Consider the following 144,179-nt stretch of genomic DNA (forward strand, 5'->3'; position numbering starts at 1 on the left):
GTGGATTCTCTGTAACTTGAAGTCTTTAAATCAAGATTTGAGGAGTTCAGTAACTCCACCAAAAGTTACAGGTCTAGTACAAGAACGGGTGGGTGAGGTTCTGTGGCCTGCAATGTGCAGTAGGTCAGACTAGATCAGGGGTCAGCAACCTTTCAGAAGCGGTGTACGAGTCTTCATTTATTCACTCTAATTTAAGGTTTCACGTGCCAGTGATACATTTTAACATTTTTAGAAGGTCTCTTTCTAGAAGTCTATCATATAGAACTAAAGTATTGTTAAGTATCAGAGGGGTAGCCGTGTTAGTCTGGATCTGTAAAAGCAGCAAAGAGTCTTGTGGCACCTTATAGACTAACAGACGTTTTGCAGCATGAGCTTTCGTGGGTGAATACATGCATCCGATGAAGTGGGTATTCACCCACGAAAGCTCATGCTCCAAAACATCTGTTAGTCTATAAGGTGCCACAAGACTCTTTGCTGCTTAAACTATTGTTGTATGTAAAGTAAATAACATTTTTAAAATGTTTAAGAAGCTTCATTTAAAATTAAATTAAAATGCAGGGTCCCCCCGGACCAGTGGCCAGGACCAGGGGAGTGTGAGTGCCACTGAAAATCAGCTCGCGTGCCGCCTTTGGCACAGGTGCCATAGGTTGCCTACCCCTGGACTAGATGATCATGATGGTCCCTCCTGGCCTGAGACTTTGTGTTTAATACCTGTTTATTACCTCAGCGTGTTCTCTTCTTGGGGACTGCTGCTGAGTGCAACAGTAACTGCAATCCTTCCTGCGATACCAAGATGCTGTTGAAGAAATATACACACGGGACCATGTGAATTCACTGAGAGACGATGGCGCTGATGGATCAAGCTGAGCATACCTGTGTTCATCTTTAGTAAATGGGAAATGGTTGTCATGCCTTGTGATCTAAAATCACAGCTCATATTTAACTGGAGTGTATAGATACAAACAAACGACTTTATGCTCTTTTTCCTTTGTGCAGGGTCTGCTGAAGAGGCAAGAATCCCTTCCTGCAGGTTCATGGGAGGTTACTGCATAACGCGGGGGCAGCACTGTAGCTCAGGACGATATCTGAATGCACCATGTCTTTTCAGAGAGAGATGCTGCAAAAGATAGAGACCATGCTGAGCTGCACATGGGGAGCCTGGGGTTATCCAAAAAGATGTTTGTTCCCCTCTTTTCAGTAAAGACAAGTTATTAAATCATAGCTGCTTGAGGACATGACTCTTCCTTGGAGGTGGGAGGGGACTGGGGATGTGAGGGAGAAGGAAAGGACAGAAATGGGTTTTATTCATTTCTATAGAGACCTCTTTCTAACACCAGGGGCTGCAGTTTGTAAACTGGGACGCAGCTCTCAGCTCTGAGGAGCAAGCTCTCCTCATGTGGATTAATGGTGAAAAAATAGAGTTTCCCACCCCATTCCCAGCCTCAGTTACCCAGCTCACAAAGACATATGTGCAGATGGGGCCTCGTTACACAACACACTTTCCCTAGAATTCACACAGGTGTCTTTGTACTCCTGGTGGCATGTGGGACTAGAAGCCTACGAGTGACCTGCAGCTGGAACTGACTCCTACTCCACCCTCTGAACATGTTCCACACCTGAGTGTCACCCCACTCTCTTTGCTTTTCTCTCTAGAGTAGCCAGCTGTTTCATCCTACGAACCCCTGGAACACACTCAGCCAGCACTCCTAGTACAGCCTCACTGCCTGGTTAGAGAGGAATTGTTACCTCCTGTTCATACGTGTGAAACTCTGAGTGATTGTTCAGGGCAAGTGATGTGTGCAGCTGCTTGCAGGGATTTCTGGCTACAGATTGCATCAGGTGCACCTAGGGTCAACAAGTCACAGAGCTCAATAAATACTGGGACACTCTGTCTCCATCTGGTAAACAACCTCCATTTCGCTCTGCCCCTGGTGCCTCTTTGCTGCAGTGACACTGAGATCCCAGCCGACCTTCAGCCATGAAGATCCTGTACCTGCTCTTTGCTGTTGTCCTTCTCCTCTTCCAAGCTGCTCCAGGTGAGAGAGAAAACTCTGAAGAGAGGCTTTTCTAATGAGTTTTAACGCCAGCTCTTCCACTGCCGCGCTAGGTGGGGTGGGTTCTCAGACGTGTCTTTTACGCTCTTTATGCTCAGTTCTCTATGTGCAATGGGGAAACAATATTATCTAGCCCACGCATCCTTTGTGAGGGTTAATTAGTTATTGTCTGTCCAGTTCTGTGAAAATGCAAAGGGCTCTAGACTTTGGTCCTATTGAATTACAGAAGAACAGAAAACACATTGCCTAAACGCTAGGCGTGTCACCAGGTGCCTGGCTATACTCAATCTCTATTTGGGTATATGAGCTGCTCCCCGATGTGGGGGGCTCAGTTAGTTATCCACAATGGAAAAGTAAATGCAAGTTAGGGTGACCAGACAGCAAGTGTGAAAATCGGGATGGGGGAGGGGGTAATAGGAGCCTATATAAGAAAAAGACCCAATAATCGGGACCGTCCCTATAAAATCGGGACATCTGGTCATCCTAACAAGTGCTATGCATGCCCGGGTAGATACACATCACACAATTCTCTTCTCACTTACATTTTATTTAGTAGCATTGGTCAATATTTATACAGCTGTAGCACTCTGAGAGCCCGATCAGGCTGAGGGCCCCATTGGACAAACAGAAAGTAAGATGAAAATATCTCCTGGCCTGAGGAGCTGATAACTGAAGAAATAAATTGGGGTAACTCCCTTAAAATCAATGGAGCCACGCTTCTGTAAAACTGCTATAAGTGAGGAGAGAAATCAGCACCACACGTTAGATTCATGCATATAACTCAACCTTATTTTTGGGGGAAGAGAGCTTGGTAAGTTTATGGAGGGGATGGTATGATGAGATTGTATACAGTTGCATATAACCCATCCATGACTGCTATCTCCAGTGGTCTGAGATGGGACACTAGTTAAGAACTGTACTGAGTTACTACAGAGAATTCATTTCCATGTGTCTGTCTTCCGGGTCTTGCCAACGTACTCAGAGTTTAACTAATCGCCATATTAGCAGTTGAGAAGGAATTTTCCTCCTGGTCAGATTGGCAGAGACCTTGAGGGTTTTTCACCTTTCTCTGCAGCATGGGGCATGGGTCCCTTGCATGTTTAAACTAGAGTCAATGGTGGATGCTCTGTAACTTGAAGGCTTTAAATCAGGATTTGAGGAGTTCAGTAACTCCACCAAAAGTTACGGGTCTAGTTACGGGTGGGTGAGGTTCTGTGGCCTGCAATGTGCAGGAGGTCAGACTAGATGATCATGATGGTCCCTCCAGGCCTGAGACTTTGTGTTTAATACCTGTTTAATTACCTCAGCGTGTTCTCTTCTTGGGGACTGCTGCTGAGTGCAACTGTAACTGCAATCCTTCCTGCGATACCAAGATGCTGTTGAAGAAATATATGCACTGGACAATGTGAATTCACTGAGAGATGATGGCGCTGATGGATCAAGCTGAGCATACCTGTGTTCATCTTTCAGTAAATGGGAAATGCCTTGTGGTGTGTGTCATGCCTTGTGATCTAAAATCACAGCTCGTATTTAACTGGAGTGTACAGATACGAACAGCAAAGAATCCTGTGGCACCTTATAGACTAACAGACGTTTTGCAGCATGAGCTTTCGTGGGTGAATACCCACTTCTTCGGATGCAAGTCCGTACTCAGATACAAACAAACGACTTTATGCTCTTTTTCCTTTGTGCAGGGTCTGCTCAACCTCCCTGCAACCCCAGGAGAGGTTACTGCGTAAATCCTAGGCGCTGTCGCTCAGGACAACATTTGAATGAACGATGTCCTGCCGGAACGGTATGCTGCAGAATATAGAGACCATGCTGAGCTGCACATGGGGAACCTGGGATTATCCAAAAAGATGTTTGTTCCCCTCTTTTCAATAAAGACAAGCTGTTAAATCATAGCTGCTTGAGGACAGGACTCTTCCTTGGAGGTGCGAGGGGACTGGGGATGTGAGGGAGAAGGAAAGGACAGAAGTGGGTTCTATTCATTTCTATAGAGACCTCTTTCTAACACCACAGGGTTGAGGGTTGGCACATGTGGTGCTAATCACTGCTTCTGGTAGTCCCCAGTTGATCATAACAGGATATTACACCTAAAGTTGGATTCTAAATTCCCTCATTGACCATAAAGTGAGGAAAAAATACTGTTATTTCTGTCCCACAAAACACATTCCCTCAACCCCAATCATGCCAAAACAAACATAAAGATACACACATCTGAGCTGGGGGGAGGGGTCGGATTTAAATACGCGTTCTCCACAATTCACACAAACGCGGTGATGTAGATCTCTGTTGCAGTGCCGTGTTAGAAGCTGACAAGCAATCTGCAGCCAGCACTAACTCCTTTCCTGCCCTTCCCAAAATATCTCACCCCTCAGTGTTTCACCTCAGTGCCAGTGGCTGCAGTTTGCAAACTGGGGCACAGCTCTCAGCTCTGAGGAGCAAGCTCTCCTCATGTGGATTAATGGTGAAAAAATAGAGTTTCCCACCCCATTCCCAGCCTCAGTTACCCAGCTCACAAAGGCATATGTGCGAATGGGGCGTCGTTACACAACGCACTTTCCTTAGAGTTCACACAGGTGTCTTTGTACTCCTGGTGGCATGTGGGACTAGATGCCTACGAGTGACCTGCAGCTGGAACTGACTCCTACTCCACCCTCTGACCATATTCCACACCTGAGTGTCACCCCCACTCTCTTTGCTTTTCTCTCTAGAGTAGCCAGCTGTTTCATCCTACGAACCCCTGGAACACACTCAGCCAGCACTCCTAGTACAGCCTCACTGCCTGGTTAGAGAGGAATTGTCACCTCCTGTTCATACATGTGAAACTCTGGGTGATTGTTCAGGGCAAGTGATGTGTGCAGCTGCTTGCAGGGATTTCTGGCTACAGATTGCATCAGGTGCACCTAGGTTTCCATGGGTCAACACCTCAGAGAGCTCGATAAATACTGGGACACTCTGTCTCCATCTGGTAAACAACCTCCATCTCGCTCTGCCTGGTGCCTCTTCTCCACGGTGACACTGAGATCTCAGCCGACCTTCAGGCATGAGGGGCCTCTACCTGCTCTTTGCTGTTCTTCTCCTCCTCCTCCTCCATGCTGCTCCAGGTGAGAGATAAGATAACCTGTAGGGATCATTATTACTATGTAGGTTTTGTGTTATGGTGGCAGCGAGAGGCCCCCCCCAATTGTCCCAGGCACGGCACACATGTCATAACGACAATCCTTGTCCCAAAGAGCTCAGGGGCTAAACGCAGGGTGAGAGGCAAGAGGTGCACACAGCAAACAGATGCCGGAAGGGGACACAAGGGAACCGCGAGATGATAACCAAGGATAGTTGCGTATCTGAGACTCCGGGGGCTTGAGAACAAGCCTGAGGGTTCAGACGCCGACTAATGATGTGATCTCAGACTAGGTCTTGGGCACATCATTTAAAGCTGGACCCCTACATTCAAATTTAGGCACCCAGATAAGTCACCTAATTTTTAACTGGCGCCACAGCTACAAAACGCTCCATTTATGTAGACGCCTGTTTATAGCGTCCGGGTCTGACCTGTTTTGCCGTCCCCTCTGCACCTCCCTTTCCCCGCCTGGCAGAGGAGGAAGCAAGGGTTGCTCACCTAAATCCCAGCTGTCCTGAGAGCTCTAAAACGCCAAGTGCTGTTACTGTTTTGTCACCGGTCCAGTCAAGTGCCCCCTCTTGGCCACTGACAAGACTGCTGCGAGGGGATCCAGCTGCTGGATCCAATGGGCTTTAAGCTTCCAGAGTCTGAATGGAGCCCAGGCAGTGTCCCTATTTGAGGGCCTCAGGCCACAGTCATGGGGAATATATATTCTATCTGGAACCCCCTGCTGAGAGCTGCGACCAAGTGGCATATTGCCCAGTCCCTGGAACCAGTGCTGAGTCCTCAAACTTCCCATCCCAACCCCTCTCCCCGCCACACACACACACACACAAAGCTTAAACACAGCCTCTCCCAGAACTGCTCCCAAAGAATGAGCCTTCTGGTTTACCTCTTCAGTGTGTAACACATGAAGTGCACTGACACTTTGCGCATGATTCTACAGCACTATTGCTCTTTCTTTAATAGCATGAGAAACACAGAGATCTGTACAAAGTCATAAATCCTAAATGCAGTTCCCTGCCTCGGTTTCCTCACCATTCCGGAGCATTCTTTGAGCTGTGCTCAGGGTCCCCCAGGGCTATGCAGGATCCTTCGGTTACAGTGCATGACTTGGGTTCTGAAACATGTCCCCCAGATCACCTACTCTGACTGTTCCCAGTCCATCTGCTTCCCCTCTCCTGCCCAAACCTTCTTGTGTGGATCCTCAAATCATTCCCCTCTGATTCCTTTTATAACCTCCTGCTTCGTCAGCTCTGTCTCTTTTTCCTGCCTGGGGAACTCCCATCTCCAAACCCCCAGCTCCAGCTAGCCCATTGTGCTTCACCCTGAATAAGTGATGACTGAGTTCTAATGACCCACCATAGTAGCTGGCTGGGCAGAAACGTGCCGGCCAGTGGTGCATTCCACAGTTACAAAGGGGTGTTCAATGATACAGCAATTTTCCTAGTAACAACTTCAGAATGTCAACCAGAACCCATCAGTGCTACATAGGTTCCCTGAATCACCACACTTCTGCTTTGGGAAAAGAAAGAAAATAACAATTGAATGCAGACACTCAAGCCATTCTCGAGGTTGGTGCTTCGACGTATACAATGAGCCAGATCCCACTACAATGCATCAGCCTTGAATGAGGCTTGAGCAACAGGATCTGACTCACCATCATGGTGAAGATCAGCTGAATTTAGCTGGCGTAGCTCAGTATAGCTCCACTGAAGTCAACCAGTAACTCTAGTCCAGTGGTTCTCAAACTGGGGTCGCCACTTGTGCAGGGAAAACCCCTGGCAGGCCGGGCCGGTTGGTTTACCTGCCGCTTCCGCAGGTCCGGCCGATCGCGGCTCCCACTGGATGCGGTTTGCTACTCCGGGCCAATGACGATGTGTCTGATATAATAGGTTTAATTAAAGGAAAGCTCCTCCCAGTGTCTCAGCTCTGGGTTCCCATAGATTTCAGCCTTCTCAGAATGAAATGTATTGAAAAATAAACATTTGCATTGCACCCAGCACGAGTGATTTCATTGCTCTGAGTGAACATCCACCTTCCTGAAAAAGGGTGACTCCATTTCTGGCATTACCAGACAGAGCCCAAAGCAGAGACTCAAAGATAATGTCTCACCACCTGTAGTCCCCAATCTTGCAAACACTTATGCATCTTTACTCACCATCTGATCTGAAGCATCTTGTATGGAAATTTAGGACCAACGCCTCAGTTGGCATTGAACTCAGTGGAGCTATGCTGAATCACACCAGCTGAGGACCTATGTTTCTATAAGATAACGTTTCAAGTGCACTGTTCTGTGCAGTATTCCATTTGCTCTGCTGTAGCAGTATTTAGCTGACAGAGTTGACCAGGTGGTTCTGTGGCTGTCTGTTAAATTTTGCCAAATTTCAATACAAAGGATATTTTGAAATAAAGAAAGCTTCTTTCTCAGTGGTTTTACTCTCACCTATAGGAAATGCAGGAGGAGTGTTTTTCAAATAATCTGCTTTTCAGACACAAGCAAATAAAATACAGTCTAAGAGTGGCTGTGCCAGCAGAAACCTGGCTATAGTTGGGGTGCTCTCTCTCCCAGGGCTCTCATTTGGGTGCGGAATAGTTTGGGGATTCTTAACCTTTCATTTTTTGGTGGTTCAGTGATTCCAAGGCCAGAGGGGATCATCAGGTCTGACCTCCTGTCTAACACAGGCCAGAGAACTTCCCCAAAATACTTCCTAGAGCTGTGGTCCCCAACCTTTTTCGTCTGGCGGGCGCTGGATGATGAGCCACCGAGGACCGTGGCCAGCGGACAAGCATCCGCCGAAATGCTGCCGAAAATCAGTGGCATTTTGGCGGCGACGCCTCTTGACCTTGCTGCTTTTCGACAGCATTTCAGCGGATGCTTGTCCACCGGCCGCTACGCGGGCACCGATAGATGCCCCGGCGGGCACCATGTTGGGGACCACTGTCCTCGAGTATAGCTTTTAATAAAACATCCCATCTTGATTTTAAGATTGGCTCTGATGGAGAATCCACCACAACCCTTAGGAAATTGTTCCAATGGTTAATTACTCACACTGTTAAGAATTTCTACTTTATTTCTTATGCTCTTAAATCATTTCTCTTGTTACCAAGTGAATGGATGAGGAGCCCAGCTCCTCTGTAGGTGCACACAAGCTGATTTTGAAACTGGCTGAGCAACGCCAGCTTCTCCTGCATTTAATAATGACAATATTTATTATTTGTCTTATAAAAGCTCTCAGGAATCCTAATTGTGGACCAGGACCCCACTGGGCTAAGCACTGTCCGGACACAGAACAAAAGATAGACCCAGAGTACTTCCAGTCTAAGTATAAGACAGGAGACAATAGGTGAATACAGGCAGACAATATAAGTGAGACCATATTGGTCAGCATGCTAGGCAGTGGCCTCAGCACACCAGCAGCTGTTGCCAAGTTTTCTGTAGGACTAATAGCAAAGAAGAGTTTTGAGTAGGGCTTTGTGTTCTCTCATCCTAAAGTTAGGTGCCTACATCATTCTTTAAGAACTTCAAAGATGTGCTGAGCACTCAGAAGCTGAGTCAGTGGCAGTGAGAGACATCCCTCTGAAAGCCAGGCCACTCTTGTTTCAGTCCCTTAATCAGGATTTAGGAGCTTTCCTTTAGGCTCCATGTTTGTAAATTTTGACCACAGCTCATATCTTCTGCGCAGCTACGGCGACCCACAAATCACTTCTTTTTCTCTTTGTGCAGGTTCTTGCCTATACTTACCACTTGCTCCCTGTATATTGAAGGGTGGGCTCTGTCGCCCTCGTTTGCTCTGTCCCTCTGGTATACGGCTGCTACGTGGACGTTGCCCCGCTCCACTTATATGCTGCTAAATGTAGAGACCATGCTGAGCTGCAGAAATGCACAAGGGGGAACCTCACGGCATCGAAAGACAGATTTGTACCTCTTCTCTCAATAAAGGCAATTTGTTAAATCACATTGTTTAAATGACATGACTCTTGTTTGGGGGCTGCGTGCTAAAATCACATTGTTTAAATGGCAAGAATCTGGCTCTGTGTGTGTGTGTGTGTGTGTGTGTATACAAAGGTTGTGTTAAATCACATTGTTTAAATGAAGTGAATCGTGCTCTTTGGGCACGTGGGCGGGGAGGGAGTTTGTGTGCTCCCTTGATTCTTCCTTGTTCAGATCCATTTCTCAGGTGAGTGTGGACATTCTGAACAAGGGAGGTGTGTTTCATTGCAAGGCCCATCGCATTAGCATGAGGAAGATAAAAGATTGGGCTTGCTAGGTGAGATCAGCGCCCTACCCCCTGCCAGGGCTGGCCTTGCCAATTTTACCTTGCAAAAAATTTGAAGTGCATTGTCTCCACTGTGCTATTACAGTGGCAGAGCTAACACAGTTGAATTGTTCCATGGTAAAAACATACCTCTCTGGGGAGTGAAGACAAAGCCTAATGGCTTGTCCGTAGTTATAATTCCAGTGATCCCTCTAACTCGCCTGCCATCCATACACACAGGGTATGTCCATATTGCAGGCTCTTTGGGTGTTGAGGTGCGTAGAGGTGGCCAACCCACTTATTGGCCACACTCAAAGCCTTAAATACCCCCTTCAAGCAAGTAGATCCTGAGCCGTCATGCTTGTCTGGCGGGTGGGGAAGGCGTTCAGGTTAGACTGTGACCCCCCCACCCCCACCCCACCCACTGTGCAGCAAAGGTGCAGTTACCTGGGTTTGACCCTAGCTAGTTCTCCATTGCTATTCCCACAATTCCCTGTACCTGTATCCCCGGGCCCTTCTGCCAACTCACTTCCCACTTGCCCCAATGCACTGGAACCTACCTGCAGGCCCATGAACCCTTGCTTGGACTCCTCCAAGCTCTGGAGATCGCAGTGCAGTGCTGAGTAGGACCTACACCCAGAGTTCTGCTAGCTGAGGAGCATGCCAGGGTACTAATGAACATGTGAGGTGAGTACTCCCAGGAGCATGATTTTATGAGGAGCTCAAGGAATAGCCACCTCTACGAGAAATAAGTTGCACACCTCTCCCTCTGCCACCCTTAACAGCAGCAACATAGTCAATAAGGGGTGCCGTGCTGCAATGGACTGGCTCAGTAGCAGCAAAGCCAGGCTGGAGATACCATGAACTCTGTCACTCACAGTTCATTCCTGACCCAGCCTGGGCTGCCTTTGCACACTTGGAAAGCTGCCCATGCCTCCTTGGGGGCCAACACCGCTGGATCATAGTTAGCATCTCCCACAATGCTGGCAGTGTACAGCTTGGGCAGCTCAGGGGTGGGAACCAAAGGGGCAACGGGGTTTGTTTGCGGTGCTCACTTGGCATTTTCAGTTCAATCTAAGCTAACAATTACCCATAGCACAGCCCTGGGTGACTCCGTCCTTACCGTCCTCATGTCAACAGCAAAAGGGGTCATTTGAATAAGTTAACTGGCAATTTACACAAGTAACCCACATGCTTGTAGCAATGGGCATTGCAACCTGCATAGGGAATAATCATGAAAACTTTTTTTAAGCAATGATTATGTGGGAGCTATTGCTGTTTCCCACACAGATTTCCCCACTTTGTTGCTGTTGCACAAGCTCAGTGAAACAAACACCTTTGTGTTCAGACATACACACAAGTACACACACACACGCACAGGTGCTCTCCTTCGATCGTTTCACAGAGATGGCTTTTCAGTCTCGGCAACGTGGCATCAAAGCTGCATGTGTGTCATCTGGATGCCTCAGAGCCATAAGAGAGTGGCAGCCCCAGAGTTCCCCTCTAAATGCCTCAGAATCTCCTCAGCAAGCACAGATCATCCCATTCCGTAGCAATTCCAATCCCAGACAGAGTCAATAGTCAACCGTCTCCTCAGCTTCTAACAAGACAAGGGAGTATGTTATCTGGATCCAAAGGTTCTGCTGTTTATCCACCATGACCCCTCAGTCTTTTTCAGAGTCACTGCTTCCCAGGATAGAGTCCCCAATCCTGTAAGTAGGGTCCAGGTTCTTTGTTACTAAATGTGCATGTTTACATTTGGCCACATTAAAACGCATCTTGTTTGCTTGCGCCCAGCTTACCAAGCGATCCAGATCGCTCTGTATCAGACACCTGTTCTCTTTGTTAGTTCGTGCTCCCCCAGATTTTGTGTCATTTTCAAACTTTATCAGGGATGATTTTTTTATTTTCTTCCAGATCCCTGATAACAATGTTAAATAGTGTAGGGCCAAGAACTGATCACCAGAGATCCTAGTTTTCTGTGATAAAAAGAACAAAATTCTTCAATGGAAAAAGCATAAAAATCTGTGTTTTTCCACAATTAAAATGAAATGTTGAACTTTAGTTTCCCTAACTATAATATACAGTAGAATCACATTCATCCAAGCCTCCATTATCCGGCTCTCCATATTAACCAAATCATTAGCTGCCTCAGACACAAAATCGGAGCCATGCAGCTGTCAGCCCCAGGTAGCTGGTGGTTCGGTTAATATGGAGAGCTGGTGCTGGTTTGCGGTGCTCACTTGGCATTTTCAGTTCAATCTAAGCTAACAATTACCCATAGCACAGCCCTGTGTGACTCTGTCCTTACCGTCCTCATGTCAACAGCAAAAGGGGTCATTTGAATATGCTAACTGGCAATTTATACAGGTAACCTATATCCAAGTGAGCACCAATGGAGGCTTGGATAAACAGGGTTCTAGTGTATGTTTAACTATGTAAATTTAGTGTCAATAATGAGATCCCTATTCTCTAGGGCTTTGGGCCACAATACTTACATCAAGAACAATAGGCTTGCTTTGTAGTGCTGAAGATTTGGCATTTTCAATACAAACTAGGCTAATAATTACCCCATGACACAGCCCGATGTGAATCCGCCCTTACCGCCCTTACCATCCTTATTTCAGTATTCAATTAACATAAATCAGCAGCTAGCATTTGTAGAAAATTGATAAAGGAAGCAAAGGAACACAATGAGAAATCTGTGGCCAGCAGAGTTAAAGATAATAAGTAGAAGTTTTTAAAGTATAGTAGGAACAAAAAGAATCCTGACAGTGGTATTGGTCCATTACTAAATGGAAACAGTAGAATTATCAACTGTTCCATAAACATTTCTGTTCTGTATATGGGAAAAAACAGAGGATGTAATAATATCATATGACAACACTCTTTTCATTCCACTAATATGTCAGAAGGATTTTAAACAGTAGCTAGTAAAATCAGATGTTTTTCAATCAGCAGATCCAGATAACTTGCATGCAAATGTTAGAATTGTAGAATATTTGTGTTGGAAGGGGCTTCAGGATATCATCTAGTCCAACCTGCTGCTCAAAGTAGGACCAATCCCCCAATTTTTACCCCAGTTCCCCAAATGGCCCCCTCAAAGATCAAATTCACAACGCTGGGTTTAGCAGGCCAATGCTCAAACCACTGAGCTATCCCTCCCTCTGGTCTAAAGCTAGTGTTTTAAAAGAATAGTTTGAGAAGCTCTCTGGCTAATTAATGTTGTTTTTCAATAAGTCTTAGAACACTGGGGAAGTTCCAGAAGACTGGAAGAAAGCTGATGTTGTGACAATATTTGGTTGATAAAGGTAATAGCGTGGATGTAATACACTTAGGCTTCTGTAAGAGATTTGACTTGGTACTACACAAAACATTAAGTAAAAAACTAGAGCCATATAATATTAACATGGCACATATTAACTGGATTAAAAACTGACTAAATGATAGCTCTCAAAATTTAATTGCAAACAGGGAATCATCATTGAGTAGGTGTATTTCTATGGGATCCCACACCATTCTGTTCTTGTCCCTATGCTATTTAACACTTTTATCAGTCACTTGGAAGAAAACATAAAATCGTCACTGATAAAGTTTTCAAATGACACAAAAATTGGGAGAGTGATCATGAAGAGGACAGGGCATGGATACAGAGTGATCTGGATTGCTTGGTATGCTTGGCACAAGCAAACAATATGTGTTTTAATACGGCTAAATGTAAATGTATACAGCTAAGAACAAAGAATGTAGCCATATTTGCAGGATGGAAAGGAGCAATTCTGAAGATTATTTGGTGGGTGGAAGAGTGTAGAATCAGATGAACATGAGCTCCCAGTGCGATGCTATGGCCAAAAGGGCTAATGTGATCCTGGGAATCTTGAGCAGGAGTAGAGAGGTCAGTTTATCTCTATATTTGGCACTGATGTGACCACTGCTGGAATACTGTGTCCAGTTCTGGTACCCACAGTTCAAGAAGGATGTTGATAAATTGGAGAGGGTTCAGAGAAGAGTCATAAGAATGATTAGAAGATTAGAAAACCTGAATTATAGTGACAGACTCAAAGAGTTCAACCTATTAACAAAGGTTAAGGGATGCAAAGTTGGAGAAGGATCCTGATGAGAGATAAGGAAGAGATAATTTCCCCTGGGGGTGACCTGTGATGGAATTTGTGATGGTGGTAGAGAAGCAGCTGGGCTGCAGAAATCCAGAAGGGTGGCCTGAGAGCACCCAAACAGAGATTTGTTCCCTTGTTTTTAATAACAAGTAGCGGTTAAATCACAGCTACTCAGCAAGAGCATACAACTTCCTTTTTTGTGTGTGCATGTGTGTCTGCCTTTGTGTCTATGCAGGTATCTGTGTGTCTAGAGTGTAGTGAATGTGGCGGCAAGGCAAGTGTGTGAGGTGGAGGAAAGGTTGAGGTGGCTGCTTTATTCTTCTCCATGGAGACTTGTTTCCAACACTGTGTGAGCCTGGGGTTTGGGGAAGGGAGGGGTGTCTCATACAGGGCCTGATTTCTAACTGTCTTGGCATTTCACTCTCTGTCAGCAAAGTATGTACTGACCTGTGATAGAAACCACTGATCCAAGAACAGTTCAAAATGATGTCGGTTTTGTCTCCGTGCACCCTGAGATTGTAATCATGATGCAAACAACCATTCAAATACCAACCCTTGCTGAGGGCTCTGTCTAGAGGCACAATCTGCCCCAGGACACAGAAAGGTGAGTCAAAATAACAAAGGGCTGGATTCTGACTTTAAAGAGAACCCGTAAAGCTCTCCTAGTGCAGCTTTGGTGACCAGGTAGAGAGGAATTATTACCTCTGTACACTTAGGTGTGATACTCTTGCTGACCATGCCGGTTAGGTGATAGCTTGAGATATTTACTGGAATTTCTGGCTAAATGTTGCATCAGGCACATCAAAGCAAGAATCCTGCACTTCAACCTTTCACAGACCCCGGAGCCCTATAAATACTGGGATTCATCTGGCACAGAACCACTGTCTCACCCTGCCTTGGTGCCTCGTCTCTGCAGTGACGCTGAGATCCCAGCCGCCCCTCAGCCATGAGGAGCCTGTACCTGCTCATTGCTGTGGTCCCCCTACTCTTCCAGCCTGCTCCAGGTGAGAGGGAAAGTTGTGAAGAGAGACAGTTCTAATGCGTTCTGACGCCAACTCTTCCACCGGTGCTCCGGGGAGGTGGGGATGCTAGAAGGGACAGCTGTGTGTCTGAGAGGTGGAGGGTGCTCGAGATTTGAGAACAGACCTCACAGGCGGGAACTCCGGGCTCTGATGTTTACTCACTGTGTGACATCAGGCAAGTAAGTAACGCCTCAAACTTGAGTGCCTAAAATCTGTCCCCTAAATCCACATTTTGGCATTGTAATCTATGGCCTGAATTTCATCTGGAGATATATCTGGAAACTGTGCCACTTACCTAGGTGCCTAGCTATGGATTTAGGGCCCTGTTTTGAAGCACTCACGCTCCTCCCTGTTACAGTTTCCCCTCCTGTAAAAGGGAAGCAACAGCATTTACATACTTGGCTTACGAGAGTTCCGTGAAAACTGGCCAACTCCAGCCTACAAGGTGCTTTGAGAATGTGAAAAGGCAGAAAGCGCCAAGCATCCTTCTTTTACTTATGTCCTTTGGAATCCTGCCCCTCCAGCCCTGTTCATTTCTGTGGACAGTATATTCAACAGATTGCATTCATTCTTTAGTCAGATAGCCAGTGCTGTCATTTCGGGGAGGACACGCTGTATTTTTCCTTCATAACAAAGAGGTCAAAATCCTGCTAACATCCAAAACTCAGCTCAAGCTGAAGTTCAGAACCGTGACCAGCACCTTCATCATTTAAAGAGCAATCCACCCCATTGCTGTATCCTATGGAAAGAGCCTCTTCTCAGCATGAGCTGTGTTTGAAGCGAGGTTGGTGAATCTGCAGCACTGAGAGAGCTGCCACCTTGCCCAGCAAGGGAATGGCTTGGGCAAATATCTCCCTGGGGCGAGGAGACAGTGGGAAGGGAGTCATGGCCAGTATTTTCAAAAGTGACGAGTGGTTCTGGATATCTCCAAGCTGAGATACCTTACAGGGGCTTGATTTTCAGAACATGCTGAGCGCCCACCCACTGAAACCCATGCACCTTCCAGTTGTCGCAAGTTAGGAGCCCAAAATCACTCGTCAGCCTCAAAAATCTTGCCCTGGGACTCCCAGCGCTATGATCCCACCCCTGGCCTGTCCCTGGGGTGACAGGGTGTCATGAATAGTTAGTAAAGGGTTAAAGCATAGTACCTGGTGGGCACCTGACCTGAGGACCAATCAGGGAAGAGATTTTGAAACTCCTAGGAGGGAACTTTTTCTCTCTGTTTGGGGGGGTTTTTGTCTTTGGCCGTTTGGAGTTCAAGAGACCAGACGAGTTAATCAAGTCCCTACAAGTTCCACCTTTCTGAACTAATTTCTTCTAGTCAAGATAGTGAGTATTAGAAAGATACTTTGTGTCCTTATCTATAATCCTATGTTTGCAATTCTGTGTGTTTGTTATTGATTATTCTTAATTCTGCTTGTACTGGTTGTACTGAGAAAGAGAGAGAATTCTCTCCAGAACTTAGCAAGGTTATACCCTATGAGTGCCCAGCTTGGATTCATAGAGATTCTGTATTTTCTTTTTGTTCTCTTAATACATTCTTTTCTTTTCTTTGGACTTGGTTAATTCCTTCCCTTGGGGAAATTAAGGGGAAGGGGAGGGGGAAGTGGGCTGCTTCCCTGTGTGTAGAGATTCAAGGGTTTGAATCCAGGCACCTCTGTCTCCGGAGCAGGCTGGAGAGAGGGAAGAGGGGGGAGGGGGAAGGTTCCTCCTCTGTGAATTGATCTGTGTTCCCAAGGGGGGAACAGGGGTGTCCCGGCCCACGGAATTGACCGGGTGGTGGCAGCCGAAGGGGAGACCTACCCTAGGATTTTGGGGTGGGGGGAAGACATGCTGGTCCTCACTTTGAAACCGCCCAGTTTCAAGTGAGGGTTCAGACCAGGACATGGTGGCAGCGGTGGGATGTTTCACCTTGCTCAGTGCCTAAAGGCTTGTTAGTCTCTAAATAACTCCCCAAGGCCACACAGGGAATCAGTGGCAGAGCCTGGAGTAGAATGCAGGAGTTGTGGGCTCCTAGTTCTGTACTTTGAGCATTAGGACACACCTCCCTTTATCATCAGCAGGAGCAATTGTTATTAGACTGGCTATAATTGCCCAGTTAGGGTGGGACAGATTGTCCATTGCCCTGCACTGGAGGAGGGATAGCTCAGTGGTTTGAGCATTGGCCTGCTAAACCCAGGGTTGTGAGCCCAATCCTTAGGGGGGCCACTTAGGGATCTGGGGCAAAATCAGTACTTGGTCCTGCTATGAAGGCAGGGGACTGGCCTCCATGACCTTTCAAGGTCTCGTCCAGCTCTATGTGATAGGTATAACTCCACATATTAGTCACTTATCTGCAGTCCTTTCCCCTGGGCTGTAGCTTAAACCTCTCCCAAGTGCTTGCAGTCACCCATATTTGGAGCAGCTTCTGCACTCTCCTCATGTGGGTTGGATCCTGGGTTCCTCTTCTTGGTGCCTGGCTCCTCCACTCAAGTGACTTGTCACTGGACCAGATACACAGAGGGACTGTCCCTTGAGAAATCAGTGACAATGCTACAAGCAGAGAAGGAGTGTAAAGCCGAGTGCACAGTGGACAATAAAGTAAATAAAACAAACACCAGCAAAGGAATGACCCACCAGTAATAAGAGCATAACACAGCAGGGACTCTACTCGGAACAGGAAAATAGGGTCTGAGGAAGGAAAGGATTAATGGTAATTAGTACATAATAAACATTGATAGATAAGCCAATTTTCCACCTCCTAGGACTCACAAACTCCTCCCTCCCCACCCTGGCACCCTCTCAAGGTGGATTGTAGGCCAAGGGTGCATGCCTTGGTATGGAGCGTTGCAGTGCTGTGACATGACAAAAGTCACCTTGGTTTTTCTTCACCCCTAAATGCGGAAGAGTCCCCTCCTGACTCCAGCAGAGCTCACTGGTTCCCCAGTAAGGAATCCAAGTGGGCTGGTTCTCAGTAGCCGGTGCCAGGTTGACCTCTCTCTCCAGATGCTGCTCACTGCAGTGCTGGAGCTGCCTGACCAATGCATCCAGACTCTCAGAGCAGTGCAAACTCCCTTTCGGGGAAGGGGCAAGTTAGCAGGGATTTCCTGAGCTCCTCGGTCTCTCTCCCAGCTTCCAAACTTTAACCCTGTGTCTGTGAAAGTCAGGCTGCCCCTCCCCCAGCTAACTTGCTAGAGGTTGTGCAGCCCTGGCTCGTCATTGACCCAACGGACGGCTCGTCCACATCGCCCTATGCAGAAACCTGCCTGATTTGCTTCCGTTGGGATTCCTTGTTTCTTCGGCGCCCGCCTCTGATTCCAAGCCTGCTGGGAATGAGATCCGAGGCCTGTGGTAGCCACCTGAGTTGTAGTCCTTTTGGTAGGGCCCCCAGAGGCCCAGCCAAGAGCTCCAGAAGCTGGTAAAGCCCATGTGGAGGTTTCAGATACCAGTGCAAAATGGGTGTTAACACCGATACACCAGAACGTTACCTACACGCACCAACTTTGCACCGATGTAAATAAATATACGAGTCTCTGGGCAATGGAGAATCTGGCCCCATGTACTTATTTTCACTACAGTGGGCCAGGTTCACATTGACGCTGAGGCCCCTTTACCAGAATGGGCTAAAGGGGCTTTGGTGTAAGTGAGCATAAGGCTCAGTCTGGTTGTGAGAGAAGATTGGAAGCACGAGGTTGTGTTCGGCACTTACACTGGGTTTTTTTCAGCTGCATGTAGCTTTGATCCTTGTCTGGGGACCTTTTAAACTTTGCAAAACATTAAAACAAAATATATTTTAATGTATTATTATTGTTGTTATTATTATGCTCATTACATAGGGACCAGCCAAGAACAGGAATTCATTATGCTAAGGCACCGTACAAGCACAGGGTAGTAGACTATCCCGACCTCAAAGACATTATGATCAAAATAAAACAGAAGCCCCCCCCCCCCCAGCCAATTTCTTAGCTGTCTCAGACTCAGCTGCATCCCTCCACCATTTGGTTTGTTTTACATGGGGAAGAAGCTCATGCAGACCAAGTTGTGTTTCTGTAGCCAAGCAAAGACACTAATTTGTCTAAGACTGGGTGTGCAGTCAGCACCCTAGCTCCCCCTCCCCCAGGGAACTCACTTAGGTGATCAGTAGTTTTGAGTATCAGAGGGGTAGCCGTGTTAGTCTGGATCTGTAAAAAGCAACAGAGAGGCCTGTGGCACCTTTAAGACTAACAGATGTATTGGAGCATAAGCTTGGGTGAATACCCACTTTGTCAGACGCATGTAATGTAGTTTTGAGAGTCTCTGCTGGTTCTGCAATCGCTTTTTTTTATGACCTCAGAGAGGCAAGGGGGGGTAAGGCAATATCTTTTACTGGCCCATCTTCTGTTGGTGAAAGAGAGAAACTTTTGAGCTACACAGAGCTCTTCTTCGGGTCACAACATTTATGACCTTAAACATTTTCCTCTGTTGCAAAGAACATGCAAGTGTAATTGTCTGCCTCTTCCAGGTCAGAGGCATGTAAGTGCATTTTCTGCAGGGCTGAGAGCTTACAGGGACTAAATTGGCAGCATTGTGTTCAACTTAAATTAGTCACCGATCCTGACAGGGGCGGCTCTAGGTATTTTGCCGCCCCAAGCACGGCAGGCAGGCTGCCTTCGGCGGCTTGCCTGTGGGAGGTCCCCGGTCCCGCGGATTCTGCGGCAGCCTGTGGGAGGTCCGCCGAAGCCGCGGGACCAGCGGACCCTCCGCAGGCATGCCGCCGAAGGCAACCTGCCTGCCGCCCTCGCGGCTACCAGCAGAGCGCCCCCCGTGGCTTGCCGCCCCAGGCACGTGCTTGGCCTGCTGGTGCCTGGAGCTGCCCCTATATCCTGATACTTCTCCATTCAAGTCAATGGGATTGCCATGGACTTCCATGAGCCTAGGAATGACTCCCTACATCCACATGTAAGTCCTTTGGAAGTGCTGAGCATGATAAACCCCCACGGAAGCCAGTGGGACTGTGGGTCCCCAGTGCTTCTAAAAATCAGGCCACTTTTCTTGAAGTCTCTCAGTATGGATTTAGGTCCCTAACTTTAGACACTCCAGTTTGAAAACTTTGCCCACTCCTCTTCTGATGATAAATAACTTCTTTCCTTTGTGCAGGGAATGGTCAAAGGATCCAAATGCCTCCCTGTGCTTCCATAGGAGGTAACTGCGTGCAGGCTTTGGAGATATGTCCCTCACATGAATACCTACGTGGAGTCTGCCCCAACTTCCTAATGCGGTGCTGCAAAAAATAGAGAATGTCCGATCTACTGAAATCCTGGAGGGGAACCCTCGACCCACGGAAAGAAATATTTGTCCCTCTCACCCTCCTTTAATAAAGAGGTGTTGTTAAATTGTCCATTTTTGGTAAGGAGATCAGTCTTGGTTTTGTGTGTGCTTGTGTCCATCTACGTGTGTGTGTGTATGTGTGTGTGTGTGTGTATGTGTGTGTGTGTGTGTGTGTGTGTGTACACATATGAGCTGGCCTGTGTGGTGAAAGGTGTAGCGTTTCCTTCATTCTTACCTATGCACTCTCATTCTAATAGTGTGTGACAAGGAGGGACAGGAGGGAGCCGCTGTGTTTCATTCAAAGCCTCGTACGGTTATTACAGGAGTCAAGTTCTCAATTTCATGAGCTCGTGCTCTGGGCCTCTCCCAAGAGCTTGAGGGGGAGATTAATCCTACATTCACCACATTGTTTGCCCCTTGGCCTGGGCTGATGTAGGGCAGAATCACCTCCAGGCCCAAACTGCACAGCGCACTATTCTAACACGTGTCCCAGCAGTTGTACTCTGACTCGCTGGTGGCCAAAAACTGCTGAATCCCACCCATTGTAAATGCCTTATATCTGGGGCTAATTGTGCTAGCCAGCCGGCAGGAAGGGTGTAATTCAGTGCAACCGCAGAAAAAATCCTATAGCCTTTCTAGCCATTCCGAGCTGCTTCTACTCTCTGTGTGATCTACAGTGTGAGGAAATGTTAGCCCATCCGCCTGTCCAACAGGAAATGGGAACCGCTAGAGCTGGTTGTTTCAGGTGTACATCAAAAATCCACTTCTTATTAGGGATGATGATAATATAAATTAACCAATGCATTTAGAAGCAGAAAACCATACAAAACTATGAAATAAGATGCTAACCACAGCATGGACATTCCTGGCTGGGGCAATGTTTGTCAAACCCATCAGCCAAACCGAGCAAGCCCTGGAAAATCACCGAAATCTAGAAAAGTTATAGGTCCAGACTTTGCCCTCATGTATATCACTTTAAATCCAGGATAGCACCACCTGGGTAGAAGGCATTATTATGGATTTACACTGTTGCTAACTGGCACGATCTTATTGTGAGTCTGGCAAAAATTGGGGTATTTTTTAAAACCTCCAGTTCTGGGAAAAATCTGATTAGGTGAGAATCCCAGTTTTCATTTAAAGGGGGAAAAAATTAGTTTCTAGCCTGCACTATCATGGAGCAAATGTTGAAAAAATGACCCAGGTGCACTCTAACGGCCTGAAAACCATAAAGCAAATGAAAAGAAACCACACAGAGTTAGCTAATGTTTGCAATTGCTGTGCGAACCCTAAAAGGGCTCGAATTCTAATGACCGTGATTTTTTATTTATGTCAGGGCTCACACCACGCTGGGTACCTCCCAGACATGCAAGAATCCCAGGCCCAGTTCCGAGACACTCACAATATAGACAGACGGTGTCGAGTGGGAATGGAACTAGGTGAATTATATACAGGTCAATTTGTTTCGGTGTAGGCAGGGTGGCAGAAGTGGGTCTTGAAGAGGGACTGAAGTATGGGGAGTATCTGAATGTGGCCTTGGGGCTCAGCCCAGGTTGGCTGTACCGTGCATAGAGGGTGTGCATGGGGAAAGGCATGGGGGGGTCTGTGCAACATTATTGCTTTAGTTATTGAATATAAGATTTCTTCTTACTCCGAAGCCATGATTAAGCTCAATGCATCACAGCCTACAAGAGACTGAAGTCCTTTAAGTTTCATCGAAGGAAAACTCCAGCCAATTGCTCAGCCCTCAGTTCCCATGGAGAGAAGCCCTTTTCAGTACAAATATAGAGGGCAAGACACTTAACTGGTGCAAACTGCATAGCTCCATGAAGTTGATGGAGTTACACCAATTTACACCAACGGTAGGCCTGGCCCCAAATAGTTTAAGACCTTTGTTAGTCTACTCCTGACAAAAGCCAGCTTCCGGAAAAGAATTCAGTAACCCCTTCCCTGGCACAGTCAGTGAGTCAGGCAGAAGGTAACCCCAATGACACCCCTGGAGCAAAACAGAGGAAAACCTGTGTAAATGGGAACAGGCTCAGGGAGTTGTATTTCCCATGCCGCGGGATGCTTCTTAACCATGAGGACTATGCCTACCGCTTGCTCCGAGTCCCCTGCAGCCAGAGTATGGCTGGGGCACTGCCCTAGGATGTACTAAGAGCCGGTTTGTGCGCCCATTATCCACACGGGTGAGCAGTTATTCAAACTAGATGCCCCAATGACCTCCCCAGTTGATTAATGTGTGACCTGATCCACTCCTGACTGCACGTGGTGTTCACTCTTTAACAGCTTTTAATGTTGTTCTGAGCCATGGGCATGATCACAGCAATGTACACCTGCCCCTTATACAATGCACATTGTTCACTGCCCGCCTTAACCTTTCCTTAGATTTCTTTTCCCCACTGGAAACTGGCAGAAGTCCAATGTGTCCCAGCAGAATGGCTCATGTTCCCAGGCAGGCATTCTCTCCTTCTCCTCTGACCATGGGAGGGAGGTTGGGTCAGCCACAGAATTCTGATACATGACAAACTAGTGCCTAGTAAACCAAAAAAGCATCAGCATAGAGCCTAATCATAGGGTTAGAAGGGACCTCAGGAGGTCATCAAGTCCAACACCCTGCTCAAAGCAGGACCAATCCCCAGATTTTTTCCACAGTTCCCCAAATAGCCACCTCAAGGATTGAACTTATAACCCTTGGCTTATGGAGCTATTCCTCGCCCCCTAAAGGTAGTAAGTGGAGATATACCAATCTCCTAGAACTGGAAGGGACCTCAAAAGGTCATCAATTCCAGCTCCCTGCCTTCACTAGGCAGGACCAATTTTTGCCCCAGATCCCTAAGTGGCCCCCTCAAGGATTGAACTCACAAACCTAGGCTTAGCAGGCCAATGCTCAAACCACTGAGCTATCCCTCCCCATGAATGCGTAATGATCTTGACAAATTGGAGCATTCACTAAAGACAAGTTCACAGAACTACATATCTGAGGGAAGAATCGTGCACAAATCCAAAATGGGGAATAACTGCTTTGGCAGAAAAGGACCGGAGGGTTATAGTGGACCACAAATTGAATATGAGACAACAGTGTAGCGCTGTTGTGAAAAAGGCAATTGTCATGATGCGGTTGTGGTAACAGGAGAGTTGTATGTAAGACACGGGGAGTAATATTTGTGCTCTAGGCGGCACTGGTGAGGCCGCAGCTGCAGTAATGGGTCTAGTTCTGGCTGCTGCACTTTAAGAAAGATGTGGACAAACTGGAGAGTCCGGAGGAGAGCCACAAAAATGATAAGCGGTTTAGAAAATCTGACCAATGAGGAAAGGTTGTACGAACTGAGCATGTTTAGTCTAGAGAAGAGAATTCTGTCAGGAGCTGAAACCATAGACGCCGACTTTCTAATGTGCTGGGCTGTGCTCTCCCCAAGGCCCCGTCTCCACGCCACCCCTTTCCCCAAGGCCCCGCCCCTGCACCGCCTCTTCCTGCTTTATTCCACCCCTCCCCCCTCTTGCACACCCCACCTTCACTCTTCTCCCTCCCCCCAGCACCTGCTGCATGCTGTGGAACAGCTGATCACAGTGGGCGGGAGGCGCTGGGGGAAGGGAGAGGCAGTGATGGAGGGGCCTGCTGGTGGATGCTCAGCATCCACCATTTTTTTTTCAGTGGATGCTCCAGCCCCAGCCCTGGAGCACCCCCGGGGTCGGCGCCTACGGCTGAAACCTTTTCTAAGGCCTTCTCTAGAATAGAGTCCTGTCCACATACCAATATAGCTATATTGGTTAGAAGTGTGATTTGTTACTGGTATAGTTATTCTGGTGGAATGTCTAATATAGAAAAGTTATATCAGTATCAGTGTGCTTCGGTCAGTGTAGCTTCTTGCCTTTCCTGCAGCTAACTAGGGTTAGTTATCTTGCTGTAAAAATACACCTTTCTTAGCAGTTGTTCAGGTACAATTGCTTTGTCTTGGCTTTAAGAAGGTATCAATTAGATCAAGTTAGATAACTCAGTTGAACAGCATGCCTTTAAATCCTAGTCTACACAAGGCCTAAGCGTTGAACCAATGGCAGGAGAGCACAAAGAAGAATTCCAAGATAGAGCAGGTCAGGAAGTTACTATTTAGCGTGGTGGCTTCATGGACATTCAGATGCTGTAATAATTCATCCAGTTGTTTCTATCTGATAATGTTCCTTTTTTTCATAAGAGGAGTCAACTCCCGGTTTCCACGTTCGACAGAGTACAATGTGTACATTTGGGTTCCGCGCAGGTTGGCACGGCGGCCATATTGAATGGTAGGTGAAGTAGTGGGTCAGGAGGTGGGAGTGTGGCCCGGTCACAAGAGGTAACAGGAAGGCCGTTCCTCTCTGAAAGGGAGAGGCAGACAATCAAGGTACTACCCCAAAGGTGGGGGAAGGAGAGACAGGTACACCAGCATAATGGAGAACCCGGAAGAGTATAAAGGGAACTAAAGGTTTAAACGTGGACACAGGGAACGCTGCTATTCAGAGGGCAATGATTTAAAGCCTCCAGTATTTGCTAAAATGTTTTATTCCTATGACACTGTGTCCTTCAATTGTTTTATTTGTTGCCTCTTTTTGGCTTCTCTCTAAAGTAGCCAACACTTCCATCACGAGGACCCCTGGAGCACACCCAGCACTCCTAGTGCAGCCGCTCTGCCTGGATAGAGAGGAATTGTTACCTCCTGGGTTTTACACGTGATTCTCTGGGTGTTTGCTCAGGGCAACTAATGTCTGCAGCTGCTTATGGGGATTTCTGGCTACAGATTGCAACAGCTGCACCAAGGATCCCATAAGTCAACACTTCACAGCCCACAGAGCCCTATAAATACTGGGGCTCTCTGTCTCCATCTGGTAAACAACCTCCATCTAGCTCTGCCTAGTGCCTCTTCTCTGCAGTCACGCTGAGATCCCAGCCAACCTTCAGCCATGAGGGGCCTCTATCTGCTCTTTACTTTTGTTGTCCTCCTCCTCCAGGCTGCCCCAGGTAAGAGATAATAATCCCTCCAGGTTATTTTACTATTTAGGATTTGTGTTGTGATGGCACCGAGAGGCTTCAACCAAGAATCAGGACTGCATTGTGCCAGGCATGGCGCACACCCCATAAAAGAGATGTCCCTGCCCCAAAAAGGGCACAATCTAAATGTCTGGTGACAGACAAGCCACAGCCAGGGTGCAGCTCAGTGATCTCTGCTGGTGTAGATAAGTGCAGCTCCACTGAAATCAACAGATGCATCCAGCAACGTGACAGATACCTCCAGCTTCACAGGATAAGCACATTAGGGAGAGGTCTCTGATAAGACAGCAAGTGATCGTTATCATTGCATTGACATCAGTGGAAGGTGTACAGGTACCGTTCTGTCGGTGCCATTGTTTCTGCTCTGTCTGGTTGCAGGTGCAACAAATCAACAATGAAAAGCTTAGATTTTGGAGACTATATTAAAACCTTGAAGTTCATGGAGCTCCGCCAATTTACATCAACTGATGTTCTGCCCAAGCTATTCAATTCCTTTAGATTTAATTAAAGGAAAGCTCCCCCCAGCCCCTCAGCCCTGAGTTCCCACTGTTCACAGCCTTCTCAGCGTTACATGCTTTGGAAAGGATTCAGCTGCACATGGGATCGGCAACTTCATTGCTCTGAGATAACATCCACCTTGCTGTAAAAGAGTGACTCCGTTTCTGACATTACCCAGGAGAGAGCCCAAAGCCAGAATCGCAAAGCTAGTTTCTATCCAATCCCGCAAACCATTGTGTGTTCTTAATTTACTCACAATCCAATTTAATCATCAAATACCAAAATTTAGGACCAGATCCGCAGCTGTTGTAAACTTGCTCTGAACTCACTAGCTTACACTGACTTACACTAGCTGAGGGTCTGACCCTATGCTTATAATATAACATGTAAAGCACACTAATCTACCCTGTATTAAATTTGCTCTGCTGTAGCAGTATTTAGATCTCAGAGCTAATGGCGTGTTTCTACAGATGCCTGTTAAATTTGAAAAATGTTAATACAAATGATTTTTTTTTAAATTCCTCCTTTCTAAATGATTTCATGCTCAGATATAGGAAATGCAGGATGAGTGCTTTTAAATCAGTCTGGTTTTTGTACACACGTAAATACAATATGTTGTTGCAGACTGGGCATGCATCCAGGCACCTAGCTATGCTGACTAGGTCCTGGGGCTGCTCTCTCTCCCAGGACTCTCATTTGGATGATAAATAATTTTGGGGATTCCCAATCTTGCCATAGTTTTTATGATCTCGAACATTTTCCCTGGTTGCCAAGTGAATTTGTGTGGAACCTGCTCCTCTTTAGGTGCACACAAGCTGATTTTCTTCCCAGCTGAGCTCCTTGAGCTTCCATGAACTTCAGCACGGGCTTCATGTTCTCATCCTAACCATAGGCACCTACCTCCCCATTTAGGAACTTAAATGTGAACTTAAAAAATGCACTGAGCACCCAGAAGTGGAGTCAGTGGCAGTGGTAATTGATGTGACCTTTCTGAAACCCAGGTCACTTTTATTTAGATCCCTTAATCAAGATTTGGGGGCTTAACTTTGCCCCCCCCACACACACACACCCATGTTTGAAAACATTGACCACTGCTCAAACTTTCTGTGCAGTTACGGTGATCAACAAAACTTTTATGTTTTCTCTTTCAGCAGGGGATGGCCTACACATACCTTCTGCTCCCTGTAACTCTAAGGTTTCTGTGTCCCGTCTCTGGACCTATGCCCCTCTGGTTTATCCTAGGATGCATTATGCCTTGGGTCATCACCTTTTTGCTATAACAGATAACAAACGTGTCAAGCTGAGAAAGGGGGTGGGCACCTCACAGCATTGACAGAGAGATCTGCACCCCTTCTTATAATAAAGGCAACATGTGAAATCTCATTTTTAAATTACATGAATTCTGCTGTGGCGTGGGTGCATATGGGCATGTGTGTGTAAAGGGTGAGGGTTTACTTCACTTTTCCCTGTTTACACCCATTTCCTCGGAGTGATTGTGGAGGTTCAGGATAAGGGAGGTGAGTTTCATGCCCCAACCCATTGACGCCAGGCTTGGGGCACGTTTTGGTGATTTTCAGCCCCCCACAGGGATTCCAGGGTAGGCCTGAGGTGTCGCGGGATCAGGCCAATGATTTGAAGCCATAAATTCTCATGTGATTTGGCACCACAGTGGGAGCCGCGGTAGGATCCACGTGCTCAGGGCCACTCTCTGCGCTCTCCTTCCTTCTGCTGCTGCATTCAGCCAGCAATGGTGCAAGCCAGCAGGACCACACCCGGATGGCTTCACCTCAGAGCGACTCCCTTTATGGTGCCCCATATGGAACTCCTCAGGGGCCGGATCCTGCGCCAAGGTGAGAGCTGCCTCCTCTCCCCCTTAGCCCCTGTGAGGCTCGGGGCACTGGGGCGGTGGGGGTCAGGAATTCCTACAGAGCACAGGGCTGAACCCCATGGCCCGTACAGAGCCCGGATGGGGACTCTTGCCTGCCTCGGGCTGTGGGCTGGGCCCATGTGGGGCCGCTCACTTCCCTGTGGGACTTGAATTGGTAGCGGCAGCAGCTGTTAGATATGCCCTTGGCTGGCTTCACCCCAGCCAAACGCTCCCCTGGGAGTGAGCCCAGTCCACTGCCCTACCCGTGGGGAGGATTTTACCTGGTGACCCTGCTTTGTTGTGCAAGTCTAGTTGCTTCTTACCCTGGGCCCATCACCCTGCTCTGGGACTGGGCCTGAAGCTCCCTGGCTTGGTTCTTGCTCCTGGTACAGAGCCCCTTTCTAAGGAGCATTCCCCATGCTTATGATCTCTCCCTAATCCCCACTGCCTGCAGCCTAAACCTATGCAGTGTAGAAACAGGCACTTTTGGAAGAGAAAATAGAAGTGTCAGATCATGGGCATTAGCTAGAATGTCTGGTGTTCGTGCTGCGGGAGACTTTGTCCCTCTGAGAGATGGTCAGCAAGAGTGATAGAATTAAACGCTTACTGTGGCATGTACATTTCCCCTCCATATAACTCTGCAATGAAGACAAGTCCCTGTGCATTATCCGGCTGTAAAAAACAGAATAGAGACAAAACACTTTCGTTTTACTGCTATATCAGCTCAGCCAGGACAACCCTGGGTGGGGGTAAAGTTCTGATCTTGCCTAGCTATCTTGCCTCAACTGATATTTTACAGCAAGGTAACTGTGTCCATGTCCCCTCTAAGTTGCCAGTCCCATGTGCAGCTGCATCCTTTATTTTCCAAAGCATGTGATGCTGAGAAGGCTGTGATCAGTGGGAACTCAGGGCTGAGCTGCTGGGTGGAGCTTTCCTATAATTAAATCTAAAGGAGTTGAATATCCTGGGCACCACATTTCAGAAAGGATGTGGACAAATTGGAAAAAGTCCAGAGAAGAGCAACAAAATTGATCAAAGGTCTAAAAAAAAAATTACCTGTGCGGGAAGATTGAAAACATTGGGTTTGTTTAGTCTGGAAAAGAGAAGACTGAGAGGGGACATGATAACAGTTTTCAAGTCCATAAAAGGTTGTTACAAGGAGGAGGGAGAAAAATTGTTCTTAACCTCTGAGGATGGGACAAGAAGCAATGGGCCTAAATTGCAGCATGAGGGGTTTAGGTTGGACATTAGGAAAAACTTCCTAACTGTCAGAGTGGTTAAGCACTGGCATAAATTGCCTAGGGAGGCTGTGGAATTTCCATCATTGGAGAGTGTTAAGAGCAGGTTATACAAACACCTGTCAGGGATGGTCTAGATAACACTTAGCTCTGCCTTGAGTGCAGGGGATCGGACTAGATGACCTCTCGAGATCCATTCCAGTCCTACAATTCAATGAAATATACTCAAGGTCATTTTCTACAGCTGTGTGATGGGTTCAAGCCCTGCTTCAGACTGATGCACTTTAGCTAGGAGTTTGCACACTTACGTGATTACATTAGGACAAACTTCCTTCATACAGTTAGACCTTTGACTGTGGAGACTGCTTTGTGTCTGTCCAACCCCAAAGATGGGAAATTTCCACTCCTAAGCATATTATGTTCATAACTTCCTATGGAGTTCTGGTGAATTTGGCTGTAAGTGCCCATAAATCCCACAGTCCCTACAACTCTTATAGGGTAGTGATTGTAAAAGCTGCTCCTTCCCCCCCATTCCCAGCCCTACAAAAGATAGAGAGGGTTTGTCTCCTCTTTATCTCTGCTCCTCCCCCTGGAGTGCAGGAGTCTTTCTCCATGGCAGCCTTTCACGTTCTAATGTACAAGCTAGCAGAGGACAATCATCTGTGATCAGAAAGCAAACGACTACCCCCACACCTTGCTAAACTCCACCCCTCCCAAGGGAAGCCAGTGCAATGGTGGTCTGAATAGATTATCTAGTGAAAGGTGCTTGAAAAGCCCTGTAGGGTGACCAGATGTCCTGATTTTATAGGGACAGTCCCGATTTGGGGTTTTTTTTTTCTTATATAGGCTCCTATTACCCCCCGACCTCCTGTCCCGATTTTTCACACTTGCTCTCTGGTCACCCTAAAGCCCTGTGAACCGTTCACTGAGCAAACACTGGTTTGAACTGCAGGAAGGGGCATGCACATGAGGCTGCACAGAAATGATCTGGTTGTTAGCGTAATTAGGCTGGTGTAATGTCTCGCAGAGCCACTCCCACACTTTCTCCTCCAATGAACCCTCGCTTATAGCACTAATGCGACTCTGCTTGTCAAATAAGGAGCCACCTCTATGCTAGAATTCCTGCCACACTGGGGTTATGGATAAACACGGTAGCTCTGGACATATTTCTCTCCCTCTGTGCTCAGGAGACTAAGCCATGTCCCCACTAACGCACAAGTGAGTGGGTCTGGTGCGTAGGCCTGGACCCGAGCTGACACTTGGCTTACCAGTGTCACAGTTATCTCGCTGTAAAACACTAGTGGAAGCAAGGCACTTCTAGATAGCTGGGTGACACCAGCAGTCTACCCCCAGCCAGGCTGTCCTCACTGAGCTGACGTTGCAGTAACACTAAAGTGCCTTGTCTCCATTACGTTTTTTGCAGTCGGCTAGTTAATGCACAAGGACTTGTCTACATTGCAGAGGTAAATTAAGTTATAACCCAGCTGTCGTCTCTGACTTGAGTCCCATACTCAGATAAAAACCCTGAATTCAAGCATGATGATGCTTTTAACTCGGGCAGGGTACAGTCTGCAGTCCCAGTTAGCCCTACTGATCAGCTGTCAACACAATTGCTCTGTGCTGCCGATACAATCACTCTGCAGCCATCCAGTCAGTCTGAGGAGCTCACGTCTTATTTTCCAGCATGGCTGCTTTCATTCCAGCTGGGCTAACTCGAGAGGAGTTACCTCAGGTTACATACCCTCACGTTACCTGCAGTGAAGGCATCACCTGAGTCACTCCCTCCCTGAGAACAATAGTCATTTTCCTCTTCAAAGCATTCTGCAAAGTAGCAGCCAGCTGGGGTCAGTCTGCCCAGATCCATGTAAGTCAACTGACACCACTGGAGGATCAAGGCCATTAATCTTCACTAATTGCTGGGAGGTAGGGCAGAACGGCCTACGTTTTACTGATGAGAGAAAAGAAACATTTAGAGGGTGATTTTCCAGCTAGTAGGATGGGTGCTGAGGCGGGAAGAGCGTTTATTTCAGTCACCTGAATTTACAGAGGACTGCTAAGGTGGGGTGTGCAAGGAGTTTTGAAAATTTCACCCCCAGAGCTGGCCAGGTGTGCAGGTTACTGTCCCTCCATCCTGATAAGCACACAGACATGAGAATGATCAGCAAGATCCAGCATGGCCACAAATTATCCAATCTATCTAAGGCCATGTCTGCACTACAAACATTGGTCAATGCACGTTATATCAGCATACAGCCGCAGAAGTATATCGCATACTCGGCTGCTTGCCCCAGCACTGTACGAACTCTCCAGGAATACCTGAGATGATACAAAGTGTGCTGCATCACTGGTTAGTATCTCAGTATTACGTGAAACCACAGTTCAGGGTATTTTCACAATGGTTTGTGGCATAATAATGAGTCGCCCAGGGACCTCTGGGCACTAGAGGTCAAGTTCTCAGCATGCAACTTTCTCCATTCCATGAGCCAACCATATCCCATAATTTTATACTTTAAAAAAAAAAACAACCACAAACCCACATGACACCATCTCTGACAGAAGCATGGAGCCCACACAACTCTGTACTATTTTCATGAATGTAGCAAATGCAGGACGCACCATCCTCTGGTATTGGCAGACCCACAGGAACAACTACAACAATGGGGGACATAATGCTTTCTTCAAGGACAGATGATTGTTAAGGGACATAGTGAAAACAATTCAAGGTTGTTGGTGATGGTCACTGAGCAGCTGTAGATAGTCGAGCATCGCTGGAATGGGTTGCCTAGGGAGGTGGTGGAATCTCCTTCCTTAGAGGTTTTTAAGGTCAGGCTTGACAAAGCCCTGGCTGGGATGATTTAGTTGGGATTGATCCTGCTTTGAGCAAGGTGTTGGACTAGATGACCTCCTGAGGTCTTTTCCAACCCTAGTCTTCTATGATCACTTCTGGGTCCAAGAAGCAAGCATTGATTGGTAGGATTCCATTGTAATGCAGGCTTGGGATGATGTGCAGTGGCTGCAGAACTTTTGGATGCAAAAGGTCATAATCCTGGATCTGTGTGCCGAGCTCACCCCAGCCCTCCAGTGCAGGGACACCAGAATGAGAGCTGCATTGACCACTGAGAGGCGAGTGGTGATCACACTCTGGAAGGTTGCAATGCTGGATTGTTTCCGGTGAGAGGGAAATCCTTTTTGGAGTTGGAAAAATCCAGTGGGGGCCATTGTCATGAAAGTGTGTAAGGCAATTAATTGTTTGCTGTTATGCAGGATTGTGACTCTTGGCCATGTGCAGGATGAATGGATCGATTTGCAGCAAGGGGGTTCCCGAACTACAGTGGGGTGATGGACAACACAGACATCTCTACTTTGGCACCACCCTGTCTTGCCACAGAGAATATCAACAGAAAGGGCTACCTTTCTCTGGTGATGCAAGCATTGGTGGATCACAGTGGGCACTTCACCAATTATCAATATGAGCTGGTCAGGGATGGTGCATGACACTCACATCTTTAAGAACACAGAACTATTCAGAAAGTTGCAGTCAGGGACATTTTTTACCAACTGGCGGATTACAACTGGCGATCTGGGAATGCCAGTAGTGAGTCTGGGAAGCCAGTAGTGAGTATGGAGGCATACGCTGGCCACCTGGAGAGCGCCAATGAAATTTTCAGCTATCAGCTCAGCAGGTGCAGATTGACAGTTGGTGTACATTTATAAAGGTTACACTGTGTCTTTTACTGGACCTATGAATTATGTGGGGCTTGCTGTATATTTGTAATTATTACACTGCATCTTTTACTAAGGGTATGTCTACACTACAAGAGTAGTTCGATTCAACTTAAGTCGAATTTGTGGAATCGACCTTACGAAGTCGAATTTGTGTATCCACACTAAGGACACTAATTCGACTTTGTGAGTCCACACTAACGGGGCAAGCGTCGACTTTGGAAGCGGTGCACTGTGGGCAGCTATCCCACAGTTCCCGCAGTCCCCGCTGCCCATTGGAACGCTGGCTAGAGCCCCCAATGCCTGCTGGGGGAAAAAATGTGTCGAGGGTGCTTTTGGGTAACTGTCATCATTGAACCGTCACTCCCGCCCTCCCTCCCTGAAAGTGCCTGCGGGCAATCTGTTCGTGCACTTTTCTGGTCAGTGACAGCGCGGATGCCACAGCACTGCGAGCATGGAGCCCGCTGCAGTTATGGCTGTTGTCAACTCCTCGCACCTTATCGTCCACCTCTTCCACAGTCAGCTGCTGAGAAATCGGGCTACTTTTCAATGGTGCTGCAAGCACTGGTGGACCATAGGGGACGTTTTACCAACATCAACGTCGGGTGGCCGTGCAAGGTTCATGATGCGTGTGTTTTCAGGAACTCTGCTCTGTTTAGACGCCTGCAGGAAGGTAGTTTCTTCCCGGACCACAAAATAACTGTTGGGGATGTGCAGATGCCTATAGTGATCCTCGGGGACCCAGCCTACCCGCTAATCCTCTGCCTCATGAAGCCCTATACAGGCGCCTTGGACACTGACAAGGAACTCTTCAACTACCAGCTAAGCAAGTGCAGAATGGTGGTGGAGTGTGCTTTCGGACGTCTCAAGGGGAGATGGCGAAGCTTACTGACTGGCTCGGATCTCAGCGAAACCAATATCCCCATTGTTATTGCAGCTTGCTGTGTGCTCCACAATCTCTGTGAGAGCAAGGGGGAGACCTTTATGGCGGGATGGGAGGTTGAGGCAAATCACCTGGCTGCTGATTACGCTCAGCCTGACACCCGTGCGATTAGAAGAGCCCAGCGGGAAGCGCTGTGCATCCGGGAGGCTTTGAAAGCTAGGTTCCTCAGCAAGCAGCGTGACCTGTGACTGTTCAGTTTCTTTACAGAGAAGCTGAACCTGCCCCTATTTCTTTACCCAGTTACTGTTGACTATCCTCTGCAGTTACATACCCCGTTCACCCCATTTCCCCCACTTCCAACACACGTGTAAAAATAAAATACATGTTCCATTGTTACTTAACAAAGGTTTCTTTATTAATGACTTTGCGTTAAAGGGTTGAAACTGGGACGCAGACTGTGCTGGGTAGGGTGTGCGGTGATGTAGAGACCGCCTCTAAACTGGAGGAATGCCAGGCTCCTGCTCCTAGAGTGGTCCGCGGTGCCGGACTGGTTGTTTCAACGGAGCCTGCCATCCCTCCTTTTTGGGACTCTGTGTGCGGGGGCTATGTGACCTTGTTGCGGAGGAGGACGGTTACAGATTCCCCTGCTGCGTTGCTCTGTGGTCCAGGACAAGGACCGCTGCATAAGATCTGTAACCGCCCTCCCCCGCTACAAAGTCACGTACCCCCCCACCCACACAGAACCTGGAAACCACCTCCCATACCGACCAGGGTGCCTACTGACTGCACTGTGTGTGTGACCTGCTGCTGATCCTGCCCCCGTGTCTGTACCCTGGTAAAGGTGACTGTCCTATGCAATTACCAACCCCCTTCCCCACCCCATCCCCCTTCAAACACAGTCTTCTGTAAAAAAAAACATGACGGAAACAGTAATTAACAGCAAAGTATTTTTAATAATTAACTAGACAGTTAGGGGATGAAACTGGGATTGGGGCTTGGGTGAGTCAGGAAGGGAAGGACTTCTCAAAATTTAGGGTATGAGAGCTTTTGGGTACTTGAGCACTCTGCTGGGGTGCAGTGACAGTTTTCACAGCCCCTGGCACCCCTCCTTCTTGTTATTTTGTGTGAGGGGGCTATGGGACTTTGTGGCGGGGGAGGGCGGTTGCAGATACACTGCAGGGGGGCTCTGTCCTCCTGCCTGAGGTCCTGCAGAACATGCACAAGGCACCGGAGCGTGTCCGTTTGCTCCCTCATTAGTCCAAGCAGAGTTTGAGTCGCCTGCTTGTCTTCCTCACACCACCTCTCCTCCCGTTCGCTGTGTGAGTGCTGGTACAGAGAGAGGGTCTCCCTCCACAGGCTCTGCTGGTCCGCCTCAGCTCGGGAGCAGCCCATAAGTTCAGCGAACATCTCGTCCCGTGTCTTTTTCTTTCGCCGCCTAATCTTTGCCAGCCTCTGTGAGGAGGATGCTGTGGCAGGTCTGGAGACAGTCGAAGCTGTGTGATGGGAAAAAGGGAGTGAATTCCTTGCAAAGATACATTTCTGCGAACAATGAACACAGTCTAGTCTGTCTCTGTGAACAAGAGCATGCACAGCACCTATCTCGTGCGCACTCCTGCTGCAGGCAATCTGGAAAGCATAAACTCTGCCCCTGTTCCACCCCATCGCAGTCTCCCCCGACCCTTGGAATTCTGGGTTGAGATTCCAGTGCCTGATGGGGCAAAAATCATTGTCGCGGGTGGTTCTGGGTAAAGTAGTCAGTCATTCCTTCCTCCGGGAAAGCAACGCAGACAATCATTTCAAGCCCGTTTTCCCTGGATTACCCTGGCAGACGCCATAGCGTGGCAACCATGGAGCCTCTTTTGTCACTGTCACCGTATGTGTACTAGATGCCGCGGACAGAGGCGATTCAGCAGCGCTACACAGCAGCATTCATTTGCTTTTGCATGACAGCAGAGATGGTTATCAGCCATACTGTACCATCTACCATGCCATTGTAAATTGGCAATGTGATGACGGTTACCAGTCTTACTGCACTATACCTTCTGCTGCTATCATAGGTGCCCCTGGCCGAGATCAGCCGGGGGTGCAAAAGACAAAACTGGGAATGACTCTCCAAGTCAATCCCTCCTTTATGGTATCTAAAAATAGAATCAGTCCTGCCTAGAATATGGGGCAAGTGTACTAGGGTTGCAGTGTATCAGAGAACTAGAGAGCACAGCCGCTCCGTGTCAGATCATGCAGGAATGATGAGCCGCATGCCATTCACAGGGGGTGCTCCTGCAACAACCCCACCTGTTGCTTCCCTCCTCTCCCAGCCTTCCCGGGCTACCATTGTAGTGTCCCCCCATTTGTGTGCTGGAGTAATAAAGAATGCAGGAATAAGAAATAGTGACTTGTTAGTGAAATGAAATGAGGTGAAGGCAGCCTCCAGCTGCTATGATAGTCCAGACAGGACATTAAGCCGTGTGGGGGAGAGGAGCCCAGCATCCCGCTGCTATGATAGTCCAGGCAGTATAGAATCTTCTCTTTTCACATGAAGGGTGGGGGCTGATGGAGCTCAGCTCCCTGTTGCTATGATGAAGACAGTTAGCAGGCCATCTACTTATGGGCTGATGATGAGGACGGGTAGCAGTCCTACTGCACTACACCATCTGTCACAAGGCTGATGATGAGGACGGATACCAGTCATTTTGTACCATCAGCCACCCATGAGGGCGGGGGGGGGGGGAAGGATGCTACAGTACCGTGCCGCAGCATCGCATCTACCAGCAGCATTCAGTACACATAGGGTGACATTTAAAAGAGTCAAGAGACAATTTTTTTTCCTTTTCCTTCTGGGGGTGGGGGGTGGGGGTACATTGACAAGCTATGCCCTGAACCACCCGCAGACAATGTGTTTGACCGTACAGGTATTGGGAGCTCAGCCAAGAATGCGTATGCTTTTTGGAGACTGCAGGAACTGTGGGATAGCTTGCGTCCTCAGTCCCCCCTCCCTCCATGAGCGTCCATTTGATTCTTTGGCTTTCCGTCACGCTTGTCACGCAGCAGCGTGCTGAGTCTCTGCTACGCTGTCTGTCTGGAGATTTTTTAAAAATACTTTGGACCAGGCGTAACATTACAGTAATTCCCCTAATTAGATGCAGGAGTCGCTGAGCGAGATCACCCTGAGGAGGGTCACTGAAGGAGATAAAGAGCGCATGCTGCGTGAAAGCCAGCACAAACCAGGGGCCTATGCTGCCATGCTCGTGGAGGCAATGCTCCCAGAATACCTCATGAAAGCCTGGCGCGGAAAAGTGTGCTACCACGGAGAACCCAATAAGGCAGCTCTCCCCAGGAACCTCCTGCGGAGGCTTTTCGATTACCTCCAGGAGAGCTTCGTGGAGTTCTCCCAGGAGGATTTCTGTTCTATCCCCATATATATAGACCTCCTTTTCACATAGTTCAGATTCCTGTTACATTAATAATAAAATTTTACATGTTTAAAGCACTTACCGACTGATCCTTCCCCTGATTCAGGGTCCGGGTTAATGGCCGGGGAGGGTTGGTAGGGGATCTCCGTGAGGGTGATGAAGAGATCCTGGCTGTCGGGGAAACCAGCGTTGTAAGCGCTGTCGACTGCCTCCTCCTCCTCATCTCCTTTCTCATCTTCCCCGTCTGCAAACATCGCCGAGGAACTGGCCGTCGACACTATCCCATCGTCGGAATCCACGGTCACTGGTGGGGCAGTTGTGGCAGACCCACCGAGAATGGCATGCAGTGCCTCGTAGAAGCGGCATGTCTGGGGCTGGGCTCCGGAGCGTCTGTTTGCCACTTTGATTTTTTGGTAGCCTTGTCTCAGGTCCTTGATTTTCACGCGGCACTGCGTTGTATCCCGGCTGTATCCTCTGAGTGCCATGGCTTTGGAAACCTTCTCGTAGGTCTTTGCATTCCGTTTTTTGGAGCGCAGCTCCGAAAGCACAGACTCCTCGCTCCACACACCGATCAGATCCAAGACTTCCCGGTCAGTCCATGCTGGGGCCCTCTTTCTAGTCAGAGATTGCATGGACTCCTCTGCTGGAGAGCTCTGCAGCGTTGCCAGTGCTGCTGAGCTCGCCCCGATGTCCAACCAGGAAATGAGATTCAAACTGGCCAGACAGGAAAAGGAATTCAAATTTTCCCGGGGCTTTTCCTGTGTGGCTGGTCAGAACATCCAAGCTCGGACTGCTGTCCAGAGCGTCAACAGAGTGGTGCACTGTGGGATAGCTCCCGGAGCTACTAAGGTCGATTTCCATCCACACCTAGCCTAATTCGACATAGCTATGTCGAATTTGGCGCTACTCCCCTCGTCGGGGAGGAGTACAGAATTCGAACTAAAGAGCCCTCTAGGTCGAACTAATTAGCTTCCTGGTGTGGACGGGTGCACGGTTAAGTCGAATTAACGCTGCTAAATTTGACATAAAGTCCTAGTGTAGACCAGGCCTAAGCCTTTGAATGGTGCGGTGCTTGCTATACAAAACATGGGTGTTTTCTTGAACCTATGACTTCTGTGGTGCTGTAAATTTACAAGTACTAGGTGCTCTGAGTACCACTATGCAGCCTGAAGTATGTGTTGTGAACTAACAAAAGTTCATTTCCAAAAAAGTGACATTTATTAAGTGACAAAAACAGTGCAAAAAAATTGTAAATAAAAAAGACAATACAGTACAAACTTATAACATAAATGAATGTAACGTCACTTTAAAATCAGAAAGCCAGCATACATTTCTGTCCATGTTGGTGCACAAATACAGTCCATTCTGGTTACACATGCAGCAACCGTGGCTCTCACGGTCAGTATATGTTGTCCTTACTGACCACCAGTGTGGACTGGTAGGGGTAGGGAGTTGAGGCAAATTAGTTTTGAAATTTAAGTTAATTTATAGTAAAAAAAAATCTTTACATTCACTTTCCTGTTTTACAATGAAGTCCAACATAGAAGTGTCTAAACTCTAGAATCCTTCGCTTCTCTGGCTGGCCTGAAATCCATTGCAGATATAATCAGGGGATTTGCAGAATGCTGATAAATGCTTTACCATAGGATTAATCTTTACAGTAGGCACTTCTTCTACAAAGTAACTCTTGCAAAGGTCTGATCAGGTTATAATCTAATGCCTATAGGACGTGGGCCAGCGCTCATTGGGAGTCTCTGTCAACTTCATTGACTTCACTGGGTTTTGAATCAGATTCATGAAAGAGGAACCATTTTATCTTCTGTTGAAATGCAGCTACCTGTGGGGTGGAAGGGAATATGTTGAAAAACTGTTGAGGACAGGTATTTAAGAAAGCATACAATATTCAAAGGCGGTGGGGTAGGCAGATTGTAGCTTCTTACATTGGCATCTGATCAGGAGACGGGGACTAGGATTTTTGAGCATCAGAGTGGTCAGTAGCATCGTTTTCCATCTCTTCTAAAATGTCCAGAAACACCCTACTGGAACATTGATTCCAAACTGACTCAAACAGAAGTGCTTCCTACTAAAACATCTACAGTACTCCCAACAGCACATTGTTTTCTTTAGAGGTTACTTATCCAAGCACCAACCAACCCTGACGCCGCTTCTCTTGTGAAATATTACAACAGCACCCTACTCTATGGATGCAGACAACATGTAATTGATTTTCCACTGCTAAATATATGCACCCCCCTCTGAGGCTGTTCATTAATAAAAATAAACAGCGCTATGATCGTTGTGTATCTGCTGGTAACTCACCCTGTCTCCCCTTGCTCTCTTTATATAACTCTGCCCGCTTCTACCCTGTATTACTGCAAATTGCTGGTACTTCCTTAGAAGAGAGAGTGAGGGAGGAGGTAGGAAAGGAGGCAAGATGGGATGTTAGATGGGGTGGGATCTGAGTTACTACAGAGAATTCTTTTCTGGGTGCTGGCTGGTGAGTCTTGCCCACATGCTCAGGGTTTAACTGATCGCCATATTTGGGGTCTGGAAGGAATTTTCCTCCAGGGCAGAATAATAAATAAATAATAATAATAATAAATGGCAGAGGCCTTGGAGGTTTTTCCCCTTCCTCTGCAGCATGGGGCACGGGTCACTTGCTGGAGGATTCTCTGCAGCTTGAGGTCTTCAAACCACAATTTGAGGACTTCAATAGCTCAGACATAGGTTATGGGTTTGTTACATAATCTCACCCCATAGTGGGTGGGTGAGATTCTGTGGCCTGCATTGTGCAGGAGGTCAGACTAGATGATCATAATGGTCCCTTCTGACCTTAAAGTCTATGAGTCTATGAGTCTAAAAAAAAGCACATGCTCAGAGGAGGAAAAAGGCTAATTCGGTGTTATGGATTAGGAGCCAATACTGGATAAATAAACTTCCCTGAACAGAATGTGCTTGTAAGTATGGCTTTATTATTCCAACTGAAAGTGAATGGTAGAAAATAAGACCAGAGTTATCCTACTAGCAGCAGAAAAATGTTCATAGATGTCAAGGTCGGAAAGGACCATATGTCCATCTAGTTTGACCTCCTGTATAACACGGGCCATAAAATATCACCAAGTGTTTCTTGCATCAAATCCAGAACATGCAAGTGAGCCAGAGTACGTCTTTTGGAAGGTCATCAACATGCACTAGAGCCAGATGGCTAACAGAATTTTTTTTTTCTGTAGTGATGTGGAGTTAAGGGACATGGAGAAGAAGAAAAACTCTAGCTGGGCTGAGACTAAAGTTCAAGAAGAGAGACCAGGATAATCAGAGCTAGGCTCCAAGACTGGCAATCAGAAGACCTGCCATTTTCTATTCCTGGCTTTGTGACCATGAGCAAGTCTCTTCACCTCTGTGTGCCTCTGTTTCCCCAGCTATAAAATAGAGATAATCAAGAGTTCATTTATTATCCCCATTTTACAGGATGGGAGACTGACACACAATCAGGGCCTGTCTACACTACAGGACTGTAGTGCATTTCTAAGTGCTGCCCCCAACATGTGCTGCCCCCCACATGTTCAGAGCCTAGGGATAACACAGCTCCTAAGCATGTGTTTGTTCTGTGCTTAGCCCCTATGCAACACGAGGGCTGGATGGCTTTTTCCCCGCTGTGCTGTAGGCAGCAGGTACTTGGTACTAGGGATCTGAAGAGGCTCTCAAGAGCTATTTTTTTTTAACTAATGTTTATCAATGATCTGGAATAAAACATAAAATCGCCGCTGACAACATTGGTGGGTGACAAAAGACTAGTAAAGTGGTAAATGTGGATAGCTCAGTGGTTTGTGCATTGGTTTGTTAAACCCAGGGTTGTGAGCTCAAACCTTGAGGGGGCCATTTAGGGAACTGGGGTAAATATCTGTCTGAGGGTTGGACTAGATGACCTTCTGAGGTCCCCGCCAGCCTTGATATTCTACGATGAGGCCAGGGCAGTCACGCAGAGTGATCTAGAGCACTTGGTAAGCTGGACCCATTCAAACAAAACAAGTTTTAAAAGAGGCTAAAGGCAAGGTCATATCCCTAACAGCAAAGCCCATACGCCACACCTAAGGAATGGGGAACTGTACCCAGGAAAGCAATGACTCTGACAAAGATTTAGGGATCATGCTGGACACAAGGTGCTCCACATGAGCTCCCAGTGTTCTGCTGCAGTGGACAGGGCTAAGGCCATCATTAGATGAGTGAGTAGGGTAGGGAAGTGATGCAGCAGTGGTGAGACTGAGATTGCAATACTGTGGCCACTTCTGGCATCCACATTTTACAATGTTGAAAAATTGGAGATGCAGCAGCAAAGGGCCATAAAATGTTTTGCAGGCTGGAGAAAAATGCCTTCCTGTGAGCTGTTGAAGGAGCTCAATCTGTTGAGTTTATAAAAAAGAAGGCCAACAGGTGACTTCACTGAAGTGTCTAAGTGCCTTCATGGAGAGAAAATATTGGGCATTAAAAGGCTATTTAATCTCGCAGAGAAAGGCATAACAAGACCCAGTGGCTGGAAGGTGAAAACAGACAAATTCTTATTAGAAATAAGGCACAAATATTTAACAGTGAGGATGATTAGCCATTGGAACAAACTACCAAAGGAAGCAATGGATTCTCCATCTCTTGATGTCTTCTAATGAAGACTAGATGCCTTTCTGGTACATGCTTTGATCAAAACCTAGCTCTTGTGAAATACAGGAAAGCTGGGATAGGCAGGGGTCAAATTAGATGCTCTAATGGTCCCTTCTGGCCTCACAGTCTACTAAGCTATGAAAAACTGAGTGTGGCGTGGGGAGCAGCCTCTGATGCTTTACTGTGTAGCTGACTTCATCTTCAGGCTCAACAGTTATTAAGTGGGGTGATCCAGGGGAAGCAACTCAAACATCCAAAGAGGCTAGCCAGGGGCAAGATATCAGCCCTGCAGGGGAGGGTTGGGTGTGGCAGTGACATCACAAAGGCCTATTGCAGGACTTATTAGGCAAATATGGTGGGAAGGAAACAACCTCCCAGAGAGATCCAGACATAGAATATCAGGGACCTCAGGAGGTCATCTAGTCCAACCCCCTGCTCACAGCAGGACCAATCCCCAGACAGATTTTTACCCCAGTTCCCTAAATGGCCCCCTCAAGGATTAAACTCACAACCCTGGAGTTAGCAAGCCAATGCTCAAACCACTGAGCTATTCCTCCCTTCCTGGCAGGGCAGTGGTCTAAGGCAGAGGCAACCTCAGAGACCCTCGTGGCTTTGCTGCAGCAAGTCTCCTCCTGTAGGTCTTTCCTCAAAGGCTGAGAAAGAATTAGGAATCATGTACCTGAGCATGAGGAGGAACCTCTTCGGAGCGTTCTCCTTTCCTACTACTGATTTTGCTAGAAAACGAACGTCCCTGTTTCGAAGGTAAGAGCCTCAGAGGGGTTTGGAACCTGTTCAGTTTGATCCACCAGCTAAATTCTAGGCACCGAAAACTCAAGGTTAAGATGACTGAACTTGATTTCCTACAAAGGACTTTGTCCTGTAGAATCACTGGGGACATTGGAGTGTGTCCTTTTTGATTTCCCTTTTCGTCTTTCCCTCCCTCCTTCCTCTTGTTTCTTTTTTCCCTGCTTCCTTCCCACCACCAAGGAGGGGTGGGTGGGTGTGTGACCTGGACCATCCTTTGGGACATCTGGTGAGACCCCTCGACCTCCCACTTCTCAGAGTCTCAATGCTGATTGACCAAGGAGGGGGCTATTGACAGGGAGGACTCAGGTCCTTTTGTTCTCTTTTAAGAACTAGCATATAAGTCATAACCAATCATGTATTTGATTAATCTTGCTTTTCTCCAGAATTGTCTCCGAGCAGTTCATGATTCTCTCTAACATTCTAGTTTTTTCTAAATTACTTGCTGAATAATGACTATGAACAATTGTTGACCTGTAGCTCATCTGAGAGCCCTTTATTCTGATCAGTCAATGTATGAAATTCAAGATGTGACAGTTAGTTTGAAAGTCAGGACTCCTGGGTCCTATCCCCAACTCTGCCACTGACTGGCTGTGTGACCTAAGACAAGTCACGTCATCTTTCTCAGCCTTAGTTTCTCCCTCTGTCAGGTAAGGATAACAGTCCTCTCCTGCCTCCTTCATGGTGGTAGGAGCTGTCTGAGAGTGTCACTAGTAGCAGTGCATAATATGAGGTGTTGAATCATATCAGATTATGACATAATATAATATCTGAAATATATTTTATTTGTATTTTATTATTTTGAAGTTGTTAAGAGCAGTGTGATGGGGTGGGTGGACCCCGTCCAGTGCAGGTGAGTTCACCCATCCTTCGAGCTGCCCTCTGTCTCTAGGCAGTGAGACCCTGAGGGCTAAAGTCAATAGAGTTGCCCTGATCTGTAGGCCAGTAAAGTCTAGTGGCCAGAGTCTATATAATCGCCCTGATCCACAGGGCCGTAGAGCCTCGTGGCCCAAGTCAATGGGGTAACCCTTCGCTGCAGGGAATCGAGTCTAACGGCCAGTCTGTAAAATTACCCTGATTCACAGGGCAGCAATGCCTAGCAGCCAGTGTCAATAGAGCTACTCCAGGCTTGCAGGGTAGTGAGGCCTTGTGGCCAGAGTCAATAGAGTTGCCTTCAGGGCGGAGCTGTGTGGCCTACTAGCCAGTAGGGGTGTGTGAGCCACCACCTGGCAGGTAGGGGGTGGCCAGAGTACGGAAACCTGGGCCTTCCCTACTCCACTGGGTGCCAGCCCGGGTCCCTGTCAGTGGCAAATGTCTCTGCCACGCAGGACGATGGTTAGTCCCCCCTGGGCTACTTCCTACTGTGATACTTGTGGTGGCGGCCTGTGCATCTTCGGGGCCAAAGGAAGATGCCAGGGAGGGTCAAAGACATGGTGAGAGACAGGCCCTGCCCAAAGAGATGATTGTCTTAATAGACAAGCCAGACAGAGGAAGGGGAAGCAGAGGCACTTGCATACGGTCACTCAGGAGGTCAGTAGCTGGGTCAGGAACGGAACCCATCTCTCTCGAATCCCAGCCAGGTGCCCTATTCACTTAGCCCTACTGCCTCTCCTGAGGGCACAGCTCCCAAGCTGGGAAAAGAAACATATTACCTCTGTAGGCGCCCCCATCTGAGGAGCCTCTGAATCCTTTCAGCAGTATTCTGATTAGACGGACTTCTGTGTACCGTACGCTGGCTTTGAAGGACTGCAGGGATGGGGTGGATCTGCATGTAATGCCAAAGGTGTGGTTAGGGTTATGTTGCAACTTGCAGTTGAAAGCTGGAGCCCATTATCTGAGCTATTGCAGTGCCACCTACTGATCTGATGTAGGTATAACAACTTTATCTACACAGACCTGTTCCATTTTCTATCGTGTGCTGTTAGGATAACTTTTCAGGAAAATTGTGTTGGCTTTATTTGGGATGTTGATTGTCTGTATAAGAACCATTCTTTATATTTTTGTTCCTGCAGGCAACTGAGGTACACTCAGAGGTGGATACAGTGCCTGTTCACATGGCAGCACTGCCAACATAAATATTTATAGATGTAAGAGGGGATTCCCACCTAATTCACCATCTCAGCTGCGACCTCCAGGATCTCCATTATGCTTAATGATGTACGGCACCCAAGCAACAGGTGAGAGTTGCCTGCTCCTGAGTAACCTGGGAAGGAAACGGCGGTTACGCCGCCTTAACGAGAGTCTAGCTGAGAATTAGTCAACATTTGCAATGGCTGAGAGAAGGCAAAGGTTGCTAGAATATCAGTGACCGTGACTGATTGTTTACAGCAGCTGTGTGCCCGCTGCTTCCCAGACCTGCAAGAACCCCAGTTCCAAAGGACTCGCAAGCTCAGAACAGACAGAGATTGGGAGGGAAAGGAACAAATATAGGTCAGTTTGTTTCACTGTAGGCAGGGTGGCTGAAGTGGGTCTTGAAGAGGGATTGAGAGATGGTTGAAGATCCCCCACTCAACCCTCTGGGGACTCACCAGGGTATCAGATGGGGATTAGGGTGGCAGTGCCAGGGCAGAGGGTGCATGTATGTAATGGTGGATCACCAAAAAAGACAATAGGCACTGTTCACCTTAGTAAACAGTCTGGGAACCACTGGGCTCATTCTTGTCCCTGAAGCCATGACCAAGGTTGGTGCAGCACAGTGGACAACAGATCAAAGTCCTTGAGTTTTCATCAAAGTAAAACTCCACCCAATTTCTCCTCCCTAGGTGAAGAGAAGGCCTTCTCAACCCAAAAATAAAGGGCCAGTCACAGACCTGGGGCCAAGGGGTTTAGCTCCAGGAAGTCAATTGAGTTACACCCATTTACACCAGCTGAAAATCTGGCCCCAATGATTTTTAAACCAGATTAGGCCAACTGCTGGTAAAAGCCAGCCTGCTAAGAACAAATGAGTGACTCGTCCCCTGGCTTTGTCAGTGTGGCAGCCCAAAGACAGAATACAGGGTAACCCCAATGGAGCTGAAGAGGGGAAAACAGTGTAAAAGCCAGCAGGCACCGGGAGTTGTATCTCCCATGCTGCAGGGAGCTTCTTAACCAAGGTTACTTTGCCTCCAACTTGCACCCCAGCTCTCTGCAGCCCCAGAGCATGGCCAGAACAATGCCCTACGGCAGCGCTACGAGCCGCTGTGTAAACCCCCTACCCACACCGGTGCGTAACTTGAGCAATTACTCAAACAAGATGCCCCTTTGAACTCAGTTGATTAATATATGAAATGATCCATTCCTGACGGCTCATGGTGTTCATGCTTCAACACCCTGTAATGTTGTTCTGGCCCAGCGGCCTTGACACTGCTATGTACACCTGCCCTTTATGCAATGCACATTGTTCACTGCCTACCTTAACCCTTTTGTAGGTTTTTCCACCGGGAATTGGCAGAAATCCTTCTGTCCCAGCAGAATGGCTCACATACAGGCATTCTCTCCTTCGCTTCCAGCTGTAGGGGCCTCATCTCCCCAGTTTCACACGTGACAAGCTAGCACCTAGGAAAACAAAAAAGCATCAGCATAGGGTCTAACAATGAAGTGTATTGTGCTCTCTAACACTGCTGCTATTTCACTGACTTCAGTGGCAGCACCCTAGTGAGATGTAGAGCAGAATTTGACCTATTTTAAGGCTTACTGTGGATTCGACACAGGGCTGCCTGGGGAGAGAGAGAAAACCTGGGTGTTAGAAAAGTTGCAGGATCTCTCAAAGGGCACTACTTTTGGGGAGTTTCCAGTCTTTTGCGGATCATGCAAAATATCAAGAAGAAAAGCATCATCGTGAAGCTTCTGCACAGAATTTCCCTCTCTGCTTTGTTCTGTGATCCATTTAAATAAGTATGGCAGCTTACATGACCTCAATAACATTGGTAACCCCCAGCAACCACCTAAGAATTTCTTCCACAGTCACAGATTGTTCTAACACAACAGAGCAGACTCCAGCCACCCATGCAGTGGGTGTCAGGTACCTGTTGTCCTCAATATTTGGAAAAAAACCCAAAGTAATAAATATTTATGTTCGATTCCTAAACACACACGGCTCACACATGGGTCTCGGGGTGCCTCGCGGATGGCCCAGAGTGTCATTTTCGGTGGCCTCCCTCATCCTGAAGCTGTTCAATTTCCATTCATCCCTATGGTATGTCTGAGGATCCCGGACTCAAAGGTGAGCTACCCACATGAGCTACACACAGAGCATACACACCCAGTGAGGATGGGATGTAGCTGATATGAATTGGAACGATCAGATTCAGGGATCCCGTTATTTGGGAATATTCATATTCTGAAAAAAAGTTCACTGGATATAATGATGGAAAATGTGAATTACTCTGAGCAGGGGAGTTAGGGGAGCAGCATCACAGAAACAGGCGGAGAGAAGAAAACTGGGGAGATTTCTTTTCTTGTTTTGCTTCCTTCAAGCTCTCATGACCTTGCCCTACATGAAATATTTTCCCCACTGGACATAAAAAGGCCAACGCAGCTCCTCTTGAATGTGGAAATAAGATCTGCTCATGGCATCAGTAGCAGTGTGGGGCTGCAAGCACCTCTCAGGCTGTGCTGGGAGAAGGACCCACTGCAGAAGGGACAATATTAACTTTCCTTTGCATCTTGTGAAACCAACGAGAAATGTTTCCAGGAGACAAGTCAAGAGAGCGGCAAGAATAGTAAGAAAACATTCTAGGAAATGCGGTGATGCCCATGCAAGAGCTGTGCTAAGGACCAGAGACCTTTTCAAGGCCTTGTCTGGAATAAGGGTCAGTCTACATACATTTTTGTCACGGTATAACTATGTTGGTAAGGGGGGTGATTTGTTACTGATGTTACCCCTAATGTAAACACAGACATACTGCTCTCAATGGGCTAATAATGATATATCCTATTCCCCTTCTGTACAAGAGTAAGCTATACTAGTATAAGCCCATTTATACCAGTAAACACACATGTACAGTAGTTAAATTGATGCAACTTTTGTGTGTAGACAAGGCCTAGAACTTAAAGAGGTGATGTTAGATCAAGTGACCTAGCTCGATCCAATTTATACCTTCTAAAACTCTCGTCAAGACAAAGCAATTGTACATTAGCACCTTCTAAACTAGACAAGACTCTGTCATTTCGCTAGATAAGGTCACCCATGGCTAGGAGCTATAGGGCATATCTGGAGTATTGCATCCAGTCCCCGTCCCCCCCGAAAGGATGTGGACATATTAGAAAGAGTCCAGCGGAGGGCAATGAAAATGATCAGGGGGCTGGAGCACATGACTTACGAGGAGAGGCTGAGGGAACTGGGCTTATTTAGTCTGCAGAAGAGAAGAGTGAAGGGAGATTTGATAGCAGCCTTCAACTACCTGAAGGAGGGGGTGTCACAGGGTTCGTTGCTGGCTCTCCCACTTTTATGCCTGCACCCTGTGTTTAGGCTGGTATAACAAATTGCCTTCCACGTCTTCTTTAGCTGGATCACCCAAGTGTCTTTATTTACAACATTCATGCAGATCCCCGGTCTCCCCACAGCTAGCGCTCCTCCCAGACCCTCCCCAGGGTCTCCTGTCCCTGAGGCTTCCCCCTTTGGTAAGGGGACAGCAATACTACCCTCCTGTTTCCTCCCGGTCTCACCTCCTCAGAGGTTTGTTCAGGGTTTATATAGCCCTCCCGTGCCTCAGCTCAGCTGTTAGCCCTCAGCTCAGCATGTTCCTCTAAGCCAGCCCTGATTAGGGCTTGCATCTGGGCTCCCTGCTGAATACCTGTGTCTCTACCCTGGCCTCCTGGCCAGAGAGCAGACTGCAGCCAGCATTTTGGCAGGGCTTTAAAGGGGGTTTTACCCCTGCCCTGCTACAGGGGGTTCCAAAGAGGATGGAGCTTGGCTTGTTCTCAGTGGTGGCAGATGACAGAACAAGGAGTAATGGTCTCAAGTTGCAGTGGGGGGTGTCTAGGTTGGAAACACTATTTCGCTAGGAGGGTGGTGAAGCACTGGAATGGGTTACCTAGGGAGGTGGTGGAATCTCCATCCTTAGAGGTTTTTAAGGCCGGGCAGCCACACTGCCTGGATAGAGAGGAATTGTTAACTCCTGCTCTGACGTGTGAAACTCTGGGTGATTGTTTAGAACAAGTGATGCATGCAGCTGTTTACAGGGATTTCTGGCTACAGATTGCTTCAGGTGCACCTAAAGTCCCATGGGTCAACACGTCACAATCCACAGAGCCCTATAAATACCGGGACACTCTGTCTCCTCCTCCATCTTGCTCTGCCTGGTGCATCTTCTCTGCAGTGACACTGAGATCCCAGCCGACCTTCAGCCATGAGGGGCCTCTACCTGCTCTTTGTTGTTGCCCTCCTCCTATTCCATGCTGGTCCAGGTGAGAGATAAAATAACCTCTAGGGATTATTATTACTATGTAGGTTTCATGTTGCAGTAGCACCAAGAAACTGCAACTAATACATTCAATTCCTTTAGTTTGAATTAAAGGAAAACTCCACCCAGTGTCTCAGCCCTGAATTCCCACTGATCACAGCTTTCTCAGCATTGCATGTGTTGGAAAATGAAGGTTGCGGTTGCATGTGGCTTTGGTGAGTTCATTGCTCTGAATGAACACCTGTCTTGCTGAAAAAGAGAGACTCCATTTCTGGCATTACCAGGACAGAGCCTAAGCCAGTCTCAAAGCTAATCTCCAGGTACTTTTAGTCCCCAGTTCTGTGAACAATTGTGTCCTTAACTTACTCACAAGCTGATTTAAGCTTCATGTCCTGACATTTAGGACCTGATCCTCAGCTTGTGTTGAACAGTCTTTGAACTCAGTGGAGCTAAACCAGGTTACTCCACCTGAGGAACTTACCTAATATATTTGTAAGATAAGACCTAAAGTACACGGTTTTATGCTGTATTGAATTTCTTCTGTTGCTACAGTGTTTGGCTGTCAGAGTTGAGTAGGTGTTTCTGTGGATGTCTGTTAAAAATTGCAAAATTTTAATACAAAAGAAAATGTTAAAATAAGAAAGAAACCCCCTTTCTAAGTGATTCTGCGCTCTCATATAGAAAATACAGGATGGGTGCTTTTAAATCAGTCTGGTTTTTTGTACACAAGCAAATACAATACATTGCCTCAGGCCCAGTCTACACTAAAAAAGTTAGGTTGATCCAGCTTCATAAGTCAGGGGGTTGAGAAATCCATACCCCTGAGTGATGTAATAAAGCCAACCTAACCCCTAGTGTAGACAGCACTAGGTCGATGGAAAAATTCTTCCGTCGACCTAGCTACAGCCTCCTGGAGAGGTGGATTAGCTACGCCACTGGGAGAACCCCTCCCGTCGGCATAGGCAGTCTCTATAGTGAAGCACCCAGTGGCTCAGCTGCAGTGCTGCAGCTATGCCACTGCAGCATTTCAAGTGTAGACAAGCCCTGAGTGTGCAGACAGGAGCCTAAGTCTATTAACCAGGGGCTGGGGCTGCTGTCTCTCCCTGCACTCGTTATTGGTTGCTAAACAGTTTGGGATTCTCAGTCTTGCAGCAGTTTTTATCATTTTAAGCATTTTCCCTTGGTGCCAAGTGAATGCATGTGCAACCCTGTTCTTTTTTATGTGCAGATTTCCTTGCCAGTACAGCGCCCCCTGCTTCCAGCCACTGCAGCCTGGGCTTCAGGTTCCCATCCTAAACATAGGAACCTTCCTCCTCCCTGTTTAGGAACTTTAAAGTGAACTTCAGAGATGTGCTGAGCACCCAAAAGTGGAGTCAGTGGTAGTGGTAGATAGCTGACCCCGCGGAAAGCCAGGCCACTTTTCTTTTGGTCCCTACATCAGGACTTAGGAGTGTAAGTTCAGGCACCACATGTTTGACCATTTAAGCAACCAAGAGAGAGGCCAGGGAGAGTACCTAGTCCACTGCTCAAACTCTATTTGAAGCTCTGGCTACCAACCAATCATTTCTTTTTCTCTTGTGCAGGAGATGGCGGACCGCTTCATTCGTGTGCAGGCGGACGGGGTTACTGCTTACTTGATTTGAGAGTATGCCCTCTTGGTACAGCATTGAATGCACTATGCCCTGGTTATAGACCCTGCTGTAGAAGATAGCGAATATGCTGAGCTGAAGTAATGTACAAAGGGACGCCTCGCAGCATTGCTAGAGAGATTTGTACCCCTTCTTTGAATAAAATATGTCCCATCGCATTTTTAAATGATTGGAATCTGTTTGGGAGTGGGGCATTGGAGGGAAAGAGTAAACGTTCTCGTCATTCTTCTCTGCTCAGAAACATTTCCTAGGAGTGAGCGTGGAGGTTTAGGACAAGAGACATAGGTGTGTATTATTCTAAAACCCATCTAGCTATGAGGAAGATATACTATAGGAAATGATCCATTCCTGACGGCTCATGGTGTTCACGCTTCAACACCCTTTAACGTTGTTCTGGCCCAGTGGCCTTGGCACTGCTATGTACACCTGCCCTTTATACAATGCACATTGTTCACTGCCTGCCTTAACCCTTTCTTAGGTTTTTCCACTGGAAATTGGCAGAAGTCCTTCTGTCCCAGCAGAATGGCTCACATACAGGCATTCTCTCCTACACCTCTGGCTGTAGGGGCCTCCCCTTGCCAATTTCATACATGACAAGCTAGCACCTAGTAAAACGAAAAAGCATCAGCATAGGGTCTAACGAATGAAGCCTGTTGTGCTCTCCAACACTGCTGTTATTTCGCTGACTTCAGTGCAGTGCCCCAGTGAGATGTAGAGCAGAATTTGGCCCATTTTAAGGCTAAAGCATACTGTGGATTCGAAACAGGGCTGCCTGGGGGAGAGAGAAAAAACCTGGGTGTTAGAAAAGTGTTTTAGGTTCTCTCAAAGGGCACTCCTTTTGGTGAGTTTCCAGTCTTTTGCGGATCATGCAAAATATCAAGAACAAAAGCAGCATCATGAAGCTTCTGCACAGAATTTCCCTCTCTGCTTTGTTCTGTGATCCATTTAAATAAGTATGGCTGCTTAGGTGAACTCAATAATATCGGTAGCCCCCAGTAACCACCTAAGAATTTCTTCCATATTCACAAAGTGTTCTAACACAACAGAGCAGACTCCAGCCACCCGTGCAGTGGGTGTCAGGCACCCTGTTGTCCTCGATATTTGAAAAAAAACAAAGCAATAAATATTTGTTTGATTCCTAAACACACACGGCTCACACATGAGTCTCGGGGTGCCTCGCAGATGGCCCAGAGTGTCATTTTCGGTGGCCTCGTCCTGAAGCTGTTCAATTTCCATTCATCCCCTCTGAGTGATGTAGTTAAGCTAACCTAGCCCCTAGTGTAGACAGCACTAGGTCGATGGAAGAATTATTCCGTCGACCTAGCTACAGCCTCCTGGAGAGGTGGATTAGCTACACCACTGGGAGAACCTCTCCGGTCAGCATAGGCAGTCTCTATACTGAAGCACCCAGTGGCTCAGCTGCAGTGCTGCAGCTATGCCACTGCAGCGTTTCAAGTGTAGACAAGCCCTGAGTGTGCAGACAGGAGCCTAAGTCTATTAACCAGGGACTGGGGCTGCTGTCTCTCCCTGCACTCGTTATTGGTTGCTAAACAGTTTGGGATTCTCAGTCTTGCAATAGATTTTATAATTTTAAGCATTTTCTCTTGGTGCCAAGTGAATGCATGTGCAACCCTGTTCCTTTTTATGTGCAGATTTCCTTGCCAGTACAGCGCCCCCTGCTTCCAGCCACTGCAGCCTGGGCTTCAGGTTCCCATCCTAAATGTAGGCACCTTCCTCCTCCCTGTTTAGGAACTTTAAAGTGAACTTCAGAGATGTGCTGAGCACCCAAAAGTGGAGTCAGTGGCAGTGGTAGATAGCTGACCCCAGGCCACTTTTCTTTTGGTCCCTACATCAGGACTTAGGAGTGTAAGTTCAGGCACCACATGAAGCGTAAACTTTCTCTTCCTTCTTCTCTGCTCAGAAACTTTTCCTAGGAGTGAGTGTGGAGGTTTAGGACAAGAGACATAGGTGTGTATTATTCTAAAACCCATCTTCCTCATAGCTAGAGAAAATAAATGATCTAAGAGGAGACTGAATCCTGCCCTTAAGCCAATAGATGTTTGAAAGGACCAGCTTCTGATACCTTTGCTTTGGTTTAGTAATACCTTACTCCACGAGCAGCCCCTCTGACTTCATGGAACAATGCACCTAATTGCTGAGGTATAAATTCCCAAGGAGCTAAGCCCTTTTGTCATTTTTCTGGGTGAGTTCATTCAAGGGCATAGTGATTATCTAGTTTTACCCACGTAAGTGTTTTGCGGGGGGCACTTGATGCACTGGAGGAGGTCCACCACATTTTGTGATAGGCATGTGTAGGACCTATGGATCCTGAAACGTGGGTTGTAGAGGGTATTGATCATCGTAGCAGTGGAGATATGGCTACAGGCTTTGCATCTGTTGTTATGGCAGGGTCTGGTGCCCCTTTGAGTTCGTGTGTCCTGATCTGTGGGGAGCTTGCTTCTGATGATGAGCTTGGTGAGGTTGGGGGTTGTTTGAAGGCCAGAAGAGGGGGTTGGGGAAACATTTCTGTCAGGATGTGGTCCCCATCAAGCATGGGTTGTAATTGTTTGATCATACCCCATAGGGCTTACAGTGTGTGGTCACAACTAGGGGTGTGTCGTCAGTGGGTTTCTTTTTCTATATTGAAGCAGGTTCTCTCAGGGTATTAGGGTGGCCCATTCCATAATGAAATCTAGTTCTTTGGTGGAGTGTCTTTGTTTAGTGAAGGCGGTTTTAAGTGTGTTAAGTAATATATCTTGGACTTTCCTCTCACAGCATATTCTGTGATATCTGAGTGCCTGGCTGCAGATAACAGATTTCTTGGTGTGTTTGCAGTGGTTACTGGATCTATGAAGGTAGGTGTGGTAATCCAGGGATTTCTTGTACATAGTTGTCCGTAGGATTCCAATGTTGAAGCTCATTGTGATGTCTGGGAAGTTGATGCTGGTGTGGGAGTGTTCCAGAGAGTTTAATGGACGTGTGGTGGTTGTTGTGGAAATCTACGAGGGAGTTTAGGTCATCTGCCCAGAGGATGAAAATATCATCAATGTATCTCAGGTATATCATCAGTTTTGTGTTGCATTTTTCCAGAAATTCTTCCTCGAGGTGACCCAGGAAGAGGTTGGCATATTGAGGTGCCATCCTACTACCCCTGGCTGTTTCCATGGTTTGGACACAGTGTTTGTTGCTAAATGTAAAGTTGTTATGGGTGAGGATGAAATGGATGAGTTTTGCGATGTGTCATGGTGGATATCTGAGAGTTGTCCGTTTTCTGGAAGATATTTGAGGCAGGGAGTGTTGCCTTCACGGTGAGGGATGTTGGTGTATAGGGAGGTGACATCCATGATGGCAAGTATGGTGTTTTGAGGTAGGTTGTTGATGTTGTGGAACTCATCATCAGAAGGAAGCTCCCCATAGACCAGGACACACCAACTAAAAGTGGCACTTGACCCTGCCAGAACAACAGATGAAAACCCTGCAGCCATATCTCCACTGCTGTGATAATCAATACCCTCCACAACACACCTTTCAAATGCATGGGTCCTACGCATGCCTATCACATGTGGTGTACCTCATCCAGTGCATCAAATGCCCCAACACCAACTATGTGGGTGCAACTGGACAACCACTACGTTCTTGAATGAACTCACACAGAAAAATGGTAAAAGACAAAAACACCATGTCACCTCTGGGCAAACAGTTTTCACAAAATGATCACTCCATATCTGATCTCTCAGTCCTCATCCTCAAAGGAAACCTGCACAACACCTGCTTCAAAAGACAAGCCTGAGAGCTTACATTCATAATTCTGCTAGACACCAAAAATCATGGACTGAGCAGAGCCACTGGTTTATGTCTTATTACAACAATCTGTAAACCACCAACTCTCCTATGTCCTATAACTGCAGAGGTGTTAATTGCCCACTTCATTTTTAACGGTTTCTTTCAACATATGTTCCTTATGCCTCATAATCTGCTCAACCTTATATTTAGCTGTTCATGCTGATTACCTTTCCCAGACCTGAAGAAGAGCTCTGTGGAGCTCAAAAGCTTGAAACTGTCATCAACAGAAGTTGGCCCAATAAAAGATATTACCTCCCCATCTTCTCTCTCTTAATTACACTTGGCATTTATTAGTCTATTGCTGGTAGCAGCAACCTTGTGAAAAAAACAAACCCACAATTTCTGGCCCTGCAGCATGATGTATGAATGTCAGAAATTGCAACCTGGCTTTTAACCAACCTCAATACTAGCTGATCCATCATGCACAAAACTATAATGTTAAAAAATTGAGGTCCTTATTGTCTGCCCGCTTACACTGGTTTGAATCCGGAGTAATTCCAGGGAAGTCAAGGGAGTTACACAGTGGATGATTTGCAGTGTAGACATACCCTTACTTGGGCTGTGAGATGTCATTAGAATCTAAGGGCTTCTCTTCACTGCAGAGTTTACTTGAGTTGTAACTTCAGTCCCAGCCACACTCAAAAAATGTTAATTCATTTCTGATGGGGCTTTTTAACTCAAGTCGACTGATCTGTCATGGGGTGTAGGTTACAAGTAGAGTTAGCACCACTCACCAGCTACTAACCCAAACACTCTTTACTGCTAGTACAATCAATCTGTGCAGTTATCCATTCATTCTGTGTAGCACACATGTTGTTTTGTGGTGTGGCCACTCTGACTAGAACTAGACTAACTCAGGAGGCTTTAACTTGAGATAAGTCTGCAGTGAAGACATTGTCCGAGTCACTCCCTCTCTCACACCTGGTCTACACTACAAAGTTAGGGAGACTTACTTGTGCGTGTATCTACACTCAAATTTGTCTCTGGCCAACGTAAAACCACCTCCCTGAATGGCTTAAAGCCATGGTTGACCTATTGAGGTTGGTGCAGTGCTAGTGTAGACACCGCATGACCTGCATCGACCCTGACATCCTCCAGCAGCTCTCCCACAATGCCGCATTCCCTGCAACCAGCTCCACTCTGGTCACAATTGTGAACTCCACTGCCCAGGGGTCACAGAGACCAGAAGCCACCTTCCTCCTCCTCCCTTAAAATCCCCTGGTGATGGGGTGTATAAACTAGAACTGAAATGGTTAAGGAGAAACTCTGGGCCCAGATGACCTCACCCAGGCACACCTGCCAAGCACATTCCAGATAGTGATGGCACTTAAAAGGGAGCCAGACAGCTCAGAAGGAGCCTGACAAGGCAGGGAGAGGGACCTATCCTGACAGCTCCTGAGCAAGGTCATTGCAGAATCCTTCTCCTGGAGAGGGAGAGCCTGCCTGCTGCTCCCAGAGGGGCTGACTGTTCAACTAGCATATTTTCTCTTACTGCTTTGAGACCGACTGCAAGTCTTTGGCAAGAGAGTGGGCAATAGGAAACAGCTGAGGGAGCCAGCTTTAAGGCTCGCCTGGGTGCTGGTCATTTGGTAACCCTTACAGGGCCCTGGGGTGGAGTCTGGTGGAATGGGATGGCCTGGGCTCCCCTACCAACCCCCTCCCCACATGAAGAAGGGCACGAAACCATCACCTTCTAGAGTCCTCCTCTGGGAAAGGGAGGGAAAGGATAAATACCTTTTGAAATCCCTGGCAGGGATTGGACAAGCCTGGGGGGTCAATAACTGAACCTCATATCTTCCTAGGAACCCTGTCACACCGGGGGTGGATAAGACTGATGGGTGACCTGAGCAGAGGGACGAGTCAAAACCCATAAAAGACAGGCCACTACCAGGTGTAAAGGTGGCCCGGGGGAAAGAGGGAGGCATGGCGAACTATCCCCCTAACTACTAGATGCCACCACCAGCAAACACCATCCATCACACCCCCCACGCATTTTTGAAAGGCCCTTTTCTGATTGTCCAGCTTGGCGAGCACACCTAGCAGCTCTCCCTGGCTGTGTCCAACTGCCCAGACAACTGTGCTAGATTCACACACTAGACGCACTCCTGCCTGGAGCAGACACGAATTATTGGATCTTCTGGGGCCGTGGGGAGAAGTTGTGCACAGCTATGGACCAGCTGTAGAAACGTGTACAGCTACGAGCAGATTGCACCGGGGCTGCTGGCCAAAGGGGGTGACAGGGATCAGTAGCAGGGCTGTATGAAAGCGAAGGTACCGTGCCAGGTGTATCCTGTGGCCTGGGAGTGCAACAATTGACCTAGGGCTGAGCCACAGACCTGCTGCTTTTACCACAAGCTGCATGCCATACTTGGTGGAGACCCCACCAACACCCTGCACACCATTGTGGATGTCTCAGAGGAACCTGAGACAGAGACCCCTGCTGTGAACAGTGAGAAGGAAGGGGAGCAGGAGGAGGAGGGGGAGACATGTTTTGAGGCTCTGGCCATGCCACAAACCAGTACCTGTCTGAGACTCCACCACCGTCAAGCCACTCCTGCCAGCTGAGCACAGGCAAGCCCAATGCAGGGGAAGGGACCTCAGGTGAGTGTGTGCATGTCTCCTTACCATGTTTAAATGTAAAGATGGCACCCAGCCCAACCCCAGGTTAACAAGACACAGGTATGGACTTTTCATTCTTTTGTTCATACGAGAAGAGGTAGCAGTACAACAAACAGAGGTAGAGTTGGCATCTGCTCTTCAATCCCCTGTAGGGTTAGACAGGGAGTGCCACATGGAACAGTTTGTTTAGGTACACAGGGATGTCCCTTGTATCCTCCTGACAGATCTCGATTAAACTTTCATGGAGATACTGTAGGGTGACCAGACAGCAAATGTGAAAAATCGGGCCAGGGGGTGGGGGGTAATAGGAGCCTATATAAGAAAAAGACCCAAAAATCGGGACGGTCCCTATAAGATCGGGACATCTGGTCACCCTAAAATACTCTGCAATTCTCTGCCCAAAGTTTCTAAGGATGGCAGCCTTATTTCTTTCTCCATGTTTGGACACTATCCCATGCCACCCCGTGCTTAGATCAGCTGGTACCGATGCAGCACATAGGCTAGCGGCATACAGACCTGGGCAGCTTCAGGACACCAGTAGCAGCTGTGTTTTCTGTGCCTTTGTTACCTTCAGGAGTAAGCTATCAGCTAAAACCACCACCACCTGTGGAAAATAGTGCTAATACTCAGTGCTATTGCCCTATACTATTACACGCAGAAAAGGAACCGAATTTTTATTGTTTCATGCAACCGAAATTCCTTCACCCACCTTGTCCCCGGAGGGCCAGACTCACCATGGCTGGGGCTGGAGAGTGGTGCTGTGCTGAGGTGCTCCACGGCTGAAGTGTCTGTAAGCATGTCTTATGGAACGTTGTTATAACAAGACAAGGGAGTTTTGAAACTCCTCTTTCCCTTTCTGCTGGATCTGCAATGATACATCTGTCTGTTTTTATCAACAGCTGATGCCCTTGTGGCCTTGAGGGGTGCTCCCTCCACACCCGCGGAATGCCTGACCCTGTTGAGGAGGAGAAAGAAGAGGACTAGGGAGGACATGTTCAGCGAGATCCTGCAAGTCAGTGCTGCATCAGGCCCATCAACAAAAGCCCTGGATTTTAAATAGGGCAGATGGCATGGAGAAGGAAAGAGCAGGCAGGAGAAAGGCCCAGGAATCCCAGCAGGAAAAGGAAAGGGAGCTGCACCAGGACATAATGGGTCTTCTCAGGCAGCAAACATTAACATTGCAGACCCTGGTTGACCTTCAAGTCCAAAAATCCCAGACCCTTCACTTTGGGCAGTCCTTAGAGAACTGTGTGGTACCAGCTCTCTAAAGCCTCCAACATTCCATGGGGCATCACAGGCCGCATCCTTACTCTACCACTCCACGCCATGGGACAGGAAAGAAAACCACAGCTTCACATACCCTGACCTGTGAGAACAGCAGTTGGTGTGTGGGTGCAGCCACAGCACACTGCTTTTTTGCACTGAAATGGACAGAAATGTTTGCTGCCTTGCCGATTTCAACATCCCATTCCGTTCGTTTATGTTAAACGTGTGTATTGTATTGTCTGCTGTTCTTTGCACATTTGTTTTTCTTGCACTGATTTTTCCATTCAATACATTTCTAGTTTTGGAGACTAAATTTATCTTTATTAGTTCACAACACATATTGCAGAATGTATAGGGGTACTCACAGCACACAGGACTTGCATGTGGCTGACTGTTTCAAAGCCTTCCTCAACTGCACAGCTCCACGTTGAGCTCTTGTAATGGCTCTTGTGTCTGACTGTTCAAAGTCAGCAGACAGCCGCTCCACCAGCATCCTGGCAGCAGCTTTTCCCTTTGCCTATGCAGGACACAACAGGCAGCTATAACCAGTGGAATATTTTTCTCATTGAGATTCTAACTAGTCAGTAAACATTGCCAGTGTCCCTTAAGTCTACCGAAGGCAAATTCTGCACCTGCTCAGCCAGTAAGTTGAATTTTCCTTTGGGGCTCTGGAGGTGGCCAGTGTACGGCTTTAAATTGCAGCACGGGCAGTTTAGGTTGGACATTAGGAAAAACTTCCTAACTGTCAGGGTGGTTAAGCACTGGAATAAATTGCCTAGGGAGGTGGTGGAATCTCCATCATTGGGGATTTCTAAGAGCAGGTTGGACAAACACCTGTCAGGGATGGTCTAGATAATGCTTAGTCCTGCCTGAAGTGCAGGGGACTGGACTAGATGATCTCTCGAGGTCCCTTCCAGTCCTATGATTCTATGATTCATGAGCAAGGGGTAGGCTGGGTCCCCCAAAACCACTGTTGGCATTTCAGTATCACCAGTGGTAATCTGCTGGTCAGGAAAGAAAGTCCCTGCTTGCAGCTTTCTGAAGAGTCCTGTGTTCTTAAAGATGCGAGCGTCACACACCTTCGCTCACCAGCCCACCATGCGATCACTGAAGCATCCCCGTTGACCCACCAATGCTTGCATAACCATAGGAAAGTAGCCCTTTCTGTTGATGTACTCTGACACGGGGTGGGCTGGTGCCAAAATAGGGATGTATGTGTACCATCTATCACCCCACCGCAGTGCAGAAACCTGTTAGTAAATGAACAAAACTACCATAACCGTTGGATTCTTTGTAGGAGAGTCAAAGTCCCATTATGCCTTGTGTTTATAATTCTTTGTTTTTAAGTCAAACCTAAGAGGAATGTTAGCTGACTTTGGTGCTCTTTGTTAAACTAATGTTCAGGGAAATGTCTGTAATCAATCAGTCGGACTGTACTTAATTATGCACTTTGCTTTGACTGTGACGTAGCTGACCTAGCTCAAATAAAGACCACTTGCAACTGATATGGGGAAGGTGTTTTCTGTGATTAATAAGATACTAATCGATCAAAAGATGCGTTTAGCTTATCAGTTATGGAAACCAGATATCATGAACATGGGTCAAGAGGTCATTTTTTTCTTGGTCTCTTTACTGTGAACTATAGATGTGTGTTGTAAGGGACAAAATGGTGTAATTGATAAGGATACTCATAGAGGCACTGTAATTGTTAAAATTAGGAATTGACAAAAGGGACAAGGAGCATTTGGATAGCAGATGTGTTCTGTAATCAATGCAACAGCCAACCATTAAGTGATATGTCGGTTAGTGTCTAAGTCATTGAGAGCTAAATATGGTTACAGATGTCATTAGCTGTCAGCAAAACCAACCCTGGGAAAAAGTATGAGAAAAGATTGTCTCTGTTCTAAACTACTATATAAAGGGTGAGTTTTGGGAAGCTATTTAGAAGTGAACTGAAGTACACTGCCATCACTTCTCCAGTTACGGAAATTGGTATGTGTGTATTCTGGATAGTGCTGTGCTAAGTACTGCTTGTCTTACTTAAATAAAACTTCAACTGAATTAGTTGTTTGACATCATGTTTTATTAAATATGAACATGCAATGAACCCAACTGCTGCAAATCCATCCCCTATGTCCTGTGCATTGCCAGGAGCCACAGTCCTGCACAGCAGAAGATGATTAATGGCCCTGAAGTTGCATGACAACTGTCCCTACTGTGAATTTGCCAACTCCAGAAGGATTTCCTGCTGACTGGTTACAATCCAGCATTGCAAGTTGCCACAGTGAGATCACCACTTGATTCCTCATTAGTATAGTGGTTAGTATCCTCACCTGTCATGCAGGAGACCCGGGTACAATTTTTTTTTGATTTAGTTGGGGATTGGTCCTGCTTTGAGCGGGGGGTTGGACTAGATGACCCCCTGAGGTCCCTTCCAACCCTGAGATTCTATGATTCTATGATTCTCCACTGTCAATGCAGCTCTCATTCTGGAATCCCTGTGCTGCAGGGCTGGGGCAAACTCAGCACGCAGAACCAGAAATGTGGCCTTTTGCATCCAGAAATTCTACAGCCACTGCACTTCATCCCAAACCTGTGTTACGAAGCAATCCCACCAGTCAGTACTCATTTCTCGGGCCTAGAATTGGTGCTCCAACATCCGCAGCTGCTCCATGAACACTAACCTTGATTTGTTGTTTGCTATGTCCCTCAGTAAACTGTCCTCAAACCCTTTATCATGTCCCCCGCTGTTGCAGTACTTCCCGCAGGTCTGCAAATACAGGAAGACGGTGTCTTCTGTATTTGCAATGGTAATGAGAATAGTGCAGAGGTCTGTAGGCTCCAGGCTTCCATCAGAGATGGCAGACACTGAAAATGCCATGTGGGTTTGTGGGATTTTTTTTGTAAAAGGGCACAAAAATTAGAGCAAGTGGCATGCTGGCAGCTTGACCTCTAGCTCCCAGAGATCCCTGGGCAAGTTGTTGCTATTATCTTTGTTGCAATAATTTCCCAGAAGGAATTGCACTGGATGGCAGCACGTGGCACACTGGGATACCTACCTGTGCTTCACCGCATCGGGCATTGACACAAGCACTCCTGGTGAGTACACGCAACACCAACGCAAGCAGCCAAGGATGCATGTAAACGAGTGATGTGCAAACTTTGGCAGTTGTACCCGGTGGTAACTTGTGTCAGCCAAAGTTTGCAGTGTAGACATGGCCTCAGATTAGGTCATTTTCTTCTTCAAAGCACTTCTCAAAAACTAGTGGCGAGATCCTCAGCTGGTCTCAACCCATCTAGGTTAATTTAGGTTGATTCACATGAGCTAAGGCTCTAGTCCACAAATCCTTACTACGCTATTGAGAAGTAGGGAAGAATTGTCTCCATTTTACAGATGAGGGGGAAAAAATATTTAGAGAGTGATTTTCAGACAGTAAGATGGGTGCTGAGGGAGGAAAGAGCATTTACTTCCCGCTCTTGAGTGTACAGAGGACACCTATGATGGGATGTGGGAAAGATTTGGAAAATTCACTCCCAACACTTCCCAGTGGTGTAGGTTATTGACTCTCCTGACATCAAGGCATTCAGCAAGATCCAGTCTGGCCACAAATTAATCAATCTAAGAGTTTATAAGGGCCCCCCCATCACTGCAGTATTTGAGTTCCTGTGGTGCTCCCACACAGGGGTATCCACAACAGAGGCAGCTGGACACCAAATTCTTATCCTCATGTGCTGAAATATAGTAGACGTGGCTCAGTGAGGGGGCATTTGCACCCTGTGCTGCATGTAAAGAGGGACAGGTATGAGAACGATGTAGAAGGCATGAGCAGTGCAGCTACCGTCGCCACTGACCTGTCTCGCATGGACTGTCTTTCTGCAGGTGCCAGAAAGAAGTTACATGCCTCTCCTCCGGCACAGTTATCAGCAGCAACATCCCCAGTAGGGGGCGCCATGCTCCAAAAGGCCTGCTCAGTAGCAGCAAAGCTAGACAGGAGGTGCCATTATCTCCCTCACATGCAGTTCAACACTGGCCCAGACTGGGCTTGATCTTTATACTGAGAAAGGAGCTTGTGTCCCTTTGGTGGGAGTGCAATCTGCAGTTTCCCAACTGCTGCCAGAGGACAACTTGGCCGGCTCAGGACCCAGCACCTAAGGAGCAGTGAGGTTGCTGTGGTGCTGAGGAGCTGACCTGCGGAGTACAAACTACACTAGTAGTTACCCCTCAGCAGAGAGGGGCAGGTCCTTGGGTGAGGCTGCCCTGGCCTTCTTAATTTTAATAGATCTGGTCAGCATCCTGTCCCGGATGGCTACTGCTGGGGGCTCCGGCCAAGGGGACAGGCCTCTTGTCCAGGTTGGGGAAGGCTCCTGAAAACGTCAAGGACCTGCCCCTCTGTGCTGGAATTTGTGATGTTGGGAAGAGCCGCTGCTGAAGTCGGAGAAGCTGCTGGGCTGCAAAAATGCAGAGGGCGGCCTGAGAGAGATTTGTTCCCCTCGTCACGCTGTTGCACCACAGTCACTTAATTAGGGCGTGAATCCTCCTATCTGTGTGCGCTTGTGCCTCTGCCTTTGGGTGTGTGTATGAATGTGTCCAGGTGGCTAGGTGTGTTGTGTGTTCAGGGAGGGGGAGGAAAGGTTGGCTGTTTCCAATACTGTGTGAGTCTGGGAGTGGAGGAAGGGAGGAGAGGGGCGTTTCACAGCCCTACTTTTAACTCTCTTGGCATTTCACTAGGGGCACTACTGTAATGTTTCAGTGTAGACGCTACCCACACCTACGGGAGGAGGCGGGGGAGGGGTACTCCCTCCTCCGGGAGGGATTCTCCCATTGGTGTCAGTAATCCGCCTCTCTGAGAGACAATAGCTAGGCTGATGGAAGAATTCATCCATCACTCTAGTGCTGTCTACACCAGGGGTTAGTTTGGTTTAAGTACAGCTCTCAGGGGTGTTCACACACACACCTCCCCCTGAGAGACATCACTATATTCATGGAAGTTCCTCATGTAGACCAGCCCACCGTCAATGAAGCACTTACTGAACTGTGACAGAAACCACTGATCCCAGCCTAGCTGAAAATGGCAGAGGTAATTAATCACCGCTTGGGTTTTGTCGCTGGGCTCCCCCAGGCTGTCAATGTGCTGTCCACAAGGATTCAAAGACCAGCTGTTGCTGAGAGCTCTGCCCAGAGGCACAATTTAGCCCTAATCTGGGCAGTGTGGAAAACACCAGTGAGGACAGAACAGTGACATGAAGGGACCTGGAGTGTGAGTAGAAATAACAAAGGGCTAGATTCTGACTTTTCTGAGCTGCCTGGGTGACTGTATAGAGAAGAATGATCACCTCTCTGGATTTAGGTGGCCATACCAGTTACCTGATTGTTCAAGGCATTTACTGGAATTTCTGGTTACAGGTTACATCAGAGTCATCAGAGCAAGAATCCTTCACTTCAGCCTTTCACAGCCCCAGAGCGCTATAAATACTGGGACTCTGTCTCCATCTGGCCCAGAGTCAACCCTCCAACTCATTGTGCCTGGTGTGTCTTCCCTGGAGTGAGTGAGTGATACTGAGACCCCAGCCGATCCTCAGCTATGAGGAGCCTGTATCTGCTTTTTGCGGTTGGTGTCCTCCTCTTCCAGCCTGATCCAGGTGAGAGAGAAAATAACTGCAGGCATTATAGAAGGGATGTGTGTGTGTATGAGGCTGCTATGTTGCTCTGAGAACAGTCCTAACAGGCAGGAATACCTGGGTCTGATATTGACTTGTGCAATATCCGGCAAGCAGATCTGGCCCCTTAAGCCACCCAAATACATGGCAGAGACACATCTGCAAACTGTGCTGCTTACTTAGCAGACTAATTATGGATTTAGGGGGTCTATTTTTAAGCATCCACATTTGAACAGTTTAGCTTTATTCTTTGTGTTTCCCCATCTATAAAAAGAAAGCAAAAGCACTTACATACAGAGCTGGGCAAATAATGGATTTTTTTTCGGTTTGCTGCCAGTTCCAAAAAATCTAAAGAAAAAAAATGTTAAATTCAGGTTGAACCAAATCTGAATTTTTCTGAAGAACTGAAAGAGTCTATCTGGGGCTTGCTCTAGAGCGGAGATTTTAATCTGGGTCTGCTGCACACTAGCTGACTGCGTGAATCACGGGGCTAATCACAGCAGCAGCTCAACTTCAACCACTTTGTGACTGGCTGAAACAATTTAGGAATAATTTGGGATTGACCAAAATGGCTTTTTTAGTTGAATAAATTCTTCATCTGAAAAATCTCACCCTGTTCCACTTACTATAATAAAACAACTTCAGAACATTTCTCCTTTGTGCAGGGTACGGTCAAATGAGAGAAATCCCTGCCTGTGTTTCTGTAGACGGCTACTGCGTGGAGGCTTTCAAGATGTGTCCCTCAGGTGAATACCTGCTTGGAATCTGCGCTGATTTCATTATGAGATGCTGCAAAAAATAAAGAACCTGCTGCTGAAATCCTGGAGGGGGGAGCTCAGCTCATGGCAAGCAACGTTCACAATCTTTTTTTAAAAAGACAGGCTGTTAAATTGTCCGGTTTTAATAAGGACATTGCTCCTGCGTTTTCCGTGTGCATCCATTTGCGTGTGTGTGTCCGTGTATGAGCAGGAAGGGTGGGTGTGGGGGGAACTGAGTCTTTCTTTCATTCTTATCTATGAAGACTCATTTCTAATAGGGTGTGACAGGGAGGGACAGGACAGACCTGCTTGGGTTCACTGAAAGGCTCGTCCAGTTATTACTGGAGTTAGGTTATGAATTTAATACACATTCCAAAATATGGGAGCGATGCAGTTCCCATGAACAAAATATTTTTTAAATACATCTAAAGGATTTAACCTTAACCTCCATCCATGCCCTTAAAAGTAACATTGGAGAAATTCACAAAAATAGTGACTTGAAACTAATCAGATAATGATCTTAAAATCTGATTAAGAAGAGTTGACCACACTCTGTGGACATCTGTATGAGTTGATTTAAGTGGACAGCTACCCAAAAGCACCTGGATGCACTATGGTACCTCCAAAGACCTGTTTGAAACTACTGATTTTGTCAACTCTGATCAAATGGTGGAGAACGTCGATGTTGGCGATTTAGATAAAACACAACTCATCAGGTTTGTAATGTTCACCCTCCTGTTCTGTAGAATGAACTGAACAAGCAATGGACAAACACAGAGAATGTGATTGAGCAAGATGAGAGTTACTTTAACTTCTTAGCAAACACCCAAAAACATGCCAGTAGTGAGACTAAGCAGGCAATGGATAATAGGGTTGCCAATTTTGGTTAGACGTATTCCTGGAGGTTTCATCACATGACATAATCTTTCATTAAAGATTACTCTTTAATTCCTGTAAAAGCAGCAAAGAGTCCTGTGGCACCTTATAGACTAACAGACGTATTAGAGCATGAGCTTTCGTGGGTGAATACCCACTTCGTCGGATGCATGTAGTGGAAATTTCCAGAGGCAGGTATATATATGCAAGCAAGAATCAGGCTGGAGATAACAAAGTTAGTTCAATCAGGGAGGATGAGGCCCTGTTCTAGCAGTTGAGTGAAAACCAAGAGAGGAGAAACTGGTTCTGTAGTTGGCTAGCCATTCACAGTCTTTGTTTAATCCTGAGCTGATGGTGTCAAATTTGCAGATGAACTGGAGCTCAGCAGTTTCTCTTTGAAGTCTGGTCCTGAAGTTTTGTTGCTGCAGGATGGCCACCTTTAAATCTGCTATTGTATGTCCAGGGAGATTGAAGTGTTCTCCTACAGGTTTTTGTATATTGCAAAGTCCCATTGTTAACAGTGAATTGCAGCAAACTCACAGCCATGAATACAAATGCAGCACCACAGATCATATCCCCTTTCTCCAGTCCAGACGGCTATTCCCATCAGGGCCACCCAGATGAGGGGGGTCAAGTGGGGCAATTTGCGCCCGGCTCTAGGCCCCACAGGGGCCCCTGCGAGCCCTGGCCCGGCAGTGCTCCGGGCCTTCGGCAGGTATTTCAGCGGCGGGGGGCCCTTCAATGTTGCTGAAGACCCAGAGCAACTGAAGGGCCCCCGCCACCGAAATGCCGCCGAAGACCCGGACCGCCGCTGGGTGAGTACAAGTGCTGCAGCTCCCTCACTTTTCCCCAGGCCCCCTGAATCCTCTGGGTGGCCCTGATTCCCATATAGGTTCAGAGATGTTGATGGCAATGAAAACATTTCCTTTCACATACATCCCACAGGCTATGCTTAAGGTGCTGTGCTCAGATGGCTGGTGAGGAAAATCGGTCCTCGATGGAGTTCACTCCTGGGCACCCATCGTTAGGCCTCACCAGCTTTATTCAGGAATGAGGGTGTTACTGCAGTGCATGATTTATCACTATGATTTGTGGGTACTGCATCACTAACTTTCTAAGGAATTCTCCCGCCTGTCTGTTGTAGGACCCTCCATTTTGTAAGACCACTTACATTCAAACTGGCAGCATGTTACAGAAGAGAGGCTCACACTGTGCTCTCACTGAGGCTTTATTTCTGGTTCTGATTTTGTTTTATTAATTTTCCCTTAATCTAAAAATGTGTCACTGGGCCTGGAAACACATGAGGTATATGGTAAAATATAACAGCTGTGTCAAAACCTGACTGCCAAATGCCAGAACCCATCTCCTGTTCGTATCTCTGTTCTCATCGGTAAGAATGGCCGAAGGCTGCGAGCTAACTTTCTCACAGGGATTGTGTAATTTCGGAGAGCACCAGTTTTGTTTTTCCACTCTCTACCCTTTGACATGATGAGCCTCAGCTGTCTCCCTCTGACAGGGCAGCCGCTTTGCTCAATAGACAAGTCCCAGATCCTCAAAAGGTGTTTACGTCCTGTTGTATGGATACTGATCTTGAAGGCGTGAAGAGTTAAAGGTGATTATAAACTCTTCCACTCTGACATTAGACAGGGCTATGTCGGGGTGGGATTGCTCAGTTACTTGACAAACACCCCCAAAGCTTAAGTTGAAAGTGTATTGATTAAACACACAATCAAGCAATCCAACATTTTCCCCGTGGATATATCTGCTAATAGACGCCCAGAGCAGCACACACCGTAACTCAAGAGGGCAGGGGATGCATAGAGGCCAGTGATGACTGGAACATGGACTGTGACTTAATGGCTGAGGCATAGCTCATGTCTGTCTCTGCTGTTCTGGCTCAGCAACTGTAATCAACCCCTGTCTTTAGTGTGATAGATGGGATGAAGAAAATATCGGGACACATGTTAGGGGGGAGGGAGTCCCATCAGCGGAGCAAAATAAAAAAAGAATTCAAAATATCGGGACAAATTGCACCCCGACCAAGCATCAGGGCCACCCAGAGGATCTCCACAGCAGTAGAGTAAACAGACGGGATCATGTTAAAGTGGCATGGTCAAGAAGGGTGCAGAAGGCGGCACCCTGTAAGTATTGGCCTCCATGCCCGATAGAGCCCCTCCTTACCCCAGCCCTTCAGAGCTACATACTGAGTAACCACCACACCCCCGCCTCACTAGGCTGGGGTTTGGCACCCCTCCTCCACACCCATTGCACTCTTTGGAGGTTGGGTACCCCTCCCCCCACCCACTACACCCTGTGGGGTTTAGGCACCCCTCCCCCCACCCATTGCACCCTGTGGGAGTTGAGCACCCTTCTCCCTGCCCACTGCCCTTTGTTTGGGGTTTTCACCAATTTTCACCCTTTTTTTAAACATTTTTGAATAAAAATGGATACATTCTCTGGAATTTTTTTTTAACAGTCTGACAATGCCGGGCTTCACTCAATCCAGCCCGCCAGCTCCTCAGCACAGGTGGCACTGGGAGCCACACACCACAGCCGTCTCCCTGCCCCCTTTCCTTCGGGCCGCAACAGCAGGGCGTTATCTGAAGGGGGTGCCATAGACCCAGAGCCCATCTCCCTAGCCCCGTGTCCTGCTTCCTTCCACCACCGCCCCAAGAGGGGCAGGCAGCAGCAGCCTTGTGGCAAAGCGAGGGCTGGCAAGTTGAACCCGGCCTGCGCTGCCCCAGTTTTGAAGCATGGGGAGGGTCTCACGCTCGCTTTGCTGTGTTGGGATCCCCTGGCTCAAGTCCCCCTTACTGGTGCTGATCCGCCCCGTGCCTGTGGCTATCAACCCTACCCCGCTTCTTTCAGGCTGCCCTTTCCCCCATCCTGGGAGAAGAGCCCTGCTGAGAAAGAGATAATTGTTTAATGGACCGACTCCAGAGGCTACATGCTGCCTGGCCCATCCCAAGGTCCCCTGGGGAAGAACACAGAGACCCTTCCTCACTGCCATGCTGCAGGACATGCATAAGGGCCAGGCTGCCACATGTCCTACAATCAGGGAAGCATAGAGCCTGCTTCACCCCAGGGTGCAGTGCCAAGAAAAGGCAGGGCCGTGTCAGCTAACACGAAGTCAGCCCAGGGCCAATGCAACCATTTAGGCGACCACTTAGGGCACTAGGATTTGAGGGGTGGCATTTTCTTTGGCAGCGACCACAGCGGTCGGATCCTCGGCCGCCCCGGTCGCTGCTGGTATTTAGGAGGAGGGAGCTGGGGCAGGGGAGCTCGGGAGGGCCGCCTGCAGCAAGTAAGGGGAGGGGGGGAAGCACGCGGGGGAACTCCCTGCCCCAGCTCACTCCTGCCCCGCCTCCTCCCTGAGCATGCCGTGGCCTCTTCACTTCTCCTGCCTCCCAGGCTTGTGGGGCCTAAGCTGATTGGCGCCACAAGCCTGGGAGGCGGCAGAAGTGAAGCAGCGATGGTGTGCTCGAGGAGGAGGCGGAGCAGGGGTGAGCTGGAGTGGAGGGTGTGCCTCAGGCCAGAGGGTGGGGAGCTGCCACAGGGGGGCGCTTCAAGGCAGAGGGGGGGAGCTGCCATGGGGGGAGCAGGGGCGCCTCAAGGCGGGGGCTTGGGAACGGGGGAGGGCACAAAGTGGAAGTTTCGCCTAGGGCACGAAACATCCTTGCACCTGCCCTGAGTCAGACACAACCTTTATGCCTCACCAAGACAAGGCCTTTCCTTGGACATCTTCCAGAGTCCGTCAAAGTCACTGGAAAGACTCCCGTTTATTGCAGTGGGCCTGTGTCAGGCCCCTAATGAGGGGCATGTATGGTTTCCAAAGGCCCCAGCTCAGTGATTCATGTTGCATTTGCAAAGCTGGCCCCGAAGTCAGTCTGACATTTCTCTGTAAGTGACAGAGCAGGACCGATATCGCAGCACTTCTCAGACTCCCCGTTCCCTCTGCAGGGCTCAGCCTGATATGAGGGCAAGGGAGTTACAGAAACTAATATTCTGGAGGCCCGGTTAACATTTATGGTGGCACAATTTACTAATATTTTCTGCAATAAATGATTAGTAATAGGTAACAATGACACTTTCTCAGAAGTAATTATTTTCTCTCTACTAGAGTAGGTGAATATGGAGCTCCACTGACCTAACTAGCACCCTTCAACCTCGCTCTGAAACTGTGGTTGTGGTCGCAACAGATACATCCAGCGCATTCAGTAGCTGTTATTGTATATGGAAACAAAATCTCCTCTTGTGATTGGCTGAAAAGAGTCATGTGATGAGCCGGAATTTTCTGTTGTCTCCTTCCTCAGAGGAAAACAAGACTAAATGTGAAGTAAGGTTAGCCAATGATGTCATCTATGTCAAAAGATAAATCCTGTTTGCCTACTCTCACCTACAACCAATCAGGATTTATACTTTTACATATACAATATGTAACCAACCATTCAGCACACAGTTTTCACAGGTCCAGCAGGGCGCTCCCAATGGGAATGCATTTTTTAAATTATTGTTATTATTATTATTTATTAAGGAAACATAATTAAAGAACTGTTTATTTTTACTTAAAAAAGAAGAAGAGGGGAGGTTTCGGTGGCTGTTGTACATCTCAAAATGGGATGTCTCTGGGACAGCATTGCCTCCTAATCCTGGCAGCATAACATGGTATGATGATAGCAGGTGCCAATCTCCACTTCACCATCATCGCAGTCATTGTATCGGCATGTCCCACCTCTCTCTAGGCAGTGGCTGAGATCTCGAGTCATGCGCTGGCCATTTGCTATGCAAAGAAAAAGAGTTGTGTTTGCAGTTGCAAATGCAGGCCTATATCAACTGTAACATCAGGCAGGTCAAAGGACAAGAGGAAATGCCCCATTGATGGCAGGGAAAGTCTTAATCAGACGTATGCTAGAGAAACACACAGAGAGAGAAGTCTAACAGCCCAATCCAATGCCCACTGAACTTTTCCCATTGACTTCAAGAGGCTTTGGAGATGACCACAAGTCAGAAAAACAACATCACGCTGACTGTTCAGATCCCAAATAAGCATCAGAATAAAGGAGGAGACTGAAACAAGAGGTAAGATTCGCCCAGTAGATAGGGCTCTAGAGTACAAGTCAGGAGACCTTGGATCCTGAACTTAACAGGATTGCTCATATGCCTAAATATTTTCCTGAAATTTTGGGGAAGTTGAGACCCGAATAGAGACTTTGCACCTGGACAGACCCATCTGTAGTTCTGGGTAAACCAGGGATTAATTTCCAAGTGAGTGCCCTCCATGGCTTCTTCCCCAAAGCTTTTGGGAGGCAATTGAGGCGCTTGGTTCAAACCATGCAACACTGAGTGATTATCACTCAAACCCAGTGTGAGCGCTGAGAGTGAATCCTGCCTCCATTGAAGTCAATGGGAAATTTGTAATGTACTTGAATGGGGCCAGGATTTCAACCCCTACGTTTTGACTGTGATTCACTTTAATCCTCTGTTGGAACCAGAAATTCAAAGTGAAAATCAGGGGGACTGATCTCCTGCAAAGCTAACCCTCTTTCCCTCTCCACCCTAACCCCCTCCCCCCATTTGAATCATTTGGGAACTGACACCACCAAGTTTGGCACGGCTCCAATATTTACATCTTACCTGAGGTAAACAGGGAGATCCCTGAGAGAACAACAAGCAGGAGGTAGAGAATCCTCATGGTTTGTGGTCAGCTGGAATCACAGGGAAACTGGAGAGAGGAGACAGAAAGTCAAAACTGACTCTCAGGTACATATCCACAGGTGCAGTATAAACAGCCCGACAGAAAGAGAGATACAGAGACAGATAGGTGATGAATGGATAAAAAATGAAACTGAGGTTCCTTGAAAGATGATCACAGATCTCCAAATTGACACAATTTTCCTATTAAAGAGCAAGATGCTAATGGTCCCATGAACCATAATGGATCCTGGTGCATGACTTGGTCTCCTACATGCTATAGTAATACAAATAATAATAAAAAGAATTTTCTCATTTAAATCTCTCTTGTTTCTGCCTTGATGACCACAACAGGCAACAGTTGTCATGGTCTAATATCTGCATGTTTCCCACTTTCATATAAAGGCCAACCTCTCCCCCATCTCCCACCCACAGCACCATGCAGGCATTCACGTGCCCAAATTCGTTGCATCACCTGTCCTGTCCCCAGCTTGGTTTAAACTCCTGGGATCAGGTGTCCTTAGCACATCTGTGGGTGCTCTCAAATCACACTAATAGGGGAAGCAGATACAAATGAATGAAATGAATTGAGCTTGAGTTACCTGGTATTTACAGCTCAACACTCCTCAGACTTGCTTCAAACCAAAGGCTCAGCTGGCAACAACAGATCCACTCCCAGCTGCTGTGGCTAAGGGTCAGCTGCTACCCCCAAAAACTGCAGAGAAGAGAAACGAGAGAGCTACTGATACTGGGTTCCTTAAAAGATAAAGACAAAGAGCCCTTGAGTTCAGACAGGGTTTTCCTAGCAAAGCTCATGGCATTAGGGGGTCAGCCCAGATCTCTTTAAACCCTCTGCTCGCGGCTCCGGCGGCCGGGCTGGGGCCGGATTTAAAGGGCTCTGGGCTGGCGCTGCTGGGCTCTGGGCTGCTGGCTGCGGTCAACCCAGAGCCCTTTAAATCCCGCCCGTGGCCCCGGCAGCTGGAGCTGCAGTGGGGATTTAAAGAGTCTGGAGCTCCGCGGTGGCAGGAGCCCCGGACTCTTTAATTTTCCCCTGAGCCCCGGGGGCTCCCAGCCACCTCTGCAGCTGGGAGCCCTGGGTTGATTTAAAGGCCCTGGGGCTCCCAGCCACAGCCAGTGCCCCAGGGCCTTTAAATCTTGAGAGGCACCGCCTCTTCCGGTTGAGGCCACGCCCCCCTCAGGACTCCAGCAGTACCCGTAAGTCCTGTAAATTACTTTCACCCCTGGGGAGAGGACATAGATCTATTGAATTACCTGGAGCCTACCATACAGCACTGCTCTAACACCGTGGCTGTGCCCACAGCAGTGCCCACAGTGCCTCTGCCAAACACTTGTTTGGAACCTTATTGTTACAGAGAAGAATAAAATCCTGTCTTGTGATTGGCTGAAAAGAGTCTAGAATTTTTTTCTCATTGTTTGTCTGCACTACACCCCACTACATTCTGGAGCAGTATTAGCCAATCAGACTGTATATGTAAATATCTCCATCCTGACTGGCTGCAATGGAATTCAGTGCTATTCATCACTCATTAGCTTCATAGAGGCACATACTCATTTCTGCTCCCTGAGTGGGTTATGAGAAATAATTTTTTTCCCCTGGAGCTGTAGATTCATAGATTCCAAGGCCAGGGAGGACTAGTGTGATCATCGAGTCTGACTCCCTGTATAACACAAGCCAGAGAACTTCCCTGAAATAACTCCTGTTTGAACTAGCAAATATCTTCTTAAAAAATCCAGTCTTGATTTAAAAATTGCCAGTGATGGAGAATTGATTCATCATAACCCTTGGGAAATTGTTCCACTGATTAATTACTCTCCCTTAATTACCATCACCTCTAATTGCAAGTCGCTTTTAGATTAGTTTTAAAGAAAAAATAGTGTTGCTTAAGGAATTCATGCCAGGATTTAGTGATCTCCAGACATTCCCATTTAAATACCCAACACATTGTACAGCAACAATCCTTATGTTTATATAACCCTTCTGCCCCTCTGAGTTGGCAGCAACAAGGGCCGGGTTCAGTATCCAGGGGTTCCATTTCAATAACACAATGCAAAACCGGCTCGAGCCCCCACCCAGTGACCTGGGACAATTACATACCACCCCTTGGGCGCCTCTAGGAGGCAATACTTCCCCTCTCGCAAGCACGGAGTCTGAGTGTAGCAAAATCCTTTTAATAAAGGAGGGAAACAATGTGGCATCATATTGGGGAAACACCACAAACAGGATTCATAACATAAACCATGAGCAAAAGACTCACCCCCAAGTAAGTTTTGACAGTGTCCTTTTCCCCTTAGGGTCTTAAGTCCAATCACCCCAAAGTCCAACAACCCAAAAGTCTCTGTCCCTGGTCAGTGCCGCCTCAGAGTTCAAAAGTTTATCTGCAGAGTTTTACCCCCCCAGCCTGGGTGGAAATGGAGGGGGGGCACACAGGGTGTTAAGGGGCACCTTACGTGGTCCAAGGCCGACTGCCCCGCCTCTCCGTGGAGTTCTGCTGCAGCCTTCACCACGAACAGCTCCACTCCACCAGCTGTGCCGTGTGGGAACTTGGCAGATGGGTATGTGAGAAGCTGAAGTGTTTAGGCTTCAAGGACGGGCTAATTAGGCTGTGAGCTGTGTAGTGAGATGCTGGCCTTGGGCTGGTTCTCATCTGCCAGTAGGCAGTAAACAGGATAATAAATCAGAAGGTTGTACAGGATGACAATTATCCAATGAAGTTATAGCTGTGCCTGTGTGTATCTTATTAACCAATTAGCAATTGCTTGATTACCTGCCATAATTGTATATAAGAGCATGCTGGAGAGAAATAAATGACTTTGCTACCAATCACATTGATTGTTGGGCTCTGTCCGTGCCCGCCTGAGAGGCACCGAGACGCAACAGTGCCGTTCCTCCAGCCGACCCGTGAGCCGCTCCAGCCGTCCCTGCAAACTGCTCCGCTCGCTTGCTGTTCCGTGGGCCAGTCCAACCATCCAGCCAACTGCTCTGCTCTGGCAGCTGCTTAGCAATATGTCTTCAGGCTCCCCCACTAGTTACCACAGCACTCAGCTCAGTAAGCTTAGCTCTTTGAGTGATTTCAGCTTGTAGTAGGGGAGCCTCAGTGCTGGTGCACCATTGTCCCAAAGTGAATTCAGCTCAGTAGCTTCTAGCTAGATTTCTAACAGAATCAAAATTAGCTCTGCTATTCAACAGTGGAGAGAAGAGGAGGTGCAACTGGTGTTCCAGGCCCTCAAAAGAGGCCCATACCATTAGGTACACATACCAGTCCCAAGCCTCTCTCAATTAACTGGGTTTTGGAACCCATGTCCCTTGTCTAGCAAGTGCTAACCTCTGTCATAAAACCAGTTCATAGTCCCTCATTCACATAATCAGGGTAACAACACTTTATTCCTCCTGCCCCAATAACAGAGAAATTGGGGATCCCACAGCTGTCAAAGTGACCATTTTAGGCTGTTGTGAGCTATGCTAGGCAGGGTGGGTGTGCCTATGCAAACAAAATCAGCCCCTGAAATTCTTTTCCACACTCGCCATAATTCACCACCAGATGTCAGGGTAGAGCTCATCCTGACTCAGTTTATACTTATTTCAATGATCATCCAGATTTCTTGCTTTTGGGTGGCCACACCCCTGGGAAGGTTGGGGTGGGGAAGGGGTGGGGAATAGTTTATGCTGCCCTGCATCTGTCCTTCCTCTGCTGCAGAAGCTGTATCTGTGCATGCAGAAATAATCATCATCATCCTCTCCTTTCTCCAATGCCCAGGTCAGGTTAGGCCAAGGTTATGAACAAATTCTTGTCCATTTTGTCAGTGTTTTGGCATAAGTAAAAGTGGCACCGTATAGGGGGTGGGAGCAAACACACACCCCCCCTCAAAGTTTTGGTAGTTGCTCTGAGTTCCATTGGTCACAGAGTTAGGGGCAGGGCCTATAGCAGTGGTCCCATAGTAAATCAGTACAGCTGCTACTAGAGTGGTCAGTCACATCGCTCTGGCTGTGTGGTCACAACGCCACTGATATTTGGCCCAGCCGCCCCTCCATGCAGCCAGGCCAAAAGGTTCAGCAACTTGGCACGACTCCTGGTGGCACCCGCTCCTGCGCTCTGCGGGTAAGAGAGAGGGGAGACTCCCCAGCCGAGGGAAACTTGGGGTCCCTGCGGAGAAGGGGGGGCACCAGCAGGGAGTGGAACAAGGTACCTGCTGCGATTGGGGGCAGGGACTGGAATTTGCTGTCCCAAACCAATACCTGCATTTGCACCCTGTTAAGTACCCAGACTGCCAGACACCTGAAGTCTAGGCAGCCCCCCCTTCTATTTGCTACCCATTGGGGTACCTGGTTTGCACCATGAGAAGGTTAGAGTGGAACACCGGGGTTCTAGTTTGATCGGAACCCGGCTCCCATGGAAGGTACATGGGGTTGGCCCTGGAAGCGTCTGACCCACCCGCAAAATCTGCTAGCAGGAAATCCACTCCTCCTCTGCAACCTGCATGCACAAAGGCAGGGAAATATTTCCATGCCCGCTGGACAGGGCCCGTGTAACCACTAGGCAAACTAGGGTGCCAAGATTTGGGGTGCGCCAAAAAGCAGTGCCCCAACATGTTTTTTACACTATTGCTGGAAAACGAATGAATAAAGAAAAGAGAAAGGTCGTTGAACTTGCATTTTAACTTGTCATTCTTCTCTCGTACATTACAGCTATAGCCTATGCTAGCTCTGCATGGCAGGCACAAGCGTGCTGCTTCGCTACAGTACAAAGTGGCAATGATGTCATTTTTCTCGTCCCGCGCAGCCATTACCCATTCTGACAGGCTGTTTATAATGCTAAGTTTACTAGTTTTCGGAGGTTGTCAACTGAGACTAAGGGTACGTCCAGACTACCTGAGGATCGACGGGTAAAAATCGATTTATCGGGGATTGATATATCAGGTCTCATCTAGACGCGATATATCGATCCCCGAACATGCTCTTTGTCAACTCTGGAACTCCACCAGAGCGAGCGGCGGTAGCGGAGTCGAGGGGGGAGCCGCGGCCGTCGATCCCGCACCGTGAGGACGGGAGATAAGTCGACATAAGATATGTCGACTTCAGCTACGGTATTCCCGTAGCTCAAGTTGCGTATCTTATGTAAGCAGAGTCAGGATGAGCTCTACCCTGACATCTGGTGGTACATTATGAGGAGTGGGCAAAGGAATTTTAGGAATGTGCATTTGCATTGGTAAACCCACTCCACTTAGCATAACACACGGCAGCATGGGATGGTTATTTTCACACTGTGGAATCCCCAATTTCTTTGTTATTGGGGCAGGAAGGAAAAAAAAGTGCTGTTACCTTAATTATGTGAATGAGGAACTATGAGACTGCTTTATGACAGAAATGACTCAACCTACATTAAATAGTACTTGCTAGACAAGGGATATGGGTTCCAAAACCCAGTGAATTGAGAGAGGCTGGGGACAGGTATCTGTACTTGGTGGTGCAGGCTCCTTGTGTGAGCCAGAGGCCCCAGTTTTGCCTATGCCTCTCTCCACTGTGGAATGTCAGAGTTAATTTTGATTCCCTTAAGAATCTAGATACAGGTTACTGAGCTGAACTCACTTTGGACCAGTAGTGCACTGGCACTGGGCTCCCCTACTGTGAGCTGAAATCACTAAGAGTTTGAAATCACTAAGAGTTGAAATCACTGGAATCGCTTAGCTAAGAGCACTGAGTACTGTGCTAACCAGTGGGGGAGCCTGAAGCTATACTGTGGAGCAGAGCAGCTGGCAGAGTGGAGCGAGCAGTTTCCGAGGACGGCTGGAGCGGCTCACAGGACAGCTAGTGGACTAGAGCAGCTGGCAGAGCGGAGCAGCTGTGGGACGGGTGGAGCAGCCCACGGAGCGAGCGGAGCTGAGCAGTTGCGGGGACGACTAGTGGAAGCAGAACCCCGTGAAGAGGCAGGGCAGTTGGCCCCAAACCACGTAAGGTGCCCCTTGCTACCGAGGCTGGGGAGGGGGACCTCTGCAGGTAGACTCTCGAACTCTGGGGCTGCCTGACCCGGGACAGAGACTTTTGGATTGTGGGACTTTTGGGACTGTGGGTGATTTGGGGGGTTGCTGGACTCAAGAGACCAGAGAGAAGGACATGGCCCAATTTCCTTGGGTGGGTCTTTGCTCACGGTTTGATCTATGAACTCTAGCTGAGGTATTTTCCCAATTTAATGCTTGTTGTTTACCTCATGTAATTAAATCTTTTCTGCTACACCAAGACTCTGTGCTTGCAAGAGGGGAAGTATTGCCTCCTTGAGGCGCCCAGGGGTGTGTGTAAGGTTTTCCCAGGTCACTGGGTGGGGGCTCGAGCTGGTTTTGCATTACATTGTAGGGAAGGGACCCATATGTATTGAACCCGGCCCTTGCTGCTATTGTTTCGGCCTGGCAGAAGGGTTACATTTTCATCGACATCCCCCCTAGTGTAGACCAGGCCTAACTATTTTTGTTGAGTTGTTTCAGATCTAAGACTCTGGCAATTGCTGCTGCATCATTTCGCTAATACTTTGTGTCAGTATGTTAAGTATTTGAGTGTGTATGTTTATCATGGGCATATATTCGTGTGTAGGTTGTTGAAATTTGTCATACTGATATTGCCAGTTGTTGTATGATGGAGTAGTTATTTTAATATCCATGCTAGGTTGTGCAAAGTGAAAAAAATAACAATGTCAGCACTGTCAGGTTATTTATTTATTTTCGTTAAATATGTAGACTAAATAATTAAATTAATAAATTTTCAAGCCGAACGTGTATGAATTCTAATGAACAATGCCATATTATGCAGTATTCATTTTTGAAAGTTTATAATAAGCGATGCTCTGGGGGGAACGGAGTGGAGGGCGCAAGGTGGATGTTTAGCCTAGGGCACAAAATATCCTTGCACTGGCCCTGCTGCTGGAGCTGTAAATAAGGAATTGTTGTGCCCTGAGCATTCAGCTAGGTACCCAGGGGCTTTCATGAATGCTCATCAGAGTCTCAGGGCTATCAGAGAACGGTCCCAGCAGCACTGTGAGTTCTGGGCCTTTTCTCCTTAATGTAAGCGGGGGAATGGTCCCACTATTGTGGGGAACTTTCCTGGCTTCTGCACCACCCTGGTGAAATGGGCTGGCGGAAGGATCTGAGCCCTCGCTCCCACTTCCTTTACCCAGAGGCCTCCCTGCCCTCGAGGACTCCCCTTTCACTCTCCTGTCTGGAAGAGTCCTTGTAACCCCAACAAGGCTGGGCCCAGGATTCCTGGGGGGCTCAACCCCCAACCCTACTGTGGTCACCTGGGACAGGGGCTAGGGTGTCCCCATTCTGGGGTACCCTCTCTGCACTGGGTGCTTTCCTGACCCACTGATCATTACATACAATTTAAAGCAAATACAAGTTGTTTAATTAACAATTAATTTAAAAAAATAATAAGGAAAAATGGGAAAGTTTAAAGGAAAACACATCACCCTGCTCTGTGGCAGGGAACATCACAAACAGTGTCTCTGGAACGTCAGGGCAGTTCACAGTCTGTTTCTTGTAGGTCCCAGGCCTCCTTCTCAGGCCCTGGCTGTGCTGCAGGGATGCTGCAGGTCGGACACTTGCAATGGTGGTGGCCACACACCTCCGGGCTTTGAGTGGTGGGACCCTTCTTCCCAGCATCAGCCCCCGTCGGGTTAAGATCCCCCTCCCAGCCTGGCCTGCAAGGACCCATGGCTGGGGGTGTCTTTCTGCACTGGGCCCTTTGCCAAGGTCCTGCCTTGGCTGGCCCCAGTTTCTCACCACATCTGGCTCCGTGGCTGCAGCTCTGCTCCCAGCACAGGATCTGCTCTCGCTGGGCTGTGTCTCATAGACTCATAGACTTTAACATCAGAAGGGACCATTATGATCATCTAGTCTGACCTCCTGCACAACGCAGGCCACAGAATCTCACCCACCCACTCCTGTAACAAACTCTTAACCTATGTCTGAATTACTGAAGTCCTCAAATCGTGGTTTGAAGACCTCAAGCTGCAGAGAATCCTCCAGCAAGTGACCTGTGCCCCATGCTGCAGAGGAAGGTGAAAAACCTCCAGAGCCTCTGCCAATCTGCCCTGGAGGAAAATTCCTTCCCAACCCCAAATATGGCGATCAATTAAACCCTGAGCATGTGGGCAAGACTCACCAGCCTGCACCCAGGAAAGAATTATCTGTAGTGACTCAGATCCCACCCCATCTAACATCCCATCAAAGACCATTGGGCATATTTACCTGCTAATAATCAAAGATCAATTAATTGCCAAAACTAGGCTATCCCATCATACCATCCCCTCCATAAACTTATCAAGCTTAGTCTTGAAGCCAGATATGTCTTTTGTCCCCACTACTCCCCTTGGAAGCCTGTTCCAGAACTTCACTGCACTAATGGTTAGAAACCTTCGTCTAATTTCAAGTCTAAACTTCCTAGTGTCCAGTTTAGATCCGTTTGTTCTTGTGTCCACATTGGTACTGAGCTTAAATAATTCCTCTCCCTCCCTGATATTTATGCCTCTGATATATTTATAAAGAGCAATCTCCTCTCAGCCTTCTTTTGGCTAGACTAAACATGCCAAGCTCTTTGAGTCTTCTTTCATAAGACAGGTTTTCCATTCCTCGGATCATCCTAGTAGCCCGTCTCTGTACCTGTTCCAGTTTGAATTCATCCTTCTTAAACATGGGAGACCAGAACTGCACACAGTATTCCAGATGAGGTCTCACCAGTGCCTTGTATAATGGTACTAACACCTCCTTATCTTTACTGGAAATACTTCGCCTGATGCATCCCAAGATCACATTAGCTTTCTTAACGGCCATATCACATTGCCTAGTAGTATTGCCTAGATGTCATAAGTTGTATAGGTGAGTGGATACATCCTGGTAGCAATGGTATTCCACAACGTTTCATAACCTGTGAGCAGTCTCTGATCCCATAGAAACAGGCATTGCTTGACAAAGGCCATTTCCGAGGTTAAGCTGGCCACAAGTGCACTTGAATGACTGCACATGCAGCAAGGCTATCAGCTTGCGTCTGTCAAACACGAAACTCTAAAGGACACTCAGAGACTGCGAGTGACACACACAAATAATGATAGTGAGTTTTTCCGTGAAACCCATATGAATTGAAACTGCTGGTGGCTCTAACATTTGTCTAACCCTCACTGCCCCAGTTTGGCTCTTTGTCCCCCTCTAGTGGTTCTACCACTTACAACACATATGGCTCCATGACTGCCTCCAAGCTCTCAGAATTCCCTGTTCCGCTCAGGCAGCAGCATGGTTTTAAATCCATAAGTTACCATATTGCATTGCTGCAGCTAACCCATCCATGAGTATCATCATATTTACATCCTACCTGGAGCAGCCAGGACAACCCAGAGGAGAGCAACGGCCAGGGCTGATATTCTAAGTGTCCGTGCACTCGCACCCAAGGTTGAGCCAGCCAGTTTTCTGAGCAAGTTGTTCTGAGTGCTGACTTTGGCTCCTGTCTTCTTCAAGTGGTTGCGGTACATCAATGACCTATCCAATGCTGCGCTGAATTAAACTGGGTTTGGGTCGTGCTGCAGGCATTGGCCATTTAAGAAGATATTTAACTCATGGCTTGCGCTTGCATTATGCAAATGAAATATGCTAGAAACTGTCTCGGAAAAGCTTGGCTGCAGGTGCCATTGAGTCCAGTAGTTTGCCATAAACTTCACATCATCATTTAGGACTTTGTCAATTTCTGAGAACTGAGCTCAACAGCTGCAGCAGATGTTGTTGGCATAGATACATTTGCGCAAGAGTGTAGCTGGCAAGTCATTGATGTACATATTGAGCAGTATTGATGAAAGAAATGAACCTTGAGGAAGACTGTTAACCTGGCACTTCAGGGAATTGCAACAGTCGCCCATGTGTACTCTGAACTGCCTATTTTGGAGGAAGAGCTCTACTATTTTGACCACCGAACGTGGGGCATTTCTCTCAGCCAGAGAGTTGAAAGATTACTTTCCTAGTCCTTGTTGGATGGCCGTCTAGTGAACTGACACAACAAAGATCAGGGGAGTAATCTTTCGATTGTCTGGCTGAGAGAAATGTGCCATGTTTTGCATTGTGGATCAACATGAAGTCATTCTTAATCGCCCAGTCCATCAACACCTCACTGTCACTATCCAAATCAGCGTACCTCCACTCAGAATGACTGTTGAAAACTCCAATGAAGATTGCTGGATGACCAAGTGTTGAGAGGACCTGCTGGTCCCAATGCACACTTGGCAGCTTGTATACACTGGCAGTCCTAAATCCATCAACCTGCACCACATTGTAAAAACTGGAGGAAAAGAGTGGAATATCTCAGAGTAACTGGAAGGAACAGATGTGGACAGACCAATATTAAGGTTCTTTAGAGGATGAAGAAGAGGTGCCCAGTAGAGACAAGATATAAGTGCAAGGGAGTTACAGCAACTAATATTTACTAATATTCTGGAGGCCCAATTAACATTTTTGATGGCACAATTTACTCGTATTCTCTTCAATAAATAGCTGGTAACAGGTAACAATGACATGTTCCCTGAAGTAATTCTTTTCTCCCTACTAGAGTAAGTGAATATGGCACTCCATTGAGCTGAGTAGCACTATAGCAAGGCGGTGTGGTTCCCCACTGCCCCAGAGACGGAGGAGCCTCGCCGCACACCAAAGTGGGTGGAGCCAGTGAATCCTGCGCCTGCCCCCCAGAGGTCAAGGCGCAGGACAGGAAGTATAAAAGCCCAACCTCAGAGCTCACTAGAGGGACAGCCGCCAGAGAGGCCAGACGCCTGCTCCTGGTTGGGAGACCCCGGCAATTGGAGACAGACCTGGAGACTGGCCTGACCTGCTGACGCCTGACACTGACAAGAGCCCAGAGGAGCTGTCAAGCCTGCCCCTCACAAGTTACCCAGAGGATCTGTCAAGGCTACCTCTCGCCAGGTACCTTGAGGAGCCCCCGGAGGACACCACCCAGACCCAGGTACCGCTAGAGGGGGAGTCCGGAAGTAGCCCGGAGGCAGCAGACTCTAGTCTGGATGCAGCCCTGCCAGAGCCCATGTAGCGTGTTGCAGCCAGGATCCCCACTGACACAGCAGCGGGTTTTCTGCTGCTGTTAGGGCCTCGGGCTGGGACGCAGTGGAGTGGGTGGCCCTGCGTCCCCCCACCACCCAACGTGCGGGTGGCTGTCTCCGCCCTCCCAGGCCCTTCGGAGCCAGGAGTCTGGACTTGCTGTTTACCTGCCTTTGCTCAGCCACTGCCTGAGGGCCTGAGCCATTGACACTCTGTTGTGGTGCCCTGACCCAGGGCCAGGGCCTGCTCATTATATAACAGTTGCCCAGCTCCTGTCTGACGACCTGAGCCCTTGACTCACTACTGCCCATCGACCAGTCATGAATAACTGTTTGTGTTTTGCCTCTATTGCTGCCACGGCGAGAGACTCCCGCGGCCAGGCTAATTCCCCATCACAACTGAAAGGAAGTAGCGAGGCGGTGTAGTTCCCCGCCGCCCGGAGAGGGGCGAACCCCGGCCAAACCCCTCTACAAGCACCTTTCAATCATGCTCTGAAACTGTGGTTGTGCTGGCAACAGATAAATCCAGCGCAGAGGTTCTCAAACTGTGGTCCATGTACCATCAGTGGTCCGCAATCTCCATTCAGGTGGTCCGCGGATAGTTCCCTCTAAGGTGTGCGCCTTGGTGGCCACACACAAAAGAATGAAGGGCCACCCACTAATTAGGTGCCTGGACCCTAAGATGCACATGTAAGGTGAGGTGGTGGCCTTGGGGAGAATAGAGGGTAGGTGGGAGGTGGCAGTGGGGTGAGAAGACGGGGTGGGGGGAATTTGGGACATGCAAGGCTGCAGCGGCCAGAGAAAGAGGTGACTTTCACCAGCTCCAGGGCTGCAGCTGCCGGGGAGAGACGGCCCTCCTTCCCAGCCTCAGCTCAGGGGCTGCCATGGCGTGGGAGAGAGGGCACATCCATTGCTTTTGAAAGGTAAGACTACTGATATTAAAATCTGAGTTATGTGCTTTTATTTGTAGAACAAAAAAAGTTTATTATTAAGGTGTTTTTATATATAGCACTTTTATCCAAAGGGCTTTACAATAGTTAGCTAAGGGTACAAACATCATTTGGAAAGATCATTAAGTGGTCCGTGAAGACCCTCAGCAATTTTCAAGTGGTCTGCGGAAAAAAAGTTTGAGAACCTCTGATCCAGCGCATTCAGTAATTGTTGTTGTATACAGAAACAAAACTCCCTCTTGTGATTGGCTGAAAAGAGTCATGTGATAAGCCGGAATTTTCTATAGTCTGCTTCCTCAGAGGAAAACAAGACTAAATTCCGGAGCAAGGTCAGCCAATGATGTCATCTGTGTCAAAAGATAATTCCTCTTTGCCGACTCTCATTGGCAGCCAATCAGGATTTATTGTTTTACATATACAATATGTAAGCAACATTCAGCACATGACTGTCACAGGTCCAGCTAGGTGCTCATGGTGTGAATGCATTTCTTAAATTATTATTATTATTAAGGAAATGTAACTTAACAAGAGTTGATTTTTAATTAAAAAAGAAGAAGAGGGGAGGTTTCGGTGGCTGTTGTACATCTCTTTAGCATCACCTCCTAATCCCGGCAGCATAACATGGTATGATGATAGCAGGTGCCGATCTGCACTTCACCATCATAGCAGTCATTGTATCGGCATGTCCCGCCTCTCTCTAGGCAGTAGCTGAGATCTCGAGTCATACGCTGGCCATTTGCTATGCAAAGAAAAAGAGTTGTGTTTGCAGTTGCAAATGCAGGCCGATATCAACTGTGACATCAGGTCAAAGGACAAGAGGAAATGGCCCATTGATGGCAGGGAAAGTCTTAATCAGACGTATGCTAGAGAAACGCACAGGAGAGAAGTCTAACAGCCCAATCCAATGCCCATTGAACTCTTCCCATTGACTTCAAGAGGCTTTGGAGATGAGCACAAGTCAGAAAAACAACATCACACTGACTGTTCAGATCCCAAATAAGCATCAGAATAGAGGAGACTGAAACCTCCACAGGCAAGATTCACCCAGTAGATAGGGCTCCAGAGTAGGAGTCAGGAGACCTTGGGCCCTGAACTGAACAGGATTGCTCATATGCTTAAATATTTTACCTAAACGTTGGGGAAGCTCAGACCCTAATCCAGACTTTGCACCTGGACAGACCTGGTTCTGGTTCTGGGTCAGCCAGGGATTGATTTTCAAGTGAGTTCCCTCCCTGCCTCCCTCTCCAAAACTTTTGGAAGGAAATTGTGGCTCTGGGTTGAAATCATGCGACACTGAGTGATTATCACTCAAACCGACAGTGAGCCCTGAGGGTGAATCCTGGCTCCACTGACGTCAAAGGGACTTTGTAATTGACGTCAATGGGGCCAGGATTTCACTCCCTGAGTTTTCAATATGATTCACTTTCATTCTCAATTGAAACCAGAAATTCAAAGTGAAAATCAGGGGAACCACCCTCCTGCAAAGCTAATCCGCTTTCCCCCTCCACCCTAACCCGTCAGTAGAACCATTTGGGAACCAACACAACCAAGTTTGGCACAGCTCCAACATTTACATTCTACCTGAAGTGGACAGGGAGAGGCCTGAGAGACCAGCAAGCAGAGAATCCTCATCATTTGAGGTCAGCTGGAATCACAGGGAAACTGGAGAGAGGAGACAGAAAGACAAAACTGACTCTTGGGTACATATCCACAGGTACAGTATAAACAGTCAGAGACAGATAGATGATGAATGCGTAGAAAATGAAGCTGAGGTTCTTTGAAAGATGAACACAGATCTTAAATTGACACAGTTTGCCCCGTAAGGAGGAGGATGTTAGGAAATCTCTGAAGGGTCCCATGAGCCATAATGGTGCTATGGTAATACAACTAATAATCTACTTCTCATTTAAATCTCTCGTGTTTCCTCCTTGATTCCCACAACAGTCAATAATTGTCATGATCTAATATCTGCATGTTTCCCACTTTCATATAAAGACCAAATACTCCCCCATCTCCCACCCACAGCACCACCCAGGAATCCATGTGCCCATATTCATTGTATCACCTGTTTTGTCTCCATCTTGGTTGTAAGCTCCTGGGATCAGGTGTCCTTGGCACATCTGTGGGTGCTCTCAAATCACACTAATAGGGGAAGCAGATACAAATGAATGAAATGAATTGAGCTTGAGTTACCTGGTACTTACAGCTCAACACCCCTCAGACTTGCTTCAAACCAAAGGCTCAGTTGGCAACAACAGATCCACCCCCAGCTGCTGTGGCTAAGGGTCAGCTGCTACCCCCAAAAACTGCAGAGAAGAGAAACGAGAGAGCTGCTGATACTGGGTTCCTTAAGAGATAAAGACAAAGAGCCCTTGAGTTCAGACAGGGTTTTCCTAGCAAAGCTCATGGCATTAGGGGGAGAGGACATAGAGCCATTGAATTACCTGGAGCCTACAGTACAGCACTGCTCTCACACCGTGGCTGTGCCCACAGCAATGCCCACAGTGCCTCCACCAGCTGCTTGTTTGGAACCTTATTGTTACAGAGAAGAATAAAATCCTGTCTTGTGATTGGCTGAAAAGAGTCATGGGACAAGTCAAAAAAAAATTTCTCATTGTTTGTCTACACTAGGTCCTGCTATATTCTGGAGCAGTATTAGCCAATCAGATTACATATGTAAATGTCTCCATCCTGCCTGGCTGCAATGGAATTCAGTTCTACTTCATTGCCATTTAGCTTCTCAGAGGCACATACACATTTCTGCTCCTTGGATGGTTTATCAGAAATAACTATTTTCCCCCTGGACTTATAGATTTCATAGATTCCAAGGAACCACTGTGATCATCGAGTGTGCCTCCCTGTGTAACACAAGTCAGAGAACTTCCCTGAAATAACTCCTGTTTGAATTAGAGCGCATCTTTTTATAAAGTCCACTCTTGATTTAAAAATTGCCTGTGACGAAGAATCCACCACAAATTGTTCTAGTGATTAATTACCCTCACTTAATTGTCATCACTTCTAACTGCAAGTCTCTTTTAGAGTATTAGTTTTCAATAAAAAATAGTGGTGCTTAGCAAATTCATACCAGGATTTAGTGATCTCCAGATATTCCCATTTAAAAATGCAACACTTTAAGACGGGTGGCCACACCCCCGGGAAGGCTGAAATGGGGAAGGAGTGTGGAATAGTTAATGGTGCCATAGGTCTGTCCTCTTTTTCTTCTGCTGCAGAAGCTGTATCTGTGCATGCTCTGGCTGTGTAGTCACAATGCCACTAAAATTCAGCCTGGCTGCCCCTCCATTCAGATGCAGGGACAACCAGGACAAATGGTGCTGCAATTTGGCCCATTGGGAGTCTGTTACTGTACGGCAGAGTGGGGTGGAGTCTGCTGAGAACATGACTCCTGGTGACACCAGCTCCTGCGCAGTGTGGGTGAGAGAGGGGAGACTCCCCTGCCGAGGGAGATGGGGGTCCCTGTGGAGCAGGGGGGACACCAGCAGGGAGTGGAACAAGGTACCTGCTGGGGTGGGAGGCAGGGACTGGATTTTGCTGTCTCACCAAGAAATACCTGAATTTGCACCCTGTTAAGTAAGCACCCAGACTGCCAGCCACCTCAGGTCTAGCCAGCCCCCCTCCTATTTGCTACCCATTGGGATACCAAGGTTGCACCATGAGAAGGTTAGAGCGGACCACTGGGGTTGTGGTCTGGTTGGATCCCTGCTCCCACAGAAGGTATCACGGGGTTGGCCCTGTCAATGTCTGACTCGCCAGCAAAATCTGCTAGAAGGAAATCCACTTCCACTCTGCAGCCTTCATGCACAAAGGCAGGGAAATATTTCCATGCCCACTGGAGCTGTAAATAAGGAATTGTTGTGCCCTGAGCATTCAGCCAGGCGCCTTGGGGCTTTCATGGATTCTCATCAGAGCCTCAAGCTATCAGAGAAGGGTCTCAGTGGCACTGGATCATGGGATCTGGCCTGGGGCACCTGAATCTGACCATTTTGGCCGTGTGCCTCATCTGAACTGAAGGAGCTGAAATAGGCTGGACTGGATCAGTACCGTTCCCATCATGTGTCGCTCACCTGGGGCCTGATCCAAAGTCAGTGGGAAGATTCCCATTCACTTGAATGGGTTTTGGATCAGGCCTCTCAGCTCAGCGCCAGCTGTGGGCCGAGCTGCAAAGCGAAAGGAACGAGATATCTACAGCTTCCAAAGAATGAGCTGCTGGGAGTTTCCAGTTTCTTTGCTACTGAGCCGTGCATGCAGCTGACTCGTCCTATGTAGCAAAGGAGCTGGCTCAGCTGGCACACTGCAGTGGCAGAAGGGCAAATAGTAAAACTACACCAAACCCCCCTGCAGCCCCACCACCAAGATTTTCAGAGCTGCCTAATTACTGTGGGTGCCTCGGTTCTGGGGAACCTGGCTGCTGGGGCATTGAAGAGTGACTCTGTGCTCCTGCAACCTTTTTGGCTGTCCCTTCTGTCTGCAACCTTTGTTGCTGTTTTCCTTGTTTCTGTGCTTAGTTTACTCCTGATACCATGTCACGTTCTTCTGTGTCACATCTGGACTGGTCACAGAGCTTGTTTATACACCCCAGATGTGTCCATCATGAGAGCCTTCAGTACTCTGCCAGCTACGGCTGAGATTCCTTTAAATCTTACACAACAGCACCACCTAGTGGCTGAAGAGTATAATACAGATTCGCTTTCCTTTACAGGTGCCACAAGTACTCCTGTTTTTTTTGCGGATACAGACTAACACGGCTGCTACTCTGAAACCAACCAGGTTTAAAACTCTTTAATGCTGGATAGTGACTGGTTTGACTTTAACTAGATAAATTCATGGAGGATAGGTCCATCAATGGCTGTTAGCCAGGATGGGCAGGGATGGTTTCCCTAGCCTCTGTTTGCCAAAAGCTGGGAATGAGCAACAGGGGATGGGTCACTTGATGATTATCTGTTCTGTTCATTCCCTCTGGGGCACCTGGCGTTGGCCACTGTCAGAAGACAGGATACTGGGCTAGATGGACCCTTGGTCTGACCCAGTAGGGCCGTTCTTATGTTCTCTTTGGCCCTGTATATTCCATCTAAATTAATATGACAGGGGACTCAGTGCTGCTGGGCTGTCTGAGAAGGGAGAAGGGCTCACCAGCCACCATCACTCCAAGATGGGTGGGTTCACGGTGTGACACTGCACATAATTATGGTGTGATTTGTACAACATGAGTCATGTACGGTGTCACTGGAAAAGTTATGATTTGCTGAATATGATTATCCTGTTTGTGTGCATGTATCATTTTTGTATCTGAAGATAAGAATACTGACTATGTATCTGTATTTCAAATGTGCTTACTCTGGAAACACCCAGTGGTGAGCTGGGGCTGGGTCCCACCGGTTCGCGGGAACCGGTTGTTACATTTAGAAGCCCTTTTAGAACTGGTTGTCCCGGTTCTAAAAAGGCTTTTAAATTTAACAAAATCTGTAGCAGCTCCCTGCCCTGCCCCTGGCCCCAGCTCATCTAGCTCCATCTCCTCCCCTGACACGCCCCCGTCTTCTCCCCCTCCCCTGCATCCCACAAATCAGGGAAGCAGGGTTTCCTGCAGGTGAACTGGGGTGGGGATGGGGCATGAGGAGGGCTCCAGGCACCGCGCGGCCCGACTCTGGCCGCGTGGAGCAGCTTCGGGCTGGGTCCCGGCCCAGGCCCCGACTCTGGCTCCAGGCCGGGCCCCAGGCCCGACTCTGGCCACGTGGCTCTGGCTCGGGCTGGGCCTTGACTGCGGCCACGCGGCTCCAGCCTGGGCCCCATCCCAGGCCCTGACTCCGGCCACGTGGCGCGGCTCCGGGCCCAGCCGGGCCCCGACTCTGGCTGCGCAGCGCGGCTCCAGCCCGGCCCCGGCAGGGATAAGAGGCCGGGGTTGGGGGGGTTGAGTAAGGCAGGGACAGGGATAGGGAGTGGGGGGGGTGGTTGGATGGGCCAGAGGCTCTTGGGGGGCGGTCAAGGGATGGGGAAGGGAGACGTTGGGTAGACGCCGCGTGAGAGTTCTGGGGGTCTGTTGGGGTGTTGGTGGATGGGGTCGGGGCAGTCAGGGGACAGGGAGCAGGGCGAGCTGGGCAGGGGGTGGAGTCCTGGGGGGCAGTTAGGGTTGGGGGTCTCGGGAAGGAGTGGTCAGGGGACAAGGAGCGGGGGGGGAGGGGTTATGGGTTGCGGTTTCTGATCGGGGGCAGGACATGGGTGGGAGGTGTACTCACCGGGCGGTTCCCTACCAGGTCTTCGGCAGCAGGTCCTTCACCCGACGGAGCCGTGCCGCCGAAGACCTGGTAGGGAACCAGTTCCTAAGATTTTGGCAGCTCATCACTGGAAACACCCATAGCCAGCATTTCTGGTACAACAATGAAGAAGCTAGACAGGGCTGATGGCCCATCAACAAAGACAATGGACTATGAAAGGGCTTAGCCTTCTTGTAAATATTTCAGCTGGCCTGTAAGTAATGGCTGCTGTGACTCAGCAGGGCATGTGACCATCCCACATGACACTGAACTCCATTTTGGGTATCAGTGGTTTTCCACAAACTGGGCTGGATATTGCGTTTGGAACAAAGGGTTCCCACCATATGTTAAGCTATATCAGGTGGGGTGTGACATCATCTGGGGACCTCGGTCTCCACACAAGAGAACTCCTGAAAGCACCTGAGGAACAAAGACTGAACTGAGGGAAATGCTGTTCTCAAAGTAAAAGGATTTCTAGCTTGTGTATGGAAACTTGGTGGACTGCTTGTATCATCAAGCAGGGTGAGAAATTGCTAATTCATATCTAACCCACCTAGTTTTTTAGGCTTGATTGCCGTTTTTGTTTATTTGCTAGGTAATCTGTTTTAATCTGTTTGCTGTCACTTATAATCCCTTAAAATCTATCTTTCTGTAGTTAATAAACTTGTTTTTTGCTTTATCTAAACCCGTGTGCCTTCAAAGTGAAGTGTCTGGGGGAAATCTCAGCTTGGTTAACAAAGGCTGTTGCGTAGTCCTCTCCACACTGAGGGAGGGGAAAACCGGGTAATAAATTCATACTGGTCCGGGTTTGATCAGGGCAGGATGGTACAACGCGGGGGAGCTGGGGATATCTTGGTTGTAGCCTCTCTATTGTTGGTTCATGTAGTGGCTAGTCAGCCTGCAAGTAACTGCAGTTGGGTGTGTCCCTGCCTGTGCGAATGCTGGGGGGAGTGTAAGACCGGGAACAGGTCTGCAGTTTGTCACAGCACCACAGTGTGAGAGGAAGCCCAGGCTGGTAGGTCAGAGGGCTCAGTGGTACCCCACTTCCAGGAAGCACCCCAGGGGGAACCCATCACACACAGCATGGGAGCAGAGGCGCCAGATTGCTTTAAACTGGCCTTGGAGAAGACAGAAGCACCTGATTGCAGGAAAACTCACTCTGAGACCATGTCTACACCTACCAGCTAGGCTGAGCTGGGATCAGTAGATTATTAAAGAAATGCTTCCTGAAAACTGATTTGAATTTCCACATTGTAACAGGGTCTCTATAGCAAAAGAAAGAAGAGACAAACATGCAGTGCACATCCGTGTAAGGATTCATATGGTTTTATTATAGAGGTGTGATTTAGCACCAGTTTGTTTTTCATGCAAGTAGAAGGGTGCAGATTCATCTTAATTTTAATTAAGATAATTTAACTTAGTTTCCGAAATGCAAGAAGAATGGTGCAGTTCATCACCAGGCTGAGGTCTCAGGTCATCTCTCCAGCTGTCAGAGTCATTGACACGTTCTAATCCCTCTCTCTGCAGCATTTCATTGTGTGGTGATAGCAAGTGGCAATCTCAATTTCGTTGTAATAGCAGCTGTCAAACCGGCACACCCCGTCTCTGTTTCTGCAGCTGACAGCATCACGATTCACACCTTTGCCTGCACACAGAGCAGATTAATTTGTCAGCATCTATGCTGGGTTTACTCCTAGTTTGGAAACATTAGTATGGTTGTAAATCTTGAGCAGCATAACAATCATATCTCTGGAGTGGATCTGTTGGCAACCGTCTTTGCTAGTGACTAGTTTACAAAGAGTTTGAAAGAGCAACAAAGAATCCTGTGGCACCTTATAGACTAACAGACGTTCTGCAGCATGAGCTTTCGTGGGTGAATACCCACTTCTTCAGATGCAAGTGGTGGAAATTTCCAGGGGCAGGTTTATATATGCAAGCAAGTTTCTTCATGAGGTTGATGGATTTCCACTCCATACGGCTAAATGCAGTGCCTTGCATGGTGTCAAGTATCAGAGGGGTAGCCGTGTTAGTCTGGATCTGTAAAAGCAACAAAGAATCCTGTGGCACCTTATAGACTAACAGACGTTCTGCAGCATGAGCTTTCGTGGGTGAATACCCACTTCTTCAGATGCAAGTGGTGGCAAGTTTCTTCATGAGGTTGATGGATTTCCACTCCATACGGCTAAATGCAGTGCCTTGCATGGTGTCAAGTATCAGATCTGGATCTGTCTGTGGCACCTTATAGACTAACAGACGTTCTGCAGCATGAGCGTGAATACCCACTTCTTCAGATTCTGAAAGAGTTTGAAGGTGTGATAGAGTAAAGACAGGTTTACCCATGGACGGGCCCTGAACTGACACGGTGGCCCGTTGTCCATTTCTTTCATCTCTTTCTGTTATTAAGATCTTAGATGTCTAAAGTTCTTGTAAAGCATCAAGATACACAAAGAAGAAGCCAGGTAAACAGAGAAATAGAAGAATACATCTGAGACATTTATAAAGTAAAGCAAAATGTTTGCAATTTTTAAAAACTGTCTGAGAGCCCAGATCAGAGATGATGAAAAGTAGAGACCCAAATATTACAAAAACACAAGATGTGAAAATCAGGACTGTCATAGGTTTATTCCCCACTTTGAACCTTAGTGTTCACAAGATGGGGTCCTGAATGGACTCCTCTAAACTAAAATTCTAGTTTAGATCTGGTTCTCGCTGCCACCAGTCAGTTTTTAAGTGTCTGACACACTCCCTGTTCCCCCAAAACTTTCCCTGGGGAACACAGATTCAAACTTGAATCTCAACACAAAGGGAAACAAACCATTTCCCTCCTCCCCTCTCCTAGTACTTAGGAGAGATACCTGGATTCAAACTCCTTGAATCAAACAAAGAGGGATTCACTTTTTCCCCCTCCCCTTCCCCTGAAAATCCAAACAAGGGAAGAAATCAATCAAGTTCTAAAAAAAGAAAAGATTTTATTAAAGAAAGAAAAAAAAGTACACTATCTCTGTATTACCAGGATGCAAAAATACAGGGTCTAACTTATAAACCTGGAGAGGCTCTCCCCCCACCCTCCTTTCTCAGAATAATCAAAGTAACAGCAAACAGAAATAAAGATATTTCTTTAGCAAACACACAATTGCAAATGTAGAAATCAAATTATAAGACTAATTCGCCTTTCTAATACTCACTATACTGGATAGTAGGAAATACTCCAGGAGAACTTGGAGACATGTCTGGCCTCTCTTAGATCCAAAGAGAGCACAAACACTTAAACAAAGAACACAGACAAAGCCTTCCCTCCACAGAGATTTGAAATTATCCTGTCCCTTGATTGGTCCTCTGGTCAGGTGTTCATCAGGTTACTGAGCTTGTTAACCCTTTCCAGGTAAAAGAGACCTTAACCCTTACTATCTGTTTATGACAAGGACCTTTCTCACTTACTAGCAGCATCCCAGGTAACTAATATATGTAAATTTATACCCCACCCATCACATAAGTATCTTAGAGGCAGATTTTTAAAGGTGTTCAGGCACCTAAACATGCACATAGGAGTCTAGGAGAATTTCCAAAAACACCTGGCTACCTAATTCCCATTGAAAGGAAAGAAAGTAGGCATGTAGGCACCTTGGAAAATCTAGCTAGGCTCCTATCTGCATCTTTAGGCAACAGAACACCTTTAAAAGTCTGGCGTTTAGTGCCTTATAAAATCCATTAATCTATGTGAGTGGTCTCGGACCACATTTTTGCTTCTCACTCTCTGTCCAGAAGCAGGTTAGAACTTCATTTCTCTCTTCTTGGCCTTCTCTTCTTGCTCTTCCTTTTAGAGTTTCTGATTCCACATCCCTCCAGTCACAGCTGATGATGACACTGCAAACACCTAAACTAGCCTACATCATTAGTGGTAGGAGAAACAGAAGGATGGGCTGGAGTATGTGTGAAAATATTTATAACATTAATTTTTTTCTTCCCTCTACATAATTATGACAATCTCCAATCCCTATGCCCTTACCAACCACTAAAAATCCAAAGCAGAGCAAACACAAACTAAATATTCTTTAGAAATTGCCAAAATGTTTCTGAATAATCATTTTCCGTTATTTATCTTGTCAAGTAGGGAGAAAAGAATTACTTCAGGGAAAATGTCATTGTTACCGGTTACCAGCCATCTACTGCAGAGAATATTACTAAATTGCAGCTACCAAAAATGTCCTCCAGCTCAAAGACAAACTAATGAAGCATGTGAAAAAAATCCTGATAGCAATCAACTATTCCACAAGGTTTCATAACCTATAAACTGTCTGATCCAACAGAAATGGGCCTTGCTAATCAAAAGCCATTTTCAAGGTTATGCAAGCCACAAGGGGCACCTGAATGACTGCACATTCAGCAAGGCCATCAGATTAGAGTTCAGTGTTTGACAGCCTCAAAAACACTCTGGGATTATGAGTGTTGTGTGCAAATATAAATAGAATATTTGTTGATGCCCATATGGATTGAAACTGCTATGTGGCTCTAACATTTGTCTAATCAGCACTAACCCACTTTGGCTCTTTTCCCCCCTCTAGTGGCTCGACTACTGCTCCAAGCTCATAGAATGGCCTATTTAGCTCAGGAGGTAGAGTAGAGACTCACGCTTTCCTGCAAATAGCCCATCCATGAGCATCGTTACAGTTACATCTTACCTGGAGCCGCCAGGGCAATCCAAAGGAGAGCAGCAAACAGATGGTAAAAGAACCTCATAGCTGAAGGTCAGCTGGGATCTTAGAGTAACTGGAAGGCACAGATGTGGAGACAGAGTGATATTAAGGTAAAGAAGAGTTGCCCAGTACATCCCATGTGTGACCCTAAGAGCATCCCTATGCCAGAAGGCAAGGGACCCCCTGGTATCTAGCAGTGAGTTTCAGCTGGCCTGACCGACTCAGTGTACCCCAGCTCACTCTTGTTATAATCTGTATCTCTGAGATGTCGTGTAATATGTCGTTGGCAAGCTAATAACTCATTGATCATTAATATTCTTGCAGGATGTATGTACAGTCAACCATAAAGGATTATTCAGAGGTGCTGAAATTATGTGACTAAAGTGTGTTTAAACCAGGCATGTCGGGGGAGTTGATAAACAGGTTGTCTCCAGACACAGGAAGGAGGCCAACACCTGAAACCGGGCATGGCCAAATTCAGTGGGCTATTCATACATACAATGGTTGCAGGAAGAGATCATTTGCATTGCAAAAATCAGCAGCAGGGTGGAAAAGAGAGCCTGGAGTCTACACCAGACAACATGGTGTCCACAGGCAGCGGGGAAAAGGAGCTTTATCTGGGGATATGTTCACATTTTCCATGGCTGGCAAAGGAATATTGGTGAGCAAACTCCCTTGAACAAAGATGGTAGCTTGTTAACTTAGGTCTTAGGCAGTCGAACGCATATTTTTACTTTAGCTGGTTTGTAACCATTTCCATTTGTATCTCTCGTACTTGAATGACCTTGTTTTACTTTTTATCTAAACCAACCCAGTGCTTTGATTGAACTGAAATGATTGGTAACTCCAGTCAAGATAACCAGCTGCTGTTTCTGTCTCTTTAGGAGCAGCCCACGTGACAACTGCTGTAAGTGTGAGAAAACAGTGCACCGCAGGGAGCCAGTGTGGGGGGAATTCAGGACCGGGAGTTGTTGGGGTCACTCTGCAAACGGTAACTGGGAAGTGGAAGCCAGGCTGTGACTTGCATAGTTGTCTGAGGGCTGTTGGTGTCTGTGCTGTGAGCCACAGAAGAAGAGCATTTAAGGTACCCAAGTTGCAGAGTGGGCAGTGACACAACCTCTTACTGGTCTGGGTTGAACCCCAAAATGTCACACCAGGATCTGAGGGCCTAAGAAATCACGAACTTCATTTACCTGGCCAGCACCTTGTTAACGACGCTCGGAACCTGTTGCTGCTCATACCAGATACATCCGACGCATTCATAGCTGCTGTCATAGACAAGAAGAAAATCCTCTCTTATAATTGGCTCAAATCAGTCACGTGCTAAGCCTGGAATTTTCCCATTGTTTATTTCCTCAGAGGTCAACAATACTGAATTCTGGAGCACGGTTAGGGTGACCAGATGTCCCGATTTTATAGGGACAGTCCCGATTTTTGGGTCTTTTTCTTATATAGGCTCCTATTACCCCCAACCCCCGTCCCGATTTTTCACACTTGCTGTCTGGTCACCCTAAGCAAGGTTAGTCAATGCTGTTGTCTATGTCCAAGGATAAATCCTTTTTGCTGACTGTCATCTGCAGCCAATCAGGATTTATCCTTTTACATATGCAATTTGTAACCAATCATTCAGCACACGGCTGTCAAGACTCTGGCAGGGCATTCCCTTTCTGGCCACCCACCTGACCCCTCTGACAGAGAGCCAAGTCTCCGGCTCTCTGGATCACTGGGTGTTTGACGTTCACTGGGTCTCAGCGGGCCGCAGCACTGTGTCCTCCCTGGGCCCCCTCTGGTATGTTTCCTGGGCCCTGACTCTCAGCCTGCTACTCCTCCCTGGAAATGCCCACCTGCCTTAGCCCCCCAGAACCAGCGTTGACCCCTGAAATACCCCAGTTACTTAAACATGTCGCTTTCCCAGAACTCCTCCCCAAAAGCTGTGAAGCTTCTGGTTTACTGTCTAACTACAGCCGGAGACACGCAGTAGTTGTGAAGCATTTACCACACACAGGGAGACATTTTGCACACAGTCCAACACCTTACTCCTCTTTTACTCAATCATGTAAAGCACAGGAGAGGATACACCATACAAAACAATAAACCATCCCGAACCACAATGTCCCTCACTAGTTCCCCCTTTCCTTGTGTTGCCAGGAGGGACCATCCGTCTCCAGAAAGGCCAGTGTCATGCTGGCTTTTACATGCTGGGTTTTTTCTCCCTTCTGGACTGGAGAAAATGGCCCATTAGCAGAGCATTTTCTGCCCTTTCTAAACCTTCAGCCCCTTGTCAGATAAGTTCCTGGGCCAGACTCCGGCCAGGTGACTTTGTTGCAAGGGCAACCTCCTTCATGCTAAACCAGTTCTTCTGGGCAGAGACGAGTCTTTTGTCTGCAGTGTCTAGATTTCCAGTGGTTGGGTACCTAAAGCCACCTTCCCTTTCTCAACAGCCTTGTATCTCTACGTATTGGGACTTCAGCCCAACAGGGAGGCAGAGAACAACGGATAAGGCTACCAAGAAGCATGTTCAAAATTGAGTTTGCAATTTGATAAAGATACCTACATATTGCCTCACACAGAATTAATAAATTATACAGCCAGATTCCCAGAGCATCACCGCAATATAAATAGTTCCTTCCCGATTGGTTCATCTGAGGCAAATACTATTTATTTTTCTGGACTTCTAACTTCTTGTCCTTTAGAAAATGTTAGTTCTAAAGAAAAACTGATACACTTAAGAAATTCCTGGGCAAGCTGGAGAGGTTTCCAGATACTTCTGATGAAACTTTTCAGAGTATGGAATAATCCACCAGCTGCCTTTTGTTTCAATGAACATTACGTTTTTGATTCTTGGTCTTGGTTTACATTAATCTTTCTGGACAATAAATGTTGGCGTTTATCTCAAGTGAAGTCAGAGGGTCAAGTCTTCAGCTGGTGTATCTTGCCATAGCTCCATTTAAGCCAATTCTCAGATGGTGTAAATTGGTGGAACCCCATTGACTTCAGCTGAGCTATGACGATATACAGCAGCTGAGGATCTGGCTCAGTATCCGTGTATTCTGGACAAGAGCTCACCTCTTCGTAGTTAAGGTTACAACGAGCTTCATTAAAACTACTGTATTTTCTCAGCAACCTTATTGCTTTAATTTGAAAATTGTTTGGCTGACATATTTACCCTGACGGAAAAAGAGGGCAGTTATCAAACTATTTTTGAGTTGCAGAGCATTACAAAACCACCCTGATCTGAAATGCTGACTTGATTTGTTTTTGGTTTGTCTCTCTCTCCTCTCTCTGCTGCTCCAGCAAGCCAGCCATATTCTTCTTAACTGAAGGACATAAGGTTGTCGCTGAGCAAAAGTTATTCATTGTTTTTATGCGGTGTATATTATTGAGGCCAAGTCTTGTTTCCATTGATTTGAATGGGAGTTATGGACAGAGTGGCTGATAGGTGTTTTAGTGACTGATCAGTGTGGGGGTGTTGTGTACAAAAAAAAAAAAAAAAAAAAAATAAAAACCAACAAATCATCATGCTCAGCTCAGTGCTGGTCCTGCTCACACGGACTCTGGGACTCTCTGGATCATAGCGAGCCAGTCAGCAGTCTGCAGCCAGTCAGTAGTAGTGTAAAAGTAGTAGTGCTTTGGAGCTCTCTCTTTTGCTCTCTCTCTCTCTTTGTTTTGGGGTTTTCTGAATTCCAAAAAAATAAGTCATGTCTTGCAGAACCTTTTCTGCCAATTTCTTCCAGGCTAACTTCCGTCTGGTATACCCATCACAGGCCTGTCTTTTTGGAATGGGGGACGGATAAGTAAATAAGATAGATAGATAGATAGATTAGATAGCAATTTGCATACTTGGTTATCCCCCCACTTCAACTTCCAACCAGATCACGACCAGAGATGGCAGCAACTCAAAAAGTCCAGATTTGGGTTTCTGATTGAAGAGATTTTATACAGCACATTATACATATGAGGCCATTTGCAAAATACGTATCTGGATCCAGATTCAGGTGCCACAGACTCCTAAATTTCATGGGGAGCCAGAATTTGGGACTACAGTATCTATATGATAATTACAACAGTAGCAGAGGAAAATATAGGACACAATCACGGCCATGAGTTTTGTTTGAAATTAAAGGAAGAAGAAGTAGCAATAGGTTGTATCTAACAGAGAACAGCAATTATTCTTCCTGATGCCACCAGCCCTTCTGTTACACGTTCTTCTCCCTAGAGACTCCAAATCTTCAATGGCTCTTTCTTAGCTCTCAGGTCTGCCGGCTCTTTATTTCTTCCTTCTGCAGCAGAACCGTCTACGAAAGGTACACATCCCAATTTGCCTCTCGTTCAGAAAGCAGAAAGCTTTCCTGCACCTGCCATGCTTCCCCTTGCAGGCCAATGAGTCTATCAGATGTAAAAGGATCCCATCTCCTGTAGAGAGAAGAGGTTTGTTTTTATTCACGGGCGTGAGGTGATGGGAGTTGGGATGATTGGTGATGGGAGTTGGGATGATTGGCCAACATCTGTCCAGTAGGGAACATCTCCCCCATGAATGTTGGCAAGATTAAGAAGTCAGTGATTCTGCATGAAGACGTCAGTGTAGTTACTGAGTGGGGAAATGGCCACTTGGAGGAAAAATGTGGATGTGAATTTCTCAGGCTCCCCAGCTGCTGACTTGGAGAGCTGCCAGACCTCTGAATCCCTGTGGAGCCCCAATCAAAGTCAACGGACTTTGGATGAGTGCAGGGTCTGCCTAGATCCAGTTGCAGGATAGGGGCCTAGGATAAGACAGAACAGGTGATTGTAGCAGGCAGCAGAGAGGAAATGGAGGGGGCAGAAGGGGAACACAAGGTTGCATAGATCAGTTACATGCAAAGTTAGCAACATCTCAGCTTTTCCAAGTGGACTAAATAGGGTGCATCTACAATACCACCAAGAGGCTTGAAATCAGCGCAGAATTGCCGAAAGGAGGAATGAACCGTGAGATCCACAGGTCTAAGGCCTGGGCTACACACAGATTTGTACTGGCTTGGCTAAAGGCATGATTTCGAGTCACTTTCTTAACCTGAGGCAACTTTGTATCAGTTTAATCCTGGTTTACATCAGTTTAGTTTGTACCTTTGCTTTTACAGGGGCAAGCTCAGCCAATATAGCCAGCGTGAAACCAGGATAAGTGTGTCCACACAGACGTTTATCCAAACTGGCCTTTGCATCTATTCAAGTTAAACCAGTGCAACTTCTGTGTGTGAACAAACCCTCAGTGACTTCATTCGAAGCCTATCTCCAGAGTAATTCAAATTAAATTACATAGAGCAGGTTGTTTATTTAAGAGCAATGCAGAGAGTGAGCTACTGCACTGAGTATCCTCAGTTAGTTAATTCATACAGGACACACTACATATTTAAGGTAATATCAATCATTTCCATTACAGCAGCACTTACAGCCTTAGCCAACGTTGGTGACTAGAGAAGGGACTTCTGTGGGCTGCTCGACTCCAGGCAGCCTGGGTAGTTGAGCCACCACGAGAGGCAGCTCCCCGGGGAACTTGGGAGCTGGCTGCCCAGAGAGCCAGGGAATCCAGAGAGGCAGCTGCTTGGGGAATCACAGAGCCTGGAAGCCCACGCTCCCTGCCAGGTGGGCTGCCAAGGAGCTGAGGAGTCCGGGGAACTCCATGCCAATCCACCAAGCAGGAAGCCGGAAAGCTGGGAAGACCAGGGAGCCTGGCAGCTCTCCAAGTCAGCAACTGGGCAGCCTGGGAGTCCAGCAGCCAGCCAGGCACACAGCCTGAGAGGAGTGGACCCCAGGGAGCCTGTTCACAAGCTGATTGTCTGACAGAAAACCAAGCAGGAAATTGTCAGAAGTTTTGACAAAATCGACGTGATCTTGCAGAACGTTTTGGTTCTGTCGCAGCAGCATTTTCTAGTGGGACGCTCCGTCAGAAAACGACCGCCCATTTCTACTTGCAATCCCTGCCAGCATTTCCCTGGTCATTAACACGGCCTGGGGAGATGGGAGAAGTGGCAAGAGCACTGGGCTGGGAGCCAGCCTGCATCCCAGCCATGCCCTGTGGTGTAGCCTTTGCACAAGCCCTGTCATTTCCCTCTGCGGTCTCAGTTCCCCCCTCTATAAAAAGGGGAGTCCTTTGTCAAGCACTTTGAGATTTGTGGAGGAAAAGTGCTACATGGGAGGGACCCAGAATCAGAGCATAGACTCTCGTTGACTTCAATGCACCTAATAGCTAAGCACTACTCCCATGTTGGCTTAATCATCCACCAATGTTTATATCGCACCTGGAGCTGCCAGTAGCAGCAGCAAGAAAACAGGAAAGAGGCCATGCAGGATGCTCATGGCTGGTTGGTATCTCCTGTATGGGGAGAAAAGAGAAGATGGTTAATAAAGTTGCTTAAAGTATTTAATAAAGGATTTTTGAAAGTGGCTTTCACTAGAATTTGTGCTTCTAAATCCCGTAAGCACCTTTGAAAATATCACTATTAATGATTAACATAGAGGGCTAGGTCCTGCTCCCGTCAAATTAAATGACAAAGCTCTTCTTGACTTTAATGGGAGCAGGATCAGGACCAGAGTCCATGTTCATTAGAGTTGCCTGGTAGAGATCATGATATCAAGGGAAGAGTATAACTGAGTTAATCTCTGATTACCTTGGTGGACACTGCACAAAACCCCTTAATGTCTCTCTGACCCCTGCTCATACTATAAGCCTTCCACTTATTCAGCACCTATTGTTATGTATAAGAAGGAAACCTGCCTCACGATTGGCTGAAAACAATCATGTGACATGTCAAGACCTTTCTTTGCTCCACCTCAATGGGCGCTGGCTAATGATCATATCTGCCCAACACCGCCTCCTAACTGGCTGCTCTGCCGGCCTTCCCAGAACTCCTGCTCCAGCTAATTGGAGTCATTTCAAATAAAAAGTTACGTGTCAGAAATGTCTGGCCACAGTGGAGGTAACAGAGAAGGAAATAAGAGACTATGGAACAATGCACAGGGCCAACATCACGGAGCTAGGTCAGTTTGCAGCTGAGGCTACGGGGCCAGATTTTTAAAGGTATTTAGACACCTAAGGATGCAGCAAGATATTTACTGGGGTTCTGAAAAGTGCTGACACACCTAACTCCCTCTGAAGTCAATGGGCGTTAGGCACATAGGCACTTTTGACTTCACAATATGTTGACTTCATAATTCAATTAATGTCCAGATTCATTGTCCCTCCAGGCCCATCATTGTTTTGCTGGTGTCACTAATGATTTTTCAGATCAAACCCAGCTGGTAAATAACCGCTTATTATTCGTGGACTTTCCAGTGTTGGTGAAATTTTCTTTCTGTGGTGGGAAGCTCACGAGATAACATGTGGAAGGGTTATCATGCATACAGAGTATTCTGGTGCCTCAAATGTTCCTGGCACAGAGCTCTTTGTGTGGTCCTTCTTGGGAGAACTTTGTGTGGGTTCTTTACTGGCACAAAGAGATGCAGACAGAGGAGCAGGTGATGACGTTAGGACCATCCTGCAGTGTTGAAGGAGGGGACCCTGCAGAAGCAGCCTTGTCCCCAGTCTGGCAACACTTCAGGCAGATGGAGTGGCCAGGCTATCCAGCCACAGCCTAGGATGCCTCCTGGTGTCCAGGGGTCGGGGTCGGGGTCGGGGGAAGAATTCCCAGGAAACAGCCCAGTGGAATTACCTCTATGCCACATTGCATCACCAGGGTACACATCTGCCACTGCCACCTGCCAGGGTGCCTGGTACTGATTGCACACAACCTTGGTAAATGGCATTGCTGGGGGCAGGGGCGGATCTAGGTATTTTGCTGCCCCAAGCACGGCAGGCAGGCTGCCTTCGGCGGCTTGCCTGCGGGTGGTCCCCCCCCCCACCCATTCAGCGCCTGGGCCGCGGGAGGTCTGCTGCTGAAGCGCGGGACCCGCGGCTCGCGGGCCAGCCGCAACGGCCTGCCTGCCCTGCCACCCGGCGCGCGGCAGCGGCAGGCGCGCCCGCGCCCCCCCCCAGCGCGCGCGGGCCTGGGCCCGGGCCTGGCCGGAGGGGTTGGGACCAGCAAGGGTATCATAGGAGAAGTGGGAGAGTAGGTCTGGGGGCAGGAGGACCAGCCTACTGAGTCTGACCATTGTGCGTTGGAAGCAAAGGCAGTCCCCCTGCACTAGGCAGATGCCCTCACAGTAGGTATTTCTGGAAGGCAGGATGCTGGGTAAAGGCCCCAAGCTGCCCAGGAGGCAGTTGTGCTCAACCAGGGGCCTGGGGCCCCCTGGAGGGCCACAAGCAGGTTATAGGGGGTCCATCAAGCAGGGCCGGCATTAGACTTGCTGGGGCCCAGGGCAGAAAGCCAAAATCCCACCACATGGGACTGCAGCCCAGGGCCCTGAGCCCCATCACCCGGGGCTGAAGCCGAAGCCTGAGCAACATACCTTCACAGAGCCCCCTGTGGCGTGGGCCCCAGACAGCTGCCCTGCTTCCTACCCCTTAATGCTGGTCCTGGCTTTTATATGCAGAAAAACAGTTATTGTGGCACAGGTGGTCCGTGGAGTTTTTATAACATGTTGGGGGTAGCGGGCTCAGAAAGAAAAAGGTTGAGAACCCCTGGTGTAGTGGGTGGGTCACTGGACTAGGACTCAGCTGACCTCAATGTGGAAAAGTAGGAAATGTATTTACTATCGTCATTTGCGTTGTTATGAGTGGGGTGAAACCTCATTATGGATCCCATTAAAATCTCAGTGGCATTGACGGGTGTGAACACACACTTCAGTTAATATAATTGTGAGGATAAGTTAACCACAAGCTCCCGCCACTTAAGAGAAAAGGGATTGTGAACCCATGCAGGAGTTTTGGGACTAAGTGCGTGGGTGGGGTTTTGGTGAGTATTGTTTCGGGTAGGTATGTGTCAGAGAGGGGCAGAGGCAAAAAGCAAGAAAGCCAAGAAGTAGCATGATGTGACCCTGGAGAAAGCTAAGGAAAGAGATTTTGGGTCTGTTGGCTACAGAGACTTGGAGCTATAAGCTAAGGTACTGCAACTTTTGTTCTTGGTTCCTGCAATTGGAGGAGCAGGACTTTGTACATTACTTGTAAATAAACAAGATGGCATCAAAGAAAATACCAGACTCTGTCAATGTCTACTTCCAGGTCAAAAAGCGACAACAATATTGTGGTAGCACCTAGGGCCTCAACCATGGACCAGGTCCCCACTGTGCTAGGTGCTGTACAAACACAGAAGAAAAAGATGGTCCTTGACCCAAGAAGTTTACAATCTTAGGTCCCGATCCTGCAAACACGTAAACACCTGCTTAATTTTAGTACTGGGAGTCATTTGAAGTCCGTGGAGCTATTCACAGTAGTAAAGTGCCTAAGTGTTTAAAGAATCGGGGTGAAGGTAACTATCTCCTTTTGATCCATCTGCTGGAGTCAGAGGGCTGCAATTCATACTAATGTAGTCCTGTCCGAAGCTCGGTAAGGTCTACACAGATCTGAACTTTGTCTAGTTTGGGGACCGCTGCCCTGTCTGCACACTGTTCAGCTAAGGTGTCCGCTCTGGAAATGACACCCATCTGCTCCATGCGGCTGAGCTCTGCTTTCACCCTGAGTGCTCTCCCCTCTCCTAGGTGTCAACAGAGCTACAGAGCAACTGGCTTTGCCTTTGGTATAAGTTTAATGTGGGATTCTCCCTCATTCCCTCACTGTCAGACAACAGGATATTGGTGAGACGGACCATAGGCCGGACCCAATATGGCCATTTTTATGTTCCCTCTAATTTCCCCCGCCTTGGAATAATTTTGGGAATCTCTTTCTAATCTCATGTTTTAGGTCCATGGAGACTGGTTCTATCCTTATAATCAGGCCAAGGGCTGCAATTGCCAGGTGGCTAACTAGAGCAGTGCCCAGGTCATCTGCAACATAGACCTCTTGGGATGTAGCTTTCTCTCCACATTTCTGAATGACCAGAATTTTTCCATTCACATTTAATGGGGACTCTCTGGGGCCTTGCAGTATCACTGATGGCCCTTGATAATTCTCTGTGCTCAGAGTGAGTTTTCTTTCACGTGTGTGCTTCCATCTTATCCAAGGCCTCTGTAAGGCAATCTAGGGCCTGTACTCTCATGCTGTGGGACACACACATCTTGGAGCAGTGATGGCTGATCAGACCCTTTCCCATCCCAGAGAGGCAGAACCACCAGCATGGGGTCCTCTTCTCCTCTAAGGAAGCAGGGCTGGCAACACAGGACCCCCTAGTATTTATCCCAGGACCTGGGATGTGGGTGCAACCCAGTGTACTCTATTTCTCCTGCCACTCACACTCAGAGTCCTCTACTGGACTGGTCTTAGTTGTCTCCTCCTCTTCCCTCCCAACCCCCCTGAGAAGTGAATCTTGACGTTAACGCTCCATTGAAAAGCATTGTGTAGTTCACACCTCCCAGAGCTGTTGTTTCAGGCTCTCTGCAGACTCAGGCAGACATCACCACATCAGTTACACTCAGGCCATGTTTTTAAGTTTTTCTTCAATGCCATGACATCTATTGAGTTACTTTTTTAAGATGGAAGCTGAGATTCTGACATAATTACATGACTCTAGGTGCTGTTGTAAGTAAAAGGAGAATCAAGATGTTCATTGAAATAAACCTAAGGATTGCAGCTGTACATACATTCTTTATGTGTTGGGTTTTTTAAATGGCAACCTCTGGAGATCACTAAATCCTGGCTACCCATTTCTTAAGCACAACTGTTTTTTCTTGAAAACTAATACTCTAAAAAGGACTTGCAGTTAGAAGTCACGGTAATTAAGTAAGGGTTAGTAATCACTGGCACAATTTGCAAGAGTTGTGATAGAATCTCCATCACTGGCAATTTTTAAATCAAGACTGGGCTTTTCTTTTAAAGATGTGCTCTAGTTCAAAGTGGAGTTATTTCAGGGCAGTTCTCTGGTCTGTGTTAGACAGGAGGTCAGACTGGATGATCAAAATGGTCCCTTATGGCCTAAGAATCTATGAATCTATAACTCCAGGGAAAAAATAGTTACTTATGATAAGCCAGCCAGAAAGCAGAAATGTGTTTGTGCCTCCAAGAAGCTAGTAAGTGATGAATAGCTCCAAACTCTGTTGCAGCCAGTCAGGATGGAGATATTTATATATGCAATCTGCTAGGCTAATAATACTCCAGCAGGTAGCTGGGCCTATTGTAAACAAACAATGGAGGGGAATTCTAGAGTTTTTACATGACTCTTTTCAGCCAATCACAAGACAGGATTTTATTCTTCTTTGTAATAATAAGGTTCTAAACCAGTGGTTGGCAGAGGCACTGTGGGCACTGCTGTGGGCACAGCCATGGTGTGAGAGCAGTGGTTCCTTCTGGCCTTGGAATCTATGAAATCTATAAGTCCAGGGGGAAAATAGTTATTTCTGATAAACCATCCAAGGAGCAGAAATGTGTATGTGCCTCTGAGAAGCTAAATGGCGATGAAGTAGAACTGAACTCCATTGCAACCAGTCAGCATGGAGACATTTACATATGTAATCTGATTGGCTAATACTGCTGCAGAATATAGCAGGACCTAGTGTAGACAAACAATGAGAAAATTCTAGACTTGTCCCATGATCCTTTTCAGCCAATCACAAGACAGGATTTTATTCTTCTCTGTAACAATAAGGTTCCAAACAAGTGGTTGGCAGAGGCACTGTGGGCATTGCTGTGGGCACAGCCACGGTGTGAGAGCAGTGCTGTACTGTAGGCTCCAGGTAATTCAATGGCTCTATGTCCTCTGCCCCTAATGCCATGAGCTTTTGTAGGAAAACCCTGTCTGAACTCAAGGGCTCTTTGTCTTTATCTCTTAAGGAACCCAGTATCAGTAGCTCTCTCGTTTTTCTTCTCTGCAGTTTTTGGGGGTAGCAGCTGACCCTTAGCCTGCCACAGCAGCTGGGAGTGGATCTGTTGTTGCCAACTGAGCCTTTGGTTTGAAGCAAGTCTGAGGGGTGTTGAGCTGTAAGTACCAGGTAACTCAAGCTCAATTCATTTCATTCATTTGTATCTGCTTCCCCTATTAGTGTGATTTGAGAGCACCCACAGATGTGCTAAGGACACCTGATCCCAGGAGCTTACAACCAACCTGGGGACAGAACAGGTGATGCAACGAATTTGGTCACATGGATGCCTGGGTGGTGCTGCAGGTGGGAGATGGGGGAGAGGTTGGCCTTTATATGAAAGTGGGAAACATGCAGATATTAGACCACGACAATTGTTGACTGTTGTGGGAATCAAGGAGGAAACACGAGAGATTTAAATGAGAAGAAGATTATTAGTTGTATTACCATAGCACCATTATGGCTCATGGGACCATTCAGAGATTTCCTAACATCCTCCTCCTCACGGGGCAAACTGTGTTCATGATTTGTATTACCATAGCTCCCCGGAGACCAAGTCCTGGACCAGGATCCATTATGGTTCATGGAACCATTAGCATCCTGCACTTTAATGGGGAAATTGTATCAATTTGGAGATCTGTGATCATCTTTCAAGGAACCTCAGCTTCATTTTTTATCCATTCATCACCTATCTGTCTCTGTATCTCTTTTTCTGTCGGGCTGTTTATACTGCACCTGTGGATATGTACCTGAGAGTCAGTTTTGTCTTTCTGTCTCCTCTCTCCAGTTTCCCTGTGATTCCAGCTGACCACAAACCATGAGGATTCTCTACCTCCTGCTTGTTGTTCTCTCAGGGATCTCCCTGTTTACCTCAGGTAAGATGTAAATATTGGAGCCGTGCCAAACTTGGTGGTGTCGGTTCCCAAATGAGGGTTAGCTTTGCAGGAGATCAGTCCCCCTGATTTTCACTTTGAATTTCAGGTTCCAATGGAGGATTAAAGTGAAACTCAGGGGGTGAAATCCTGGCCCCATTGAAGTCAATTACAAAATTCCCTTTGACGTCACAGGAGCCAGGATTCACTCTCAGTGCTCACTCTGGGTTTGAGTGATAATCACTCAGTGTTGCATGATTTCAACCCAGAGCCACAATTTCCTCCCAGAAACTTTGGAGAGGGAGGCAGGGAGGGAATTCACTTGAAAATCAATTCCTGGATGATCCAGAAACAGAGACGGGTCTGTCCAAGTGCAAAGTCTGGATTAGGGTCCGAGCTTCCCCAAAATATAGGCAAAATATTTAGGCACATGTGCAGAAGGTCAATGGCAGTGCTGGGAATAGAGCCCAGGTCAACTGACTCCTAATCTAGTGCCCTACTGGGAGAATCTTCCCTCCGGTTTAAATTTCTCCTGGTCTGTTCTGATGCTCTTTATGAAAGATCTGACTTGTGGTCCGCTCCAAAGCCCCTTGAAGTCAATGGGAAGAGTTCAATGGACATTGGACTGGGCTGGTGAGTCTTTCTAGCACATCGGATTAAGTCTTTCCCCGCCATCAGTGGGCCTTTGACTGGCCGTCACAATTGATATTGCCCTGCATTTGCAACTGCAAACACAGCTCTCTTCTTTGCGCAGCAAATGGCCAGCGAGTGACTCGATATCTCAACCACTGCCTACAGAGAGGCGGGACATGCCGATATGATGACTGTGATGATGGTGAAGTGCAGATCGGCACCTGCTACCATCATACCATGGTATGCTGTCGGGATTAGGAGGTGATGCTGTGCTGAAGGAATCCCATTTCAACAGCCACCGAAACCTCTGCTCTTCTTCTTCTTTAATTAAACATATACTATTAGATTACATTTCCTTAATAATAATAAATACTAATAATAATAGTAATTAATAAATATTGCATTCCTACAAGGGCATGAATGTTTCTCTCTTATTCTTCATAGAGATCATAGGTTTCATTCTGGGCTTCTGAAGTGGCTTTAGTGTGGGTGGAAATATGTTTGACTCCTACTCTGGAGACTCTTTTCGCTGACAGAGCGGGGTACAGTGGTCTTAGTGCAAATGAGAATCAGGCCCTGTAGAAGGGTTCATCCAGAGCTCGTCCCTCTCCGGGGCAGTGGGGAACCCCACCACCTCGCTACGTCCATCTGGTTACTTTGGGGAATTAGTCTGGCCGCGAGGTCTTCTGCCACGGCAGCTGTAGAGGCAAAACAATGGTTACTCATGCCCGGTTGGCAGGCAGTAGCGGGTCCTATGCTCTGGTCTTTGGACAGGGACAGAGCAAACTGTCAAGCAATAAGCCCAGGCCCTGGGACAGGGCGGGGCAGTACAGAGTTTGCAGCTCAGGCCCTCAGACAGGGGCTGAGCAAACAGTGAAGCATTAGCCCAGCTCCTGGCTCCGAAGGGCCTGGGAAAGGGGGAAATGGCCACCCACACGTTGGGTGGCAGGGGGGACACAGGCCCACCCGCTCTACTGCGTCCCAGCCCAGAGCCCTAGCAGCGGCAGACGACCCGCTGCTGCATCAGTGGGGATCCTGGCTGCAACACGCTACATGGGCTCTGGCAGTGCTGCAGCCAGACTAGGGTCAGCTGCCCCTGAGCTACTTCCTACCTACCTCTCTAGCAGTACCTGCGTCTGGACGGTGTCTTCCAAAGAATCAAGCACCATGGGCTCCTAGGGGTACCCAGCAAGCTGTAGGCTTGGCAGCTCCTCGGGGTAACTTGCGACAGGCAGGCTTAACAGCTTCTCCGGGGCCTGTTCAGCATCCAGCCTCAGCTGGTCTGGCCTGTTCTCAGGTCGGTCACAGACTGCAGGAGTCTCCCAGCCGGGAGCTCAGCCACAGGCGTCTGGTTTCTCCAGCAGCTGGGCCTCTAGTGAGCTCTGGGGTTGGGCTTTTGTACTTCCTGTCCTGCGCCCTGACCTCTGGGGGTGGGCGCAAGCTCCACTGGCTCCACCCACTTTGGTGTCCGGAGGGGCTCGTCCCTCTCTGGGGTGGTGGGGAACCACACCGCCTCGCTACAGGCCCCCAGGCTTAAGCAACCTCTTCTATCTTAGGTATTTACCTGGTCCCCATGACTATAATATCTGCGCACCTCACACGATAGAACGTGTTTATTCTCACAACACCCTTTTCTGGCAGGAACAGGTCCATATCCCCTTTTTACAGCTGGAGAGTCAAGGCACAGAAACGCAGATTATGTCTACACTGCAATCAGAGGTGTGAATGTAGCTTATGTAGACATATCAGCACTGGTTCAGACAAGATGCGCTTGAATAACAGTAGCAGTGAAGCTATGGAAGCATGGGCTTGCCTCTGAATTGCATACCCAGGTTCCCTGGGGGCTTGTACTTGGGTGGCTAGCCCATACGACTGCAGTTCCACTGCTGTTGGTACCCAAGCTAGCTAGATTAAAGCTAGCTCAGGTGTGTCTACACATGCTCCAGTCACACTGGAGACATTCCCTGAGTGACACAGAAAGTCTGTGGTAGAGTGGGGACCTGAACACCAGCCTTTGCTGTCCCAGGTTAGCACCCCAGCCACTGGACAAGTCTTCGTCCCTCAGCCCAGCAAACTAATACAAATACAGCCATGTATCTAATACCTCATTTGTGACACTCTCATCTGGCCCAGTGACTACAAACATGGTCCACACGGCAGCTGTTTTCACAACAGGATCATGTTTCTGTGTCCACACCTACCATGCTGCCCGACTGGGTTTGTACCAGTGCATCCTGGGCAGCTATCCTAAACCTGCCTTGGTAGGGAATCCCTGCTTCAGAGAGAGCTAGGAGGAAGGTGGACCAGCCTGGTTACCCAGATTTGCCCTTGGTGAATCCACATTGACTGTTCCTGATCACCTTCCTCTCCTCCAAGTGCTTCAAAATGGATTCCTTGAGGACCTGCTCCATGATATTGCCAGAGACTGAAGTGAGGCCGACCGGTCTGTAGTTCCCCAGGTTCTCTTTCTTCCCTTTTTAAAATATGGGCACTATATTTGCCTTTTTTCCAATCATCCGGGACCTCCCCTGATCACCATGAATTTTCAAAGATAATGGCCAGTGGTTCTGCAATCACATCAGCCAACTCCCTCAGCTCCCTCAGATGCATTAGATCTGGACCCAGGAACTTGTGCACGTCCAACTTTTCTAAATAGTCCTTAACCTGTTAATTTCACCACTGAGGGCTGCTCACCTCCTCCCTATGCTGTGTTGCCCAGTGCAGCAGTCTGGGAGCTGCCCGTGTCTGTGAAGATCGAGGCAATAAAAGCATTGAGTATGTCAGCTTTTTCCACATCATCTGTCACTAGGTTGCCTTCCCCATTCAGTAAGGGTCCCACACTTTCACTGACCTTCTTGTTGTTGTTCACATAACCATAGAAACCCTTCTTGTTACCCTTCACACCCCTTGCTAGCTGCAATTCCAATTGTGCCTTCGCCTTCCTAACTACACCCCCGCATGCTCTAGCAATATTTTTAGACATTCCCTAGTCATCTGTCCAAATTTCCAGTTCTTGAAAGCTTCCTTTTTGAGTTTAAGCTCACCCAAGATTTCACTGTTAAGCCAAGCTGGTCGCCTGCCATATTTGCTATTCTTTCTGCACTTCAGGTTGGGTTTGTTCCTGCACCCTCAATAAGGATTCTTTAAAATACAGCCAGGTTTCCTGGACTCCTTGCCCCCTCATATTAGCTCCCCAGGGAATCCTGGCCATCAATTCCATAAGGGAGTCAAAGTCTGCTTTTCTGAAGTCCAGGGTCCATATTTTGCTGCTCTCCTTTCTTCCTTTTGTCAGGATCCTGAACTCAACCATCTCATGATCACTGCTGCCCAGGTTGCCACCCATTTCTACTTCTTCTACCAATTCTTCCCTGATTGTGAGCAGCAGGTCAAGAGGAGCATGGCTCCTAGTCAGTTCCTCCAGCACTTGTACCAGGAAGTTGTCCCCAGAACTCTTCAAAAACTTCCTGGATTGTCTGTGCATGGATTGCCTGTAATGCCAGAGGAACCTGGAGGCCACTGCTCTGGACAGCAGCAGGGGAAGGACTGTTACCCGTGGATCTTTGTCAGGTCAGGGAGCAAAGGGAAAGAATTACATAGAGAGCTGCGAAAAGGGTGCCTGAAGGAGCTGCTGAAAGCCCAGAAAGGCCAAAGAAAGGAGAGCTGAGCAATGCTGACTCCAAGAGAACATAAGAACGGCCATACTGGGCCAGACCAAAGGTCCATCTAGCCCAGTATCCTGTCTTCTGACAGTGGCCAATGCCAGATACCCCAGAGGGAATGAACAGAACAGGTAATCATCAAGATTCATCCCCTGTCGCCCATTTCCAGCTTCTGAAGATTCTACGAGCCAGGGAGGCCACAACTCAGAAACACAGGCCTCAAGCAAGAGAGTTGTTCAGCCCTGAACCTGAGGGGAGAGACGACAGGCCAGAGTGGCTTGGCATCTGAGTGGAAGAAAGACTTCCTTTCAAGTTTATCTGGATTTAATTGGGTAAAACCCCAGCAGACACATTTTATCTTAGGTCTTTGGACTGTGTGGAATTCTTAAGGGGTCCTGAGGCAAGGAGAAACTGAGGCAGGGGGTGCGAGCAGTGTGATACTGGAGCACAAGGGGGCATTATGGGGTGGCCACACCTAGGATGGGCACAGTTACATAGTCCTCACCTCTGCTTATCACAGGGCAGGCCAGGATTAAACATACAGTGTATCCCCAGTGGTCCTTGCCAGCCTCAGGCAGCAGAGTTCAAGTTGTGGAGCAGGGCTGGTAGGTGTTCACGCTGCATTTCCTGGTTGGAGTATATTGGTGCACTCTGGAAAGGTACTTGGCTCTGCTTAACTCTGCATCAATGAAGTCTGTAGGCAGGGAATAGCCTGCTAGTCACAGTCAAATTTATCATGTTTGAGGTGATGCATCATCCCTGAACGAGAGTCGGATTAAGCCTCATGTGGTGATGAGTCATTCCTGTGCCCTTGCTCCAGCCCTGCTCCAACTCCAGCCTTGTTCCCCCATCCTGCTTCAGCCCTAGTGTGGATCTGCCTCCAGCCTGGTTCCCAGTCCTGCTCCATCTCCAGCCTTGATCTGCCTCCAGCCTGGTTCCCAGTCCTGCCCCTGCTCCAACCCTGCTCTAAGCTCCAGCCTTGTTCCCAGTCTTTCACCATCCCTGACCTTGCTCCAGCCTAGCTCCCAGCCCTACTCTTGCTTTTTTCCGCACCTGTGCTTGACTCCTGACTGCAGATCCAGTTGCAACCACATTGACTATTAGGCCTGACGACCACTGCTCCAACCACTAGGCATGACCACCACACACTGGTTTCTGACACCAAACCTGCAAACCAAATCTTTGACACACCACTAAATTTCTTTTCAAGCAGCTGTCAACCAGGCTCAGGCTGGCACTTGTCTACCAGCTCTTCCTCTCCTCCAACCTGTAGCAATAATGGTAAAGAAATGAACCCAATAACTCCACTGAAATGAATGTCTGAGATGGGAACACGAGGAAGGGGTCAATCGCCACTGCAGATACAGCCCCCTGACTGGTCTGGATAGTAGATGCTTTTAAATATAATAGGCCACTAACCCGGACACATGAGCTGTTCTATTCAAGACATACTTGCTCGACTCTGTGCATAAAGACAGATGCTTTGCCCCCCACCCTCACCCCCACCCCCACCCCTACCTCTGAAGCGGGCTTTTTTGGCCAATGGGTGTGGGCATGTTGTCATGTCTCATAATGAATAGTGGGACCATAAAGACAAAATGCTACATTTTCAAGGCATTCATTTTTGGGTGCCCAACATGAGACCCTTTACAAGGACTTGCTTTTCAGAAAGTTCTGAGCACTCGTCTTCTGAAAATCGGGCCCCTCAAGCTGGGCACTGAAAAAATCAGGACACCCCAAATCACTAGTCACTTAAATTCAGCTCTTCTGAGTCCCACGCCAGTGTCTTAACCAGGAGACCATCCCTTCCCTCTGCTAATGGATAGACCTTCCTCTGCTGTTCGGCAAATGAGCAGGTGATGAATTAGGCTTTTGGAGTTCCTTGGAGCCTAATGCTCAAAGTGACCCTTGAGGTGAAGTCACACCCAGATTCCAACTCATGAGCCCTGGAGCTCGCATTTTCACTTATGCAGCTCTGAGCCCGAGAGCTCCCAAGAAGGCTTTTGAACAGCTGCCAACTTGCAATTCATTGTTGTATGCAGTGTTGTTGTAGCCCTCTTGGTCGCAGGATATTAGAGATACAAGGTGGGTGAAACTATATATTTTATTGGACCAACTTCTGTAGGTGAGAGAGGCAAGCTTTTGAGCTACACAGAGCTCTTCCTCAGGTCTGGGAAAGGTCCTCAGAGTGTCACAGCTAAATAGAATCATAGAATTATAGCATCGTAGGACTGGAAGGGACCTCGAGAGTCTCCTGCACTCATGGCAGGCTAAGTATTATCTAAACCATCCCTGAGAGGTGTTTGTCTAACCTGCTCTTAAAAATCTCCAGTGACGGAGATGCCACAACCTCCCTAAGCAATTTATTCCAGTACTTAACCACTTTGACAGCTGGGAATTTTTCCTAATGTCCAGCTTAAACGGCCCTTGCTGCAATTTAAGCCCATTGCTTCTTGTTCTATCTTCAGAGGTTAAGGAGAACAACTTTTCTCCTTCCCCCTTGTAACAATCTTTTATGTACTTGAAAACTGTTATCATGTCCCCCCTGAGTCTTCTCTTTTCCAATCTTCCCTCAGAAGTCATGTTTTCTAGACCTTTAATCAGTTTTGTTGCTCTTCTCTGGACTTTCTTCAATTTGTCCACATCTTTCCTGAAGTGTGGCACCCAGAAGTAGACACAAATACTCCAGTTGACACCTAATCAGAATGGAGTAGAGTGGAAGAATTACTTCTCGTGCCTTGCTTACAACACTCTGTATGTCAATATTTAAATCACTGAACAGATCCGGACCCAGAACTGATCCCTTCGGGACTCCACTCAATATGCCCATCCAGCTTCATGGTTTTGCATAAGTAGTTAGCACATATTCTCAGGGACCATTCAAGATGAAATAGCCCATTAACACTGTGACAGTACCTCCAATAAGGCTTTATGGAAATATGCTTAGAATGTGTTTTATGCTACATATGCCAAGTAACATACATCCACAAAGGTTATGATCTACTGAATGTATTAATACTATTTGTAGGCATGTATCATATTTGTATTTGAAGTTATGAATGTTGGCTGTGTACTGGCTTGATTTCTAAATAACCTTAGTAGAGCATATGGTCAGTTCCTGGAGAAAGGAATGTTGAAATTAAGTACCTGATCAAGAAACACTTAAAGGGCAATGGATCTTGGAATGCTCCAATCCACATAAGAAGTCTTCTGGATCCCGCCACCCACTCAGCAGGGTGTAACTTCTTTTTCTTCCCATAAGAATTTATTTGGTGGTGCCTCCGCCCCCCCTTGCTCCTTCCTGGCAGGGTCAGCAGGGCAGCCTGGGAGGAAAATTCTAGCACAGGGTAACTTACTTTCCAGCCAGTTGGCGTCTTCCAAGAAATAACACAAACACATACAATAGATTAACACAGTAATTGTATTAAACATGAGATAAATATAAATATAACGTAACAACAGGGTACACCATATGTGATGTGCAATCTTGCTGTAGCCGTGTTGGTCTCAGGATATTAGAGATGCAAGGTGGGTGAGGTCATAGCTTTTATTGGACAAACTTCAGTGGGAGAGAGAGACAAGTGTTTGGGCCACGCAGAGCTCTTCTTCAGGTCTGGGAAACAAACTCAAAGTTTGTTAGAAGAGCTCTGTGTAGCTCGAAAGCTCGTCTCTCTCACCAACAGAAGTTGGTCCAGTAAAAGATATTACCTCTCCCACTTTGTCTCTCTTAGCTTGCAATTCATCAGATCAGATCCCTTTGGGCTGGAACAGTCACATCTGCAGGGGAGGAAATTCCTTCTGTGCAGCTGGCTGCTGACACATTGGGAAGTCTGGCAATTGAAACCATCAGCCAATGTGTCATGGACATGGCAAAGCCAATGATCACTGATGGCAGAGCAAGTAAAAAGTCTGTATTCACGATGACTTGTGTGTGTGTTTCCCTTTCCACTTATTGCCTCCTGCTCCGTTTGTTTCCTGCTCGCTGCACTCCATGTTTCAGTTCCCATCTTGAGCGTGTGTGTCCGTCGCGTTGCGTGTGTAGTTACGCAGAACCGGCTGCTATATACCTGCCACTTGGACTGTTCTTATGTTTTGTTCAGATTGTTGCTGACCTGACTGGTTCCTGGTTATCACATGTTTTGATTGACCTCCTCCCTGCGTGTCTTGCTTCGGTTTCCTCGTGTTTGGGAAGTGCTGTTCTGGGTGCATCAGAGCATTGTTTTGAGCAGCACCACTGGGTCAGAACGACATTAAAGAGAGTGGTAAGCAGGAAAGCGTCCCCACGGAACCAGCATATGCTTAATTCATGCCCACTCCCTCTCCGTACCCAGGACTCTAGCAAGCAGGTCTATAAAAACACTGAGCCACTTCACCTTTCTAAAAACCCTGCTTTGAGCCCCACTCCACTTCAGCCAGGAAAACCAGTCCCCAACCAACCCTAGTGAAAAGGCTCCCATTCACTGAGGCTGGAATCTTGGCTCAGTGCTCTCTATTATTGTGACCCGGAGGGAACTCAGAATCGATAAGAAGTGAAACTCCATGTGCCATGAACGCTTGCAGGCTGTCATTGGTTGTCCTCTTCTTCATAAGTATGCTGTGCCATTGAACTTTATTATTCTTATGTGATGCCATGTGAGTAATTTACACACAAATCCTCCTTGAGAACAGTCCAGGTGTTTTTTAGAGGGATTTGGAGTGGAAAATGTGGGTCATATTGTTGTGATTAACCATTTGTTCTATCATTGGTAAAGCCGGGCTTCCAGCTGCTACTCCTTTTCTTCTTAAGAGCAGAGGACATTTTTAAGAGCTACTGAGTCAAATTAAATTAAAAAGCAATGAGCTCAGTTCAATTAGAGATCAATTAGTGTAGATCCCATGCTCCTGCTGCCTTTTAGACACCTCAGTCTATCTAAATGGGCTTTTCGCCTTCGTCATTTAAAGAACTTCACTTCCAATCTCGTTATTTCTCTCCCTTCCAGATTTCCTGAGACCCCAGTTGACCGTCAAGCATGAAGATCTTTTATCTTCTTTTTGCTTGTCTCTTCTTGGTCTCCCTGCCCAATCCAGGTAAAATTCTTCTGTCTGAGACAGTAAATTGCTTGTAAGAGAGAGAACACAATGATCGAGTGAGAAAGTGAACCCAGTTGCTCATGCACTGCTCAGAACCAGTGAAATATCAGCAATAGTTGGTGAAATCCCCTTGAATCAAAAACAAAACTCCCATTGACTTCAACAGGGCCAGGATTTCCCTCATCCCATGTAAGATCTTTAACTATGATTCAGTTTCAATGCCTTGAGTCTCAGACCGAGATCTCACTGCTTCTTTAAACCTTTTTAAACTGAAGTTGTCCATCAGTTACACCGTCATTTACTTCATGTCCTGTTAGAACAAATGCAGGTCCCAATCCTGCAACTGGATCCACGTGGAAGAAGTCAGTGGAACTCCACATGGATGCAGGGATCTAGCCACATGGATCTAATTGTTGGACTGGGAACTGAGTTTCAAACAGATTGGAAAGGTGGGTCCGAAGGCCAGACTTCTGCAAGTTCCTAATGGCCTTCAGTTCACACTCATTTCCTGTAAGAAATACACCAAAGACACATTCTTAAATAACGGACATTTTCCAATTCGAACCATTTATGTCTCACCTTGGTAGACAATGTTTCCAATTCAAGTCTCTCATCTAGATTTTTAACCTCCGTCTTTTTTGGTGTCTCATCGCAATCCGTGTTGTGGCAGCTCAGAGCATGAAACGATGATTATTTTTACAATGAAAAACCCAAGTCCGTATTTAGTCCCAGCCGCCACTGCTGGCATCTAACCCCTTAGCTGAATCTTTTGTGCTGGACTTGATTCTCCACTGCCTGGTGCAGTCATTGATGCCTGGGCAATGGGACTGCAAAATAGTAGCCCGCTCACTTAGCAGCTCACTCACTTGGTTCAGGAACAACTGACTGCACTAGGCATATGATATGGCCCAGTGGATTTCTTCATTTCCTTCTGCCAGCAAAGCTCAGGGTTTGGCAGGGAAGTGAAGAAAAAAAGATTCTTTGTGCCAGATCCTCAGCTATGCCGGCTCACGTCTGCTAAGAACCCGGCTCTTTCTTTTCAAATGAATGTCAGGGCCAGGCTCACCAGTGTGCTCTTACTGCCGTGCATTGTTCTGGCAATGCAAAGAAACGATGAACTCCGTGTAACTGGCTGGCAGAGCCATGTTTATGCCTTCTTTGCATCTCCAGAGCAGCACAAAGCAATCATAGCGCACTGGGGGATCTGGCCTCTAGTATTTATGGATAACATTTTCAGGAGCATTTAAATGACTTAGGAGCCTAACTCCCATTTTCTAAAGTAGTTCAGGCACTGAGGATTTCCACTGAAAGTCAATGGATATTGGGCTTCTAAGTTACTTAGGCCCAGATTGTTAAAGGTATTTAGGGGCTTAAAGTAGGGTCTTACTGGGACGTTCAAAAGCACCTAGGTGCCTAACTCCCATTGACTTCCAGCGGTTAGTTAGGCACCTCTCTGCATCTTTAGGCACCTAAATAACTTTAAAAATCTGGCCCTGAGGCACTTTTGAACATTTTATCCTAAGTTGTCACGTCTGTTTTTTTTATTGGCCTGGGGGCCTTACCGCGAGGTTTCAGTCAATTTCCTTTGACAAATCTCTGAAGTTTTCTCCTTTAAGAAACTGCTCACTGTTATTCTCTTGTCCCGGTGGTGTCTTTGACACAGTTATAACTAGAGCTACACCAGGGGTAGGCAACCTATGGCACGGGTGCTCAAGGTGGCATGCGAGCTGATTTTCAGTGGCACTCACGCTGCCCAGGTCCTGGCCACCGGTCCAGGGGGCTCTGCATTTTAATTGAATTTTAAATGAAGCTTCTTAAACATTTTTAAAACCTTATTTACTTTACATACAACAATGGTTTAGTTATATATTATAGACTTATAGAAAGAGATCTTCTAAAAACCTTAAAATGTATCACTGGCACGCGAAACCTTAAATGAGAGTGAAGAAATGAAGACTCGGCACGCCACTTCTGAAAGGTTGCCGACCCTTGATCTACCCTCCTCATTCAGTGAGCCCACCGGTTTCCATCCTGCATTTGTATAAGCTGAATCCTTTCTTTGCATTCAGGGAATGGCCAGTTTGCCATTCTGGGTTGTTTAATCAGAGGCGGTTCCTGTCGTACTGACAATTGCTACCTGGATGAAATGGAGATCGGGAGCTGCCTGAAGAGCAATAGGATATGCTGCAAGAGAACATGATAAGGGACGCTGCATACCGAGAGGCAAAGCAAACCCAGCCAAAGACTCTGGGCATCAGGAGAAATCGGGGCCGGACACATTTAATTAAATAAAACTGTTACATCATGTAGTCTTAATAAGAAAGAAGAGCTGAATGTCTGTGACACAGTGTAAATGATTTATTCTCCTCTACATGGACCCATTTGCCCAAGTGTTTTAACTTCAGGTGTTGCCGCATTCACACGATCTTTCAAGTGTAACCCTTCTGCCAGGTGGCACCGGCAGCAACCAGGGCTGGGTTCACTATCCAGGGGTTCCTTTCCATTGATAGAACAGAGGAGTGGCTCGAGCCCCCGCCCAGTAACCTGGGAAATTTATAGACCATCCCTGGGCGCCTCTGAGGGGCAATACTTCCCCACTCGCTAGCACAGAGTAGAAAAGAGTGTAGAAAACAAGCTTTTAATAAAAGGAGGGAAGTAACTCAGCATTAATTTGGGAAAACACTGCAAACAGGGTTCATAAACACAAACCATGAGCAAAAGACACACACACACCCCCCAAGTGAGTTGGGCAGTGTCCTTTTCCCCTCAGGGTCTTAACTCCAGCAACCCAAAAGTCCCTTTCAAGCATCTGACCCTTCTCTGCACCCCACTCACATTTGCGGTCCTTGGTCAGTGCAGACCCAGAGTTCAGAGGTGCATCTGCAGAGTTCACTTCCCTCCCTGGGTGGGGTAAAGAGATATCTTATTTGTGCCGCTGCTTGGGCACTCACACCCACCGCCTGCTTGGTGCTTCCGCTGGCTGCCTGCTCACGGCTATCACTGCGTCTCTTGACCAGCCACCCTGCTAGCTGCCTGCTTACCACATCTCTCCACCAGCTGCCCAGTCATCGCACCTCTCCACCACACCAGCCACTCGTTCACCAGCTGACTGTCAGTCACCTCCTGCTGCCACATGCCTCAACATCTGCACATCAGTCTCTTAGTAATTTTCAGCATTTTGTAGGCTGGGCAGAAGCACTGCCCCATCTCAAGTGATATCAGCTCTCAGTGATTTTTAGCTCATAACAGGCAAGGTAGAAACACAGTCCTACCACAACTGATTTCAGCTCTGATTGGGCATTTAGTATAACAAGGAGACTCCTAACAAAGTCTACTTAACAGTAGTCTTTGAACAGTGGGAAAGAATAGCTTAAGCTAGCCTAAGAAGAACCCTTGAGGCTATACACCTTCCTAGCTATGAATATCAGTCCCTACCCCTCTTACTTTGACAGGGCTCGGACATTCGAGCTCCTGACTTAACGAGGCTCTTTCAGCTGAAGGTGACAGGTTAAGCACATTAATTTGGGACAGATTAAGCACAGTACTGCTTTCCTATATTCTTACAATAATTACAACATTGGTAACCATATTTCACTACTCCTGCATTCAGTACTAAGGTGATTTGTACCCAACACTAGACAAAGCTGATCACTTGTTGTGGTATATGTAAGCAGAAGAGGAGCAGACTGTATTTACATAAAGAATGAGGAGTCCTTGTGGCACCTTAGAGACTAACAAATTTATTTGAGCATAAACTTTCCACACCCAAGTCTCTCCCCCTCCCAGCTAGCTCTCAGGGAAGCATTCATTCTGACCCTGCTTACATAAGCAACCCACACACCATTTCCCCCCATTCAATTCCAAAGGACACAATGTTCCTGATCGGTGGATTGGGCCAAATTTATCTCCAGTGTGACTCCACCAAAGCCAATGGAGTTTCACCAGTGACAAATATCACAAACTGGCCAGTTCCTGATCTCATTTACACCAGTGTAAATGCAATGAAGTCAGTAGAATGCCTCCAAATTATAGAATCATAGAATCATAGACTTTAAGGTCAGAAGGGACCATTATGATCATCTAGTCTGACCTCCTGCACAACGCAGGCCACAGATTCTCACCCGCCCACTCCTGTATCTGAGTCCAGAACCTGGCCCACTCTGCATATGTAGAAACGGATACACGGGGAAAGCTGCTTGACAGGGACCATTCAGGCAAGACAAGAGGGAAGCCAGGATAGGAGAAGACCTTGAAGCCTCTTCCACATAAAAAGCTGGAGCCTATAACTCCCTCAGGTTGTGGAGAATTTACCTCAGCGTTTATTAGGATTTAGAGTTGCCAGCCAATGGTGTTTAGAGAGAGCCTTCTTGTGAGATGTATGGGAGCCCTATTAGCTTGGGAGAGCTGACCAGAGGCCGCGGCTGCTGTCACAAGGTGAACCAGGTCCCTTTAAGAGGAAACCGGTCCAGCCTAGCTGTACCTCATTAACAGCCTTGTGACGGGGCCTGAGAGAGGGCAGCTGGCCTCTCTGAAGAGAGGGGAACAAAAACAGAGACAGGAAGTTGTGGTAGAAACTACAGAGAACGGGCAGTTCCTGCAGGGAGCTTATAAAACACGGGGAACAGCAGAGGGGGTTTTACCTGCTGATCTCACAGAGCTTTGGCTAAGACAGGCCGAGGTCTGTGAAAGAACTCCAGGCCGGAGAGCCCTGGGAGTGGCTGTTTGCTTTATTTTGGACCGTTTGAATTATTTTGAACTTTACACTAATAAGCCAAACCCCAAGGGGAGTTTTTGTTATGAGGACTCATGAAAGCCTTTTGTGAGTTATTGAGGTGGTCTAGAGGGGAACTGAGGCAGGGGGTGGCCGAGACATCCCTAGCCATCAGGGGTTGCTGGGAGGGTGACCTGCCCTGTTAAAAACAGCCCGAGGTGGTATGATTCCAATCAAAAAGAAAAAAAAATCTGTCTCCTGGTTGCCAGACCAACTGGCCCAGACCCATTGCCCTGGGAGCCACAGCCACAACGAGCGCTCAGTGTGTCTCTGGATCCATACGCAGCCAGCTCTAGCTTTAGGCGCTGCACCCATCCTCACCACAGAGGTAATCCCAGGGATCACTGGTCTGCCTGTTGGTTACTGGGCACAACTTTATCATAACAAGACCTGGATGTACCCCGTGGTGGAGCTTGTTTGCTGTTCCCAGGTGGCAGTCCAATGTCTGTTTGGCAGAGATAGTGAGAGCGGTTGTACTACGTTAGATGGGCTAAAGGTGTTAACGTAACTCGCTCCTTGACCAACATCGACCAGTGTCGAACAAGGTTCAGGCTTTGGTGTGCAGTGACCTCAGCCAGCTTAGGACCATGGCAAACACTCCACTAAAAATCCTTTTAACCTTTTATTAGAAATAAAGAAAAGAAGGGGGAAAATAAGTATTAAGCAAGGCTTTCATTTTAATAACCTCCTTTCTTCCCTTTCCCTGCAGCTGGAGAGAGTTTTTTAGAAGGAAAAAGCCTTTGTCTGACAGTCTTTTAGGTGGTATCAAAGATGGTGACAACTGCCCTCTGGAGGAGAAGAGAAGAAGTTAGTTGAGATGGCCGGAGCTGCTGTTATAATCAGATCCTGTTTCCTTTCAGACAAACACGCACACAAGGGGAGAGAAAAGAACAGCAAAGAGAAAAGGCTTCTGCCTTTGGGGTTGACTCTCAATTGCAACTTCACTGCTGGAAAAACAGGCACAGCACTTGGCCCGACCAGCCGCTCCAAGACCAGGTGAAACTGTACCAGCCTCGGGCTGTTTTTAGAGCATTGCACTGAGCTGCCTTTTTGGTCACAGGCTTTCAGCAGTGTTGCAAAATATGCAGTCTTGGCCAACTAAGCCAAATGCTCATTAGACAGAGAGGAGAAAGAGAGGGATAGGAGAGAGATAAAATAAGGCATGGAAGGAGAAGGACACTGGGGCAGAGGGGACAAAGTCTCACTTTCTAGGCGATGGTTGGGATCTAGCTGATGCTGGCGGAGGTGGCAATGCCATCTGGCTCCTTCTCTCTGGCTTGGTATGGTAAGGAAACTTCTCAGGATTAGGATGAAGAAGGTCTGAGGTCCCAGGAGATGGTGGGGGTGGCAGCCTTGATGGTGAAACTCACTCCAGTAGCCAATTTTTCTCCCCAAGTCTCTTTCTTTAAGGCCCCACAAAAGGGAATGGTGGGTGGAATCGTCCATCCCCTCATTACTTTGTCCACCAGGTAGGCCTAGTTTCTGACACACTAATTTGAGTTCACTGATTCCCGGTCCCCGGCGCCTCTTGTTGACCAGGCATGACCTTAACACAGTCCTTGTGTTCTATCAGGAGGCCTTTTTGTTTGGACTAATTCAGTCTGTTTCCCTTTTGCACCTTTTCCCATCAATATTTGTTGTTACTGGTTATTGGGACATTCCATGAACTTTGCCTGTCGTTTCACAAGAGCTCACAATTAGGGTAAACTTGTAGGCCCAATTATCACAACAGAGCCCAAATGAAACCCTTTGTCGGCTGGCATAATACCCGTGCTGCATAGCCATACCCACAATGGTGGCCTAGAGCGTTGGCTATCAGCAGAACTGGGGTCAGCTTTGGGGCCAGTCCTTTAGGGCCAGCTTGTGAAGACTTTGCTCACTCTCGTGAGCGAGTAATTGCTCACATTGGTTTCAGTGGGATTATTTGTCTGAGTAGATGCTCACCAAAGTGAGAACAGCATTCACACTCTGGTCCCTTGCCTCTCTTTTCCTCAGTTTACCCCCGTTCTACACAATGGGAACCATACTTCTCCACTCCACATTGCTGCTCCCATGCTAACTTTGGTCTTGTGCTCCAGAGTGGTGACTGCCACTGAATTGCCTATAAATAAAAGATGAAAGCTCCGGTGATGTGATCAAAGGAAAGAAGGGAGCGGCTGAATGTAATCATCTGAAGAGATGCAATGGTCTCCTCTGTGGTGATGATGGTGGTGGTGGTGCAATTAGGTGATAATAAATTATTCCTGCGTCTCAGAAATCACTGATCCTGCATTTCTGAGGCCAAATGCACTAGCAGAGTCCGTCTGCTTTGCTGGCCAGTTAAGATGGGTTTGCAGCTGCTTTCCATCACCAAAGCAGTGCAGAGCAGCTGGAGCAGATGTGTACAGATACGTACCTTTCCCAAGCAGAGATTGATTATTATCGCTCTCCAGCTACCAAAGTCTGTGTTTAACTAACAGGAAGGGCCAGGGTTTTTTTACACCAGCTGAAGGGAAACTGTTCATATTCAGGTGAAAGGAGTATCATCAGATTAAAAAACATACATTCTCCTTGTCTCACCACACAAGGAACATTTGATGGAACTCCAAGGTAGAAAATTCAAATCTGAGAAAAGGAAATAATTTTCCACACAACATGCAATTAGCCAGTGAGAGGGGCTCACCTGGTTCTTGAATGCTTGGAATCAGCAATACTGTGACAGCAAGTAACCAGAGAGCGAACGTTGGAAATTTAAAGCCTTGCTCCTTCAAACACTTGCACCCACAAGCAACCCCATTGTGCCCCCTCTGTCCTGTGGCAGACCCAACCTGGAGCGGCTACAATTTGGCTCCTGGTTATTGTTTTGTTGCCAAAAGCCTTGCTTATCTTCCCACGATGGGCGTATCTGATATTGAACCTATCACAAAGGGCACTGTTTGCTGGAGTGCTGAAATGCACCTCTGCTTATCAAGCTTTCCTCATCCCCAGGAATATTTCACAATCCCCAGTGGGGGGGCCCTATAAATCCAGGGAGCCTTTGTCTTCACCTCTCAGCAAACATCAGCTTCAATCTTCTGCTTCTTTTCTGGTGTGACTCCGAGATCCCAAGCTGACATTCACCCATGAGGATCCTTTACCTGTTCTTTGCTGTTGTCATCTTCTTCCTCCAGGCTGCTCCAGGTGAGGTGAAAATATCTGGAGGGCTTTTATAGGATGTATGGAGAGGGGAAAGAAATGTTCTCGTTGTGAAGGACTAGGTAAAGTCAGGGCAGATTAAATCATCCAGGCAAAAAATTACTGTAAAAATTAAACATTGCACTATTAGTTAAATCCGGAGCTGACTGCAAAGAGTTACAAAGGATAGACAGTATTTGGTCCTGCTAGGGTGACCAGATGTCCTGATTTTATAGGGACAGTCCCGATTTTTGGGTCTTTTTCTTATATAGGCTCCTATTACCCCTCATCCTCTGTCCTGATTTTTCACACTTGCTGTCTGGTCACTCTAGGTCCTGCCATGAGGGCAGGGAATTGGACTCAATGACCTCTCGAGGTCCCTTCCAGTCCTAGAATCTATTAATCTATTAAAGGGATCTCACAAAACTGGGTGACTGGGCAACAAAATGTCAAATGAAATTCTGTGTTGATAAATGCAATGCAATGCAATGCACATTGTAAAACATAATCCCAACTCTACATACACAATGATGAAATCTAAATTAACTGTGACCACTCAAGAAGAATCTTGGCATCATTGTAGATAATTCTCTGGAGACATCTGCTCAGTGTCCAGCAGCTGTTAAAAAAGCGAACAATATTAGGACAAGAATAGATAATAACACAGAAAATATCATAATGCCACTATATAAATCCATGGTATGCCCACACCTGGAATACTGCCTGCAGTTCTGGTTGCCCCAGCTCAAAAAAGATATATTAGAAGTGGAAAGGGTACAGAAAAGGGCAACAAACATGATTAAGGGTACGGATCAGCTTCCATTCCACATGAGGGGAGATTAAAAAGACTGGGACTTTTCAGCTTGGTGACTAAGGTAGGTTATGACAGAGGTCTATAAAATCATAACTGGTGTGGAGAAAGTGCGTAAGGAAGTGTTAGTTACTTCTTCACATAACACAAGAACCAGGGGTCACCTGATTAAATGAATAGGTTTAAAACAAACAAAAGAAAGTACTGCTTCACACAATGCACAGTAAGTCCATGGAACTCGTTTTCAGGGGATGTTGTGAAGACCAAAAATATAAGTGGGTTCAGAAAAGAATTAGGTAAGTTCATGGAGGATAGGTCCATCAATGGCTATTAGCCAAGATGGTCAGGAATGTAACCACATACCCGGGGCACCCCTAGCTTCTGATTGCCAGAAGCAGGGAATCAATGACAGGATGGATCACACTATGCCTGTTCTGTTCATTCCCTCTGAAACACCTGGCACTGGTCACTGTCGGAAGACAGGATACTGAGATAGATGGACCTTTGGTCTGACCCAGTATGGCCGTTGTTATATTCTTACTGTGCCTCTGGAGGCAGGACTTAGGCATGAAGAGAGGGTTCCTCAGTTTCAGGATCAAAAGACCCATTCAAAGACACTGTCAGCTACTAGTAGGTTAGGAGTCAGGAGACATTTTGCAACTTCAAGCAAGTTACTTCATGTGAGTCTCACTTTCCCCATCTGTAAATCGGGGACAATAAAACTAAGGGTGTTGTGAAGCATAACCAGTAAGGGGTCTAATCCAAAATCCATTGAAGACAATAGGAATATTTCAAGGGGCTTTGGATCAGTTCCATAATCTTGTAAAGTGTTCAGCTGGAAAGTGTAGCATAGACGCGAAGTGTCATTGCGGTTACATTGGTCTTAAGTATTTCACGTTAGCACCCACACTGCCAAAGACCATGGCTGTCTTCTGGTTATTCTCTTGCTTATGCACCAGCCGCATCCAGGCTGTCAGGGGAGCTGAATGCAGGCTAGGAGCAGTGTTTGTTAGTGTACTGCAAAACTGAACGGAAAGTTGAGTTCAGGCCAGAAAAGCGTTGACTGACCTCACTAGCCTGGCTGATGTTTAGCACAAAAAACAGTTTGAACAAGCAGTATCGCAGCTACGTTATTTAAACTCCCCAATCAATGAAAAGATAAACTCAAGGTAAATTGCAAAAGAGAAAATGGTGCCCTTCTTCTTAAACTAGGAAAAAAATACTTTAGAAATTCAGGTCTCGTCTATCCTAGTTCTTTGTGTTTGATTGTTTGTTTGTTTCTGGAGACTTTAGGGCTGACCGGAGAAGTGTTAGGATTTTAACATCACGGCAAACAAGGAAGTGAAATCTGAATAACAAGAAGGGGAAGGATGTTTACTCAGACTTTTATACTAATTTATTTTTAATAACTATTTAATTCAAATGCCTGACAGAGGGAGGAAGAACATCTTTTGTGAAGTGAAGGTCAATATTCTTGCCCCTTTCACGAAAGGCTGAGAAAGCTCCCACTCCAGTTTTCTGGTCTTCCAATGAGTTCTCCAGCACAACAAGACTTGGGATTCCTGATATTTATAGGGTAAACAAGCAAAGCCTGCCCTTTAACGCCTCCCCTCGCCCATTTAAAATAACCACAAAGCAAACCAATTCCCTCAAAGCAACCTTTGCCCTCATAAAATGGAAAAAAGGCAACAGTATGTTTTTGTTTCCATTAAAGTGCAAGAATCATGATATATAGTCTACACAATTTCCCAAGTGCCCCATTAGGCAGACAATCACCACTGACTTTAATGGGTCTCTGCAGCCTCCACCCTTCTCACTATAACTATCTCACGTCTCCTTTCCTTGTGCAGCAAGAGGCAGCACTTACGACACCTTGCAGTGCCTGAGCAACCATGGCCACTGCCGACGGCTTTGCTTCCACCTGGAACGCCAGGCTGGCACCTGCACCAATGGTCACATGCGCTGCTGCAAGTGAGAGGCAAGGCTGGGATGAAGCATTCTCTGGATCCAAAAGCTGAAGGAAACCGAAGACTTTCCGATAACAGCACAGCAAACACGTGTAACTCCCATGCTGGACACCAGCAACAGCAAACTCATGGGTTTTTCCATTGCAAATAAAATTCTTGTTTTGATATAGTCCTCTGGGTCTGTATTTCAACCACACTTTTCTTAGGGATATGGGAAGATGGAAAATTCTGCCACAATTTTTACATTTTGGGACTGCCTCGTTGATCAGCTTAGCAAAGGAACACGCACCCTTTTGCTTCTAGGTCGTCCGTTTGAATCTGGCCAGGGTCTGCGGTAATTTATGATGATAGCATCTACAAGGCCCATTCACGGACCGGGGCCTCATTGTGATAGGCACTGCACAGATCTTAACCAAAAGACAGGACCTGCCTCAAAGAGCTTACACTGTATGTATGAGCCAAGACGTGGAAAAACAAATAAGCGGAGGAGAGACAAGGTAGGCAGCAGGGAAAAAATCTGATCAGCTTAAAGTTAACAGCACATCCAGTAAAAGCCGTAGCACTCCAAGGGCCAAAACCAAAGGTCATTGGTGTCCATGGAAAGAATCTCACTGACTTCCCTTGGCTTTGGAGCAAGCGTCTGTCAATGGATTTGTAGACATCTCAGCCAAGGCTGCTCGGTGGCCTGTGGAAAATGAGGTTCAGTCCAGTGCCCAGTGGACAAACATGTTGGATAAAAGATCAATATTTTATCAGACACTAGAAACAGCTATTTTAGCTGTTCTGCTCCGTGGGGCTTTGTTTTCAGTTCTATGTATTAGGTGATTGTGCTGCTGGAGCTGATTGGTCATCTGAGCCTCAGGGTAGTGGGGGGTTCAAAAATTGACTGCAATCACTGATTTGTTTTCCTTTTGCAAATAACTCCACTTTCAAAAACTCCCAATTTTAACAAAGAAAACCAAGTGTAAACAGCATAATCCAGCCCAAGGGCCCAGTCCAGCTAACACTTCCTACTGGGCCTAAGGCGTAGCGTGGTGAGTTGTACCAGTAGCGTGACCAGATGTCCTGATTTTATAGGGACCGTCCCAATATTTGGGTCTTTTTCTTATATAGGCTTCTATTACCCCTCGCCCCCGTCCCAATTTTTCACACTTGCTGTCTGGTCACCCTACGTACCAGTGACACAAGACTACTCTCACTAGCGAGCAGTGCAAGGCGTTACAGGCGCTAGTGATAAAGGCTGGTCCAGTGATTAGGCCCCTAGCCTAGGTAATGCAAAATCTGAGTTCAATTCTCCAGCAGGGCCACAGACTCCATGCCCGACCTTGGGCGAGTTATGTAGTCTCTCTGTGCTGCAGTGTCTGTGAAGTGGGGCTAATGGCACTGCCCTACCTCCACGGGCTGTTGTGAGGCTGAATAGGCCAATGACTGTGACATGTCATGACTGGAATGGGGGGAGAGGTCATACAGCTTCCCCAGGGCATCACTACCCATTGGACAAGTGGCTCCAAGCGAGAGCTGAATAAGTGACTTAATCATATGGAATTTATTGGTGGCTGAGGCTTTAGGCTTTGATCCAGCAAAGCCTGTGACTATTTGTAGTGCCTAGGAGACATAGTCACGGACTGGGACCCCACGGTGTTAGGTGCTGTACAGACACAGAACAAAAAGACAGTCCCCAACCCAGGCAGCTTACAATCAAAGTAGCAACCCCATTGACTTTTTAAATGCAGGCAGGGCATTAAGAAAAACACTAAAAGTTGTGAGACATGCGATAAGATCTTGAGAGTTGGCAACAGTGTTATTTCTCCACAGGGGATAAGCATATTTTGAGGCTGGAAGTGCTTATGCGTGTGAGGGCACAAGCACAGGATTCGGGCAGTCTAATGTGATCTTAGATCTGTTGTGAAGACCGCAGCTAGAAATACATCAGGGAGGGAGAAGAGAGATTTAAGCTAGAGGAGAATGCTGGGACAAGAACAAATGGGAAGAAACTGGCCAGGGATAAATTGAGATTGGAAATTAGACAAAGGTTTCTAACCATCAGAGCAAAGATGGTCTGGAACAGCCTTTCCCTAGGAGTAAACAACCTCACTAGTTTTAAAATGGAGCTTGATGAGTCTACGAACAGGATTGCATGACAGAGTTGCCCAAGATACCTGGGGACTGGACCGGCTGCCCCAAGAGACCCCTTCCCGGCCTGTGTTCTTATGACTTGTAAGTAGGGTGACCAGATGACCCGATTTTATAGGGATAGTCCTGATATTTGGGGCTTTTTCTTATATAGGCTCCTATTACCACCCACCCCGTCCCGATTTTTCACACTTGCTACCTGGTCACCCAGCCCCTTGTAAGGGGCTAGCATCTGTTTTGTATAAATCTAAATCAGTCAAGAAACACAACGGAATTTGCTTTAAAAATGTAAGGAGATTCTTAAAAGAGGTAAGAAGATGAAGGCATGCCCAGAGAGGGGAAAGAACAGTAAAACCCAGCCAGTTCATATGCTGCCATAGGGCTGAGGCCTTTCTGGAAGTTATGCTTTAGCCAATACACAAGTTATTGGGCTCAATCCAGGGGTAACTGGGTGAAATGTAATGGCCTGTGTCACACAGGGGTTGGACAAGATGGTCTTCTGGTCCCTTCTGGCTTTACACTCTATTAATCTAATCTAGCTCCTAAAGACGTCAGGCGGGAGAGTCTTTCTATTGAAATTCAAGGGGATCTGGAACAGGCTTCTCACTGTTGCTAATGTAGTTTCCCAACAGCAGATGGCGATCTTAGCCCACTTCTCCTACCTTGCTAATGCTTCAAGCTAACATGAGGGAATATCAAGCTTGAAAGCCACTAATATTTCTTTAAATCCTTTGTTATTCAACTGTCTTGACACATGGGGCCATGTTTTCAATCTGGTCCTTAGTGCTGAGATAGCAGTTTGCATTTTCAAAGCACTGCACAGACATTGACTGCTTGTTAAGGATGGGTGACATGCAATGAGACTGAAGGCTGGAAACGGCACTGCTAATCCCAAGCGCTCAAAAATCAGGATATTAAAAACAATATATTTTTAATTTGTCTCTGGTTTCTGAGCCTTTAGGGGGCACCCAGAGCACATTTTCAAGCTTTTCCCTGCAGCCACAAGAGCCAGAATCTTTTTTTTTTAATTTAACTGACAGCTGAGATTTTGGTAGAATAACAGGACTCCAGGACATGGGGCTTTAAAAAAACTAGCTATCACAAGACTTGTGATATAATTACAAGAGCTGGCAGCATTGCTTGCTGGGGTCGCACACCTAGCAGGAGTTTGTGACCATTTCCCCACTCTGACTGAAAGTCATATTTTTCTTCAGGAGAGATTCAAGTTAAAAGGAAATTTGGGGGCAGATCTTCAGCTGTAAGTCAATGTAACCACAGGGATTTAAACTGAGCTGGACCGATTTGTGACAGCTAAGAGTCTGACCCCAGCTGGTAGCTGAAAGGCAACCTGAACTATGTGTGCAGAAGAGATCTCCCTAAAAGCTACCCCCGTGCAGGAGAAGCATATGCATGTCATGACTTTCTGGAATCTGTGGGTATGGTTACATGAGGGCAGCTACCCACCTGACAGAGTTAGATGTCAACTCAACATGTCCTTATTTATACCCACAAACAATTATTTGTGGATCCAGAACTGTACATAAAAAGGGCATCTGTGTTAAATATGCTTTAAAATTCAGCCTCATCAAATTATCTAGCCCGGGGAGGAAAAACTTTTTCACTAGGAGGGTGGTGAAGCACTGGAATGGGTTACCTAGGGAGGTGGTGGAAGCTGCTTCCTTAGAGGTTTTTAAGGTCAAGCTTGACAAAGTCCTGGCTGGGATGATTTAGTTGGGGATTGGTCTTGCTTTGAGCAGGGGGTTGGACTAGATGACCTCCTGAGGTCCCGTCCAACCCTGATATATTCTATGACAAAAGTGGGGGTGGAAATTGGGCAATACTTCTCAGTTTCCCCAGGGGAATGATCTTTCCAGGAAACCTGAATAAAATTTTCAAGTTCACAACAAAACCTGGTAAGTTTCACCTAAGGTTAGGGCACATTGAGAACATGTCACTCTGCTTGCCACCAGTGACACTTGTAATTATACATCCTAAAATAAAGCAATCAAATCTCATGCTTCAGGGTAAAAACTGATCACTGTGTGGGTCAGGAAGAAACTTTGCACCTTCATTGTCACACTTCAAATTTGCATGGGTGCATTATGAGTAGCATTTTCCTCTCTTAAGAGAGCCTATGCGTGTAATTACTTTGCATAGCATTGCAGCTAATTGCTAATTACTGGGAGTAAGGGGGGGCAGAATCTAGCCCCAAGAAGGGAGAGGAATTGCCACATAGAAACATAACTAAGAGTAAGGGAATGAAATTTAGATTCAATAACAGTGGAAACTTCCTGACTGGGCGATGCATTTGGCTGTGAATGCATGTGGCAGTGGAAACTCCATTGCTGGGGACTTTTAAAACCAGTTTGGACAAAGCACTATAACATGTACCATGGGGAGTAATCCTGTTCTGGCAAGGGTGGGGTTATGGACCAGATCCTCAGCTAATATAAACCGGCTTCAGTGGGGTTTGCACCCACTGGGAAGGACGTGGGCATAGCTCCAGGGACAGAACTATACTGATTTATACCAGCTGAAGATCTGGTCCTGTCTCTCTAGAGTCTATGCTTGCAACTTTCAAAGCCAAACAGAGGAGTTTTCTGCACAACCCCATTAATTTCACTGGTAGTTGCGAGATCACGTCCCCTAGTCCGTTGTGTAAATCTTAGTCCATGCTCCTCCTGGTAGCTGTAGGCGAATCATTTGAAAGCTCATTCTCACAGTCACGGTCTCTTCTACTTGGTGATGCTCGTCTCTTTTGATGGGCTGGTGTATTCTTTGGGGGTCCAGGGAAGCTAGCCAGGGGTCGGCAGCCACTGGGGCTCATTCGGATCACCAGATAAGCTGCCCCCTGATAACAGGAGCTGCCAGAAAAAGCTTTCAGTTTTCCACCTTTTTTAAGTCTGGCTGGTGACGTTTTGCAGAACTTTGTATTTTTGCCAAAATAACCAACCTCCAGCCCAGGGGTTTTGCTTCCCTCATCCCCTCCCCTCTTCCTCCGGCTCCACTCAGCACGCACCTCTGTGCGGGGCTGATACGGGTGTTGGGTCACACAGATGATGTCATCTATTTTTGGTGCTGTGGAGGAGAAGGCCCGGGTTGGACACGTCTGCCTTTACCCAGTCCGGCGCCGGGAACAACTGCGAGCCTTCCTCTCACAGCCCCTTCTGTACCTTATCACGGTGGAGATGACATCTTTGGGCGTGCTGCGCAGCTGAGAACGGCTGGGATGAGGGGGGAAGGCTAACTGGGACGGGGGCTGATGCTGGGAACCCACGAATGTGATCCTTGTGAAAAACACACACACATTCGCTGAGGCTCATTCCTGGCACAGAACAGAAAGGGGAATCTCGTCCAGCCGGATAAAGCCAGACGTCTGCCAGAGCGAAGGGGAAGCTGTGTGTGCACCGCAGCAAAAGGAAAATCAATGCGTGTAAGGCTGGGGTGTGCTAAAGAGCATTGGCCTAACTCTGTTCCCATTGCATCAGCACCCTGCTATTGAACCCTGGAGACTCAGTACCACCACTGCATGCTGGGTCACCAGCCCTGACCTACAGCCTTAGTGCTAAAGTCCTAGCAGCAGCCACGCCCCAGGCCCCTGATTGGCTGGACAGCAGCTTTCTCATTGGGTACCTGGGCTATATAAAAACCCCAACAGGCAGAGGAAGCTGTCCAAGGAACAGGCCATTGCCTGCTGGTTGCTGCCCTGCCTGGGCCCTGACCCGCTAACTTGGCCCCTTACATTGGCTCTTTCAGCTACTGACCCCTGTGAGAACTCTGACCATTGCCTCAGACTGCCTCTGATCCCAACTGACCTCTTGGATACCCCGACACCAGCTCAGGCTTGACCACTGCTCTGGACTGCCCCCAGCATGCCTTGGCCACCGGGCATTACACATTTAAATCTAGGGGGATTTCACTGTTAACATCACCATGACAAGATGAAACAACAGCCTGGAAAGGGTCAGGGATGGCTGGGCAGAGCACGTCAGGAGGAGGAACCTAGGCCTAGGAGCAGAGGGGAGGGGTGTGTCATGTCCCCGACTCTCTCTCTTTTCTCCTACTACTGGCTGATGGGGATAAAGAACAAGTCTGTGGGGCAGGGCTGTGGAACTTGTGGAACTCCTTGCCAGGGGATATTGTAAAGGCCAAAAGTATAACTGGGTTCAAAAAACAATTAGATAAGTTCCTGGAGGATAGGTCCATCAACAGCTGTTAGCCAAGATGATCAGGGATGCAACTCCATGCATTATGTGTCCCTAAGCCTCTGACTGCCAGAAGCTGGGACTGGACGATAGTGGATGGACCACACGATAATTGCCCTGTTCCGTTCATTCCATCTGAAGCATCTGGCATTGGCCACTGTTGGAAGACAGGCTAGTGGGCTAGATGGACCATTGATCTGATGCAGTATGGCTGTTCTTATGTTCTTATGTAAATGCATGCTGGTTGGAAATGTTCAGACAATGCTGTTTTTAGATTAAAAATGGAGTTTTGATTAAATGAGATTTTTGGTGATAAGTGTCTGCTTTCCATGGAAAATGTGGACTTTTTTTTTTCCCCTAGCAAAAAACTGAACATTCAAAAAACAAAAATAAAAAATCAGGTTTTGGCTGAAAACTGAAATATTTTGGCCAAAACCAGAAATGAACCAGATTCCATCTCCCAGAATGCACCATGGATATACAACTAACATGAGGCACAGTCTCCCCTTACTAAGAGGACAGACCATGGTGAACCATGGGAGATGTAGTCTGACCAGGGAGTCCAGCCCATAGAGGAGAATGGGAACATGAGGCATCGGACCTCAACTCCCATGAGGCACCCTGGACACATTTCAGGATTGAAGTATTTCAGTTTTCAGATGAAAAACTTTGATTTTTGAATTTTTACTGAAAAATTTAACATTTTCCCCAGGGCAAAAGAAAAAAGAATCCAGCTCTACTCTGGAGACTGTAGACAGTGTTGGTCAGTTGAGCTATTTTTTTATTCTGTATTATTTATGCCTTTGTTTTCAGACAATGGGCCCTGAAGCAAAGGCCCCTAAAGGGTTTGGATGTGGTGTTTGCTTCCCTTCCTAGGCTGGAGAAGCTGCCTACCAGCTTACCCCTGCCCTTAAGGCAAGTGCTATGGGAAATGGTTTGGTGCAGCTGGGTAAAAGCACAGAGATAATTGAAATGGATGCAACATTTGGATCCACTAAGGATTTTTGTTGGTTTGCAAGAATGAGGTCATACACGGCTGGTGACACGCTTCAAAATATGGTATCTCATCTTTTTGCTGTAGATCATTGAAAAACGATATTACGGGAAAGACATTGGACCCAATTGCAGTTTAGCTCCTCTGACTTCAGTGCAATTATTCTAGATTTACACAGGCATCATGAAGAGAATTTGGCTCATTGGTTGGGATGGAGTGTAATGGAGTTAGATGCCCCAATTCCACTGAAATTGCGGGTGCCTAACTCCCTGAGGCAACTCTGGGGACTCGCAGACATTATCTACTGATGAGCAAAACTCAAAAGGTTGGGTTCAAGCAACAACCTTTGAATCAGGATCTGGACCGGGATGCTGGTACTCCTAAATTCAGGGATTTCAGATGCGGGGAGGGGGGGAGTTGTTTGTTTGCTTCATTATAAACAGAGGGGCTAGGTCTAAAATTTGAATCTGAATTCAGGTTCAGGGTTCAAACACTCAGAAAAGTTCAAGCAAGCTTAGCATCCTGTGGAGTTAGATGTGCTGTGAGCCCAGTTCGCAGGAAGAGTTGTTATAAAAAATAATATTAAATAGTTATATTACCACAGCACCCACAAGCCCTAGTCGTGGGCCAGGACCCTACGGTGGTAGCACTGAACACAGGAGCTTACAATCTAAGTATTGGACAAGAAATAACAGATGGGGGAGTGGAAGGAAACAGAGATACAATACCTGCTGTCAGCATGCTAGGCAGCTGTCTCTGCTCACCTGCAGGCTGACCATTGTCAAGTTTTTTGTAGGCATCTCGGCAAAGGACAGTTTTGAGGAGGAATTGGAAGACGATCAAGGGCGTTGGCTTGTGGATGTTTTGGGGAGCTCTGTCCAAGTGATAGAGGCAGCATGGGAGGAAGCATGAAGGTGCTTGGTGGAAAATATAACAAGTGGGCAGTAGAGACTGGTCTCATGGGCCAATCGGAGGTGAGCATCGAGGGAAAACAAGACTTAGTGTCTGCATCAAGCAGTGAGCATCCTGCTTGGCAATCTCAGCAGAGAAACCAAGAAAAGAAGTGGCCCTGGAGACAGAACTAACCTCTCCCCATCTTAAGAGCATCAGTCCAGGTCAGAGAGCAGTCCCCTTGGTAGGTCACTGTGGGGAGAATAGCAGGAATGCTGCACTCTGCAGCACCAATTCTATGCATAAATAAATGACTCTGAACTCTTCCATGAAGGCCCGTGTCTCCTGGAATAACCACTCTGTGTGAGAAGCATCCATTGCAAACCCATTGGAAACCGGACACAGAAACGTCCCATGAGATGTCTGCAGAACTGGAGTCTCACTCACTGGTGATCATTAACACATTACATTCCTAATGAAGGGGGATTTCATTCTAGTAGCAGTCAGTCCTGAGGTCCCCAGAGAACGAAATCCTGTACTCAGCAATACGGAGTGGGGTTTGCGGGTGAGGAGTAGGCAGGTAATAGATTTTGTGCCCCTCCCTGACTTCCAGCTCCACCGTAAGAGAGAGACAGGACCACTCTCTGAGATTTACAAATTGCTTAGGACATCGGAGTCCCCACGGAGAGCAAGGTGCCCCAACTACCTGCCTGCTTTTCCTGTTGTTGAGACCAGACCAGGACACTGTATTGCCCTGAGCAAGCCCAGGTCTGAGAAGGGACGAGCCTGTCAATCAGCAGTTTTATAGCCCTTTCAAGTTCACCCCAGTTCACTTCTTAGCAGGAGCCTTCCTCAAGTACCTGCTCAGCACCCTGGGTGCTTTGATCCTATGTCGGGCCACTTACATGTGGCCCCGGATCCCTGCATCTGGGACTGATGCGAAAGCTGTCATGAGGCTTTATTGTTCAGATCTGCATCCTCCCCCACCTTATCAGCGACTCACACACACTGGAAATGAGATAAGCGTGACAGCATTTTTTCCATTGGCTGACTTATCGCAGTGAAGAAGAGAAGGGGCTAGAGAGGGTGGGAAGGAGGCAGGGGCATGGATGCACACCTATCACTTCCCCTCACCTGCTCTGAGATCCCCTACCCTGCCAAAGAAAAAGGAGTGAGAAGGGATCAGAGTAACCACCCCAGGGTCATTTAGTGAGTTAGCTCAGATAGCTGACCTGCTGGCTAAGGCAGACACAAATGCCTCTCTCCTGAACTGCCAAGTGACTTAATGAGCTTCTAAAAACTAATCAAGAGCCCATATAGATGAGGACAGCCTTTGCAGCCACACTGGCTGGGCTAAAATTACAAAGCTGATCATCCCTCAAGCTTTGGGGCAGCAAACTAACACCTGCCGGGGTCAGGAAGAAAGTTATTGGCATGGCACGGGGAGGAAGAAAACCTCTGCAGGATTGTGGGAGAAAAGGAGGTGATAACAACAAAACCCAATGGCCAGAAAGCAATAGCATGCACACAGACACAGTGCACAGCCATTTGCTGTTGTTAAAGTGGCCCTGCCTGTCTAGCAATTTATATTCCGCCCCATGCTTAGCATGGTAGGATCTGAACCAGGGGTCATCCAGTGAAATTCATAGGCAGCAAGTTCACACAACACAACCTGTGGAACTCCTTGCCAGGGGATGTTGTGAAGGCCAAAATTATAACAGGTTCATCAACAGCTATTAGCCAAGATGGTCAGGGATGCAACCCCATGCTCTGGGTCTCCCAAGCCTCTGACTACCAGAAGCTGGGACTGGACGACAGGGGATGGATCACCTGATGGTTGCCTGTTCTGTTTATTCCCTCTGAAGCACCTGGCATTGGCCACTGTTGGAAGACAGGATACTCGGCTAGATGGACCATTGGTCTGACCCAATATGGCTGTTCTTATGTTCTTATGAGCATCTTGCAACTGTCCATAAATTCTTTCTCCACACCTCTGAGAGGTAGACGAGTGTTGTTATTCCCATTTTCCAGACGAGGATCAGATGCACAGAGGTTAAGTGGGTTCTGCCAGTCTTTCTCTGAATAAATCTAGTCATCTACACCGGTCATGACATCGTTTGAGTGTACACAGAACACAGAAGAAGACTCTCATCAAGCCTAGGCTTAAGTCCTTCATGTGTGAAATGCCTGATGCACCAACCTCCAGCCACCAATAGGTGTCACAGTTCTCCCGATGACCAATTGAACGTTGGCTGCAGGCAGGACTCAATCATTTTAAGTCTGCTGCCTGGCAAAGAGAAGTCATCCATCGTTGTGTACGGTGTTACTGTAGCCCGTGTTGGTCGCAGGATATTAGAGAGACAAGGTGGGTGAGGTAATTTTACTTATTGGACCAACTTCTGTTGGTGAGAGAGACGAGCTTTCGAGCTTACACAGACCTGAAGAAGGAGCTCTGTGTGACTCAAAAGTTTGTCTCTCTCACCAGCAGAAGTTGGCCAATAAATGCTATTACCTCACCCATATGGTCTCTTGAAAGAGAAGTCAGTCATACCATGGGTCTTGTGCAGTATTGCCAACCCTGAGTGTTCACCTATCACGAGTTAGGCCCCCAAAAACCATGAGACTGGCTTAAAGAGAATGAAATAATAATTATGACAGAAAATGGACAGCTCACAGTAGGAAAGGTTTGCCCTTCTGCTGCATTTTTGGTGCCTAAATAGTTACCTCTGGCGCTGTGAACCTGGTTCCGTAGCAAATTGTGGAGGTGGTAGTTGTTTTTATCGTAGCACCTCGAGGTTCCAGCCACATCCCCAGTGACTGGCACTGGACACGCACAATCCCTGCCCTGAGCAGCTTTTCATTTAAACAGACCAGACAGACAAAGCTTGGAGGGGAAACAGAGGCACAGAGAGTGTGAAGTGACTTGCCCAGAGTCACGCCGCAGAGCCAGGAATAGAACAATCTCCTGACCCCCAGACAAAAGCTCTAGCCACCAGACCATGCTGCAGAGGACACCTTCTGATAGGTTCCCTACACTGCTGGGTATCTGCAGCCATATAGTGAAGGTTTGGGAGCATTTTCTGACATCTGTCCCCTCCCCTTCAGAGTGAGGTGCAGCCACCCTGCGGGCGAGAGCTCCAGATGGCTGACAGGAGCGTTCGAGGCCGCTATAACCCAGCCCCCTTCAAGCAAGTGATGGTATCTAAATAAAGCAGAAATCCCAGCCCCAGAGGCTGCTTCTCACCAGGAAAGATGGAGAGGAAGCCCTCTCTGGTTTACTTCAAAGCAAGCGGTTTGGCTTCACTATCTCGGGGTAATTTGTGAGGGAATCACAGAAATAAATAACCTCTTTGAGAGCAGAAGGGAGAGCTGGGATGCTCCCGGCTGGAATGTTAAGAGGCTTATCTCCCCCAGGAGGACAGTTATGAATATGCTGCCCTGGGAATCCTGAAGAGGCTAGTTGGAGAGAGGGCTATGAATGGTGCCTGCCTGTGTAAGGACAGGGGCATGTGCTGGTGGGTGGGGGATGCAGGCTGGGCTGTATGACAAGGCAATCTCTCACATATTACCCACAGTCAAAGGGCATCTGAACCTGAGCGGCAGACATCTCCTTGCACGGAGCACATGGGAGGGGAGGTCCTTTGTGCAGGCCGATAGGATGACTTGGTTATTTCGAGCGGCGAGTGTGGGGAGGGCTAATGACTGGGGAAGGCGGCAAGGTCACGTCTGTGCTTCGGTGATGGATGGGTGGTTTGCCCCACACACCGCAACGCTGCTCCAGCAGTCACCCTGCAGGGGGGCAGAGCCCGGGCCCCCGCTATCTGCTGGGAGCTGATGGACTTCAGGCACAGTTCATTAACAATATCTCCTGAGGATGACTGACTGCCTGAGGGTTGAGTGCAGCTGTACAGTGGTAGTTAATCACCTGACATAGAGTTAAGGTCAGAACAGGGGCCCATTTCACACTTAAGACAAAAGGCAGGGAAATGTGTATGCATGGGGGTATCTTCATGTGGTGGCCACCAGCTGGCTGACACTGTGGGGCTTGCACTGGGGACCTCCAGAGCTAAAAGCATGAGAAGTTATAGCTTGAGCTAACACTTCGTACTGGTTTGGGTGCCAGGGGCTCCCCTTGAAGTTTTTCACATGCTACACCCAGCTGTTTGCCAGAAGCTGGGAATGGGCCACAGGGGATGGATCACTTGAGGATTCCCTGTTCGTTCATTCCCTCTGGGGCACCTGGCATTGGCCACTGTTGGAAGACAGGATACGGGGCTCGATGGCCCTTTGGTCTGACCCAGTATGGCCGTTCTCATGTTCTTATGAACCACTCTCACTTTTACTTAGCCTGGCACCACTCAGGCTTGGCCTGCCAACTCCTCCATCATGATCGCCCATCCACCAGGCCAAATTTCAGTGTGTGGGGCTGTCACCAGGCATACCAGATTGCAATCCCATTAGGGCACTGGCCAATACCAGTGGTGTGCATTGTGCATGACATGCATAGGGCTGCAGCCGCCCCTGCAGGTCTACAAGACTCATATCTTCTGTGGATCAGGCACAAAAGGGGGGACCTGTAACACACACTGCCCAGTGGGCTAGGTATGCCCCCGTGTGTGATAGAGATTCTAAGACCAGAAGGGACCATTTTGATCATCTAGCCTGACCTCCTGCATAGCACAGGCCGTAGGACTGCATGCAGATGTGCATGTATTTGTGTGCATTGTGTGCCACGCTTTGAGAGTGAAGGTAAGAAAGAGAGCCTGCAAGGTGGGCTAGGCCTATGGAAATCATTCACTGCTTAGCTGGTACCGCAAGTATAGGCAGTGTAATGGGTAAAGAGTCCCCATTTAATCCAAAGGAATGCCATGGGGGGTGGGGCTGATTGACAGGCCAGACTTGAGCTGTAATAGCTAAGATCATCAGATAAAAGGCACCAAGTCTAGCAGTGCAAAGCACTCTAATATTATTACAAATCACGGAATCATACAAATGTAGGACTGAGGGACGTCGAGAAGTTACCTACTACAGAACCTCCATGCCGAGGCAGGACCAAGTAAACTTAGACCATCCCTGAGGGGTGTTTGTCCAACCCGTTCTTTAAAATCTCCAATGACAGGGATTCCACAACCACCCTTGGTAACTTAGTCCAGTACTTAACTATCCCTACAGTTAGAAAGTTAGCTAACTGAAATCGCCCTTGTTTCAGATTAAGCCAATACTTCTTGTCCTACGTTCAGTAGACTTGGAGAACACTTGTAAGAGCCTTTAACATATTTGATGAGTGTTATCTGGTCCCCACTCAGTCTCCTTTTCTCAAGACTAAACGTGCCCAGTATTTTTAACCTTTCCTCATAGGTCATGTTTTCTAAACCTGTTATCACTTATGTTGCTCTCCTCTGGACTCTCTCCAGTTTGTCCACATTTTCCCAAAAGTGCGGCATCCAGAATTGGACACTGTACTCCAGCTGAGGCTCCCCCAGTGCCGAGTACAGCGGGACAGATACCTCAGGTGTCGTCAGACCACACTCCTGTTAATACATCCCAAAATGATATTAGCCTTTTTCACAACTGCATCGCATTGTTGGCTCATATTCCATTTGTGATCCACTAAGACCTATCCAGTGATTCCCCATTTCATAGCTGTATATTTGATTTTTCCTTTAGTGAAGTACTTTACACTTGTCTTTATTGACTTTTATTGTGTCAATTTCAGACAGATTCTCCAATTTGTCAAGGTCATTTGAATTCTAATCTTATCCTCCAACTAGCAACCCCTCCCAGCTCGGGGTCATCCTCAGATTTTATACACATACTCTCCACTCCATTATCCAAGTCATTAATGAAAATATTGAATAGTACCAAAGCCAGGATTGACCCCTGCGGGACCCCACTAGATCCGCCCTCCCAGTTTGACAGTGACCCATTGGGAACTACTCTTTGAGTAGGGTCTTTCAACCAGTCGTGTGCCCATCTTATAGTGATTTCATCTAGACCCCATTTCCCTGGTTTAATTATGAGACTGTCATGTGGGACTGTGTCAAAAGCCTGACTAAAATCAAGATATATCACGTCTACTGCTTTGCCCCTCTCCAGGAGGCCAGCAACCCTGTCACAGAAGGAAATTAGGTTGGTCTGTCATGACTTGTTCTTGACAAATCCATGTTGGCTATTATTTATTACCCTGTTCCATAGGAGCCAACTCCAGGGGTTCTCATATTTGATGAGTGTTATCTGGTCCCCACTCAGCTCATGGGAGCTGGAGCACCCATGGGGAAAAATTAATGGGTGCTCTGAACCCACCAACAGCAAAGCTCCCCTCCCCCCGAGCGCACCAGATCCCCACTTCTCCACCTACCTCCCAGCATAGGGAGGCAGGGGCGGGAACGTGGCGTGCTATGGGGAGAAGGCAGGGAAGAGGTGGGGCTGGGGGGGGGGGGGAGAGAGAATGATGATTGGCGGGGGGGGGGGGGGGGGGGGGGGGGGGGGGGGGGGGGGGGGGCAGGAAAGGGGGCGGAAGGGGGGGGGGGGGGGTGGGGAGGGGGGGGGGGGCTGGGGGGGGGGGGGGGGGAGGGGCGAGCACCAGTGAGGGAGGGGGGAAGCACCTATCTAGCCCTGTTCTTCTTCTCTGCTTTTGAATTGATTGTCCTAGGATAGAGACAGACCCTTCCTGCCTGGCCATGCATGTTAGCATGCTCCAGGGGGAGGAGGGGGCGGGAACGTGGCGCACTCACGGGTCACTTGATGGAGGATTCTCTGCAGCTTGAGGTCTTCAAACCACAATTTGAGGACTTCAGTAACTCAGACATAGGTTAGGGGTTTGTTATAGGAGTGGGTGGCTGAGATTCTGCAGGAGATTCTGCAAAATGCCGCCCCAAGCGCGCGCTTGGCGCGCTGGGGTCTGGAGCTGGCCCTCTGTTAAGGTGGAATTAAGGTTGAGAGTGTGTATCAATGACTTAAGGATAAAAATCATCCCAAAACCAATTATTATCCCAAAACCAAGCATTACAAAGCCAGGAAATTCACAGCTAAGGTTACACTTAAATGAAATCAAAACATATTAAGGGATGGAAATGCAGAGATAAGGCACCCAAACAACCTTAATTCTGCCCTGTTGTGGTACCATGCGATGACCATACATTTTGGATTATGGCATTCTAGTGTGTGGTCTTAGATTAGATTTCACTGCTTTTGAAGGACCTTTTTACATACTTTGTCCCCTCTGAGATTTCAGGGCTTCCCCTGTGCTCTTGTCTCAGTTCCCCTAGCAATGCTGACGCGGTGGGGTTTGGAACAATGGCAGAGTGCCACAAGGAGTCTTTCAAGAACTGATGCCCAAGATAGTGAGCACCCGCAGAACCGCTAAACGCAGTGACAGCCGGGACAGGTCATCTACCAGTGAGAACTCACGACCTGTGTCCAGGCCGCCTCATATCACTGACTCATCACAGCCAATAATATCGTTGCATGCAAATTAGTTGCACAGGAGGTGTGGTGATTGGCTGAGTTGCCTCTCATATCAGAATTGCCCCACTTAAGAGTTACCTGAGCTGTTGACATGACCCTCTCTATAGCCTGTTTAATACAGTTAAAACAATTAGATACAACAACTTAATTGCAACTGTATTTCTTCAAACGTAGTCTGCGCACAAGATTTCAGTGACCTTTTGCGATGTGAAAAAGGCTGAAGAGTTTGTGTTATTCCATTATTGAGATCATTCTGGACAATGATATGGCTGACACAGATGCTCAGTTTCTTAAAGGACCCGTTAATGTCATGAAAGGACCCACCAATATGAGCTCATGAGCTAAGAAACAGATTTATTTGTTCTCAGAGAGTACGTGCTGGAAGCTTGGGCGGGGAACCCTGTATTTTCCATGCATAACAAAGAGGTTGGATTCCTGGTGGGGTTCCAAAGTGGAACTCGACACTAGCTATGGAGCTGTGACTGGTGTCTCCTCCAATATTTCTAGCACGAATGACAGGAGATGCCCTTTAGGCATGTTGTATTCTCGTGCCGCATAGATGTGAAGAAGATGAGTTCTCTCTTTATCCACCAGACTCCTTGGAGCAGCAAAACTGTCCTCCTGTGTCCCAGAACAGTATTATTAATTATAATCAGGGCTTAAATTCATCTGGAGCTGTCCGGAGCAGAGCTCTGGTAAATATTTTCAACCCCCCTGGAGTTTTTATAGCATGTTGGGGAGGGTGCATGAAGTAGCACCTAGAGGCCCCGGCTGAGATCCAGCCCTAGAGACATGCCCTGCCCCTCACAATCAAAATAGATAAAGGGTGGGAGAAAGGGAGTATTATCCCCTCTTTACTAGGGGAAAACTGAGCAGTTAGGGCCCAGATCCTCAAAAATATTTAGGCACCTAACTCCCGCTGAAATCAAAAGGTTTTAGGTGCCTAACTACCTACAAGGAGTGTGCATCCTAGCTGAGAATCAAATCCAGATTGCCTAAATCCCAGGCCTTAATCACAAACACAGCCCTTTTTAAATAATCCCATCCATTCATTCAACCCTAGTGCGAACTAGCTGTGGATAATATGTGCTTTGTACATAGGCCTTTCAGCTTTGGGAACACAATGGGTGACTTCACTGCATGAACTGACCAGGAATACCCCACTGTAATGCATCTGGCCCAGGAAACGATCCTAACACTACAGGCAGATCTGCTCAGTTCATTCCTGCCTGGGCTGAGCCTGTCTGAGTGGACTGTGCGTAACAGGAACACAATGGGACAATCGGTGCTGGCTTTGTGAGAGCAACGGCACAGGATCAAACAGCCTGGGCAACTTTTTTTTTAAATGTACGACACTTATTCAGAATTATTTGCTAGCTGGGGGAGTAAAGATGTTCTTAAAGCACAAGACCGGGAGCGACTCTATTCCAAGCTCTGTCACTGACCTGCAGCGTGAGCTTTGGCAAGCCACCTAATTACTCTGTGATTTCTCTCACAGGGTTTCTGAGCTTCCACTCCACACAGAGATGAGGCAAAGCTAAATTCACGAATGTTTGGGGAAAGCTTTAAGATCCTCTGATGGAAAGTGCAACAAAGATGCCAAGTGTTTTTATTATTTGCCCTCTACAGAAGTTTGGCCGGACCTACAAGGAATTAGGCTGGTCAAAAAAATTGCTGTCAAAAGATTTTGTCAACAGAAAACTGGGCTGTCAACCAAACAGAAGTCTCTGCTTTTGTCAGAAAACTAAAAACTGGGGCGGGGGAGGGGGGAAATGTTGGCTGAAAATTTGACAGCTTCTGGCCAAAAGCCAAAAGTTTTCGGTTTTCATAGCAAAAAAAAAAAAAAATGGGTTTTGAGTTTTCATTTGCTACTGAAAATGTTAATGAAAATCAAATATTCATTTACAGCAACATTTGCCAGTGGAATAAATACCCATTTTCCAAGCAGCCCTAACAAGGAGGTACCTCGCCTCCCCACCAAGCATGGAAGCCCTTAGCAAG

At 47.5% G+C, this 144,179-nt stretch overlaps 6 long non-coding RNA genes across 11 annotated transcripts; 2 read left to right on the top strand and 4 right to left on the bottom strand.

Moving 5' to 3' along the window:
- Positions 1–41,778: 41,778 nt before the first annotated feature.
- Positions 41,779–50,146, top strand: LOC120401802. 3 transcript variants are annotated; one of them, XR_005596746.1, is made up of 5 exons: positions 41,779–41,914; positions 43,969–44,386; positions 46,412–46,746; positions 48,135–48,343; positions 49,923–50,146. It is a non-coding gene; the product is annotated as an uncharacterized LOC120401802 (long non-coding RNA). The 3 variants fall into 3 exon arrangements; XR_005596744.1 differs by lacking the exon at positions 41,779–41,914 and adding an exon at positions 42,757–42,809; XR_005596745.1 differs by lacking the exon at positions 41,779–41,914 and adding an exon at positions 42,757–42,809 and having other exon boundaries at positions 43,969–44,133.
- Positions 50,147–69,551: 19,405 nt separating this feature from the next.
- LOC120401845 lies at positions 69,552–85,222 on the bottom strand. Of its 3 annotated transcripts, none has more exons than XR_005596778.1 (4): positions 85,181–85,222; positions 84,941–85,042; positions 70,643–70,730; positions 69,552–69,788 (listed from the first exon to the last, which is right to left on the bottom strand). It is a non-coding gene; the product is annotated as an uncharacterized LOC120401845 (long non-coding RNA). The 3 variants fall into 3 exon arrangements; XR_005596776.1 differs by having other exon boundaries at positions 84,930–85,042; XR_005596777.1 differs by lacking the exons at positions 84,941–85,042; positions 85,181–85,222 and adding exons at positions 71,313–71,414; positions 71,972–72,100.
- Positions 82,991–84,930, bottom strand: LOC120401846. The gene is made up of 3 exons (XR_005596779.1): positions 84,802–84,930; positions 84,318–84,398; positions 82,991–83,475 (listed from the first exon to the last, which is right to left on the bottom strand). It is a non-coding gene; the product is annotated as an uncharacterized LOC120401846 (long non-coding RNA).
- Positions 85,223–90,312: 5,090 nt separating the features above from the next.
- On the bottom strand, positions 90,313–94,981 carry LOC120402087. Its single transcript, XR_005596967.1, has 3 exons — positions 94,890–94,981; positions 93,682–93,769; positions 90,313–90,647 (listed from the first exon to the last, which is right to left on the bottom strand). It is a non-coding gene; the product is annotated as an uncharacterized LOC120402087 (long non-coding RNA).
- A 2,848-nt stretch (positions 94,982–97,829) lies between these two features.
- On the bottom strand, positions 97,830–100,416 carry LOC120402062. Its single transcript, XR_005596938.1, has 3 exons — positions 100,338–100,416; positions 99,969–100,042; positions 97,830–98,109 (listed from the first exon to the last, which is right to left on the bottom strand). It is a non-coding gene; the product is annotated as an uncharacterized LOC120402062 (long non-coding RNA).
- Positions 100,417–105,007: 4,591 nt separating this feature from the next.
- LOC120401975 lies at positions 105,008–106,374 on the top strand. 2 transcript variants are annotated; one of them, XR_005596890.1, is made up of 3 exons: positions 105,008–105,429; positions 105,568–105,673; positions 106,340–106,374. It is a non-coding gene; the product is annotated as an uncharacterized LOC120401975 (long non-coding RNA). The 2 variants fall into 2 exon arrangements; XR_005596889.1 differs by having other exon boundaries at positions 105,011–105,429; positions 105,568–105,684; positions 106,340–106,371.
- The last annotated feature ends 37,805 nt before the right edge of the window (positions 106,375–144,179 follow it).

Source organism: Mauremys reevesii, linkage group 3 (genome assembly GCF_016161935.1).
Source record: "Mauremys reevesii isolate NIE-2019 linkage group 3, ASM1616193v1, whole genome shotgun sequence".
Taxonomy (NCBI): domain Eukaryota; kingdom Metazoa; phylum Chordata; order Testudines; family Geoemydidae; genus Mauremys; species Mauremys reevesii.